General features: G+C 37.3%; 5 protein-coding genes, 2 non-coding genes and 5 pseudogenes across 9 annotated transcripts in view; 8 read left to right on the top strand and 4 right to left on the bottom strand.

Annotated features, from left to right (window-relative positions):
- Window positions 1–21,733: 21,733 nt before the first annotated feature.
- Window positions 21,734–26,104, top strand: LOC143531065 (heme A synthase COX15-like). Its single transcript, XM_077026451.1, has 7 exons — window positions 21,734–22,024; window positions 23,116–23,417; window positions 23,962–24,187; window positions 24,743–24,988; window positions 25,362–25,472; window positions 25,562–25,693; window positions 25,781–26,104. The coding sequence occupies exons 1-7, from the start codon at window positions 21,803–21,805 to the stop codon at window positions 25,949–25,951; spliced, it is 1,410 nt and encodes a 469-aa protein (XP_076882566.1). The 5' UTR covers window positions 21,734–21,802; the 3' UTR covers window positions 25,952–26,104.
- Window positions 26,105–26,377: 273 nt separating this feature from the next.
- Window positions 26,378–29,046, bottom strand: LOC143531063 (small nuclear ribonucleoprotein SmD1a-like). Its single transcript, XM_077026450.1, has 4 exons — window positions 29,004–29,046; window positions 28,827–28,903; window positions 26,906–27,097; window positions 26,378–26,623 (listed from the first exon to the last, which is right to left on the bottom strand). Exons 1-4 carry the CDS (start codon window positions 29,015–29,017, stop codon window positions 26,559–26,561), a joined length of 348 nt encoding a protein of 115 aa, XP_076882565.1. The 5' UTR covers window positions 29,018–29,046; the 3' UTR covers window positions 26,378–26,558.
- Window positions 29,047–32,039: 2,993 nt separating this feature from the next.
- On the top strand, window positions 32,040–36,106 carry LOC143531050 (putative amino acid permease 7). Its single transcript, XM_077026440.1, has 7 exons — window positions 32,040–32,124; window positions 32,192–32,428; window positions 33,722–33,815; window positions 34,029–34,243; window positions 34,356–34,489; window positions 34,567–34,794; window positions 35,598–36,106. Exons 1-7 carry the CDS (start codon window positions 32,040–32,042, stop codon window positions 35,997–35,999), a joined length of 1,395 nt encoding a protein of 464 aa, XP_076882555.1. The 3' UTR covers window positions 36,000–36,106.
- Window positions 36,107–36,729: 623 nt separating this feature from the next.
- Window positions 36,730–36,890, top strand: LOC143531093 (U1 spliceosomal RNA). The gene has a single exon (XR_013134964.1). It is a non-coding gene; the product is annotated as a U1 spliceosomal RNA (small nuclear RNA).
- Window positions 36,891–39,033: 2,143 nt separating this feature from the next.
- Window positions 39,034–39,193, bottom strand: LOC143531094 (U1 spliceosomal RNA). Its single transcript, XR_013134965.1, has one exon. It is a non-coding gene; the product is annotated as a U1 spliceosomal RNA (small nuclear RNA).
- Window positions 39,194–39,927: 734 nt separating this feature from the next.
- On the bottom strand, window positions 39,928–48,321 carry LOC143531082 (TMV resistance protein N-like; annotated as a pseudogene). The gene is made up of 5 exons (XR_013134960.1): window positions 47,102–48,321; window positions 43,684–44,773; window positions 43,339–43,578; window positions 41,380–42,519; window positions 39,928–40,487 (listed from the first exon to the last, which is right to left on the bottom strand). The product of XR_013134960.1 is annotated as a TMV resistance protein N-like (transcript).
- A 23,240-nt stretch (window positions 48,322–71,561) lies between these two features.
- LOC143531049 (ATP synthase gamma chain, chloroplastic-like) lies at window positions 71,562–83,724 on the bottom strand (annotated as a pseudogene).
- Window positions 83,725–87,863: 4,139 nt separating this feature from the next.
- On the top strand, window positions 87,864–91,229 carry LOC143531081 (putative amino acid permease 7). The gene is made up of 7 exons (XM_077026464.1): window positions 87,864–87,936; window positions 88,845–89,081; window positions 89,156–89,249; window positions 89,351–89,565; window positions 89,713–89,846; window positions 89,943–90,170; window positions 90,752–91,229. Exons 1-7 carry the CDS (start codon window positions 87,879–87,881, stop codon window positions 91,133–91,135), a joined length of 1,350 nt encoding a protein of 449 aa, XP_076882579.1. The 5' UTR covers window positions 87,864–87,878; the 3' UTR covers window positions 91,136–91,229.
- Window positions 91,230–92,198: 969 nt separating this feature from the next.
- On the top strand, window positions 92,199–92,326 carry LOC143531096 (U1 spliceosomal RNA; annotated as a pseudogene).
- A 1,257-nt stretch (window positions 92,327–93,583) lies between these two features.
- Window positions 93,584–96,558, top strand: LOC143531080 (putative amino acid permease 7; annotated as a pseudogene). The gene is made up of 6 exons (XR_013134959.1): window positions 93,584–93,920; window positions 93,990–94,083; window positions 94,162–94,376; window positions 94,983–95,116; window positions 95,212–95,439; window positions 96,175–96,558. The product of XR_013134959.1 is annotated as a putative amino acid permease 7 (transcript).
- A 1,684-nt stretch (window positions 96,559–98,242) lies between these two features.
- On the top strand, window positions 98,243–98,433 carry LOC143531095 (U1 spliceosomal RNA; annotated as a pseudogene).
- A 28,835-nt stretch (window positions 98,434–127,268) lies between these two features.
- Window positions 127,269–129,697, top strand: part of LOC143531079 (KH domain-containing protein At5g56140-like) — a 6,041-nt gene continuing 3,612 nt past the window's right edge. Inside the window, exon 1 of the mRNA XM_077026462.1 lies at window positions 127,269–127,526. Within this exon, the coding sequence (XP_076882577.1) occupies window positions 127,420–127,526 (107 nt within the window). The 5' untranslated portion in view covers window positions 127,269–127,419. The remainder of the gene's footprint in view (window positions 127,527–129,697) is intronic.

The following is a 129,697-nucleotide window of genomic DNA, read 5'->3' as shown; positions in this document are numbered from 1 at the left end:
TTCAGATGAGCAAAATAGTAATGATGGTGGTGATATGCGCGCTTGTTTATGTGATTTTTCTGGTTTTTTAGCATGTCATTGGTTGTGAAAAAAATGTACGCTTGTATGTGTGTGTTTTAAAAGCATACAAACTTCAAGGAGGAAGATAAATGGAGGATGGAGAGGAGGTACGGATCCAACCCTAAAGAAGGGGGTCACCCTGTAAACCAAAAGAAACGAGCTTTTATGAAGTCAAAACACGAAAACAAACATGTTAATTCATCTTTTTTGTCAAATTAGATATTGACTTTTAGCTATTTTAAAAAGAGATATTGGTTTTTAATACTCTCAACTTTCACCTGTCGGTTAATATCACTTCCAACTTCCACTTTGTCTCCCACCACTCCTAACTTTCAACCTATTTGTTTTTATCACTCCCCTGTTAACCGACGACTAACGCCGTTAGTGAAGATGTTGACGTGACTTTTTTTTTATTTTTTTAATTAAGTCAGACATGAGGTGGCATGCCTACTTGAAAATTACCTTTTTTATATTAACAAACATCTATAACACAATCCACGTTGTAATTCAACTTCAAACCCTAAAAACCATTAGACCCTAAAATCCATATCAAAATTAACACAATCCACATTATCATTCACCTTCAAACCATCACACCAGTTATGATTCAACCCAAACAACCCGTATGACTCACCACCTGAATCCAATTTCGCCGTTTTTTTTACCCTAGCTTGATAATCCAGTGGAAGACGATGAATTCGGCAATCTGTACTCCAATCGATGTCCTTCCGCTGGTAAAATCATCACCGTTGCCGGAAATCCACTCGATTGATATCGTTAGGGTTCCAAGCTATGATGATGAGATTCCATACGGCTTAAAGTTGGATGATAAGAAGTTGAATTTGGTTGTGAATAAAGGTGTAATTGAAACCCAAAAGGTGTTGCAGGGGCTATAGGAATCTGGAATTGAAGATGACTGGTGTAATTGGTATCCGGAGCTTCTGGATGAGATTTTTGGAATTGAAGATGATGGGAGGTGGGTTTTGTGATTCCGGGGCTATCGACATCTGGAGCTCGGGTTTCAATACCCGGTGGTGACGAGTGGGATGATGATGTTGGTGATGGTGAGGTTGATTTGTAGATTGTTGAACCTCATGCTTTGTTTAAGTATTGTTATTGATGTTTGATATATATATATATATATATATATATATATATATATATATATATAAATGTTTAATATAAAAAAAGGTAATTTCCAAGTAGGCATGCCACCTCATGTCTGACTTAATTAAAAAAAATAAAAAAAAAAAGCCACGTCAGCATCTTCACTAACAGCGTTAGTCGTCAGTTAACGGGGGAGTGATAAAAACAAATATGTTGAAAGTTGGGAGTGGTGAGAGATAAAGTGAAAGTTGGGAGTGATATTAACCAACGGGTGAAAGTTGAGAGTATTAAAAACCAATATCCCTCTAAAAAAAATAGACATCCAAAACCAATCGGTCACGCAATATCAAATAAGTCTCGCCGGCTAAGACTTAGGCATCAACTAAAGCTGAGCTAACGAAAACAGCCAATCAAATCAATACACGTGTAAAGTTCGGCTAGATTTTACACGTAAGCTAAGGCTTAGGCCCCACTTATTGCCACAAGCTAAGGCACGACTCACAAGAACAACCATTCCAATGAATACACATGCAAATGTCAGCTTAAACTTAGCCCTTACCTTTTGTCGTCTGCTAAGGGTTAACTTTCGCTTTACACATGTGTTATTTTTATTAGTTGTTTTTTAATTATTAGTATTATTAAATATCAAAGGCAAATGAAGCCAATGCAATTTTCTTTTCTGGTATGCTTCCTTTGTCTCTTTATCTTTTCGTTTTCTTTTGACTTTCCCCAAACTGTGGTCGATTGTTATCTATTCATGGGCATAATAGGTAACTTTATTTGATTTTTCATGGATCCTGTTATACTTTTATATTGTATTGGTCATTTCTTATTTATTCATTTTAGATATGTCTATTTTAACAACATTGACTGAAAGTCAATGTTTATTTAATTAATTTTTCATGTGATCTTCCCAACTTTAGAAAATCACTTCTTCTTCTTCTTCAAACATGAAAAATCTTTACTTTTTGCAAATGAATCCAATAACCACACTTCACACGCCATATGGTCGTTGTCAACACATCGCACTTCTTAATGAGTCACCACTCCACTCTAATTTGTAATAAAAATAGTCTAAAAATTGATTATTAGTATTATTAAATATCAAAGGCAAATGAAGCCAATGCAATTTTCTTTTCTGGTATGCTTCCTTTGTCTCTTTATCTTTTCGTTTTCTTTTGACTTTCCCCAAACTGTGGTCGATTGTTATCTATTCATGGGCATAATTGGTAACTTTATTTGATTTTTCATGGTTTTGTTTTTTAACTGTTTTTCATGTAAAGTTTAAGTATTCGTCTATTTCTAAACTCATGATTTCAACCGAACATAGACTTGACATGTCTTGGATGGATTTGACACATGATAAAGTTAAACTTATTGGTCTAATCCCGATTTTTTTTCTCTTTACTTCTTTCTTGTTACATTGCACCTAATTTCTTGCTTCAAATTTCTGGGACTAATTAGAATTGTGATATTTTTGTGTTCTTCCAACAAATTATTCTTGACTTGGAAGCTAAATTAATTGTTTCTGAAGGGCTATGCACCCGCCTTAACATCGAGCGGGGCGGGTCAACCCACAAGATATAGACAAGAGGCTTGAAATTAGGATGTCATGAAGACACAAAGCCAAAACCTATGCGCAAGCGCATGAAACATCTGCGCGTGGCGCATATCACATACGCGCAAGCGCATGAAACATCTGTAAGAATAAAGAGAAGACCTTGCGCATCCCCGGGATAGGCGCATAAAGGCCGCGCGTAAGCGACACACAACAAATGAGACAATAGTCTAATCCAAATCAGGATAAGGACAACCATGATTGTACTCATCAGGCAACCTTCCAGAAGGTATCTTTTAAGGAATAAAGAATGTGCTGATGTTGACAGCTGCCAATGAAGGGTGGACAACTCAGCAAAGCCCATGTGCCACCACATGATGGCACATGGGTCAGGTGAAATACCTTGGTCAGAGAATAATCAATAAAAAAGCACCAGGTGTCCTAAGTACACGTGGCGCGAAGCAATAGGAGGAGGCCAAAAAGGCCCTAATTGGGTCTGAGCCCAGTCATTGGAAACCCTAATACTATAAATACCACACCATCTCCACAGTTGGAGGCAGGCAAGAAAATATATTCTAAGTCCTTTACTCATTTTTACATCCTGATTATCTTCTCCTACAATACCTGATTCTCACACCGGAGGGTTACCCCAAAGAGGACCCCTCTGTCCCTTTCTGAGGGGTAAGCTCACGGTGCTGTTCGTTTTGTAGGTGGAAGAACTCGTATCTCGGAAAACCATCGGTGATATAGCACACTCGTACCCGAGGAACGTTGATCGTATACAAGTAAGTCGATACACGCTTCTTCATTGGCGCCATCACCTGTTACAACGGCAACAAAACTACTATTTCATCAATTTTCTCTTCACCATGGTTTCCGGTGTTCGAAACAATGATCAAGTTCTGGAGGATAATGAGCTTGAGGATGTTAATGAGGGACATCAGGTTCTGAGGGCGCCGCGTGACACTGCGCGCACCACCAGTAACCATCCCTTCAACACAACACCTCATAGTCAAACTGAAACTCCCCCAGACGATCTCACGTTCCAAAATCTGACTGGTGCAAAACAAAAAGGACCAATGGGCCCGGAAGTTGAAACCAATGACCCTAAAGAATGGCTCATAAACGAACAATGGCGTTGAATGGACAAATACAATGAGTTGGTAAAACACAAAAAGTTAGCCGATTTAACACAAAGGCTCGCATTTGATAAACAAACCATTCAGGGAACAACAAAAAAGACGCGCGCGCTAGAAGACGGTCATTCTGTTCACACCGAACAAGCTGATATTAGTGATGAGGAAGAGGTGCACAGCATGAAGAAGACGCGAGATACTCATGCAGGAGGTTCACAGCTTCGCGCACACATGCACATAGCACCTGGAGCCAAAGCTGATATGGATTTATACACACCATACAACCCACAAGCGAAAGAGCAAGTGGACGTAACCACACCATATAGGCCAGCCATCTTGGTAAAACATTCAAAGTTCGCTGAGCGCATTGCGAAGGCTCCCATTCAACACAAAACCAAGATGCCAAGTGGTTTAGGCAAGTACGATGGTACAACAGATCCAGATGATTTCTTACAAGGTTTTTATAACACTGGAAACTTAGAAAGCTGGACGATGCCAACATGGTGTCACATGTTTGCTCGCTGCCTCACGGGCGCAGCGCGTGTCTGGTTCGAAAGCTTGCCGACAGGACAAATCGATGGGTTCGAAGAGCTATTGGAAAAGTTCCAGGCTCACTTTGTACAGCAGCGCAGACACACGCGCGACCCCGATGACATCATGCACTGCGTACGCAGGAATGATGAAACCATTGAAGACTACATAACTCGTTTCAATCAGGAATCTCTTGCAATTGGAGGCATCACTGAACAACTCTTGCGCGTGGCCTTTATACAAGGTGTGCGCAGTGATCAACTCCGCAGAGCTCTCGTGAGCAGAGAAGGCATGCCAACCACTTGGGCTAAGCTTATGGAAGCATCGCGAGTCTTCGCGCGAAATGAAAAACAAATTGCCCAAGACAGAGCAAGAGATAAAGGGCATCAAACAGAAGCACCACGCAACAATGAAAAGAGGCGCAAACAAAACTCCGTATGGTCCAGGTTGCAACAAACCAATTATTCTCCTACAGAAAAGCAAGCGCAACAAAGTTCACCCCAACCCCAAAAAGACATTCTTAATCGCGGAGAAGGTGACAAGAAGGAAGGCGGCAGAGAGCCTAACAGACCTCTACCAAGAATATGGACTCCCATCACCAAAACGCCTTCGCAAGTGTTAAGCACATAGAATGTCCAGTTTAAAACCCCAGGCCATTACTCCATAAAGGACCACCGAACAGTGGCAAATATTGTGAGTTTCACAAATCCACAGGGCACAACACTGATGCATGCCATCATTTGAAGGATGCGATCGAAAAAGATGTGAAATCAGGCAAGTTGGCTCACCTGGTAAAATATCCAAGACCAGAGAACGAACAACCAGACGGAGGCTCAGCCAGTAAAAAATTCAAAAGAATTTGTGTAGCTGAAGGAAGAAGGCAAGGGCAAAGATCGAGGAAGAGAAGCGCGCAAATCCAAGGGGATTGGCGCGAGCAACAAGTAATCTTTCCAAGAATCAGAGGAGGCCCGTCTATCAGCAGCCCTCTAGTCATCACTGCACACATCGCTCATTATGAGGTGTCAAGAGTCCTGGTGGACACCGGTAGTGAGTCAGACATCATGTATGAGCAATGTTTCAGGAAGTTGGATCCAGCAGACCAAGCAAGGCTTGAAGTTGTGAGTGCACCAATCTCGGGTGTCTCAAACGAAATTATTCACCCCCTAGGTCAGATACAATTCGAACTAACTATGGGGGATGAGAAGCACAAGCGAGCTGAAATTGTCAACTTCCTGGTCTTGCCCACCACTTCATGCCATAGTATGATCTTGGGCAAAGGAACGATTGCTCAATTCAACGCCATACTGTCACCAGCGCATGGCGCGTTGGGGTTCCCAACACCAACAGGAGTAACATTTGTGTACCGAGATCACTTATGCGCAGTAATAAGTATACCTCGAGAGGGGAGAATGAAGCTTCCAGTGGCAAACAACGCGCCAGAGGAATGGATTCTTAACCCAAAATTCCCAGAACAAACAATCACAATCGGAGCTACGATATCAGATGACACAAGAGTGAGAATGAAAAGGTTGCTCACAACGTATATGTCAGTCTTCGCGTGGCAACATTCTGATATGACTGGGGTTCCGCGAGACCTGGCGCAGCACTCTCTCAACACATTCAAGTCTGTGGATCCAATTGCTCAAAAGAAAAGAGTCATGGGAGATGAGAAGACAAAGGCCATGAATAAGCAAGTAAAAGATCTACTGCGCGCGAATATCATTCGCCCAATACGATATCAAACATGGGTAGCCAATCCTGTGATGGTAAAGAAGAGCAATGGGTCATGGAGAATGTGCATTGATTTCAAGGACCTCAACAAGGCGTGTCCAAAAGATTGTTACCCCCTCCCAAACATTGACATGAAGGTGGACTCTGTGGTGCCATTTAAGCTCAAATGTTTCCTGGATGCCTATAAGGGCTATCACCAAATTCAAATGGCACCACAGGATGAAGACAAGACTGCTTTCAGAACTGACAAGGGCGTTTTCTGTTACACAAAAATGCCCTTTGGTTTGAAGAATGCAGGAGCCACTTACCAAAGACTCATGGATGCAATTTTCAACGAGCAGATTGGAAAAAACTTAGAAGTCTACGTGGATGATTTGGTGATTAAAAGCAGGGAGCAAAAACAAATGCTCAAAGACATCGAAGAAACCCTTCGGCGCCTAAAGGAAGTAAACATGAAGCTCAACCCGAGCAAATGCACATTCGGTGTTGAAGAAGGGAAATTTCTCGGCGTAATGGTCACCAAGGATGGTTTCAAGGTGAACCCAGAGAAGGTGGAGGCTATCCTCGGCATGCCCTCACCATCCACCATGAAGGAAGTTCAAAAGTTGAATGGTAGATTGGTATCAATTAACAGGTTCCTAGCAAACCATGCAAGCAAATCTACCCCATTCATTAACACAATGAGAAATTGCTTAAAGAAAAGCCAATTCAAGTGGACGCCTGAGGCCGAGCAAGCTTTCAGTGAGATAAAAGAATGTCTGATAAATCTGCCTTCGCTCACAGCTCCACTACCTTGTGAAACTTTAACGTTGTACCTGTCAGCAGGAGAGCGCGCCATTGGCGCAGTATTATTGGTGGATCGCAAGGGAATCCAAACACCAATTTATTATGTAAGTCGGGTGCTGACAGATCCTGAGACGCGCTACACCATCATAGAAAAGTTAGTTTTATCACTAACGCATGCGTCGCGCAAGCTTCACAGATATTTCAATGGTCATCCTATTGAAGTCCTGACTGATTACAACATCCAGCAAGTCTTGCGACGTCCCGCGCTCTCAGGAAGGCTGACAAAATGGGCGCTGGAATTAGGGGAGCACACGATCACCTATAAGCCTCGTCCAGCAATCAAGGGACAAGTCTTAGCTGATTTCATCGCAGAAATCCCTGAAGGAAAAGTCGAAGAGGCTCAGCGCGAAGTAGACCCTCCGCAAGCCAATAATGAAGAAAACGTTTGGAGATTATTCACTGATGGAGCTTCAAACAACGAAGGGTCCGGCGCAGGCCTCAAATTGGTGGATCCAGAAAATCATGAGTATACTTACGCAATCAGGTTGGATTTCAAGAGCACCAACAATGAAGCTGAGTATGAAGCCCTGCTGGCTGGTTTGCGCATCGCGCACAAGTTCGGAGTTAAAAAGCTAGAGGCTCATGTAGATTCATACTTGGTAGCAGCACAAGTCAATGGCCTTTATGATGCCAAGGAGAACACCATGCCTCTGTATCTAGAGCAGGCGAAGAAACTCACCGAACAATTTGACCTTTTCAGAATCATACACATTCCGCGCAGTGAAAATAAGTCTGCCGACGCGCTAAGCAAGATGGCATCAACCAGCTTCGATCATTTTGGCAAAGATGTCAGGGTGGAAGTAATGAGCAACCCGTCGGTGGGAGCGAAGTCTGTTCTTGTAATTCACACAACACCTTCATCATGGATAACTCCAATAATGGAATTCTTGAAGGAGGGAAAGTTACCAGACGATCGCGCACAGGCGAGGAAGATAAGACACACGTCGCAGAACTACGAAATGCTCGATGGTACGTTATATCGACGCTCTTATCTTGGACCACTCATGAAATGCCTAGACGCTGAGGAAGCAAGCTATGTGATCAGAGAGATACACGAAGGAATCTGTGGAATACATGCTGGCCCGCGCATGGTGATCGCCAAGGCAATGAACGCAGATTATTATTGGCCAGGCATGTACTTGGACGCGTTAAAAGAGATCCAAAAATGCAAAGCGTGTCAGAGCTATGCGCCAAATACCATGCGGCCAAAGAACAACTTGATTCCGGTGACCTCTGCATGGCCTTTCCACAAGTGGGCAATCGATATTGTGGGTCCCTTACCACAAGCGCCAGGGCGAGTAAAGTTTTTGGTAGTGGCAGTAGACTATTTCACAAAATGGGTTGAAGCCAAGCCACTGGCAAAAATTACAGCCGAGGCAATGAAGCAATTTATTTGGAGCCACATCGTATGCCGTTTTGGCCTGCCTATGGAAATCGTGAGCGACAATGGCAAACAATTCACTGACAGGAAGATATCCAGTTGGTTCAAGGAATTGCACATCAATCAGGTCTTCACTTCAGTATACCACCCTCAAGGGAATGGTCAAGTGGAACACGCGAACCAAAGCTTGCTGAATGGGCTGAAGAAAAGGTTTGAGGGAGAGTCCCATGCATGGGTCGAGGAGTTACCTAATGTCCTGTGGGCGCACAGGACATTAAGCAAAACCAGTAATGGCGAGTCCCCTTTCAGCCTAACCTATGGAACGGAGGCTATGATTCCAGCAGAGATTGGATGCCCATCCTATAGAGTGCTCATGATGAGTAAGACGGATAACGAGCAAGAAAGGAGGTTGGATCTCAATTTGCTTGAGGGACGCAGATAGGCGGCTATCATCAGTGAAGCCAAATACAAGAAAAAGCTAGAAAAATACTACAATCAGCGCGTGAAAGAATGCTACTTCAAGAAGAATGATTTTGTTCTTCGGAACAATGAAGCTAGTCGCGCAATACCCCCGGGAAAGATGTCTCCCAACTGGGAGGGACCTTATCAAGTCTCGGAAGAATTGGGAAAAGGCGCATACGCTTTAAAAGATTTAAATGGAAAGAAGATCCCGCGCACATGGAACGCAGCACAACTTAGAAAATGTTTCATGTAAAAGTTGTCAAGTTTGTAATCAAGGCTTTTTAAGCCATTATGAATAATGATGCGCTCTATATGCGTTCTATTACCTTTTGCATACATGTTTCACACTTCCCTTTATTAATTTTGAGCAATATGACAACATTGTATTGACATCAAACTAAAAATAAAACGAAGTAAAACATACATGCGCGAGCTTCAAGCTCAGACGCGTTAACGAGTTTTAACTCTAAAACGTCAGGGCCTTAGCCCAATAATATGAGCCTTAGCTCAAATTACTCATAGCATCCATCCTACGTATTGCGCAGCTGGACCATAAAAATACCTAAGCACAACTAAGGCAAAGCACATGCCAAAGCATAGTTGTTAAGGTCTCAGGTCGGGGCCGCGCATGGGATTATAATGGATATAAGCAGAGTAACACATACTGACACGTAAAGGCTAAAAAACTCATTCATAATTCCCTATAATAAATGCACGATAACGGCACGCAAAAGAGGAATAATGAAATGCCAAGGCATGTGTCAGCATATTCAGAATATCAAAAAAAAAAAAAAACTTGAAATATGACAACTGTTAAGGATTAAGTAAAAATAATTTCCTTACAACCTTGTTCAAGTTTCAATGTGTAAGCATACCTTATATTCAACAAGCACACACATGCAATATAAAGAGATGAATTGGGAATGCGCAAGATGCGAATAAGGGAAAAACAAAATTTCATTCCGAAACATAGAAGTTTACAAATTTACAAATGATGAGGTAAAAACTACAAACACAAAAAAAAACAAGAAGGGCTTTTCAAGTCTCTATGTTAATATCAGCCTCTTCATCTTCCTCATCATTATTTCCTCCCTCAGCATCTGGCGCAGCCCGCTCCTCGTCATCTCCAAACTTACCATAATCAAGCTGTTCGTCTTGAATATAGTCGTCTTCTGTCATGATAGCGTCAGGAGTAGATCCTTTGGCCACGCCAGAGCCGCTGGCAGAGGTAGCGTTGCCCGCGCCATCATCATTGCCACCAATCCCTTCACATTCATCAAGTAATTTCTTTAAAGCGCCAAGATCGGGCTGGTCAGCAAGCGCGGCTATCTGCAAGTCACAAGGAACAGTATAAGTACAAAAGATTATGAAAATAAGTCAAGTAAACTCATTAAGGTTAAAATACCTGCTCAAGGATGGGAATTGGAGTATTCAAGTACTTCTCCCCCACCTCAGCCATGTCAGCGCAGACAGCGTCAAGCTGATAAGGGTAGTCGGATGGATTCTTCTTTAGCATGCCATATTCATAACCATCCTTAAACCCCTCAGCCCGACCCACCAAGCGCGACGCCGCATTACAGTCCATCACAAGGGTCTGGAACTCGTCTGAATATTTCATGGCATAAGCGCAACGAGTCACACCCTGTGAAATCAGCCAATGACGATCCTGCGCGAGAGAAGAGACAGACGTCTCAAAAGCAGGAATCTGAGAGTTTAACAACTCAACAGTTTCTTTGGCTTGCTTCAGCTCTTCCTTTTCGGACGCCGCCGCCGCTAAGGCCTCTTTCTTCTCTGCTTGCGCAGCAACAAGCTCTTCTTTCAGGCTCGCAACCTCACTTTCCAACAAAGATTTTTCAGTATTAACCTGCGCAATAGTTCGGTCACGCGCCTCCACTGCCAACTCCAGGTCACGCGCTTGACGCGCGTGCTTTGCCGCATCTGCCTCTGCCACTTGCAGATCTCTCACGCAGCTTGCAGCTCAAGCCCGCGCTTCACAAAAGCAGCGTTGGAACTTGCCCGGTTCTTGCTAAGTTCTGCTTGTAGTTTCTCAGCTTTCTCTCGGGCATCAGAAAGATTCCAAGCAGAAATCTTAGCCTCTTGCTTGGCCTCCACAAGGGCATCACATACCTTTATATAATCATTGCGAAGCTCTTGGGAGGCAGCAAAAAACGCAGACCCAGCAAAAAGGTGGTCATTAAGCAAATCCACGCGAGCGCGGTCCTCTTGAAACCTCCTTTCAGCTGGAGGAACAGAGTGAGCCCTAAAGTCTTCACATACGCCCAAGGATTGGAATGAGCTCTCTTCAGTGATACTCCAGCTCGGGCGATATATGTGATCGGCTCCCTACAAACACAAAGCAACGCAAAGAAACGTTTTAGTTATCTAAACACTAATTTGGAAGTCTGCACAGCGGAGCAAAATAAACTTATACCTGAGGAGAACCGGCAGAAAGATTAGCTCTAGCTGATGAGCTCCTGCCTGCCCCATGAGAAAAAGGCTGCGCCACGAAATCTCGTGGCGCTATAGGGCTTACGCAGCCACCATCAGAATTTTCAAAATTAACCTCCTCGTCATCCTCTATAACAGGTCTCTTCTCCTGCGACTTGGAAGAATCAAAAATAGTCTCGCGAGGAGGGCTGCGAGCAGGAGGAGGTGAGGGAGGTCTTGACGCTGTTAGAGTAGCGCGAAATATAGTCTCCTGCTCCTTAGTGATCCCAATGAGGGGAGATTCAGTACTTGTTGGAGCAGGAGCAGAACTAACGGCGCCAGCGCTAGCAGTGCCACCAGCAGCTTGTGTGCCAGCTATAATTCCTATGAAAAAACCAACAAGGAGAAATGATTCATGACTTGAACTAAAGGAAAAAAATCAGACAATCAAAGCGCAATAAATACCTTGGCGCACCGCAGTCCGTGAATTAAGCATCGCCATGAAGTCCATTTTCCCCCTTTTTGAGGGCAAAGCAGAGGACTTCAAAACAATTTTCGGCATAGCATTGGCACCTTGCTGCGCCTGAGGTTGAGCCACCAACGTTGCTGGCTCTACAAACATTTGAGTGAACAAAGCTTCATTAATAACTCTATCGGAATCACGCTCATAAAACCACAAAATATAAACAAAGTATACCTGTTGGAGAAGACGAAACAGCAGGCGCAGCACCGCTTCCCTTGTCTGCCGCGCGCAGAGATGAGGTGGCAGCACCATACCTCGTGTGGACTGGAGGACTGCCCACACCTTGAGGCAAAGAAGACGAGGAAAACTTGGAAGTAAAACCCTTGGTTTTCTCAAGTCCTTTCACTTGAGTAGGGGGGAGATTCTGGGCAACAGAGGCATCATCTTTTTTCTGTTTTTTACTGGCCCCTGCGCCAGTCTTGCCTTTAGCCTTGCGCTTGAGTTTTCGCGCTTCAGCTTCTTCCTCCTCCCTTTCCTCTTCCACAGGCTCCAACTCATAATTAGCGAGCGCATCTACAATACGCGCAACAGAAATGTTAAAACCAAATTTGGTATTCTAAGGGCCTAAACATAAATACAAGGGCTTACCAGGCGCATTGCTGTCAAAGCAAAATTCTAAGTCGACAGGGATGAACATATCATCGAAGCGATCAGGGAAAGCAACTTCCCCAGCGTTCAGGGCGACAGAGCCACCTTCTGTATGCTCGTCATAGGCGGCGTGGATGTATTCCTTGCTTTCTGCATAAAACAAGACAAGTGATATCAGCAAAACGAATTATACTCGCACAAAATTAATGCAATGAACAAACAATCCACCTGAGCCATCAACATGGATGACAGGCTCAGTCTCGCTGTCAGTCCACCTCTTGCTCATACCAACCCCCACCAACGCTTCCTCGCAAATATTCTTGGCGGGGGATGGTTCAGCAGTTAATTTTTTAACCCACGCGCCAGATGGATTCTTAAGAACGTCATCATCCGCGGGCGCGGAAGTAATCGCGCGCATGGTCATACGAATGGGAATAACACCAGCCTTGATATAAAAGAATTTTTCAGCCCAGTCATGAAGGCTTTTGAAGGTAACAGTGCAGCACTTAACCTTCTGACTGCGCGGTGTGAATGAGAACCAAGAATCTTGGATTTTCGGCTTATAAAAAAAAATTGAAAGCGCCGAGGGGTGGGCTCCTCACGCTGAGCTTTGCACATGAACTCAAAATGAGTCATGCGCACTAATCCACAGGGATGGACTCGAGATATATGAATCCCGTAAAATTGGAGGAGCGCACCTATAAACCTCGTCATCGGAAGACGAAGATTACAGCGATGAAAAAGTGAGAATATAAAGAGATATAGCCGGCGGGAGGATCCGCCGCCGTCTGCTCGGCTGCCGGGAGCAGACAACCATACTCAGGGAGAAAACCCTGTGAAGCAATGAGACTATCAAGCTCAGGCTGTTTCAACTTGCAGGGGATCTCGTCCCATCTTTTCGCCATTTTATTCTTTCCCCCCTCATCCGACGAAGCCTCGGCAACCCGAATACCCTTGCCGGTTTTCTTCAAAGTAGACATAACCACTGATTTTACACGGCCTTTACTAGGGGAAATTGTGGTGTCTGGGTTATCAGACATACAATTGCGAATCGAACAATATGGTTACTTTAAGCACGGAATTCAGGGACGAAGACGAAAGCTCTTAATCGGAATGTAATGATAAGCAAAAGCTCTGAAAATGACAGTGGAGATAAAGAAAAAACCGTTCAAAAGGTTTGGTTTTATAGGCCCAGGGGAGAGAAAGAGAAACAAGTAATAATCGGATCTACGCTCACGCGCCCCCACTCGCAGGCGTAGGCCAACATAAGCGCGACACGTGTTCCTGACACTGCATGAGGAGACGTGAAAGGCCACTGTAGCACCTCGAGCACACGAAAGGTCTGACACATAACGTCTCTATCTCTGATGCATGTCAACACCAACCAACCACGTGCATTGACGATTCGTTTTAACCAAAGGGATGGAATTTCGCGCAACGCACGTACAAGAAAAGAAAAAGAAAAATAAGCCCCATTGAAAAAGCAAACTATTAAGTATAATATCTATCTTACCTCGCTCGCGCGAGACAAGACACACATTAGACTGGGGGGGCTTGAAGGGGTATGCACCCGCCTTAACATCGAGCGGGGCGGGTCAACCCACAAGATATAGACAAGAGGCTTGAAATCAGGATGTCATGATGACACAAAGCCAAAACCTATGCGCAAGCGCATGAAACATCTGCGCGTGGCGCATATCACATACGCGCAAGCGCATGAAACATCTGTGAGAATAAAGAGAAGACCTTGCGCATCCCCGGGATAGGCGCATAAAGGCCGCGCGTAAGCGACACACAACAAATGAGACAATAGTCTAATCCAAATCAGGATAAGGACAACCATGATTGTACTCATCAGGCAACCTTCCAGAAGGTATCTTTTAAGGAATAAAGAATGTGCTGATGTTGACAGCTGCCAATGAAGGGTGGACAACTCAGCAAAGCCCACGTGCCACCACGTGATGGCACATGGGTCAGGTGAAATACCTTGGTCAGAGAATAATCAATAAAAAAGCACCATGTGTCCTAAGTACACGTGGCGCGAAGCAATAGGAGGAGGCCAAAAAGGCCCTAATTGGGTCTGAGCCCAATCATTGGAAACCCTAATACTATAAATACCACACCACCTCCACAGTTGGAGGCAGGCAAGAAAATATATTCTAAGTCATTTACTCATTTTTACATCCTGATTATCTTCTCCTACAATACCTGATTCTCACACCGGAGGGTTACCCCAAAGAGGACCCCTATGTCCCTTTCTGAGGGGTAAGCTCACGGTGCTGTTCGTTTTGTAGGTGGAAGAACTCGTATCTCGGAAAACCATCGGTGATATAGCACACTGATGATCGTATACAAGTAAGTCGATACACGCTTCTTCAGTTTCCGTATAAAAATAAATTAATTGTTGTTAGCAGATTCACATATACTTTAATTATAAACACAAAAATAATAGTTAGAATTCAACAAGCAATTGAATAAAACATTGTCTTTCCAAAGGATATGGGTTTGAATCCATGGTTAAAAAGAAAAGTTTTGTTTAGGTGTAGAGTTAGAGATTGCGCGAGTCGCTTAAAAAAAACTCATCTATTAATATTTTGTGTAATCGTGCTATTTGTCGGTTTTAAACCATTCAGTTTTGAGTATCCCGATTCACTCTTACCAATTATTTGATAATCATTTGATTAGTATTAATTTTTACTATTATTTATGGTAAAGTTATTTATATAACTCAAATTGGCTAAGTTGCCAATTTATATGCTTTGGTGATATACATCACTATGTATGTATTTTCTCTATATGTTATAATCTAGAGAAAACGTAGTTTGGTAGATTAAAATGGTCCTGCGTGTCAAATTTTGTTGCTACCATACATTTTAACAAGATGGCAATTTTCTGATTTGGACTTTTGTTACTATCCTTCAATTCAAAGCTAAAAGTAACATATTAAGTCTTGTACGTAAGTTTGTTATGCTTTCTGTATAAACCATAAGTGAATGGTGTTTCTCTTTACTCATAATATTGTTATTTATACGGGGTCTATTGTTGTAAGAGCATCTCAACAAGTAGTTGATAACCAAGTTAGAGTCTTAAAAATATTTATTATTTTGGTTCATTAGTTTATGTTGACGAATATTCATGAATATATGTTCATTTATTTATATTCGTTTTACATTTGTTCATTTATGCAGTGGTGGTCCTGAGAATTCAGGTGTCCCGGTCGAGCCGGAAAAAATATGCTCCTTAGGTCGTAACAAACTAAAAAATGTAATGTTGTAAATAATGTCGAAATATGTTAGTTGGCACAAACTATAGGGGTTAAATATGTAACTTTCTTAGTTACATAGAGTTTTAGGCAGATTGTGTAAAGTTTTAGTAAATACAGGGACTAGATGTGTTAGTTTATAAAGCTTAGTTATTATTAGTCATTAAAGAGATTTGGGGATATAATGCTCCAAATTAGGGTTTGTCCAGATTGATTCCTTTCGGTAATTCATTTGTTCTTTGTTTTTTTTATCATCAATAAAGATTGAATTCATTTGATTCTTGTTCATAGGCATCACAATTTATGATTCAATTTGTAACAAACTGGTATCAGAGCTTTGTACGCTCCGTCCAAAATCAAATCAATTTTTCTAATCCTCGATCGTTGATTAATATGGCTTCCTCGAAGTTCAGTCTTGAAAAGTTTGATGGCCGCAACAATTCAGTATAGGCGTGTAAATACGCGAGCTCTTCTGGTTCATAATGTGGTTGTTAATGCCCTAAAAGGATAAGAAAAATTGCCAGTGGGCCTAACTGATAAAGAGAAGAATGAAATCATGGAGAATGCACACAACAAGATTGTATTAAGTCTTGGAGATTCTGACCAAATTGGAGTCATTGTACATGACCAAATCCATGGCAAATCGCTTATTTGAATAAAAGGTTGCATGCCTTTAACATTACATCTGCCCTGGAGAGCCACACAGGTGAGTTCAATAAATTAATTATTGATTTGGATAACATTGAGGTTGAACTAGATGATGAAAAACAAGCAATAATTTCCCTTATATTATTGCCTTCATCTTATATACATTTTGTGGATACCCTTATGTATGGGAGGAATCTTTATCCATGGAGGATGTTCTTGTTGCAATTAACTCAAAAGAGTTAAACAAGAAGAATGAAAACCAAGATGAGGCAGGATATGGCTTGTTTGTAAGAAGGGGAAGGCCATATCAAAGTGGTCAGAAATTCAAGGGTTCAAGGAGGTCTAAGGCCCTGTTTGTTTTTCAGAAAAATCTCTTAATGGCCTCTGAAGTCTGATTCGATAAGAGGAATTAAGAGGTTCGGCTGTTTGTTTTTTGTTTATTATTAAGAGGTAAAACTTCTAAATGGCCTCTTAAAGAAAAAGAGGTAAACAAACCTCTTACTCAGAAAAAACACGGTCAGAGCTGAGCTTTCCTCTCTAGGGTTCGCTGCCTCCACCACCGCCTCCCCTCTCTAGGGTTCGCTGCCTCCACCACCGCCTCCCCTCCACCTACGCTGGTCTTCACCTCCGCCGGCCCTCCATCTCCGCCGGTCTTCCTCTTTCCCCCAATTTCAGGTGAGATCGATGCTATTGTTTATTATTGGTATGAATGTATAGATCTGGGTTATCTTTTCTAGTTGAATCTTGATTAGTATGGCTGATTTCTTGATGTTTTAAGGTTATTTTGTTCATGGGTTTGTTAGGGTTTTGAATACTATCTATGACTTTGTATTTTTGATTGTTAAGAAGATGATATACTTGTAAAATCTGTAGGCTGTAGGGTTATTGATTATCATTTTCTATAACTTTAATGTAACAATATAGATAGATACTGTAGTTTGTATGCTATACATATAACATCCCCTAATGCCATGGACTGTTGGTAAACAAAAACATATATACACAATTGTAACAACTAGTTTAGGTGTTAATTTCTTAACTTTTTTTAAAGTCAAATGCTTAGAAACCTTTTAAAAATATTATGTCGGCGGCCCTGTTTTTTGTTGATCTTAGGCATGGGTGATAAGAGATTGAAACTTACGACAGAGCAAGAAAACTCTTTTTAGAGACATGTATAGAAGAAACGGTTAGGGTGGGCTATATGGGAGTAAGCTTACAAAGGGAGTCTTGGGCTGTTGTTGGTAAAAAAACTATTGGAAGCATATGGCATGGCGGTTGAACAAAAACAATTAAAAAACAAGTATGATTACCTCAGAGCAAAGTATTTAGCTTGGTCTTATCTGAAAAGAAAGACTGGAAACATTTATAACCCTAACACAAATATGTTTACGCTAACAAATGAAGATTGGGACGTTGTTTGCAAGGTTTGTTTACAAGTATACTTTTCTAATATATATATTACCTATTAATTGTAAACGTCTCCAAATTAAATATAGGTTCATCCTAAGGCAGCTTCCTTGAAAACCACGCCATTAGCTAATCATGAGCTTTGTGCAACTCTATTCGATAAGAATTCAGCAACAGGTTCTATCCGTCGTCCCATTGCTCCCCGTCGAGCTTCCTCATCTTCCCAAGCTTCTGTCATTCCACTCACTCCATCAGATTGATAGTGGTCCTATTGAGAGTCTAGATGATGAAAACACATACGAATAAAACACATATGAAGAAACCGGCTATGATACAGGCTTTGAAGGTGATTCCTTAATCCCCGAACACACAAATGCTCCTAAGGAAGATCGGGGTCGGGCCAATGAAAAGGCTAAACACACCATTAATTTGACTGACCTAGAGGTAGACATGAGAAAGGTAATTGTCAATCTAGCTGAAAACAAACCGGTGAGGTCGACAATTGATGAATGTCATGATAAGTTAAAGGGACTTTGGTTTGAAGCCACAGATCCAATTTTCTTAGCCGCATTTAGTATCTTTAGCCAACCTTCAAACAACTATAGAGAGGCATGGATGACACTACCATCGGATCCGGAGGTCTTAAAAAATTGGATTACAATGATGGCGAAGACTTTGGGGATTATGAAGTAGTTCTGTTTCGTGTTTTGTGACTTTTTTATGAACTAGATGATACATTTTGTGAACTAGTTGGTACCTTTTTTGAGAATTAGTTGGTACGTTTTATGTGAACTAGTTGGTTATTATTTTTTTTTTGAACTAGTTGTGCTTATGCTACAAACTATTTGGTGCTTGTTCCATGAACTATTTTGGTGCTTATCCTATGAACTATTTGGTATTTATGTGACTTTGTGCATTTGTGTTAACAGGTTAATGGATAATACTCAAAAGCTCGCTTTCGTTATTTTTGTTTACTTTTATTTTAAGTACTTCTGGCCTAGGCGTATGAAACGAAATAGGGATAATACATCCGCTATGTCTGGCCATGAATTTACCATGGAGCTTTTGGACGGAAATGATACACAATGCATCGAGTTGTTGCGCATGTCACGTGATTCATTTGTTCGACTATGTGCACATTTCAAAGCAAAATGTTGGTTAAAAGATAGCAAACGTGTAATAGTCGAGGAGAAAATGGCTACATTTTTTATGGTAATTGGTCACAATCAAGGTTTTGTATGGATGAAGCGTAGGTTTCAACACTCAAAAGAAACGATTCATAAGTATTTTCATGAAGTATTGGACAAAATGATGATATTTGCCGAAGAAGTTATACGACCAACTTCATTTAATCCTAATCCAAATATTCCTGGAAATAATAGGAGGGAACGACGAATTTTCAAGGTAAAAATAGTTAAAATGCCACTCTAATATTTTGTATTATGTATATGTATATTGTAATAAACTTTTTCAATCAGGGAGCGGTTGGTGCCCTTGACGGAACATTGATACACGCTATTGTCCCTCGTGATAAACAACATTTTTATAGAGCAAGAGGTAGGAGTGAATGTTATCAAAATGTTTTGGCAATTTGTGACTTCAATATGGTCTTCACATTCATTGTGGCCGGATGGGAAGGCACCGCACATGATGCTAGAATATTGAATGAATCATTAGTTGATCCTGATTTTGAGTTCCCCTTTCCTCCCACAGGTATAATTACGATTTCAAATATTATATTCGTGATGCTGCATATAAACACTAACAATTTCTATTTTCTTTCAAGATAAATATTATCTTTGTGATGCTGCATATAAACACACTCGGGGATTTATGCCACCATATTGCAATGTTAGATATTGGCTTGGAGATTTTCGTCGAAGAAGTGCATTGAATAGCAAAGAAAAGTTTAACCACGCACACGCTAAACTTAGAAATGTTATTGAACGTGCTTTTGGTGTGTTAAATGCACGTTTTCCTATCTTGAAGAAAATGCCACCATATCCTTTGGTTAAACAAAGAGACATCACTATCGCATGCTTTGCAATTCATAACTATATACGAAAAGAAGGCTTAAGTGATGAGCTATTCTTTCAATATGATCAACCTCAAATGCCTATTTATGGTGATGACGAAAACGGTGATGATGATGATGATGATGATGATGTTGATGATGATGAGCTTCAATCACATGGGAGTAATGCAGATCAACAATACATGATAAACATGAGAGATGGAATCGCGACACAATTAATGCGAAATCAAATTTGAGTGCTTAGATGTTTTGGAAACATTGTAGTTGTGGTTGTACTTTTGTTTTTAACGTTTTATGTTAAGACAACTTTAATTTGAAATTAACTGCAAAAGGTTTTAACATTTAAAATGGTCAAACAGACGTTTATTAATATTCATATGTTTTAGAAAAAAACAAACAGCATTAATGATTCAGATTTCAGACATTTGAATCAGCTCTTAATATTCAGATGTGGTATTCAGATTAAGACATAATTCTCTTACTGAAAACAAACGGGGCCTAAGTCTAAATCTAAAAAGGCCATGAGATGTTATATCTGTAATTCAACTCAGATAAGCATCCAATATGTAGCTAAAATAAGGATGAACACGGTGATTTGTTACGAGGAAAAGCCCTTGATCGGATTATGATCGCCGGCACAAAAACCCTGGGTGATGACAATAGTCTATCACCTCTTTATTAATCAAAAAATGGTGTTACATGGTTGGAGATTATGATCAGTGACATGAATCTAAGTGTGCATATGTATTGCTAAAGTGAGCTACGCGTATTGTGTAGGGATGAGATCGGGCCCTACCGGTACCAACCGGTACCAGTACTTATTTTGCTCATCCCTAGTATTGTGTATGATATGAATCTTGTGTTCCTAGCTAACTCAGTTTAAATATACAAAGTAACAAACTATAATTCCTAAAAATCCATCACTCTCCCGATAGATAGTTGCACTCCTTTTGACCATGTGCCACTTCCCATAGACTGCGAATAATAGGTGGACCAGGTCTCTAGCCGTTATACATGTTTAACATAACACTATGCAAAGAGAACAACCGCTAGTAAGTAATAAGTACTGAGGATCCTTGATCCTGAAACAATCTGGAATATATATTAAGGATAATTGATCCAAAAGTCATATAAGGATAACATATCCTCCACACAAAAATATATGCGCCCTAACAGTTGGTACAAACTACATGGGTTAAAGATGTAATTTTCTTAGTTACATAGTGTTTTAGGCATATTGTGTAAAACTTTTGTAAATACAGGGACTAGATGTGTTAGTTTGTAAAGCTTAGTTATTATTAGCCGTTAGAACAAATTTGGGGATACATTGCTCCTCCTTGGGGCCGGCCGCCCATAAGTTTATGTAATGATTACTTCATATTTGTTCGTTTGTATTCATTTAAGTGTGTTCATTATGTTTGTTCATATATGTTTAATCATTTACATTCATTCAGATTTCCTTTCAAACAAACATACTACACACACGAACATGTTTATTTTACAAATGAACAAACACGATCACAAATATTCGCTCAATCAACTATTTGTGTTCATGTTCATGTAAAGTTAAATGAACGAACACGAACATATCCTTCTTCGTGTTTATTCAATTCACTTAGGTTGTTAACTATGGAGGGATTTTAAAGCCCCTTCACGTCATCGCCACATTAAAACGAGACTTCGAAGACCTTCATCACGTCTCGTTGTGGTTTAAAGCTCATTTACTGTCCGATTATGTGTGTGAGCGAGAGAGAGAAAGAGAGTGAGTGAAAAGTAGAGGGGCCCACAAAAACACCCCTATATAGTCAATTTTTGTGACCCCCCACCCCCACCCCCACCCCACACACACACACCACTTGGCGGTGTTCACTTCCAAAACCAACCCAATAAAGCCCCTAATACCACTCATAGCGAGGAGTCTTGCAATCAAATCCAACCATTAAATAATTACCACTTGATTCATTTCATGGTCCTCTTCCATCCACGTTAATCCAGTCCCTGAACCGGCCGGTTCACTCTCCACTATTAAACCCCTCCCCTCAATCAACTCTTAAACCCTAGCAACAAACAGAAACCAAAACAAATCACAGAAGAAAGAAAATGTTGGAGAGCAGATTGATTACAATCATTAGAAGGAACTACAAATCCATCAATCAAATTATCAAATCGTCGTCGTTTGTATCTCACGGCGGCCGGGATAACATCTCCGGTCGATTTTCTCCGGATACTTATTATTATTCAACTTACCGGAATGTTACTAACCCAACCGCCACAAGAAGCTGTTTCATCAATGGGTTTCGAACCTTGCATAATCTCAACAAGGTATTATTATTCAGTTACAATTACCTGACCCGGACCCGACCCTATTGTATATAACCGGGTCTGATTGGTTCGGGTCTTACCCACTTTATATAGAGAGAAAATGGTCAGACTCGCGAGACCCGGACCTGGACACTTTTAATGGTATTCTTAGGATCCGGGACCCAACACTGTTGTAAATAACCACGACTGATCGGTTCGGGTTTTGCGGGTTTTTCCTGGTTTATGCCCACCGCTAAATTTGTTAGTTTGTATTTTGATCATCAGACGCTGTTTTATGTTGTGTTGTGTTGTGTTGAGGTTGATCCATGTTATTGATTTGGAGTTTGGATTGGCCTCTTTTTGTATCGATCGATTTACACTACAACGATCAGAGGCAAACTTGTTTCGATGATCCTATACATGATTATCCGAACAAGTTTGACTCTGATTGTCGGTAGTCTAAATCGACTAACCTCTGAGCTCTTTTTTTAAAGCCTGAGTTTGGCTCAGGAATCATTTATTCAAGATTGAGTGTGGCTCTTTTGTTATTTATTAATTAATTTGTATAAATTTTAAACTATATTTATATATTTTTGAGAAAAACCTTAATGAGCCTAAGCTGAGCTCGAGCTCGAGCTAGGTTGTGTAGTGTAAAATTAAGACTTAGAAGTACAGAAGAGTAAAAACTTAAAAAAAATACACTAGGCTCGTTAACGCTTGACGAGCCTAAACGATTTTCCCATGCAAAGCTCGAGCTCGGGCTTAATAACTAAATGAGCTTTATTTGATGCTCGGACTCGGTAAGGCTCAGCTGGTTTGAGCTTTTTATCGATCTGATTTCGAGTAGCTCGTAAGAGGCTCGGCTTGTTTGCAACCCTAAGTACATGAATGATATACCTTACAGTGAATTTGTATGAATGCTAAACATCTTCAATTTGTGTTCTTGTTAGTGCTGAATATGATAAGTAATTTTCATTTTTCATAACTCAGCTAACATTATGCTACTTTAAGCTCTAAAAGAATGATGTCCTTTTGCTCTTTTGTTAATGAACTGAAATAGCATGCGCACTTGTTTTTATCTCAACAGTTAATTTTTTTTTAATATTTATTAGGGTTCATACAAACCATCTTTTAAGTACATGTCCACCATGGCTGCAAATGCTTGCAAGGAAAACAAGGAGACCGTTAAGCTTCTTGTTACAGCTGGACCTCATGCTCAGAAAGCAATAGGAATATGGCTTTTTGCATCGGCTGCATGGGTGTTCAGTATGGTTATTCTCGGAGGTGTCACACGCCTTACACGGTCCGGTCTTTCAATGACCGACTGGAATTTTACTGGCAGCCTTCCTCCTTTATCAGATGAAGACTGGTTGATTGAGTTTGAGAAGTACAAACAATCCCCAGAGTTCAAGCGGTTAGTTTAATAATCTGTACGTGTACCTTTGCTTGACTATCATTGACTAATGATGCCAATGTACCTTTGTTCTAGAAAGATCTATTTCAGTTACCACGTATAATTGCATTGTTGATACATCTTTGTGGATTGTCATTCCATAAAGATCACTATATTAATGCTACAGTAATATTGCAAATTCGATGTTGCTCTAATTGAGAGTGAAATTAAGGAGTACTCGATTATTTTGCTACATTCTTAAGCGAACCGAACGAACACAAACGAGACTTGTTCATCTTCGTTCTTTTAACTTTAACTTTAACCAAACAAACGAACGAACACGAATATTTATTTCAACATTTTTTCTTAGTCGTGTTCATTCGTTAAGAAAATGAAAATGTCATTGTTCGTTTATGTTCGCTCATTTATTAAATAAATGAACTTTCCTTGGAACGGGTTCATTTGCAGGTTTATTCTTTGTAGACAATATAAAATATGTTAATATTCAGTTGAAATCAGCTAATGATAGACATCACTGATTGTACATGATATTGAACTCTTGCAGTGTGAATAGAGGAATGAGTATTGATGATTTTAAGTTCATTTATTGGATGGAATACATGCATCGTATGTGGGGCCGGGCACTCGGGGTCATGTTTGCACTCCCGTTTTCATATTTTATTCGAAAAGGTTATATTAATATACGCCTTGGAGCTAGACTCGCGGGTCTATTTGCTCTTGGTGGTGGCCAAGGGTTGATTGGCTGGTGGATGGTTAAAAGTGGTTTAGAAGTAAGTGTCATCTTTCTATCTCTATTAGGCTTGTAAATGAACATGAACGGAGCATCTTCGTGTTCGTTCGTTTAAGTTTAACTGAACAAATGATTGAACTCGAACAGTTAGATGAATGGTTTTTTTCTTGTTCGTGTTTGTTCGTTAAGAAAGTGACGGTGGTGTTTGTTTATGTTTCTTCGTTAAAAAACAAACGGTTCACTTACAAACATAACTGGACATAGATGAACGAACATAAATGGGCTAAAACCAATTAAAAGTAAATGTAAACACCATCGTGTTGGGTCTAAAAAATTATTAGAACTAGACTAAATTGTAATTGTCTTAAAAAATTTAGCTACATATTTACCAACGTAAATGAACGAACTTAAGCAAACATAAACTTACCAACGTAAATGAATGTAAACGTTCACAAACATAAATGAACTAACAATACTCATGATCATGTTCGTTCATTTAACTATATGGCAAAATGGATGGGTCTGGCAAATTGGGTAACGGGTCAAATGATTTGGGTTTTGAACAATTTCTGTATTTAATATTATTTTTATTTAGGAGCCACCCTCCGAGTATTCTCAACCAAGAGTAAGCCCGTATCGTCTAGCGGCTCACCTGACTTCAGCTTTTGCTATATATTGTGGACTCTTTTGGACTGCTCTTACGGTTGTTATGCCCGAACCGCCAACCGAGTCAATGGCTTGGGTCAAAGGGGCTGCAAAAGTTAAACGGTTAGCTCTTCCAGTTGGCATTATTGTTGGTATAACTGCAATCTCGGGAGCTTTTGTTGCAGGAAATGATGCAGTATGTTATTAAATATTCTTTCATCATTGAACATTTGAGATTAATTTCATATACACCCTTGCAAACTTGAGAGTTTTCATATTAACCCGAAACTAATAAATATTACATATACCCAACTTAAATGTATATTTTATTTAATGACCATTCTACTGCTTTTCCATAATATTTGTTTAAACTCTATTTTTATTTGAATTTTGATTGACATCAATGATAAGCGAGCGAACCAAACCATCGTCTCTGCTCTTTTGTTTGCTCAACGGCGGATAATCGAACAATCAACTGGGTAAAAGAAAGTTAAAGATGGGCGTATGTGATATTTTTTAAGTTTGTAGGAATATATATGAAATTACCCGTTTATATTAAAACCTTACAGGGTCGTGCGTTTAATACATTTCCAAAAATGGGTGATTCATGGGTCCCTGAAGATGTTTTGAGTATGAAGCCGCTTATCCGTAACTTCTTTGAGAACACAGCAACTGTGCAGGTTGTTTTATCCAAAAACTTAGAATTATTTTTAAAATGAAAATATTTAACAATGGAAGCAAAGTGTGTTATTTAACTTGTTTTCTACAGCTTGATCATCGTATACTTGCAACTACAACGCTCGCATCAATATGCGGTTTATGGTGGTCAACAAGAAGAGTCGACTTGCATCCAGCTGTTCGGTCTTTGATTGGAAGCACTGTAGGGATGGCTGCTCTACAGGTATTTTACATATAGTGATGGTTTGCCTTTTTTAACATTAACCGAATATGTTAAGTGGTTAATTAAAGTGAATATATATATTTGCAGGTTACTTTAGGCGTCTCAACTCTTCTATATTATGTGCCGGTTTCACTCGGCACGGCCCACCAAGCTGGGGCTTTGACGCTTTTGACTTTCATGCTTCTTCTTAATCATACCTTGCGCCGACCATCGCCCATGCTTCTAAAATCGCTGCCTGCAGTTGCAAAGATGGTTTAATTGATAATGAATGCTCACCACAATGTTTAATTTTTAGATGTTTTCAATATTCAGATGTTTGCTAATATTCAAAATTAACTGCCAAAATTTGTTTTGTAAGAGCCTGACTTTTGTTCTTATCACGTTTTCTATATAATACTTATTTTCAAGCCATAAGCTATCAGTTAAGCTTTCTTGCATTTCTATCTCGAGTACTAAAGTTGCATTTACGGTTTACCAATTACAATACATGTTTCACCATCTTACAGAGTTACAGTTGCTTTCATCAACACTGTTTCTGTTTTTTACAAATTTTTTGGTCAAATTATTAACGATTTTAGAAAACAACTAATCAAATCAGTCAAGTTAAAAAGGTACAGTTATCTTCGAGTTTGTTCAAACTTCAAAGTGCCCTCATGCTCAACTATTTCTCAATAACTGGTCAAATGAATATTAAAGATCAAAGATTTATACTACATGAATAAAAATACACAACTAAGTGCTTGTTGCCAATTATGTCGGAAAAGACACATCAAAACCATCTAATATTCAGAGGTCCATAAACAAACCACAGGCACACTCTCCACATAGCTTAACAAATAACATATAACAAAAGATAGTGATATATCTAACGCCCACGACCACCACGTCCACGGCCTCGTCCTCGGCCCCGACCACGTCCCACAGGCTTCCCTGCGATCAAATGTAGAAAAAGTCAAACCATGAACATAAAATGATTGACATAGCAACTCCATCAAAAAAGGGTCAACTAAATAACTCGCACAATCCATTTGTTATACAGGCTGTTTGAATTTGGTTTATATAAATTCGGATAAAGTTATATTACTGTTTTGAATAACCCAAACCGAACAGTCCAAATTCAAATCTAAACCCGATAATATGAATAAGCCAAATCAAATTATTAACAAATGGTTGTAGCATATAAAAAAGAACGCTGAAATATATGAAATTTACCTGCAGTTGGCTTCTTGGGCTTGACTCTAGGCGTCTCTTCAACTAGCAAAGTCTCCAAATTCAAGCTGTCGGGAAGTATGTAGTAACGAATATTATTGCCTCTCACGCTCAAGTGGTCAAGGGTTACAGGGTTTTTCCCTTTCAGTGTCAACTTCACCGTCTTCAAGTGTGTGTTCATGCTAATATCAACACCTACATCATACAAAAGCAATCAGGTTAGAGTGAGTTCACAAGCATAAAACTTTCACATCTCAAATAAACACGAGTGATAATACACAACTATATTGACCAACAACACATAAACCACTACGTATCAACGACTTAAGTATGATGTGCCTGTTTTAAAACATCAGCGTACACCATAAAGTATATTAAAGTGTGTACTTAGAAACATGTCTACCTTTTCAGAAAACACATCTAAACTAATAGCACGACTTGTGAATATTGCAAAACGACAATGACTTCTAAATTCTAATCAGTAGCAGTCAAATCAATAATGAACTAAAAAAAGGTTGCCAATCCGATCTTGTAGTGTATGAAATCAGCATTAATAATTGTTGCCAAAATCATTCCAGATTAGCACGTATTAGAGTAACCCTCGAAGGGTATTTTAAGATCAAAGCAAACATACAAAGTTAAAACATTTCTAGAACCATGGTACTTAACTATTCTTTTTGAACGACCATTGTTCTTACAAAATTGATGAAAAAACCTCTGCAGTCTAAACCTTGCAACAATTGTTGAACTCTGTTGAGTACTTAAGTTATAAAGAGTTAAAAGCAAATATACCAGCCATTATTGTCATTTGTGTCACAAATAAATGATTCTTAAATTAGATAATGTTAGTTTTGCACCATTATAAAAAAGAATGGTTTATTCCACAGTAACAACCAGATGCTGAAAACTCCAATGAACGAATAGCCACATCTACAGAGACTGTAGAGTCGACACTCTAACAAAATCCGTCTATACAAAAACACCACTCTACATAAACTCAAAACTTAAGATTACAACTCCAAAGATATAGTTTCAGAAAAATCTTGTCTTAAAGACCACATAACAAGCAAATAAAGAACTGCACCCTTGTAAAAGCACGCACAAAGCTGTAAACGAGCTGGACAAGACCTTGTTGGTGTTGGTCCGTTAAGCTTTTGTCGGAAAAACAGACAGTTCACTAACACTCTACCGAACGAAAATCCATGTCCGTGTTAGTTCATTAAAGAATTTAGCCTGTTCATGTTAGTTCATTTCCGTTCGTTAATGTTGTAAACGGACACTAACGAATGCTATTAGACGTAACTAGACGCTAGCGAACACTAATGAACAGACAAACATAAACGAACCTAACTAACCCTATCAAACGAACAGAAACGACACTAACAAACAAACTAACATAAACGATTACATATTAATTCGAGAATAATATTCCTAAATCCACACCAATACAGCCACAAATCCAAAATTACACCCAATATATTTATTAACTTTTTTTTCAAAGTTTACATAGTAATCAAAACAGAACACTTTACATAGCAAAACAAATAAATAACAACCCAACCAAACAGACATAAATGGACATTACCGAATGTTAACATACACTATTGAGCAAACACAGCCTATGATCTGTCTATAGCCCTAAGCACGCCCATAGGTCTCGAATAACACTAACCATTAAAAATTTCATGAAATCGGTGGGCCTCGGTAAATAAAAACAATCAAATTAAATGCCTAATAATTAAGATAAAAATCAGCTTCATATTCAAAACAAGACTCACTGGAATATAAAGAAACGGCAACAAAACGAGTGAATTAAACCGTAACCAGACCCCGAATGTACTGAAGGACATTTTAGGGTTTAACAAAACCCTAGCATTACAAACAACCACCAACAACCATACAAATTAATAAAACAAAGAGTTACCTGTGATGGTTCCATGGACAACTGTTCCATTTTTGAGCTCAATCGAGACTGTTTCGTTGTTCAACTTCATCAAAAACCTACATATTATTACACGAAAGGGGTAAATACGTCAGTCTAATGCTACTGCAAATTAAACATAGCAAAATATAGAGAGTTGGTAGAGAATAATATGATTACCTGACGAGCTTCATTGTGGCGAATCGGAAGAGAAGCTAAGCTAAGCTAAGCTAAGCTAAACTAGGGTTCCAAAAATTGAGATGAAGGAAGCGGGATATGTAACGCCATGTTATGACTATATTATTCATTGGCCATTGCTTCGAATAAGCTAATGGGCCTTGTTGGGCTCCTTTTGGGCCTTTGGCTACAATTTAATTAATCACAATTCTATTATATGTTTGTTTGTTTGGAACTTTTGGATTATTGAATTAGATCTTAATTAAGGGATCAGCTTTTAAAAATTGTTTATTTTGATTTTTGGAAAATAGAAGTTGTTTGTGTTGGAATTTGATGAATGTTGTAAAGCTTATGCGATTTTATCTGTATCTATACTATATATAATGTATGAAACATGGGCAAATTAAGACACCTACATGTTAAGTAATTCACAACTTGTAAAGTTTAAGGTACATCTTCTATAGCATGTAAGATAGGGACAAACTTGTCCATTAGAAATTATACATGAAAAAAGCTACAACATTGCCCCCTCATCTTTACTCAACTTTTGTATGTTTTAAAATTTATTACAACTTTGAACCTTCATCTTTAACTATGTATTCTTTTTTAGTTTAATTGTAACCAACGATTTTCCAACAACCGTAACTTTTTCATACGTTAATACATTTTTTTAAAAATTACACCATAAAAATGAGCATTTTATTGTCTTTAATTTGGGTATGGTATTGCTATAGTTTTTTTCAATTAAAAAAATTAACATGTTACATATAGGCGTTCACAATTCAGTTTTAACGGTTTCTAAGTTAAATAGTGAGCTAAACCGTTGGTAGGATTTTTTTCATTAAAAACGAAAACTAAAGCGTCGAAAATTTAAACTGGATCGTTACTAATGGTTTGGTTTCACGCATTGAGTTTCAATAATAAGTTTACAGTCCGGTCCGGTTTTATATGGCCTATTTTTGGTATAAACCGTAAACTGAACTGTTTTCCATGGTTTGAACAATCAGATCCCATCATCCCTAACGGCACAAGAGTGGATCTGATACCACCTGTAACATCCCAGCCTCTCGTACCACCAATATTGTCCGCTCTGCCCACAAAGAGCTCACGGATTTGTTTATGGTTGCCCAAAACGCGTTGGTGATTGAAGAGGCAGGACATTTACTTATGAACCAAGGATCTCTCTTATCCACGGCCGATGTGGGATAGCCTAAGAGTGGGACGATGTTGTGTTTGCCAAGGGTGTTACATAAACGTTTTCAAGATTTCAAACGAACTTTGAACATCCGTAATTGTTACATGATTACTAGGATTTTGGTTTCCCGCAGCATCGCGCGGGCACCCGTCTAGTTTTATATAATGTACTTGTGTTGGTGTTGGAAGTAACTCATGCATCATACTTGGGTTAAGTTTTGTAGGCAATATGTTTTAATTAACTCATCATTTAATTATTATCAGTGGCGAAGCTTGGATGAAAATACCGGAGGGTGGGGGTGCGGGACTCAAAGTGTATTAAAAAAAATCACAAACGAGGGGGGGCTCAAATTTTCAATCAAAAATTGCTAAATTTATACTACGTATAAAAAATTTATGGGCAAAACAGGTAAATTTACACTACCACGCAAAAAACAGAGGGGGTCGGGGCCACCCCGGGCCTAACTATACTTCGCCCTTGACTATCATGTTGTAAGTTAAATAGAATTAAATAAAATAATAATAACAAAATATAAAGAAAAATGATGATTGGTTGACAGTAGACCCTACAACCCAAAAAATGGAGATTGCAGACGTTAAGGGGATACCACCCATGTCCTTTAGCGCCCCCTTGACTCTTGCGATGAAGTGTTTGGGCATATAAAGCCTTCGTGGCACCAATGACTCCCTCTAATTAGCCTCCATAACACCTAGTCTTACAATGACAACTGTAGCCTTACATTACTTAACCAAGTTTTTTATTACTCTACAATACTCATACAACCATATTTGTTTATGGTGCTTCAATTCTAAGCCTATAATGTACCCAATCATAAGAAAAGGCAATAACAGATGGTTCTTCTGAGAAGAGCAAATGAGCACACTTCTTTAAGAAAGTGTGTATAAAAGTTTTTATAAGTTCACATTTCGAAAAAAAGAGAAAATCACATTCCGAAACAAATTAAAACGCATGTCTATAAACAACAGAAAAATGTAATACATAAGCAAAAGACTAAGGTAGCGTTTGTTATGCAGTAATGACAGACGGAATGGAATGATTCATTGCGTGGGAATGAAATAAGAGGTGTTTGGTTACACAATAGAATGGAATCATCCATTACACATGGAATCCCATTCCATCAAAATCATTCCTTCTCACCCCCTTCTTTTTTTTTCATTCCATTCCTCCTTCAACATACTTTCTCAACAGAACCATCATCTAACAACAACCACCACCACTACCATAGCCACCACCATCATCTGACTACCACCGCCATCGTCACCACCACCACCTTCGCCGCCACCGTCGCCGCCACCACCACCTCGCCATCACTACTAATGCTACCATCGCTTGACCACCACAACCACCACCCCCGCCGCCTGACCGCCACCACCACCACCGTCGCCACCGCCACCGCTATTTTCATCTCCAGAGCTACCACCATCGTCGCCATTTCAGTTTTTTTTTTTTTTTTTTTTTTTTTGTAAAAAATATATATATTGGGATAGAAATATTTTTATTATTTTTATTTCATTTCTAAAATATTTTTTCGGATACCAAACAACATAAAGTAATTATTCATTTCATTCACATATGTTAATCAAACAAGACGAATGAATGGTAATGATCTATTTCATTCCTTTGTTCATTCCATTCCTTCTTCCATTCCATTGTCTCTCCATTCCATTCCTTTCAACCAAACATACTTAACGAAAAAGATGACACGTAGACACTCCCTCACGCGTTCCTCCAATCTCTTCCCGTACAAATCATCATCACTCGTCACCTTCTATTATTATTATTATTATTAACCACACTCTCACTATCACTCTCACACACCTTCAATGGCAACACAAGATCATCACTCTCCATTACTCAAACTCTCGCATTCATCCGACGAAGAATCAGGCTTCCTCTCACACAGAACCGGTATATTACTAATAATAATCATTAGATTTTATTTTGTATTTGTTTGTGATGTTGAATTAATATAAAGGGACGTTATGGACGGCGATTGCTCATATAATAACCGGAGTCATGGGCGCCGGTGTCTTGTCTCTTGGCTGGAGCTTGGCGCAACTCGGATGGTTCTTCGGTCCCCCTGCGATCGTCGTGTTCGCTGCGGTGACCGTGATTTCGACGTCGATTTTATCGGATTGTTATAGATCTCCGCACTCAGAGTATGGGCCGGACAGGAATGCGTCCTTTATTCAAGCTGTTAATTGTTATCTAGGTCAGTCACTCACTATGAGTATGCATGCATGCATGCGTATTAATATTAGGTTCGGGAGACTGGTTTGGTGCATAAAGTCTAGCAAACTATTCGACGTTTATGTTTGTTTCTTTGATAAATGAACAGATGTGAACAAAGAATTTTGTTGGATTAATTAAATGAACGAATCGAACAAAGGCTAAATTTGTTCAATTAATGTTTGCTGGATTAATTAAATGAACGAACCGAACAGGATAATGTGTTCGTTATGTCTGTTTGTTTGTTTGTTTGTTTATGTGTATTCGTCAAATGATTTTTAATATTTTTAATGACTTTTCTAAGTTTATTATATAGATTTAAGCATAATTACAAACTATGAAACGAAAAAGTATATGAGTATTATGTGATTCATTTTGTATGTAAAGTTGAAATAAAGCCAACACGAACTTGGTAGCCGGTGTAAACAACTGACACTGACCATGTTGGTTTAGGCCTTTTGGTTTACACACAAAACTTATTAATGAAAAGCCTTGCTGCAACTTCAATATTATTTGTATGTGAACTATAGAAGATATGATTAGGTATTTCAAAGAGTAAATAAAACATAGAAAGGCTGCATACTTTATTCAATAGCAAAAAGGCTATATATAGCCATTGTACATCTAACGGAAACAAACAAACTCCACCATAAAAGGTGGAGTCAACAATGACGTAAACAAACTAGTTCCTACTTTAAACTCATTCAACGTTTACCTCCACCAACTTCGGTCAACATTGACTGGACACTTATTTTACTAACTAGATAAAACAAACACCAAAATACTAATTAATAAAAACCAAACATTAATACTTATGTCAAGATTAAACCCAACAGACCATTCTCGGTTTGCCAATACAAATAAAACATTGTTTGTGTTCGTGAACTGTACATGAACAAGTTCATTTCCTTAATGAACGAACACAAACAAGAAATTTTGTTCGGTGAGGTGTTAGTGAACCATTCTCTTGTCCAATAGAAGCCTAACGAACAAACATGAATAAGAACTTGTTCAGTTCGTTTACAGCCTTAGGGGGTGTTTGGGTGAGCTTTTCAAACTTGCTAATTTGGTTATTTGATTTTTGAAAAGCAAAAACACTTTTAAAAAGCTCCATTTTGAAGTTTTTGGAGGGGCTTTGCCAAACACCTTTTGCTTTTCAAAAATCAAACAAGCAAAATTTAAAAGCTCACCCAAACACTCCCTTAAGTCTCCAACTCTCCATTGCATATTTGCATAAATGACTTCAGACTGAATTTTGAAGAGCTTTAAAATGCAGGGGAGAAGAATCAGAAGATATGTGCAGTGTTGTTAAATGAGAGTTTATATGGGAATGATATTGCTTACACTATTGCAACTGCAACCAGTATGAGGTGAATCTACTGGTTTTGAACTTTTTATCCAAAAATATCGATAATTTATGCATTCGAAGCAGTTTGATGTCTGTTATGTATCATTTTTCACAATTTGAACCACTAGTGTAGTGTGTAGATACTGTTTGATAGTGAAAGATGTTTTCTATATATATATTGGATATATTAGCATTGATTTTGGGACATTGTAAGGTGTTTAATAACATGATGCAGGGCAATATTGAAATCAAATTGTTACCATGAACAAGGGCATGATGCAGCTTGTTCATATCCAGATAGCATCTATATGCTGCTGTTTGGAGTTGTGCAAATTATCATGTCTCAGATACCAAACTTCCATGACATGGCATGGTTGTTGGTTGTTGCTGCCATCATGTCGTTTGCTTATTCCATCATTGGTTTGGGGCTCGGTTTTGCAAAAGTTATTGGTACATCTTCCTTTAATTGTTTTATTATTGGATTGTTAATGCAAATCAACATTAGTGCAGGATCAGTGTGATATATTCATGTTTCTAAAATAATGTTATGTTCGTATTTCAGCAAACGGGGAGATTATGGCCAGTATTGGAGGAGTTCCAGCAGCTTCTGCAACTGATAAAGTATGGCTGGTTTTTCAAGGTCTTGGAGACATAGCTTTTGCTTATCCATACTCCATAATCCTCTTAGAAATTCAGGTTCTTTTCATAAATGGACTTACCCGGTTGAATAATTTTTAATAAATAACTAAATTTGATTGCATTATTAAATAAAGGATACGTTGAAATCACCGCCATCTGAAAGGAGAACCATGAAGAAAGCTTCAAGGTCTGCAATAGTTATAACCACCTTATTCTATTTGTGTTGTGGGAGCTTTGGGTATGCAGCCTTTGGAAACAACACACCTGGAAATCTCTTGACCGGGTTCGGGTTTTATGAGCCCTATTGGCTCGTTGATCTAGCCAATGTTTGTGTTGTTCTTCATCTTGTTGGCGGATATCAGGTGCTTATTTTTTTAATATGGGTAGAGGTTAGGGGTGTTCACGGTCCGTTTCAGCATGTTTTGATGAAAACTTTAAGCTGAACCGACTGGTTTTCATGGTTTTATGGTTTGACAGTTCAATTTTGCTGGTTTTAGAAAAAAAAAACTTTTTTGAAAAGCATAATTTATAATTTAAAAAATGATAAGGACTAATCGTGAATATCATATATATACCTAACTTTATGTTCCCAAAAAAAGGTAATAATAAATCTTAAACGGTCGGTTCCAAGTTCCAAACTGTAACTGAATCGTAAACCATCAAATCGTTAAAACCAAACCGTGAACCGAACCGTACATATTTTAACCAACCGACTTTCTTTGGTTTGGGTGTGTCAGTCGGGTTTGACGGGTTATGAAAACCCCTACTAGAGGTGGCATAATGAACAGGTCGAGGGTCGGGTTACAGGTCAGAAAACTTAACCGAGTGTAGGTAAAAAAGGGTTGGGTTGGACTGGCTCACAAACACACTTAATATGAGTATGGGTCAATAAATAACGTACTAAATATAATAACATAACAAATTTTATTTAATATAAACAAAAGCAATCTAATCTTCTTTATAAGCGATATAGGAGGTTTTAATGCATCTGAATGCACTTTGGACGAATTTCAATCTGTTCGGCCCATTTGGCACACCAAATGAAAAAACATAACCCGAATCGACCCATTTATTAAGAAGTAGGTTGAAACTGCCACCTCTATTATTGGGTCAAACTGTAAGCTTTGACTAACTTTTCAAATTCTTTTTTATGAATGCTACACAGGTCTTTTGTCAACCCATATTTGCACTTGTGGAAACATGGTTTTCTGAGAGATACCCCGACAGTAATTTTGTAAACGCGTTTTACCAACTAAAGCTACCGTCACTAACAACATTTCAGCTAAATCCATTCAGACTATGTTTCAGAACAATATATGTTATGTCCACTACTGGAATTGCCATGTTGTTTCCATATTTTAACGAAGTGTTGGGAGTGCTAGGGGCCTTAAACTTTTGGCCATTAGTCGTGTATTTCCCCGTGGAGATGTACTTTGTGCAGAAAAAGATTGTACCTTGGTCAAGAAAATGGGTCGCACTTAAGGTTTTCAACATTGGTTGCTTTTTTGTATCAGCTGTGGGATTCATCGGATCGTTAGAAGGACTCATAACGGCTAAATTGAGCTAAATACATGTTTACTTTTCTTCTTCTTCTTCATATGTAATGTATCATCATTGTAGCATTCTATTGATATTTCTGTTTTGTTATAGATTTGTAGTTCGTTTTATGTAATAAATGTAAGCCTGAAACTTCACCTATGTTCATTGTTTACTCAAATCTCATGATAGACTTTTATAGAGTATTTTACAATCAGCTAGTATCTGTCCTGGTGGTTATGGGATAAGCTGTTTTTGTTATATATATATATATATTAACAACTAATATTCTTCTGATGTTTACTTAAATCAAAATCTAGTATTTGTTAATGTATATATGCATTTCGCAGGGCATCAATTTTTGACCATGATGAGAAAAGTTTCATGTTTAAAAAACGGGTTGTGTCAGGTTGACATGTTTAACTCGTTTAGTCAAAGAATTTGATCCGCCAACCTATTTAGTTAAGCAAGTCGACCCACCAATCTGATTAACACATTTACAACCTGAGATAATTGGGTTAAACGGGTCGTTTTCAGTTACATTATATAAAGTGTGTGTGAGTTAGGGTTGATATGATTGACACCATATTTTGGTATGTTAATTTTTGAATTAAGTGTGTAGAAAATTATTTGGAGAAAAGCGAAGGGAAAGACTGAAATGGGTTTTACATTTTTTTAAAGTTTCCTATCCCACATCGGCTGGATGGAAAAACAGGTGAGAACAGCAGGTGTATAAAAACCAACAGAGGGCTATGAAATACTCACTTACCTGGACGGGGTCAATGGATGATCAAGAAGGTCCATGGCCTAGGTTGGTGACCTTCATTGCACTTTGGAGGGGTGCCCGCCTAAGGTCGGCCCAAGTGGTCGAGCCTACGTCATAATTTGTGGCAGCGGAGGCCTGCGTTCGCGCGGCCTCCACCAATCCTCAAGTTGAATCTTTTTACTCCTGCTCAATTGATTGAATTCGAGTAGGCTTTCTTAAAGTTGTTTGCAGGTTGTTTATATCTTTCTGTCTTGAATTTGTTGACCCTGGGTATTTTGAAACTGTTTTTCAATTTGCCTCTTGTCACCTAATTTAACAAATCGAGCTAGGACATGAAAACCATCATCTGTCCTGATGTTTTTAAACGACGCCTACAAGATGTTTGTGAAAATGCCGTAGTGAAAATTGATGAGACTTTTGACTAGTTTGCATCTTTGTCTTCTATTTTAACAAAACCGATCTTGAACATGGAAATTGAAAAACAATCATCTGTCCCTGATGTTTGTAGACCATACGTTAAATCTGTTTTTAGATAATGCAGTAGCCAACTAAGATGAATCTGTGATATCTAAAATATGAAATAAAGTATGAATATTATTAGATTGATGACGATTAGCTATTACTCGCTTGTTTATGTTGTCGATGAAGGGAGTGTATAGACAGCTCTAGCCCATATAATAGCATTTACAACATTATAAGATCATAGGTTCTATCATATTATCCTGGAGTGTTGCACACGGCTTGGATGGATTGCTTGTCCAGTTTGTCTTGTCTAATTTATTATTTCATTTAGCATAAAATTTGATTTTTCTTTAATGACTTGTGCTCATTAATGTTATATGAAATTTTAAAAAAATTAAAAAAAGTTTCTTTAAGGACTCTGGTTAATAGCAAACTTGGACTTTTTTCTACGTTCGCGGACTACCTGCAAACCAAACTTGTTTTGAAAACAATCTATAAATATTTTCCGTCTCCTAAACCACCAAAAAAGAAAAAGAAAAAGAAAACTCTCCTTTTGGTAATCGAGCAGTCAAATTGTGACTAAACATCATATGCAGAAATATTAGCGACGTGCAGATCATTATTACTATAGTATACTTGAGAGTTTTGGTGCCACAAAGGCAACTTGGGCCAAATTACGGTTTTGTTTGTCTTTTTTTTATGTTTTAGTTTCGGTACCGTATAGAACGTAATCGAAACAGACTTAATTTGTGTTAAATAGAGGGTTCTGAATACAGGTAACTTGACATTATGTGTTAAATAATAATAGTGTTATTTGCCTATTTGGCATTAGTGGAAGTCATTTTTTATATACATTTTCATAAAGGTATCCATAAACCGACAGAACTGTTAAATATTTTTCTTTAAAAAATATGTAATTGTATATAGGGTGTTTATCGGTATGATTTTTGTTTTATTTGATTTAAAAAGTTATCTGGTTGATGTCGAAAACGGAACCAGATCAAATTTGGGAAGTTTAAAACTTAATCAAAACCGCATTTGAATTTGGTTCGTCTTTAGGATTTTGATCGTGTAATTGTTTTGGAACTCTTTTCCATTATTTGTGATTTGACTATAAGACAACTTAAATTAGAGTCTATTAGATGTTAAACACTTCAACTTATTTGGCTTATTTAGTTTTTTCGGTTTGAGATGAATTCGGATTCCTGAAATTGAAACATAATATCCTGAAAATTTTATATTAAGATTTAGATTTTAGATTACCTTACAAAAGAGACATGATGACACATCACGGAAGTTTTAACATCAATATTAGTTGGGGTAAGGTTTTTATTGCTTAATCATATTTCTGCTTTCATTATTAGGCCTCAATGCAGGGGGTTCAAGTTTAAATGTCAATAATACCCTTCACTAATAATTGGATAGGTGATAGCTAATGAAGGAGATGTTTATGTGATGAGTGTTGGTGATGGTCGGACGGTTTTAGCTCAAAAGCCCAAGCCCGGTCTTCGAAGACATGATCGACCGCCTGCCAGCTTATTGTGGATAATAGTGCATCCATTGAAGAGGTAAAATTTGTTATTTAACCTTAAAAGTTAAAATAATAATTATTTAAATATTTTTGCAGGAAATTCAAAGAATAAAGAGCAACACCCTGATGATTCTTGTGCGATTATGAATGATTGCGTTAAAACACACTCAAGGTCTGAAAACAGTTATTTGACTGAATAGTCTGAACAGATATTTGACTAAATAGCCAATCACCAATATAGACCTAGAGACATATTCTTAATATTATCTTCAGACGGGCTTCATCAAAATTTAGCTAGAGAATTGGTAGAGGCCGCGCGAACGCAGGCCTCCGCTGCCACAAATTATGACGTAGGCTCGACCACTTGGGCCGACCTTAGGCGGGCACCCCTCCAAAGTGCAATGAAGGTCACCAACCTAGGCCATGGACCTTCTTGATCATCCATTGACCCCGTCCAGGTAAGTGAGTATTTCATAGCCCTCTGTTGGTTTTTATACACCTGCTGTTCTCACCTGCTTTTCCATCCAGCCGATGTGGGATACGGAACTTCATAACAACATATATGATATATCTGTTTAATCTCTTCCTTTGCTTATATGCAAGTAAATAGCAAACTAAACACGACCTATACATTATTCGTGTAAAATAATCAACCCCTAACCTGTTCAGTGCTCACTAGAAGTTGAGTAATCCGAGGATGACCCATTTTTCTAAACGTGTCAAGCGAGTGGACGGGTAAAAATCAAGTCATAAACGTGTTAATCAAGTTGGCGAGTTATAAAAGAAATGTGTTAAACTGATCATAAATTGGTTAGTGGGTTGAATTGTATAGCTAAATATGTTAGTGTGTCGACCTGTTTAGCCAGACGGGTTAAACAGGTCAACCAGAACAGGACTCGCTTTTAAACGGGTTACATGCGCCAAACGAAAAATGGATCATAAAATAAGTCGATCATGAGATTGAGTGAACAATGAACATAAGTGAAGTTTTTGGCTACAATTAATACATAAAAGGAACTACAAATCTATAATAAGCTACAACGATATATGAAAAAGAAAAAAAGTAAACATGTGTTTAGCTGTGATAAGTCCTTCTAGTGAACCAAAGGATCCAACAGCTGAGTAAGACTGAATGATTGCTAATCGCATAAGAACCGACCGCATCTTTCAATGCAGCGTAGAAGGAAATACAGTCATCGTTGAGCAGTGTTGGTTGGCAACGACCTGGTCAATCAACATTCCCTCATCTCAATAGTTTTACTTTTACATGTTTTAAATGGTTTGCTGGTACTTCCAAGGTTTGCGGTATCATGTATGCTTTGTTTCTTTTTTGCTATATGAACTCCATACTTTTCTACATTCATATTATTATTATTCAATCTTTTTGTTTCACCAACACTCCTGTCTTTGACTTCTATGTAAACCCCGATTTTGTCTCCACCTTTAAGCGGATAATCTGGTGGCATATGCATCACCCATGACCCGGCTCCAAAGGAGCTACCCCCAAAGAGAGTAAGTCAATTCATCATCATTTGTTATGTTAGTGATATGCATCTGAAATCGCCTCGAAAGGTCACTAAGTTTGCCGAATGAGTAATCGACCCAAACCGTCACTTCTAGTTGATCATGTTTGAAATCTACTGTCACACAGAAAGAGATGGAAGAGCTACCCGCATCTTGATATTCAAACCAATTAGGAATCTCCATGACTCCATCCTTGAAAAGTAAATCGCACAATTGTGCAAGAGACCAGAATGTCCCTGCTTAATAGAAAATCAGTCATTAAAGTGTGATAGACAAGAGATTTGATATTGATAGGGTGTGCATTAAACTGAAAAAAAACATTCCCAAACAAAAATCGACGATTTTATATTATGTTTTCGAAACAAACGAATTTTCGGATCAGTTTTGGTTTTGCGTGTAATTAAAACCGAACCAAACCAAAATTTATGGATTTTTATTTCTTATTTTGAAAGTTAAGAAATTTATAGAATTTAATATATGATATAACCCACATGTATGATGATCATTAATTAACACAATAATTCAGGCACAGAATTACGGCCAAATTTCATTATATTGGGCCATTTTTTTCGGCCCAAAAATTTCAAGGCCAAATGGTATAAACCATAAAAGCCGAAACTAAACGGTTTTTAAAAACTCAGAAACCAAATTTCCAGTTTTTGGTGTGGTTTGGTTTGAGCCCAAAACGCGCCCAAACCTACCCGTACACTCCTAGATGTTGAGGTGGCAAGATTACCTTTCATTCTATATGTATTGGGCAAGTGAGTAACAGATTACAATGACAATGAAACGGGTCATTTTATAGTCATGATTGAAATGAGTAGGGTTGATCCACACACACTTCTTGATAAAATAAAAGTATTTTATAATTAATAAACAATTTTTCCTAATTTTTTAACTAGGGTGTTCTGTATTAGTAGCTATATATATATATATATATTGTATAGAATATTTGATATTCAAAATCAGAACATTAGCCAAATTTAGATGAGGTCATATTGTATCTATTTATGTTGAGATATTGTGAATAATATTTGCAACCAATTCTATCATCTTGTATTTTATTAAAAAATAAAAAAAACAAAACCACCAAATCAAGAGACACATACAGAGATACAGAAAAAGTACCTGTATCAAACTAGTTGTAAATGCAGAAGACAGGCTGCTGCAACCTTCCAAGTGTATTCTTTTGATCAAATACAGGTTCTCCAAGCCCAGAATCTCAACCAAACTGCTGCAGTTTTTAAGATCCATCGACGATAGGTACTTTAATGTTGACAGTGTGAGTTTTTCCAGCGATGAACAATCGTTTAACAACAGCTGGTTTAGATTAGGAGGAAAAGCTTGGATTGATACAAGTTTTCTGCATCCTCTCAAATCAAGTGTAAGCACATTGGATAACTGAGCAAGGCTCGCGGGTAGGCTGCAAAACTTGTTTCCTCCTAAAATCAAATCATCCAGAAATGAAAATGCACCAAGATTTTGAGGAATATCTTTTTCAGACAAACCGCAGTCTCTGAGATCTAAACGAGTAAGATTCAACAAGCATTTGTCCCACATTTTAGCAGACTCGCCTATTTCAATCCTTGGGCAGAAACCAAGGTTGAAAATTTCAAGTGAAATCAGTCTGCATATACTGTTTGGAAGACTTGTGAGGTTTCTGCAATTATCCAAGCTTAAGCTGGTTAATTCACCTAAAAGTCCGATAGATTCAGGTACTCGCATAATTGCAGTTCCGCTAGCACTAAGAACCCTCAGGCGTTTTATGTTACCCGTATCTTCAGGCAGCTTAACCAGATTATAGCACTCGTTTATGTACAAATATTCAAGTGATCCAACATTGCATATGCTACTTGGAAGACCGGTAAGATTCTTGCATGATGACAGTAACACTGAATTCAGATTGCTAAGGAATCCTATGGAATCGGGTACTTCTTTTATTGCAGTCCCGATAAGATCAATATCCCGCAACTGTTTCATATCTCCCAGTTTCTCAGGTAGTTGCTCGAGCTTTGAGGACATATATAGGGATAATCTTTGAAGTGATCTAATATTGCATATGCTACCGGGAAGAGTTTTGAGGTTGTTGCACCGTCCGAGATTCAAACTAGTTAGCTTACATAGAAATCCGATTGTTTTGTCCACATTTGACAATTTTGGACAAGACATAAGTGACAACTTTTCAAGATTGGGGATACCAGTGAAATCAGAAGTTGTGGTGAGGGTATCAGATTCACTAATGTTTAGAATCTTCAAGTTCCCAAGAAACTGTAAATTTCCAAACCAAGAAACGTATTAGACATGTCGAAATGGATGGACTGGAGTCATATATTCTTAACAATTAGTGTCAAAATAAATTGTTAGAACGGAACGGGTCCTTTGTAGCTAACTATTTTTAGAAGGTTTTATGCATTAAAAATACACTTGGATGGCTTTTGACACATTTCCTTTATAGCTAACTATTTTAAAGAGCCGTGGACTCAAAAGTCAAACAAATCATGCGTTGGCACCAACCCTTTTAATTTTAGTTTATATAGAATTGCCGACTTACTTTAAGTCAGTTATGCAACCCAAACCGAAAACCAAAAAGAAAAAAGAAGCAAAATCAAATGGTTTTTTTTTTATTCAGTTTGAGCCCAAAACCGGTCCATGACACCCCTAGCAGAAGATGTTATTAAAGAATTAGGGCATGTGGTGAGAGTGGGGGTGGGTTTTTTTCAGTTGCTTTTATTTTATTAAGATAGATGGGTTGTACTTCTGCATTAATACCTTGCTACTAAGCTGAAAAGACTAAAATGCCCTTCAAGTTAACATACAAAAAATTAACAGAATTGGTCAGGTGGACTGAGATGGCAAATATTAGATACCAATACCACAATGTCTAATGAAAATTCTAGCCAATCCCCATAGACGAAAACCGTACTCTTTTTTTTCTCAATAAAGATAAAACATAATCCAAACCCACCCATTCATAAGAAAGTAGAATGAAATTCACCTCATGCAGATCTAAATAAAAGTGACATTTAAGATATATAAGTAGAACTTAATAATTACCAAAAAAAATGACATTTAAGCAGGTATTTGTACCTTAGTTCCTTGCCAAAGTGTGTTAAAACCGTTGTGCTGCATGTCAAGGAAAACAAGTTTTTCAGGATGGAATTCATCAGGCAAACGGTCCAATGGACAGTGATGCCAACAAAGCCACCTCAGCTCTTGGAATAAACCATCAAAGTTTCCATCTAGATGTACATTGTTGATTTGAAGTAACCTTAGTTTGTGCATCTTTTCAAACGCTTTAGTGCTCAAACCTTCAATTGCTTGTGAGCCCTGCAACAGTTTACAAAACTATGTAAACAAATACATGTCTGAAACACATTTTTCATTTTTAATCAGTTTCGGTTATTAAACAATTGAGTGAAAAACTACTCTTGCCTTGTATCTTTTTAGCACGTCGATTACATCTTTTTGAAACCAAACTCGACTGCATTTTCCAGGCTCATAAGGGAATTTTTCATTGACAATTTTTCTTCCCATATCCCGCACTAGATCATGCATTCTGAGCTTATTTTGTCCACATACTTTCAGCAAGCATCTATCAATTAAGATGCTAATGCCAACCGAAGGAAAGAAACCACAACCAGTGAATATATCAGTCACATAATCTTTGTCCATTCCAATGAAAAAACACGCGATATCTAAGAAGATATCCTTTATTGTATCATTAAGGTTCTCAAAGCTTATTCTATGCTTTTCCGTAATCTTATTTGGAGAAATTTTCCTCATTTTCTCCAAGGTACTTTGCCAAAGTTCTTTTTTGGTCTGTCCGAGCAAAGAAGCACCTATAACCTCAAGAGCTAATGGAAGCCCTCTAGTGTAACTTACAATTTCATTACAAAGTTTCTTGTAATTAACCAACGGAACAGGTTTCTTAAACGCATGCCAACTAAATAGCCTCAAGACTCATTGTGGCTTAACTTCTTGACCATAAATTTTTCATCAACTCTGGCTTGAGTTAGCAAATGTTCATTTCTTGTCGTTATAATTATTCTACTTCCGGAACCAAACCAATGTCGGTGTCCAGCTAATGCCTCAACTTGGCTTAAGTCGTCCACGTCATCAAGAACAATGAGTACCCTTTTGTAGCAAAGTCCTTGTTGTATGGAAGTAACTCCTAAATGAACATTCGAAATCTTGATTTTCTTTCGCTTTAGTGTTTGAGAAAGAAGTTGTTCTTGCATACAAGCTAGTCCATTTGATTGCTCGGAAACTTGCCTAATGTTTGCAATAAAGGAACTACCTTCAAATAGGTGAAATGCTGAATCGTACAGAGATTTTGCAATGGTTGATTTACCAATGCCACCCATACCATAGATACCAACCATCTTCACATCATCTGAGTAAGGAACGTATTTTTTTCACACGACTTTCCAATCCAACAGGGAGCCTAGCAACATGTATTTTTGTGATCTTTACCTTTTCAAGAACATGCTTAACGATTTCTTGAATGAACTTTGCTTCATACCTTCAATGTTTGGACAAAGAGTAAGCAATGTTTGCAAATTGTCGAATCTAGTGATTGGATTAAAGTCCATTTAAATGTCTCGTGTTAGATACCTAATTCCCATCTTATACATCGTTAGATGCTGAATATAATGTGGAAAGCCTAAATCTAGAGATTGGAATACATGTAAATATATCATGTTTGAACCTGCAGGAGTAGGAGTAGAGGTGCAAACTAGTCGAGCCGCTAGCGAGCTAATCGAGCTTGGATAAAACAAAAAGCTCGAAACGAACCGAGCTTTTTCGAGCTCAAGCCGAACCCAAGTCTCATATAAAGCTCGTTAGTTATCGAACTTGAGCTCGAGCTGAGCTTAGGCTCGTTTAAAGTTTTTCTCAAAATATATAAACTGTAACAACTCGGATTTTCAAACTAATAGTTTATATCCGTACCCGACCCACTTTTATATTCGGTAAAATTTTACCAAGAAATATCACGTCATTCGAGTAAATATTATTATTATTTTTTTTATAATCCAAAGCACAAACCTTTATCCAAACCCGTATTTGACCCGTTTGCCCGTACCCGATGACTCGTTTACGTATCTTGCACCTTAATCTTCGTTCTAATCATGGAATTGTCAATAGAAATCATTTATATTACCTAAACGCGCATCACCGACACTACTAATTTAGTAAACAAGATCAAATTGATACGGATATTGAATTATTTACAAACCGTCATACCGTGTCCTTGAATCACAATATACACATCGTAATATTCCAATTAAACCTTGGTACACCTTCATCAGGTCATCGCCAACTATAGCCCTAAACTTATATCAATTTTATATATAAAAGGATTATATATATATATATATATATATCATCCTTTAAAAATTGTAACAATTGTATTTATAAACGTATTAATTATAATTATAATATAAAATTTGATCTTCGTTAATAGTCCAAGATATATATACATATTGTATGATTTAAAGTTTTAAAATAATAAATATATTACAAGTTATATTTATATATGTACACATTTATAATTGCGTTATAATCTTATAGTTATTCAACTCATTTAATTAAACTAATAATAATGGTTTCACCATAACAATAACCTTAGAGTTCAATCGATCGATCAATCAATAACATCTCAATCCAAAACATAACTCGAATCACATCGAAGTCTTAATTTATTAAATCGTGTATTCCTTTTATAATTAATTCATATTACTATTATTTAATTAGGAATCCTTGACGGTACATCCCGAATGGTTCATCTATCTCTCATCGTCACTTATTTCGTTCATCCGATCAGGTGAGTAATCACTCCCCTATTTTACTTGTTTTCAAATGTTTTGGGGACACTTGCGTACCATTTATCACATTATTTATCTTATTATTTCTCAAACGCAAACTGTGATCTTTGTGTTGTGTATCAATTTAATGATTGCATGTTACTTGCTATTTGCCTACTTGAATCGCATTCGGAGAGGTCCAACATAATCTCATTATAGTATGATCATACGACCGTCGTAGTGGCCGGAGCCCAATCGCATTGGCAATGGTTTCACCGACATCTCATTACTTGCTTAACGATTTCATTGTTTATACTCACAGATAACAGTTTTGCCTATTTTTATTCACTTATATCATTATATATTATTACCATTTTTGTTTGTGTCAAAACTGGTGATCTACTCACTCAACATGTGTTGTTGACAAACATATATTTTGTACGCATTTGTAGGTTATAGATTTGGATTGCTTATCGAACTGAAGCTCACATAGAGATGACTTTAGGATAAAACATATACAATAATAGTTGGTTTTGTATTTGTACTTTTCTTTATTTTTGTTGTATATGAATGTTGTTTGATGATAAATAAATTAATTAGATATTGAAACTTATAATGTTGCATGATAGTATCCCTGTGACAATCAGTTCGCGCCCCGGTATTTCCGCCGTAGGTTGGGGTGTGACATAAACATAACTAAAAACATATATAAAATAACTAGTAAATAATAAACGAGCCGAGCTCGATATTGAAAAAAACAACTCATTGGCCAAGCTTGCATTTTAGGAAAAGAGCTCGAAACGAGCTGAGATCGGGCTCGTTTAAACCCCTAATTAGTAGGAGGTTGAAGCTTAAAGCTTCTTAATAATTCTTTTAAAAAGTTACAAATTCATTCCGCATTATTGGTTCTCGTCACTCTATGTGAACTATCCAATTGCATCAAAATATATTGATCTAAAAGTGATCTGTCACGATTCACAAAAGATATGCAGACATATAAGTAAGACTTGTGTGTATCAAATAATTGTTAAAAGATAACCACCTACTCATTCGCGCAATTTTGCATATCCCATCCGGGTAACTTACAAGCCTCCCTCAAAGCCGATCGCCATCTTTCCACCTTCGCAATCTCATCACCATAACACTCCTCAAGCCTCGCAAACGCGTCAGCAAACGCCCCAGATTGTTCACGTACATCATTCGAATCCACATTATAAAACACTGGAATAACCAACTGCCCACATTCAACAATCTTCACCAACTCATCAAGACACCACTCAAGAAGAAGCATAGTCTTTGGAAAGAACAACAACCAAAACGCGTGACTCACGGATTGCTTTGTGCAAGACTGAGTGTATATTTTGTCCTATGGAAAGTTGACGGTCATGCTTAAAGGTGTGGATTCCAGCTTGGGTTAAAGCTACGTAAAGATGATCGGTGAAGGTTTTGCGAGTATGTTCATCTCCGCAACTCAGAAACACATGATCATGGTTTTCGGAATACATGGATGGATCCAGCATGTATATGTATATTAATTCTTACACCGTGGTGATGTTTGAGTGATGAGAATGAGGTCGTTGATCGGATAAAAGTTCTTTGGTGAGTATACAGTCAACTTTTCAAAAGTAGGCTATCTGCAACCAGGAAAAAAAAAATTAAAAACATTTCCATATTTCCATTCCTAAAATCATTATTTATATATTTATGAAAAAAAAAAGTCAATCACATTCCTCAAACAAGTTATTAAATGACTCATATTTATGTTTATCCATTTCATTAAAACCAAGTTATTAAATGACTATTTAACCCGTATTTATAGTGAGGCATTTTACTAACGACGGGCGTGTTAACGGCAGCAGACACGGTAACACGTCCAGAGTCGGTTAACACGTGTAGACATGAGGTACAGGGGTTAAGTTGACAAAAGAATTGCCATGTCATTATCACGTACACGAAGGAGCATCAACTAACATTTCACTCAGAAACTCATAATGGTTTAACTAACAATCAATTATTATTTAACTTTTTTTATATAAAAATGCAAGTAGAGCATCATAATTGGTTGGAATTAAATATGGCCCCACCCAACTACTCCCGATGATCAAGTATAAATCATGTATTAACTGTTTATTTTTATTTTAAGATTTTTTTTGTTAGAACTGGTTCTTAAAACATGCTTTTGTGTTTTAGGGTGTTGAACGTTAAAGATGTTTACTGGGACGAGATGCAAGCTTATTTTGGAGTCTCTGGATGTTCAGGGTTAGCTCGTAATTTGATTGACCTATCGACTGAGGTTTGGTAACCAGAAACGAAAACACAAAACAAATTTAGATCATAAGCTCGATCCTTGTAACTTTCATTAGCTCGAAAAATTACAATGCATCTGATATAACCCACAAGCTCGGGTATATATACTAATTTAGATTTCAAAACCCAACTAGACTAGAATACATATACCATAATCATATTCAAATACTAATTGGTAAAAACAAATCTAAATAATAATTAATAAATAACTTGTAGCCCAAATCATGTGCTCGACTTGGTCTCCAAGATACCGATCCACCATAGGCTCGATGGACCGGACCAAACCAAATTATGGCTAACAATCACCCCTCTAATTTCGGTTTGGCCTTCGAGAGATCATCCACTCCAAGTAGCTTTTGCATCTCCGCAAACTTTATACGAGCTAGAGCCTTTGTCAACGTGTCAGCTCGTTGTTCGCTTCCGGGAATATGTTCCACTTTAACATCCCCGTTCTTGATACAATCTCGTATGAAGTGATACTTTGTTGTTATATGTTTACTTCGACCATGCCACACCGGGTTCTTCATAAGTGCAATGGAAGATGTATTATCAACATATAATACTACGGTTTCCATCGGCCATCTCGTTACTTCACTAAGTAATTCTTGGAGCCAAACGGCTTGACCCGCAGCCGCGGTTGCTGCCATAAACTCCGCCTCGCACGAAGATAAAGCTACTGTGGCTGTTTTTTAGTACACCAAGTAACCGGGGCATCATTAAAGTAAAAAACATACTCGATAGTACTTTTGCCATCGTCATCATCAACTCCGTGGCTACTATCGGAATACCCGTAAAGGTGACGACTTCCACCCCTCGAATATTTTAAACCGTAAGACACGGTTCTTTTAACATACCGAAGAATATGCTTAATCGCATCCATGTGAGATTCCTTTGGCTCTTGCATATACCGACTCGCTATCCCAACAGAAAAACTCAAATCCGGTCTCGTATGTAACAAATACCTCAAACACCCGATTTTCTTCGGTAGACTGTAGCATCAACGGGTTTCCCCTTCTCGACTTTTGAAAGCCTCGTGCTCGGTTCAAGTGGACACTTGGTAGGATTATAAATCTCCATATTTGTTTCTTTCAAGATCTTCTTGGCATAGGCTTCTTGCATGATCTCGATCCTGGTTTCGGATTGTGAGACTTCTATTCCGAGATAGAATGACAATAAACCCAAATTGCTCATCTCGAATTGTTCCTCCATTTGTTTCTTGAACTTAAGAATTTCTTCCTTACTTGAACCCGTGACAAGTAAATCATCAACATACACACATATTATTAATATATCATTCTCTATATATTTTTGATACACCGCCTTTTCTCGTTGACATTGGTAAAAACCAAGTGATTGCAACACTCGAGTTTCACATTCCAAGCCCGTGGTGCTTGCTTTAACCCGTAAAGGGCCTTCTTTAATAAATAAACTTTATTTTCACTTCCTTTCTTCTCGAAACCTTCCGGTTGACTAACATACACGATCTCGTAAAGCTCACCATGTAAGAACGCCGACTTCACATCCAAGTGATGTACTTCCCACCCCTCTCGGGCGGCTAAGGCGAGTAATAATCTAACCGTTTCAATTCGAGTAACGGGAGCAAAAACTTCATTGAAATCCACACCATTTCTGAACATAACCCTTCGCCACAAGCCGTGCTTTGTATTTTACTATTCTACCCATAGCATCCTTTTTAATTTTATAAACCCACTTCAACCCGATCGCTTTAAACCCGTTTGGCTTGTCAACAAGTACCCACGTCTTGTTTCGTTCAATAGATGCAATCTCCTCGTTCATTGCATTATCCCATTCTTTTACTCCGGGTGACTCAACATAACTCGTCGGTTCACCTTCTTGAGTCAAAAATAATTCTTCATCTTCAAACCCTTCATCCCTTTCTTCCCCGTATGGAAACTCAACATTTAACACATAATCATTCAAATTTTTAGGTAAAATTGAGGTTCGGTTCGACCGTCTTGGGGTAGATGGACCTGGGTCAGCATGTAAATTAGTCGAAACGGGCTGCTGATGCACGTAGTTTGCTGAAACTGCTGAAACGGGCTGCTGGTTTGTTGAATTGATGTTGTTCGGGCTGATTTCGGTGCTGTTTGGGCTGAATTGGGTGCTGTTTGGGCTGTTTTGGGTGCTGTTTGGGCTGAAATCAGTGCTGTTTGGGCTGTTTTGGGTGTTGTTCGGGCTGTTTTGACTAGGGGTATTTTGGTCATACAAGTTTATAACGTTACCAACTTGTTCCAGATTAACTACCAAATTTTCAGCCGAGTTTTCACCACTTTTAGACCAATCCCAACCTTGTTTCTCATAAAAATAACATCTCGAGAGACATGAATTTGATGTCTAACCGGATCGTACATCCGGTATGCCTTTTTCCCGGGTTCGGTACCGAGATAAACCATAGGGGTACTTCGGTCGTCAACCTTTTTAACCGAAGTAGTTGGAGGTGTTTTCACATAACCGACACACCCGAAAACCCCTAAATGATCAAGATTCGGGTTTACACCTTTATAATCTCCGGTAGTGATTTCGTCGGTACTCGGTTTAGGATATAAATAGCATGTCTCGCCGCTTCTCCCCAAAACCGTTTTGGAACTTTTGTGACATGGAGCATTCTTCTAATTGTGTCAATCACGGTTCGATTTCTCCGCTCCACCACACCATTTTTTTGGGGTGTGTATGGGGTGGAATAATGTCGTGTGATTCCTTCACATGTGAAAAATTTTGAGAACTCACAAGACGTGAATTCTCCTCCGTTGTCGGTTCGAAAAATTCCAATTTTGTACCCACTTTCACCTTCCACCAAACTTTTATATTTTTTGAAATAAAAAAGCTTCGTCTTTTGATTTTAACAAAAATCCTCACATGAACCTCGTGTGATCATCAACAATAAGAAAAATAAATTTCTTACTCGACGGTGTACTCGGTGAAACTGGACCACATAAATCGCCATGAATCAAATCAAGTGGTTTCTTGGCTCGAAAACGTGTTTGATCGGGAAACGGTTTTCGGGTTTGCTTACCTACCAAACAACTATCACACGGATTAGTATAAGCAATAAATGAAGGAACACCACGTACCATATCCTTGGTTGTTAGAAGTTTCATTGACTCGAAATTCAGATGGCCTAAACGCGCGTGCCATAACCAACCCGGATCTTCAATGTTTGATAATAAACATACCGGTGTTCCAACCCGAAGTCGCACCTTATACAGCCAATTCCTTGATCTAACCGACTTCATTATTACCTTTCTCGATTTATCAAGCACTAAAAGTTGGTCATCTTCCATAATCACCTTGCACCCGTTTTTGGTTTGCTTGTCCCAAGCTTAAAATATTGCTCGTTAAACTTGGAATAAAATAAACGTTAGTGATTACCCTCTCAACACCATCATCACAAATAGTAGTTATCGACCATTTTCCCTTTATGTCCACACACGAACTATCACCGATACAAACCTGTCCAGCAACCGTTTCATCTAAATCAGAAAAGTAAGATTTCGTATCCGTCATATGATTGCTCGCCCCATTATCGAGGTACCAAACACCATCCTCCTTCGGTTCCAACTCGTTCCGCTTCGGATGCACGTTTTCTTCGTTCAAAAAAACTTATTCATTAATACTTATCTTCATCAAAACTTCCTTAGTTGCTTGTCCGTTTGCTTCGGTTAGGTTAATTCGGGTCGTTTTGCTCCAACTCGTTTTCCTCTTCGTTCCGGGCATGCCGAAGCGAAGTGACCCATCTCGTCACACCGAAAACATCGAACGCCCGAATAATCCTTTTTCATACCCGAATCACCTTCTTTGTTCCGGTTGTATTTGCCTTTCGATTTGTCTCGGGATTGCTCTTGATGTCGTTTTCCTTTCCCTTTTTTCCCACCCTTGGAGTTGCTCGGAGAGGAAGATTTATTAAACAAGAGCTTACCATGATTATCATCCATATCATCGACACTTTTCACACGGTCCTCGTAGGCTTTTAATCTACATACCGCTTCTTCATACTTTATGGTTTTCAAGTCAATAACTTGTTCTAATGAGAAAACAACGCTTATAAAACACGCTTAGGCATGCTTGTAAAAAATTTTCTTACTAGCCTTTGTTCATCGAGTGCCGAACCGAGCGAGGCGAACTTTGAGGCTATACCGGATAGTCTCCCGGAAAAGTCATCAATAGTATCGGTGTCTTTCATCCTCATGGTTTCAAATTCAGTAATTAAGGTATTTAGATGAGCCTCCTTAACCCTCTCTTCGCCAACATAGCGGGTCTTGATCGCATTCCAAATTTCCCAAGCGAACTCGTATTGGCCAACTTGTTGGATTTGTTCTTCCGGTATGGATTGAAACAAATATGCAATCGCAACACTGTTCTTCTTTTCATCTACTGCAGCTACTGATCTCGGCTCAACAAAATCCCACAAATCATGGCTTCGAAACACGGCTTTGATTCGAAGAGCCCACGTGGTGTAGTTGTTCTTCGTGAGCATCGGACATAGTAAAGGAATTGAAGAACCTCCCGTGCGGTTTGAAGAATCACCCATGACTCCTCTTCTTCGTCAATTGTAGGTTTGCAAAAATCTAGGATCGATCTTTTAAAACAAAAAAAAATCGATGATGAAATGTATTGCTTGCTACTGGTCGTTCTTGAACAGCAATTGGTGATACCAGATTAATTGTTTTATCCAAGAAAAACAATTACTTAGTGCTTTTAAAAAAATCTTGTGGTAGGTGATTGATTGTTGTTGGCGTCAGGTCTTCAACCACAAAAGTACAAAAGTATACTTGGTGTTTTATAAATCCAACAGAAAGTCTTCCACCGCCACCACAATTAATCTGAATTCTAAAAAGTCGAAGATCTTCAGATTAATTAAAAGAACTAGTGTTTAAACCGAGCTCTGATACCAATTGAAGTTTGGTAACCAGAATCGAAAACACAAAATGAATTTAGATCATTGTAACTTTCATTAGCTCGAAAAATTACAATGCATCTGATATAACCCACAAGATCGGGTATATATACTAATTTAGATTTCAAAACCCAACTAGACTAGAATACATATACCATAATCATATTCAAATACTAATTGGCAAAAACAAATTGTAAGGCCCCGTTACCGGTAACCCTACTTTCGTGTTGGATTTACTCATAAACACAGTTCTAAATATCAGAGTTATTTAAAACATTTACGCGGAATGTAAAACTTTCATAAAACATTACATAATTCATAATTGGTCTCAAAACATTCATTGTCTTTCACATTAAAGCATTAAAGTTAACACATCACAAGTCTTCAGATGCCAGACTCTCGTTCAGTGCCATGTGTCCCCTCAAGCGAGCTGCCTCATTCTACTCACCTGCGTGCATACTAAAAGTCAGCTACGCTGAGTGAGTTCTAGATAATCACATAATCATACCATTCACATAACAATATATTCATCCTTTCATTCATACTTTTATACTTTCATACTTTCTTACTTTCATACTTTCTTACTTTCTTTTGTATTAACTTACTTTCATATCTTATGTTATAAAGAGCATTACGCCCTACATTCCTCGAGTATTATTAGGGCTCGGTACCCTCCTTCCTCGAGTATTATTAGGGCTCGGTACCCTCTTTCCTCGAGTATTATTAGGGCTCGGTACCCTCCTTCCTCGAGTATTATTAGGGCTCGGTACCCTCCTTCCTCGAGTATTATTAGGGCTCGGTACCCTCTTTCCTCGAGTATTATTAGGGCTCGGTACCCTCTTTCCTCGAACATTAGTAGGGTTCGGTTCCCTAGTTCTCGAATATTAGTAGGGTTCGATTCCCTCTTCGTTACCATACAACCATACATTATCATTTCTTTCTTTTATTATCTTTATCACGTTCATACACGTAAACATACATATCATACTTACCTTACACATAGCGTTACAACCTGACAGTACGTGCAATATCCGAAGATCGTTCACGTAACATCAAGCAATCATTCATACATATCATATCATTCACATAAGGCATACACTTATCTCTTAGGATAAGCGTATTAACAACATATTGAGTATGCACACAGCCCCGAAAACATAACACATAAGGGGGCTAGAAACTCACCTGAATACGGTTACGTTCTCCGTTGATTGTAATTCCTTTCTTTAACTGGGCTCGGCTAACTGTATAATATTTACACATATCAATTAACTACTACTACCCGTTTTCAATAACTGCCTTAACACATTTCCCATTAGGTTTTTAATTCATTTTAAAAAACGAACTTCGCTTCAGGCGAAGTTAAACCTTAGGCGAACTTGGAAACAACTTGGTTCTGGCTTGATTCGATCGAATAGGAACACGTTCGATCGAATAGGAACACGTTCGATCGAATACAACACGTTCGATCGAATACAACACGTTCGATCAAACAGGAACACGTTCGATCGAATAGGAACACGTTCGATCGAATACAACACTCATTCGATCGAATACAAAACTCATTCGATCGAATGAGTTGGAGACCATTCGGTTGCTTCCCTATTCGGTCGACTGGACTTGTTCGATCTACGCATTCGATCGAATGGACTGATTCGATCGACTGGTTCGATCGAATGAGTCTGGTTCGACTCCTTCAAGCTGGCGACGGAGAAACCCACGGGTTTTCCAGATTTTCCAGATTTTTGACCCAAAATCGACGTTTTTGACATGGAAATGCTCGGGATTGAAAGGGCTATCGATTCCTTGTACTTTTAAACACACAAGCTTGCATTTTGACACCAAAACAAGGCGGTTTTTGACCCGAAAACTCAAGTTACGAAAATGGGAGTTTTTGCTCGATTTGAGGTCGAAAATGGTTATGAAAACGGATGATTTTCAAGAGGGACTTACCAAAAACGATTAGGAACAAGATTGTGGACTCGGATTTGTGATTTGAGAACTTTCTCTCTCTAGCTTCTCTCTCTAGAAATGAGAGTGTTTGGGTGGGTGTAAGTGAAGGAAGATGGTGAAAATGGTGGAAGTGTCAAGAACTTTCGTTTATATACTACGGGTTTGGTTAGGCTCGGGTTGGCTTCCTACGGGTCGAGACAGGCCGAGTTCATAAAATAACTAAGCCCAAGACCCGTTCCTTACTCGACATTAAATAACTAAACATAACTTTCTTTTATTTATTTCCTGATAACCCGAGTAAACTTCCCATCTATTAATAAGTAATATAATTAATATTACCTTTCAAATTTCGGGATGTTACACAAATCTAAATAATAATTAATAAATAACTTGTAGCCCAAATCATGTGCTCGACTTGGTCTCCAAGATACCGATCCACCATAGGCTCGATGGACCGGACCAAACCAAATTATGGCTAACATCAACATCGATCACCCTCTCTTTAATGTCGCCGCTCGAAAACGACCCAGATTATATGATACAATTTACTAGACCACATAAGAAATATATAATTAAATATGTTTAGTCCAAAGACATTTCCTTTAAACATTTATATTATGTTATCTTCATCATCTCCTCCTCTTTACAATAGATTAGCACAGTTCACCAGAGTCAAATAAGAGAAAATTCCGGGGCTGTCCTTTTTAGTTAAACCACTACAGATAGTCTAATAATACTAAAATTTCAGTTGGGTGAGGCATTTTCACAAACAAGAAGCAGGCCAGAACCTTTAGCCAGGGCTCCAGCTACACAGTCCTCACAATCGTTAAGCCTATGGTCCAACCAAAGAAGCAGGCCACAAATAAGATCTTCACCCAGAACCACAGGTGCCTCTTCTAGCAACCCCTCGTCCTCAAAGTCTAAGGAACCATCCAAAAAGCATACATATGATGATAACATGATGATGGCTTCATCAGTTGCCCCGGTTGATCTGCCGATTCCAAAGGAAGATCCCATCACAACCCTGCTACACCAACTCTACACCAACTGGCCACTGAAGCCTCTCCAAGGGTTCTACCTTGTATTGCCTCAAACATGGCCGTCACTTTAGATGAAGAATCTGACAAGTCAGAAGATGAAGAGATAACCGACCTGAGTGAAGCATTCGAACACCTGTTTATGAATGAATAGGATACTACTGTCAGGAATGATATCGATTCAGACGTCGAAGATGCAACTTCACATTCAGAAACCCATAACAAGCCAAATGTCCCACGATCGAACTCAAACATAAAGTTCACCTTTGACGACATTCCCCCGTCACAATGGCGTGAAAGAACTGTAGAAATGCATACTTGGTATGCTGCAGAACTACAGTATTACGAAATCGATGTCGTCATCAAGAGATTCTTGGCTAGGTGGCAAGGAAGACTTAGAGATTGGTACTTAAGTCTTGATGAATACAGACACATACAAGTCTACAACTACAACAGCTCCGATCACCAGAAGAACTTATCCATGTCATCCATAATGAATTCATTGGAAGCCCACTTGATCATAAAATCCATGCACATGATGAATTCTTGAAAATGAAGTGTTGCTCGTTCCTCCTGAAAGATCTTGAGACACATTACAACCGTATGTCAGAACGGTTTTACTGTCTGGCGTAGATGACGCAAATCTCAAGCAGATCTTTCTACAGTCCTTATAGAATCACTCTTAATGAAGCTTTCAGGACACTAGAAAGCAGGAACTTAACATGCGCACAGGTAGGGATGAGCGAAATCGGTACTGGTACCGGTTGGTAATGGTACCGAACCGGTACCGGTACCGAAATCTGTACCGATTTGGTACCGTCGGTACCCAATCGGTACCAAAGTTTTAATTTTCGATACCAGTACGGTACGGGACGGGACCGGTATTTCCCGAATTTTTACCTTCATCCCGGTCCCGTATCGGTACCGGTACCAAGAATTCGTGAATTTCGGGACAGGGATTTTCGGGACCGGGACTGGTCGGTACCGGTACGGTCCCGATCTCATCCCTACGCACAGGCATCACTAGGAGAGCTGTATCAGCTTGTTACAAATGCTCTCGCTAAGCTTTGTAATCAAAAGAGGTTCCCAAGTGATTATGAAAACACCAGCAGTCGTCTTGGCTCAGCATGCAACGACAACCACCTTAAGATCAAATGCAAAGATGAGTCATCTTGCAGCTATTCAAAGAGGTCCCACTTCCCGAAGAAATGTGTTAAACACGATTCTCCAAATCAAAAATTTCAAAATAAGAAGTGGAAGTTTCTCAGAAGAAAATCCTATCGGGGGAAAAAGCACTGACATGTGCTACATTTGCAACCAGAATTAAGGCCATTTTGCAAAAGATTGCAAATACAAAAAGAAGACCCAGGCCTTGCTCCAGACGATCAACCAAGTGGAACAGATTGATGTCTCAAATTTAGAGTCATTATACTCTCTTGACGATGAACCAGGGGATAAGGCAGTATGTTCAATCTGCTATTCTGATTCAGATGATGAAACAAACACGAATAACTCAGATGCATTCAGCATAAGCAGCGATATTCGCCCGTTGTTTATGGCAAGAACTAGAGATACATCTCCAGATCCTTCTATTACAGACCCTCTAGTTAAGTTCAACTTACTGATTAACCACTATGCAAAGCCTATCCCAGTAATTGCATTAATAGACTTCGGTTCACACGTATCAGTTTTGAATCCAAGCATCCTACCTCCCAGTTATTGGCGCCTTCATAAACAGTTTTTCCTTACTGCCAATGATCAAACCTTTTCTATTGACAAAATCAGCAATCCTATCTACATTAGACTATTTCCCACGTGTGTTATAAGACATAGGTTTTTGGGATCTAGCCTCCATGGAAAGGACCTTCTTCTGGGTTGGGATATAATTTTCCAATTGCCAGAAATGCGGTTTTTCGGTTACAATGGACTCAAGTGGAAAAAATATGTTAACCCATATACAACAATCCATCATCTCCACATGAATACACCCTCACCTCATCCCATAGAAGCACTCAAATGCAAAATTATCAAAACCTCATGTGCCGCAAATCACACTGAATTCCTAACCAAACACAACTCACCATTGTGGCTTAATCCTTCATTTTTTATGTCTTTGCCATTCAAGCAGAATGAGGATATAAACCCAACAAAAGCAAGCCACCCAGGCATGAACCCGAATCATTACAAACTTGCCACGGAATAGTGTTCAGAACTGGTCAAACAAGGTTTAATAGAACCTACAAAATCCCAGTGGGCCTGTGAAGCCTTCTATGTTAATAAGCGTAGCGAATAAGTTCGTGAAAAATTAAGGCTGGTCATAAATTATCAACCTTTGAATCACTTTTTTGCGGATGACAAGTTTCCACTCCCACAGAAAAAATCCATGTTTTAATCCTTAATAAATGCAAAGGTGCTATCAAAATTTGATCTCAAAGTAGGATTCTGGCAACTGGGAATCAAGCCAGAAGACAGGACAAAAACAGCCTTTTGCATTCCAGATCATCACTATTAATGGAATGTAATGTCATTCGGGCTAAAAATAGCTCCATATACTTTTCAAAAAGAAATGGTAACTATCTTTGGGCCTATCTTAAGTAACACCCTGGTATACATTGATGATATACTTCTGTTCTCCAAATATGAAGAATCCCATATAGAATTACTTAAAAAAATTCACTCAATAGTCCAACAATATGGGATAATGCTATCTGGAAAGAAAATGGAAATTGGTGTCAAAGAAATTGACTTCCTTGGAATGAAAATCACCGACGGAAAGTTCCAGCACCAGCCACACATAGCCCAAGAACTCAAACGTTTTCCAGATAAACTGACGTCACAAAAGGAGATTCAACAGTTTCTTGGTCTAGTTAACTATATGGCGGAATCTCTGCCAAAGCTGTCAAGCCAAACAGTACACATGTTCCCCATGTTAAAAAAGAATCCTCCTCAGTAGACTGAAAAGCAAACACAAGCGGTAATAGAAATATAAAGGCTGGCAGATGTGATGCCACCTTTAAAGATTCCCACACCAACAGACAAAAGAATCCTTCAGATTGATGCTAGTGATAAGTAATGGGCAGCAGTCTTAATTGCAGAAGACGACAAAGGTGTCATGTCAGTATGTGGATACAAAAGCGGCACGTTTAGTGTGTCAGAAAAGCATTACCACTCCACTTACAAAGAAATTTTGGCGGTAAAAAGAGGAATCGAGAAGTTCCAGTTCCATCTTATCGGTCACAACTTTTTTATTGAAATGGACATGTCGTCCTTTCCGAACATGCTACAGTTCAAGAAAAAAAGCTCTCCCAGAAGCACAGTTGTTACGTTGGGCTAACTGGTTCTCATAATATTCTTTCACTGTTAAGCATATCAAAGGAAAGAATAATATCCTTGCGGATTTCCTGTCAAGGCCAAAAGTCTATAAATACCAGGAGGCCAACATGGTTACGCATCATCAAATCTTACCCACAATCTTTACAATGGCACATCTCGGTACCTCCAAACCCCTCAACCAAGACCCTAACAACAATCCAAAACATCTTCTGAACGAAGTCGTTGAAATCATCAATACTCACAACCTGGTGAACCCATCCAGCCTCAACTACAAAACCTAATGACAATCATTTTGAAGAAGTACAGGCAGTTCTCAAAAGGAGAAAATTTTCACCCTGATTTCCCTTTCCTTCATGTGTTCCATATAGGCAATCCATCCGCGTTGACAAAAGAAACACTCTGTTTTTCAGGTGTCTATTCGAAACATTCACTGTAGCTGTGTCTTTCAGCACCTCAAAGTTGGCTGCATATTTCCTCGAAGAAAAGGAGCTACCTGAAATCAAAAATTCACTTTAAAAATGTTAGAATGGTTTCTCCCTCTTGAGAAATGGATACAAGTAATAAGTTCAACACCAAAAAAATATCTAATTGCTCGCTTCAAGAAACCCACTCCACAAAAAGGTCAGAAAGGAGTTTACAGCCCTGCTACGTTCATCCATTCCTAGTCAAACATGAATCCAGCAAGCCGGTTTTTTAAAGCAAATTACCCTGAAGCTTGGTTACAAATCCGAAAAGAAATGGCCTTAACAAACAACATCGATCCTAACAAACTCAGTGATGCGGTCCTGAGGGGATATGATTTATGGCCAGCAAACCATCCATGTGTAAATGATTCGGAAAGAGCCATCAACGATCACTTTGAAGAAAAGGTTTTTAAAGGAATCTCGAATGAAAAAGATGGAAATTGTTGGATGATAGACTTAAACAAGATCCCGGGAAATCCAGATAGAAAAGAACGAACAGAAAGAAGCAACCCTCAAGTTTCGGTCAATTTTTGGAGCACCCCCCCCCCCCAAAAAAAAAAAAAAAACAAATATTATGGAAAACCTCCAAGCACAAAACCTCTTACCAGGACCACAAAAACCTCGCTCGATTGGAACAATTGGAAAATGAATGACCGAGTCTTAATCCATGGAAGAAGTAATAACTAATCATGTGTCTTGTATAATATTTTCTTAATTATGTTTTATAAGTGTGTTTAATAAGTCTAATCACTCTTAAAGTGGTTAGGTAAGGTTTAGTCCATGGGTATGGGACTTATGCCATGCCTTATGTCATACGTATGGGCCTTATGTCTTATGTATGGGCCTTATGTCTTTTTATGAGGTTAGTTAGCTATTCCTTGGCTATAAAAGGAAGGCTTCCCCTCACTTGTAAACCATCCCTTAAAAGAAATAAAAACTTTTTCCTTATATCTTCTCTGTAGTTCTCTTTTGAGTTCTTGACTTCTTTTACAAGAATTCTTAAGTTTTTTATAAGTTCTTAAGTTCTAATATAAGTTTGCTGGTGCAACACCCCTGCCTCTCTGATATTTTGACCTCCTTTTTCATTTTAATCTAAACTTTTTATTCAAATTAACCAGAAAATTCTCATGTAATTGGTAAATGAGTCGAAATAGACACCTCATATCATGGGAGTGTCACGGATGATGAAATTTTGTACCATTTTGTTGTCTGATATTTGGTTAGACACTATACGTGCTGTGGGAATATCATACGCTAAAAGGTTACCCGGAAAGTGAATTCATAATAGATTTTCACATATGAAAGATTAAGATGAATCCTTTGCAGTTGTGTTTTAGAACATCATATGTCCTTTTAACAACATCGTTAGGGATGTTATTTCTTTACTTTAATGAAGTTGTGGCATTTGCTGGTTTTAGTCACCTGTTCGTTGGTTTTATACTTCATGTTGAGATGTACATTGTGCAAAAAAGGGTTGTAACTTGGACTATTAAGTGGTGTTTTCCTTGTGTCTTCACCATTGTTTGCGCTTTTTTTGTAGCCACATTTGCCTTGGTTTTGTTCAAGGAATAATTGCCAAAAGATTTGGCTAGGAAAAACAAAGTATATGGTGCTCACTACAATTGTAGAAAGATAAGAAGTGTATAAATTTTAAAATGGTAATGATAAAGATAGATTGTGAGATCATCTAAAGGTCGAAAAAGATATGGCCATGACCTTCTTTTAACCAATGGAAACGATTTATTTTATATTAATTGTGTTCCTCTTTAAAAGTTATAACATAATTTATAAAATAAAGCATGATGTGACCATACTTAATAGGTCCATATATGATAATAAATTTAATTTGAAATATGTGACACTTTCGGCCTTGAGTTGCTAGATGAACTCAGTAGAATACATATATTTCCACATGCTCAAATTATGAAGGAGTTTAGCGGATGAGGGCGTGTTTATGAAAATGAATAATATTGTTAATCAATGCCATGTAGGATTCGAACGATGAGAGGATGAATTAATGTTCTTTCCCCATGATGGGGTAATGATGTTTGGGACGAAACCTTAGTTTAGTGATGGAGAGCTGTGACATCCCAAATTTTCAATATGTTAAGTATAGAAAATTAAATTCTGATGATAATTATTCCTTGGTGATGCGTCAACATCCAATTATCCATCATCATATTGTCTAGTTAATTTAAGAATGAAATGTCAAAATGTGTGGGTTTTAGGGTTAACGTGTAATTAAGAAGTTTGGACAGATTGTGACCATGAATCCATGATGATAGATGGGAAAGAATGGTGAAAAATAAGTTCTAATTCATCAATCCAACTCACTAGTGTGATTAGAAACTTGATTATCGGTTTGGTAAGCTTTGTTAATCCTATTCCATCATTTGATTTCAAGATAGCCATTTCATTAGTTAAAGTTGATTCTCTAGAAATTTATGCTTAATATGATGGTTTCTAACTTAAACATGTTGCATTGATGATTAATTAGAAATCCATAAAACACATTGATGGTGAAATCATGAAAGTGGAATATTAGGGCTTTGATGAGCTATGCCCTTTGAACCCAAATTCCAAAAGTAAGATACTTTAAGTGTTTAATGTTGTTAAAATATCATACTTGTTGTAAAGAGTTGTAACTGAATGTTTGTTTTGATAGCTTGAATCAAATCGTGGCTATGTGAGTTATTGGAGAATTTGACTAACTTTGATCAAATTGGATTTTATATAAAAATTAGTTTGAATCAGAATGTAACAAGTATTACTACTAAAAGATCAAAAGGATTGTTTAAAGAATGAGATTTGTGATTCTTCTTGAAAATTAACTTTAACTAGTATTTCGACCCCCCGCAACGAAAACATAGGCGAAGTTCAAACCTTGGTGATCGATTCAATAAAAACTTCTCGATTTTAATCATCAAGACTCTAAAAAATGACAAAAGTAATTCAAAGTTCAATTTCAAACCATCATAACACAAATGAATTAAATTTAAATCAACTATACAAAACAAAGGCTGAGTTCAAGTTATTTTAGGTAACTTATATAAGAGGTTAATTGAACAATTTTTTTTAACAATTGAACCAAGTGTACATAGCATCATTTGCTTATTGGCAGGATCCTAGAAGAGCATTACAAAATTCAAATGTTGTTTTAGCCCAGTTTTGAACTTTTGGTAACTACAAAACTATTAATTACATAAGCTGATAATGAGTTTTGTTTTTAAAAAATATATGCTAACATGGAAGTCTTTGTCTACATCAAGTTGCAAAAAGTGTCATGCTGGATATTCGATATTCCGAAGAGAAGTAGCGACTTCTATGCATATTTCACTGACTTCAGTCTACCTGTGATTTTTTTGGATTTGAGATATGGTTTAGTTGTTGTGTATGTAGCAAGTGGCTGTAAATTTTTTAAGTTGATATAGTTACCTGGAGTGATCGAGATAATCTTCTGAACAAAAATTTCCGCGACTTTTTGAGTCAAGTTGATCTGCAATCAGTGGGTCATGTTCATATGTGCTACATAAATTAAAAATAGACGATAAATATTAAACAATTTATATCCACCCAAGCCAATCAAAGTTTGTAAATCCACATCTACGCTTTTGACCCATAACCCAACAGGACAATTAATCAAATTGTTTGGTATCAACCATGCACATGCCAGCATAAATACTAAAAACATGTGTACAAAAACTATAAAGACATGACTATTTACTAAAAATAAAAGGCAACATATGCATGCAACTTCATACATCGTTGACTTCAGTAATTAGAAAGTAAATTTAAGACCATCCATACAAAACCTAAAAGTATAATGTAATATACTTCGGTCTGAAATACATGTCTTATTGTTTCATCTATATGAAATACTTAAGTATACGATCTAATGTTTTTGGTCTTGAAGTTAAACTCGTATGATAATCAAATTGCTTAGTATCAATCACACCATATGATGCCTTAAATCATAATGGGATAATCAGAGAAAAACAAGAAGCAAATAGTCTTTTTCTCCCAAAAATAGTCCCGAGAATTCCATGCATATTTGAAGTCAAAGTTCATATAAACACATCACTTACAGAAATTATTATTTTTTGCATCCATTCAATGAAACCTTGCTATAACTCCTTGACCAAGACAAATCCTGCATAAATGAATGACATATAAGTAAAATTAAAACCCACATAAACAATTGGTACGAAAACCTAAACACAAAACAGAATTCGAAACAATAGCAACTACGTTGGAAGTCAAAGCAGCGAACAAAACAGTGAAAATAAACTGGATATCTTCACAGTCAAAGACCATATACAACTCGCCAATCAAACAATAGCTATGGCTAAAGGGCAACCATGAGAAATATGAGCGACCGTTAACGAACGCAGTTGTTGCGTCCAATTTTATATGGTGCCCACTAGCCACGAATAAAAGAAGGTTAACGCATAGGTATAGCCACACGTTCATATGCCCGGGGAGGGTAAGACATCACTTGTGACTTCGTGAGGGTAGGATCTACATTAATTATCATAATCAATGCCCCGCCAAGATGATACGACATATCCAGACATCTATATCATCAACAACCACTCTATTAAAGTGAAGATGAAATTAGGCATAAACTTGAAAGACGATTCCAACATAGGGCTCAACACAACATCATAGCCACTATTGTTATGAAAACCAAAACCAAGTTTGTTAATACGATAAGCTGAATGCTCAGTCACAAATCATCGCATCAAAGACACAAATTATCTTTTCAAATATTTTCTGCAATGTAATTAGCACCTTTCGGTTTGTTAAGGTACCATCTAAACAATAGCAACAAAGTTGAAAGCAACAACAACAATTAGGCGTAAATCAAACAACAGGTCCAAAATCACACTTTGACAAACTCAACATAAATCAAACAAACAGAATAGATCCCAAACCCCCCACCCTCACTCAACGTCAGGGACAAACCGTAACCATCATTCTGGCTCTCCGCCGCCATAGACGGCCGGTAATGGCCGCCGGAAACAGCAAGACAACCCTTATTTCTCTAGAAATTACATGTCACATGTAGTCCAATGACCGAGCCGCCGCCACAGCACCGTCACCTACGGTTCCAAAATGGAACCCAACACACCACTTCCGAAAAAAAGACAATCGGACACCACCACGACCTAACGATGGTGGCGACGACCTTACTAAAAGGCCATCGGACCACGCCGCTACATACTGTGTGGCTTGAGAAATCAATGACAAAAAACCCTTTTTAGTTCCATTACATGTATGCCACATATTTACGAAGGCTATAACTCATTAGTAAACAATACATGGAAAAACCTTTACACAAACAAAACTATCCTTCAGTGTCTATTTGTATCCTTCAAAAGAAGCAACTCCAAATATTGTATTTTAGTGTGTTGTACTCTTTTAAATCAGCACTGCGTGCCAAAATGAAACAATGAATCCAAAACTGCAATAGAACACACAAAAACTATCAGTGTTGACCATTAGTGCACAATTTAGTTTTTCTAGTATTCATTAAATCTGTATACACACATACTAAGATGATGCAAACACCTCAAAGATACAAATCCCATAGCCATCTTGGCTCCTATCAGTTGTTTTACGATACCGAAATCAATCACATGACCATCCCAATAAGACACCAAAAGGTATTGACAGTGGCAGCCCAATGTTTTTGGAGGCCTCAAACCAACTATCAAATTGGGGCCTTTTGAAAAAAGTTCATATAAACACTCCTTCTTTACCTGTGCTCGGGACCGAAGCTGATGAAGTTACAAAATTTTGTCTGAAGCTATATCATGTGTTTATAAAAAAACATGTTTACTTAAATATTACCATTCTAGCTTTATTGATTCCAACATATTGTATATTGGGAAAATATAGGGCAAATTTGTAGTGTTAAAATTGGTTATAAAATAATAAACTAATAAGTAAACTAACCTCAAATCCAGTGATATCTTAATTGAGAAAATCCAAATTGAAGTGCAAATCCAAAATTCAAAAAAACACTGACTGGTATAAAGTATAAACACTTTACAATCAGCAAACCCGAATAAAAAAAAATGCAAAATTCAAATCGCAATGAACAATTCCAAAAATACCAAAACACGCTAGACATAATATAGTTCGCAAATTGCAAAAGCAAGGAATACACTCTCAGTCTGTGAAAGGATGAAGAATTGGCCATTTCCAAAATTAATGATTGGAATTCTAAAGACGTTAGAGAAATTTTCGTATAGCCATGTGCCACGTAAATTGATTGATTGTGCCAAATTTTTACGACTTGAAGTGTCTTCAGTTTAATTAACAATGCTAACCTATTAATGTTCTTCCTCCAAATAAATAACTTTTCAAGTCAAATTTAATTTAGTTTTAGTATTGATTTATAATCAATTATTCTCCATTAATGTATTTGAATGTTATCTTTTTCATGTATATTGGGTTCCTATTCTTTATATATACTATATTCTTTATATGTACTGTGCAATAGTTAGTAACATGCTTTTGGTTTAACACATTTATATGGCACAATTTATAACTATCTGCAAACTATTAATTACCATGGATATATAGCTCTAAAAATATGGGGGCCTTACTAAATATGTGGCCTCAAGCCTTTGCTTGGGTCAACAAAGCAATAGGGCCGGCACTGGGTATTGACAAGAGAGAATAAAACTGTTTGCTCAGACGTGCTGAGACCCATCATCATAGCTCAAACCTTATCAAATAAAATTGCGGCTCAGATGAGTCGAGGCCCGTCATCATTGCCTTGAACACCCAACAAATATGGGGTTTACATTCATTAGCGACGAAAAAAACCATTGGGTCCATATCCGGAAAACTCACGGATGAAGATTAGTATGACCACCGACAATCGCCAACTACAACAGACACCAGCGAAACTGGTAAAGGTGATACTTTTGACCCATTAAAAATCCTAAATTATCCGTATGAATCAAATGACACGTATGAATTCAACACAACTTCTTTTAAGCAAAAAAACACAATCAAATCCAGCTCAACCTTCACTACAAAAAAATTAGTATATATAAAGTTACAATTTAACCAGTTTCTTAGCGAACTACATGACGCAAGAAGATACAAACAAAACAAAAGCGTATTAAACTGTCAACTCGAGGCTCAGGTCAGTATCACGGCTACAATATACATTGCCACGCCAAATTCAAATATCATCATAGCCATAAATAGATCTGAAGAGGCGGCATCACAAACATAACCACCATACTTCCAAAAGTTCAATCCAAGTCAAAGTCAATTCCTTCTAGTCATTCAGTATATATATATTGAAAGACAACTTCTTAACATGTACTTAATGCTTCATGTTGGGTGCTTTACATGTTGTACATTTTGGTTGTAAAGGAATAGCTGTTTCTTTTGGTTGCTGATTCGCAACATAAGATCATCACAACCATAAACAGAATATGAAGGCGCAATTAAAAGCAAATTGGACATAGTCACAAACGATAAACGAAAATTAAATTGTAAACCCAAGGCTTAGATCGGTATCCCGGCCGCAATATTCACTGCTACGTCCAAAACCAAACATCATCATAGCCAAAAATTGATCTAAAGAGGCGAAAAAAATAGGTCCAGCTCCGCACCATGGCTGCAAAATAAATTGCCATGCCTATGAGCGAAACATCATCACGACCATATAGAGAGAGAGAGAGATGTAAGACATGGTGATAAATATAATGAAGAATCAAAAGGTCAGGGATACGTGGCTGTGGTAGGAGGTGAAAACAACACACGTCTGATAACACGTGTAGAACAATTAAACAGGAACCAAAATGTATAACATGTTAAGAACCTTTTATAACTATTTAAACAAAACTTACATGTGAAGAATCATTACGTGCATGTGAAGATGTTGTCTTTTAATACATATAATATATAATATACAAAAATTTGCTTAAAAGTGTTAAGGTGGAGATATAACTAGTCTAAATGATCAAATGTGTATAATCAAATGTATTTGAGGTTTTAATTAGTTTTTAAACTAGCTAAAAGTATTTATGCGAAAATAACGTTTCAAAACACAAACCAAAAGGTTCATAATTCTGTGTCTATTTCGCCATTTAGCTCAAACACTTACGTAAACATGATTAAAATGTGTGTGAATAATAATTACGTTAAATTGACCACAATTGAAAACGCAAATTATGTTTAATTACACATGTGTAGTTAGTTTAACATCAGGACCGAGGTCAATTAAAAGCCAACAAATATTCGGGCAGCTAATTTGAGTTTTAATTGTATGGCTTTGATGATGCTAAGTATGTATAAAGTTTAATGACAAAAACGTTAATGCCAAACTATGAGTCGACATATTAAAGTTACCACATCTATTAACTTGCTCTCGTCATCTATAGTTCAGGTCAACCAAAATTCTTACGTAAATGAAGTTGAAACTGGGGATCAACATTTGTTATCGAGTGCCGGTACTAAACATATAGAGATGAACATTTGATACCGAATACCGATACCTAGGGCCGTTTTCGAAAATTACTAAAAAATTTTAGGCTGAAGGCGAGTATAAATATGGGGCCTTAAGTAATATATATATTCGATAACTCATATATAAAATGTAATCAAGTATTGTATATGCTATGGATTTTGGGCCTGACTTATTGGGTATTGTTTAAACAAAATTTTTGATTGAGCCTAACACAACTATTTTTTTATAAATATAAATATATATATATATATATATATGTATGTAGAATCATGATAATTAAAGAATTTTTTTGAAATTGAGAACTATAAGTACCATTTTGGACCACAAAAAACCAAAAACAAAGAAAATCATAAAATAAAAAAAAACACAAAAATCAAAAAAGTAAAAAAACCAAAATTTTTATTTTATCATCCCGGTTTCATAAAATAAAAAAAAAAACTCGGTTTAGCTAATTATATTCGCATATATATAATATATACATATATGTACATTTACATGTTTTTTTACACGTATGTATAATTTAAGATAAATGATATTGTACATATGTGTATATTACGTAACTAAAGATTACATAAAATTATACATATGTGTATAATACGAAGTTTTTTTTTATTTTTTTTAATGAAACCGGAATGAAATATAAGGATTTTGATTTTTTTACTTTTTTAAAATTTTTATTATTTTTTGTTTTATGATTTTTTTAAATGTGTTTTTATTGATCCATAATGGTTCTCAAAATTCTCAATTTGCAAAGGGTTCTCTTAGGATCCTTATCCTATATATATAGCGAGAAGTGATATTATAGCGAGAAGTGCGAGAAGTTGATCTCAACCATTGATTATCTTCTAGTTGTTCAAAACATTAATTCCACTAATTACTCCTCAATAATTCTCCATATTAAATATTGTAGAGAGTTACAAATCTTAAAAAAGATAAATTGACTTTTACATAAAATATCATCTAGGATAATTTTAATGAAATATAATTGAGAGAAAATTATTTGCATTCATGGTTTCATAAGATTTATTTGAATTTTCTTTTACGTACCTACATATGAAAATAAATGTATATGTAGGTGAATTGTAATTAATTGATCACGTACACAAGTAACACAATAATCTACATATAGCTTATGTTTAATTATACAAATTGTTAGTTATTTTTATTTTTATCAAAATGTAACTCGTATTACAAACACAACTTATGTTCACCTACATAAATTTTGTTTCTTTTGTTTTCACCAACACATAACTAATATTCACCTACACAGATTGCTAGTTCATTATTTTTCACCTACATATAAATAATATTCACCTACACATAACTCGTATTGCCTACACTACTACACATAAAAGACATTAAAATAAAAATAAAAAACATGATGCATTCCAACATTGCGAATATTTTACAACTTTAGGTTAATAATATAATTAATTGTATGTGATATCATGAATAATTTTTGTTTGTGTAGGTTAATTTTTTGATCTGCGTTGGTAAATACAAATGGGTAGGCTATAACATGAAGTAAATTTATATATATATAGGTTAATATTGTGACTTGTGTAGGGTACCATAAACTAGTTATGTGCATGTATATTAATATTTTGATATGTGTAGGTGATGATATGACTAGTTTTTTTATGTGTAGGTTAATGTTATGATTTGTGAAAGTATTTGTTTTTATGATGGTTAATTTAATTTTTTTGTAGTATGAGTATTGTGGTTTTGTTTTATGTATTTTTGAAGATTAAATCAAATTAAAAAATAAAGATTAAATTATAGTCATTTATAACTTAACATTAATTAGTATTAATTATAAAAAGAAACTCCTAAATCTTTTATTAATATACTTTTATAATTAAATAATTCAAAATTAAATAGAAAACTTTTGATTGGTTAAAATCTCTTCTCGCACTTCTCATCATAAGAACACTTCTGAAATGAACCAAATCATATATATATATATATATATATATATATATATATATATATATATACTAGCACAGGAGCCCACGCTTTGCGGCGGGGACGTACGAGAGTGTTAGCGATGACGTATTTGTTACACAGTATATCCAGTGGCGAAGCTTGGAGGAAGTCTCGAGAAGAGGGGCGAGGGGTGTTTCAAAACTTTCGAATGAGAACGGGTAGATTTCCACTATGTATAAAGAGCTTCGGATGAAAGCATGTGAATTTACTCTACCTGACAACAAAAATACCTTATTACGTGCATCATCTAATATACTTTCGTGCTTATGAAACAACTCAAGATAAAATGTGTCAATTTGTTGTCTATTTGCAACTTGTGAAGATAACACATATATTAAAATTTTATTATGCTGAAATTAAAGTTCTTATAATATAAATAACCTAATTTTAAGTTTATTTACAAGTATTATGAAAACGGACATAATTTCATTATTTCAAATTTTATATAGAAGTATTTATGAAAAAACTACCATCTCACCAAATGTTTCTACAAAATAAGTCATCTCATACACAAATCACCGCTATATACTCATATCACCAAATGTTTCTATAAAATAAGTCATTTCATACACAAATCACCGCCATATACTCACATCGACTACAAATCTTATCCAAAATATCAATTAGAGCATACACCGGTAGCTTGGATTGTTACCTATAATATTATAAATTAATTGATAATGCCGTTCTCACAGTTTTAATCCCTAACTTATTTGATCAACACTAAATAGAGCAGTTGAAGGATAAACTATAAATAATGTCACTTAACATACTAAACCACACAATGGCTTCACATCACATGCTCTAAGTGTATGATCTCAAAAACAAGACACGAATTAGCTTTTACCTCTTACAATGACATTTGATGGTTTAAGAGAATAATAAAAAAATAGTAATAGTAATACATGTTGTCATGGGACTTGATAACGATGGTTTCTCAATTTTTTGCACATTCATCATCATAACATTTATAACACAAAATATCCAACTATACCAAACATGATCCTTATCAAATCAAGCCAATGCATCAGCACCAACCACAATCTCCAAAATCTCTATGGTAATCTTCGCTTGACGCTGGTGATTATAAACCTGCGACAAGTTCTTTCAACTCAGTCGTGTTCCCCATTGCAGTCATTCGACAAGATCACTCGATAACGACTCCTGCAAGGCCCTTAATATCTGACTTTTTAAATACAATGGTAACAAAGCATCCCATACCTAAACCGGGTGTTGCTCGAATTGCAAAATTGGCGAAAAATCAATCGTTTCGATTCTAACCATATCGTGTTCAATGGTCAATTTGCCCTCTTTTGTGGTCAACCTAAAGAACTCATCTTCAGCGGCATCAACACATACTCCATTAATGTCAAAATCTCTCCTTTTGGAGACAATGGGAATAATGTGTGAATCACGGGATCCAATTTCACAAGTGATGAATTTCGTGTATAGAAGCTCGACTTTGACAACTTATTCGCTTACAAATAACGAAAACAAATCGTTTGCAATCGCTTGGCTTCTTTCGTGGTCCGGAGGTTTCTCCCATCAAGAAACTTGTCAAACGGAATATTTGATCTGTCATACAAGCATAATCAGGGGTCACAAAACCAAAATAACTTAAGCGTGGCCAAAGCCTATAGAAATCGATGGTTTGGTTTTAAGTTTTTAAATAAATCATTTTCTCTGTTCGGTTTTAGTTTTGTTATCAACTAAAACCAAGAAAACAACTCGACTTTAACTTATTTATAGTTTACAAAAAATTAATAAATGGTGTAGACCAAAAATGTTAGTTCTAAATGTGTAAATATCCATTGATCATTGATCAAAAAAAAAATAGACCCAAAGTTCTAGGCCAAAATCCCTTCTGAAGAAACACTAACCGGACCCCGGGCAGATTACTGGTAACCTGGGGGTTAGATAGATGTTTCCCACGAGGGGTTAGACCCAGAGAAGATGGTTCTTCTGATAACCTGCAAAACAGACACCGTGAGCTTGTCACTGAGAAGGGGGGGGGGGGTTCCTCCTTGTGACCACCCTCCGGCGTGAGAATCAGACTAGATTGCTCTTTAAATATAAGTGTATATTAAGAGATTGCTAGAGCAGATATCAGGTATAATATGATGATACAAGATAAGATGAGATGGTCATACCATTTGTGGTATTTATAGCCGAAGGTAGGTTTCCAAGGAGGTGTGGCCGGCTGCAACAGTATTCCTGTTCCACCAATAGTGGCCTACGCACGTGCCCTGCTAGTAGTTGGTGGGTAGGCAGCGGCTGATAGTGACCAGGCCTGCTGTGTACTATTCCTTTTCCACCAACTGCCGGCTATGCACGTGGTATGGCAGTAGTTGGTGAGTAGGCAGCGGCTAATAGTGACATACAGTACAGGAGCATGCTGCTCGCCATACTGTTGTCAATAAGCTGTCGTATCTTTAGTCAGATCTTTTTCCCATACCTCGTCAGGTACAGTACAGAAGATCTTCCCGTATCGTACGGACTGGCTTATTTGGGCGGGAGTATTCCCCCTCCCGCCCTTGTGCGGGATTGTTCCCGGCTTTGCTCATTCCTTCAGGTGACACTGAGTGATTGAGAGCTAAGTGCCTTGTGCGTGTAGCCTTGCTGCGCGGGTGGCCTTCCCTGATGGCTTGTATCCGAAGCTGCGGGAACAGGCGGAGTCCTTCACCATCGGGAGGCATTTCCTGCGGGAACAGCTTGCGTACTGCGCGTAAGGACGTCACGTCTCTGAGCATGGTTGGTCCTGCGGATCCAGTTGGTTTCTGCGCAGACGTCCCTCTTCAAGGTGAGTCTTGCGGGTCCAACTGGGCTCTGCTGGGACCTACCTCTTCAAGTCCCCCCAGTCCAATGTTCTTCTCATGAGTGTTTAATAAAGTGAGGTGAACTTTTGGACTTAAGCAAAGGGTTTTGAAAAGGGTTTTTTAAGGTTTTCCATGGGGATTCCTCCCGCGGAAGTCCTTGTCACTTGCAGAAATTCCCGAGTTTCCTGCTTGGTCTTTGGGTATGATGCGGGTAGGTCTGTAACCTCCTCGCAAGTCAGGAGCGTTGAGTCCCACTTGTGTGGATTCTCCATGAGGTTTTGGTAGTTTTGAACATAGTGATCAATTATGTTAAAACCACCAATTCCATCCTGGAGCTTCAAACAACGTAGTTCTCGACGTTCCCGCTATGCGGGGATGTTATTTCCGTTTCCGCAAGCATTGCCCAGAAGATCCTACTTGGTTTCAATTCCCAGCGGAGCGCTAGGTATGTGAAGGGTTTTGCCTTAACACTGTACCCGCGCTCGTCTTACGGTTACTTTACTTCCAAGGTATTCCTGGCGTCAATTCCCTGCGGGTGCTAGGTATGTGAAGGGTTTTGCCTTTACACTGTACTCGCACCCGTCTTATAGTTACTTGGTTGCCGAGGTATACTTGGCTTCAATTCCCTGCGGGTGCTAGGTATGTGAAGGGTTTTGCCTTAACACTGTACCCGCATCCGTCTTACGGTTATTTGTTTGCCAAGGTTTACTTGGCTTCAATTCCCTGCGGGTGCTAGGTATGTGAAGGGTTTTGCCTTAACACTGTACCCGCATCCGTCTTACGGTTACTTGTTTGCCAAGGTTCTTGGCTTCAATTCCCTGCGGGTGCTAGGTATGTGAAGGGTTTTGCCTTAACACTGTACCCGCATCCGTCTTACGGTTACTTGTTTGCCAAGGTTTTCTTGGCTTCAATTCCCTGCGGGTGCTAGGTATGTGAAGGGTTTTGCCTTAACACTGTACCCGCATCCATCTTACGGTTACTTGTTTGCCAAGGTAAGGGGTATTTTCCCGCTTACTTTTTTGAATTTTTTTGAATTTTGAATTTTGAAATTCGAAGAGTTGGTGGAAAGATAAGAACAGTCCAAACTTCTGAAACGTCGTGCGACGGTTTCTTCTGACTGTGTCAGGACGTGCAGGAAGTTATGGTGACGTGACAGTACATGGTCATTCCAGACGCTTTTTCAGGCGCGTGGGCGCGATTTTTCGGGCGCGTGGCCGCGAAATTAATGGTATGCGTCCTGTCAACAGCTGTTGCCAGCTTGCTTTTTGCCACGTGTCATAGTTTCATTGCACCTTCGTTTTCTCTCTCTTCCGCATTAATTTCATCGCATTAATTGCGATTAGTATATAAAGGGGGAGAGGGTTCTTTGTAATCCACACTTTCACTCTTCTCTTCATCTTCTAAGCGATTTCCGGCGAATACTCACCTTTTCAGGCAAGCATTCTCCCGAAATCGTTTTCTTCTTCTTTTACAAGATGTCCCGTGATCTCGAATCTACAGCTGATGACAAGAGTACTGCTGGCGAGTGCCAGTGTGCTCTGCCTGGCGATCTGTATCGGTACGTCGTCAGGAAGTTCATGCTCGAGTCTCTCGAGCCTGAGTTTCCTGAACCCCATCAGACGGTGTACGATGCCCCCAGAGGCAAGATCGGGGTTTATGCTGCATTCTTTGTTTATGGGAATCTTAGGTTCCCATTGACAAAGTTTGTTTACCGTGTCCTTGAGAGGCACGGTGTTCATTTGACCGAGTTGCACCCCATGGCGATCGCCAAGATTCGCCACTTCGAGTGGGTGTGCCGGATTCTGGGCATTGAGCCCTATGTTGACCGCCTGATGACCTTCTACACTTGGAGGTGCATCCAGGGGTGGTACACGTTGATAACCCGGATCAAGGGTTTGAAGATTTGCGCGACCGAGCGCAGTCTTCGCTCGTGGAAGAGGGAGTTCTTCTACCTCTCCGCTCGCGCCATCCCCCTTGCCATGAAATTTAAGAACGGGCAAGTACTTCCCAGCCTTCACGCCTCCAACTACGAGGAGGCGGAATGGTTTTCGAAGATATCCCGAGTCCAATCTCCGGTTTACCGGTTTGCGGAGTACGGGATGGTGATGCTGGGGATGAGCCGGGTGTGGAAGGCTGCGGATGCGCATAAGATCCCAATCGTCCTCGAATACGGTTCGAACTCTGTTCCTTACGGTATGCTTTGTTTCTTTTTGTTGATTTTGAATCTCTTCTAACTTCTTTCCTGTTTATTTCAGAGGGGAACGACTTGCAGTCGCTCCTGAACCCGCGGGAGGCTGACGGTCCCGCTCGGATGGGTACTCGCGCTCTAGACGAGAACGAGTTGCCCATCCTAGAACAAACGGCGGATCGGTTCGTGGAGGTCTATCCGCTAGGCCATGAGATCCTTAGCGCCCGTCGGCCAGGTAAGGCGCTATTCGACCCTCGACCCCTCAATGTTGAAACCTCTGCTGGAATTCCTCTAATCGTATGTTTTGATGAGGAATCCGCAGATGGTCCTCCGTTGGTGCGGAAGAAGAAGGCTGCCGGCGGGAAGGGGAAGGAGAAGGTGGCCTCCACTGCCGATTCGGTGCCTCGGTCTGACTCGGAGACCGAGAGCGAAGAGGTGGCGGGGAATCCCGGTGGTGATAAGATCACCATTCCGGAGGCTGTGACAACTGTCACCGAAGAGCCCAGGATGACAACGGTGACCGGCGTGAAGAGGCCGGCTCCATCGGGTTCATCCCCGCCCTTCCGTACTTTCAGGCTCAAGAAAACCCGTAAGTACAAATTTCCTTTAGCTTTTATCTTCATAGCTTAATATCATTTAACACTTTTCTTTGTGCAGGCGTGGATGTTGACGCATTCCAGGGTGGAGTGCAGAGTAGTACCTCCCCGCCAATGACGGTAGGCTTGGTCAGCCTACCTGAGGCGTCGACCCAGGCGCCTGCGCCTGCTTCCGCTGGTTCAGTTGCTCACTCCTTTGAGCCGACTGTTCCAGCTGAGATGACGTCACCGCCGGCTGTGAGTGCTATTTTTACAGCATCTTTCACCGAGCCGGCGGTTACTTTTGCTGCGGATTCCGCGGCGGCGACCGCGGCGGCTGCTACCATGCCCCCGCCATCGGCAACGACGGCCGATCCATCAGGTACGCATGGGGCTTCTCGCCAATCTCTGCCACCTTCCCATCTGCCTGACCTCTTGGATGGATTTCCGTTGGGTTCAGGTGATGGGTTCGGCGGCTATCGGCCTGTTATTGACCCTACAGGTGCGTAGGGTTCTTTTGGCCCATTATATATATATATATATATATATTTTTATCATCTTTTCCTAACTGCTTTATTTTTTTTGCAGTGTCGGATTCCAATGAAGTGTATGTTCCACGATGGAACATTCGCCGAGGAACAACCCTTCGCACCCCTGTGGAGTGCGTGGAATGGGCTCGTCACGCTGCTCCCAGTGGTGCGTTGGGGGAAGCCATGGCTAGCTACCAGGAGGGTAGGCTAACCAATGAGCTTCGGGTTCTCCTGGTCCGGATGCAGCCGCGCGTCGAGCTGCTTTGTCGTGAAAACGACAAGTTAAAAGCAGCTCGCCTTAAAGAAGTAGCTCAGGCGCGGGCTGTCCGTGAGGAGAACCAAAAACTTACCGCAGTGGCTGCGGAGAAGGAGAAGGCCTTCAAGGCCCTCGAGGTTGAAGTTCAGGCTCGACTCGAGGCCCGTTCCAAGGCTGCCCAAGCTGTTAATGAACAGCTTCGGCTGGCTAAGGAAACTGCAAGGAACGCAACCGAGAGGGCTACCAAGGCTGAAGCTGTTGCTGAGCCTCTACGCGTGGAGAATGAAGAGCTTAAAGCCAAATTAGAGGCTCTCCAGCAGGCTCATGATGCCTTGGCGATGGAAGACGCCAAAAAGCTCCAAGAAATCCTGGACCAGAGGGGGGTGCTTGACCATGCTGAGCGTAAGCTAAAGGGCGTCGAAGAGGCTGCGGCTAAAGAAGTGTTGCTTGCCAACCTCAACAAGAGTGAAGCCGATCGCGCCCGTAACGAAGCTCAAGCTGCCCTCCAAGAAGCCCTGGTTGCCAAGGAATGGCTTCTTCGAGAAGCGTTGTCTCAGGTAAGCTTTTCTTGTCTTTACGCTTTTCTTTGTAAATAGAAAAGGTTTTTGATACTTGTATATTTTCTTTTGTAGGTTGTGCATCGGGTCTTTGCTGAGACCTCTTATGATGATGCTATGAGCGCAGCCCTCAACGCTTCTCACGAGGATGGGGAAAAGGTCGGCTTCCTGCTTGGTCTAGGGTTCGTTGAGAATGGCATCCCGCCTTTCAACTTCCCTTTGTACAATGTTGATACTGAAGCTGTTTACGACCAAGCAGTGAATCAGTACGCCGCCTTCCCGCATCCGGTGGTGGAGAAGGTGAATGAAGTTGCTGCTGCTGATGATGGGCTAGCTATCCTTAAGGCTTTCCTTGAACTGCCACGCTCTACTGACGGTGCTGGTCCAAGTGGAAGTGGCCCTGAAGCCTGATCCTGAAGATCCCTTCCCACTGCTAGGATAGATTTAGCTTGTGTAGATTTATTTTCTTGTAGGCGGGTAGTTACCCGGCCATTCTTGTAATGAATCATTGTGAAATATAAGTCTTTGTGCGGGTAAGACCGCTTCTTTTATTGGATTCCTTGCTTTATAAACGTTATATGACTTGCACACTTTAGTTTAAATTAGCAATTTTCCAAGTGTAGAATAAGTTAACCTTTGAACGTGGTAGATAATAGATTGAAGTTTTGCTTCCTCTTTCGTGATTGTGCGGGTAGGACCGTCACTTGCACTTAGTAGGATGGCTAAACTTTACCTGCGTCTAACCTGCGTGTAGGTTTTCCTCATCTTTTCTGAGGATAAGTTAACCTTTGAACGTGGTAGATAATAGGTGTGAAGTTTTGCTTCCTCTTTCGTGATTGTGCGGGTAGGATCGTCACTTGCACTTAGTAGGATGGCTAAACTTTACCTTTATCTGACCTGCGTGTAGGTTTTCCTCATCCTTTTTGAGGATAAGTTAACCTTTGAACGTGGTAGATAATAGGTGTGAAGTTTTGCTTCCTCTTTCGTGATTGTGCGGGTAGGACCGTCACTTGCACTTAGTAGGATGGCTAAACTTTACCTTTATCTGACCTGCGTGTAGGTTTTCCTCATCCTTTTGTTAGAAATTATGTTTTGAACCGTTCGACGCGCGGTTGTCAATAGGTTAGTGTTCAGTTCCCTTTTTCATGATTCATGCGGATAGACCGGCACTTTCATTTAATGGGACTGAACTTTTCCCCTTCAACTGACCTGCGTGAAGGTTTGTCGTTTTTTGGGTTTTTGCGGGTTTTGCCGCCTTCCCCACGCAACGACTTTCCACGTATTTATGCGGTGAAAACCGGCCTATCCGTGTTGAATAAATTAACCGTTCGACGCGCGGTTGTCAATAGGTTAGTGTTCAGTTCCCTTTTTCATGATTCATGCGGATAGACCGGCACTTTCATTTAATGGGAGGACTGAACTTTTCCCCTTCAACTGACCTGCGTGAAGGTTTGTCGTTTTTTATGCGGGTTTTGCCGCCTTCCCCATGCAACGACTTTTCACGTAATTATGCGGTGAAAACCGGCATATCCGTGTTGAATAAATTAACCGTTCGACGCGCGGTTGTTAATAGGTTAGTGTTCAGTTTCCTCTTATCATGATTCATGCGGATAGACCGGCACTTTCATTTATTGGGATGACTGAACTTTTCCCCTTCAACTGACCTGCGTGAAGGTTTGTCGTTTTTTGGGTTTATGCGGGTTTTGCCGCCTTCCCCATGCAACGACTTTCCACGTAATTATGCGGTGAAAACCGGCATATCCGTGTTGATAGTTCATAAAAGTATAAATGTAAAATCATCAGCGTCGATGTTTTAAGGAGAATCATTTCCATTAGAAGTGGCTCTTGGCCTTTTCTTTACAAATTTGGAATTGATTTACATGCAAACTGTGTAAATGAGCTCCCTTCCATGTTGTTGGGATGGGAGTGCCATCGAGCCGATACGCACCTGGTTCGGGACCTCGTTCTTTACGCAGCATGTAGTCTCCACATTGAAGCTGGAATTTTATTCGTGTTTTCCCCAGCTGGGGTTCTACACGCATCAGCCTGCTCAGCGTTCATTGCGCCACGAGGTGCGCGAGCGTCCCATCTCTGACAAATGCTTCGACCATGTCCTTTACGTCTATGCATTCTTCAGTGTTGTGGCCTTTTGTCCTGTGAAAGTCACAGTATTTGCTCCGATCAGCATTGTGACGATGTCGGATTATTTGAGGCTTTGGCCATGGGAGCTCCTCAGTAGCGAATATCTCGGTGACGCTTTTGGTGAGCGGCGTCCATCTGGAGTTCTTGTTTGACTGTACGTTATCCCTTCCGCCTAACCGATGCTGCAAGCCGGATGAGGTGTCAAAGTTTACCCTTGACTGCCAAATGCCTAGCTTTCGCTTTTTGTTTAATCGGGCGGTAAGGACGTTGTATTCTCTTGTTTTCTGGGTGTAGAGGTTTGTGCTCTGTGGGAGATCTCTACCCAGTTGCTTCTCCGTTTCCGCAAAGCGTTTAGCTGCTGTCATGATGGCATCCCATGTGGATGGCATGCCATCTTTACCCGTTAAGGTGCGGATGAGCTCTGGGTCGTTCGCGCCCTGAATAAAAGCAGCGCGAACAAGATCTTCGCTAATGTTACCCAGACTTAGCTTCTTCGAGTTGAAGCGAGTGATGAAGTCTAGCAAAGATTCATCTTTTTCTCGAATGCACTTGAGGATTGTCCATTGCTCCTCGGTATACTTTCTTTGCTGGCTGAAGTGTTGGCTAAACTTCTGCTGGAAGTCTGTCCAGTCGTATATGTGGTTGACCGGTAGACGATCGAACCACGCTCTAGCAGCCCTGACAAGCGTCATTTGGAACATGTAACACCACGTGGGTTCCGTCCAACTACTGACGGTTGCCCCCGCTATGAATCTGTTCAAATGATCATCCGGGTCGGATATACCATCATATGTGCCTATGCTGGACATTTGTTTGGCACTTTTTGGGGCGATTGCTTCCGCAATGTCCCTTGCAAATTTGGACGTTCCCGCATTTGCAACGTTTGGTCTGAATGTTTTGGAGAAGTCTCGTGGACTTCCACCTGTGCTTTTTGGTTTGAAGGCTTGTCCAAAATGCCTTCTCGTTTGGGAGTCCGTTTCCTTACGCTTCCCTTTTGCCCTATGGCGAGGGTTCGCGTTGGAGTCGGATTCCTCCGAGTCATTGTCCAAGTATTCTTCGGATTCGTCGGCCTGTTGGACGGAACACAAGCGTTCGTCCAGCTCAGCTTGGAATTCCTTTTGACGTGCCTCCGCCCATGCCTTAACTTCATCGAGAGTTTGGCGGGGGAGTCTTGTTCGTTTTTCAAACTGGGTATCAGTGAATCCCAGTGGGCGATTATTTACTGCACTTGCCCCAGCTTGGGTAACTGGGGTAGTGTTTGTAAAATTTACTTCACTTGCCCCGGCTTGGGTAGCCGGGGTAGTGTTTGTAAAAACTGTGTTGCCGGTATTCCCCCCAGTAGCTGGGGTTGTGGTTACCGGAGTTTCTTTAACCATCTTAGAAGTTTGAAAAAACTGGAGAAAAATGTTCTAGCTGTATGCACGGATGGCGCCAATGAAGAAACACTAACCGGACCCCGGGCAGATTACTGGTAACCTGGGGGTTAGATAGATGTTTCCCACGAGGGGTTAGACCCAGAGAAGATGGTTCTTCTGATAACCTGCAAAACAGACACCGTGAGCTTGTCACTGAGAAGGGGGGGGGGGGGTTCCTCCTTGTGACCACCCTCCGGCGTGAGAATCAGACTAGATTGCTCTTTAAATATAAGTGTATATTAAGAGATTGCTAGAGCAGATATCAGGTATAATATGATGATACAAGATAAGATGAGATGGTCATACCATTTGTGGTATTTATAGCCGAAGGTAGGTTTCCAAGGAGGTGTGGCCGGCTGCAACAGTATTCCTGTTCCACCAATAGTGGCCTACGCACGTGCCCTGCTAGTAGTTGGTGGGTAGGCAGCGGCTGATAGTGACCAGGCCTGCTGTGTACTATTCCTTTTCCACCAACTGCCGGCTATGCACGTGGTATGGCAGTAGTTGGTGAGTAGGCAGCGGCTAATAGTGACATACAGTACAGGAGCATGCTGCTCGCCATACTGTTGTCAATAAGCTGTCGTATCTTTAGTCAGATCTTTTTCCCATACCTCGTCAGGTACAGTACAGAAGATCTTCCCGTATCGTACGGACTGGCTTATTTGGGCGGGAGTATTCCCCCTCCCGCCCTTGTGCGGGATTGTTCCCGGCTTTGCTCATTCCTTCAGGTGACACTGAGTGATTGAGAGCTAAGTGCCTTGTGCGTGTAGCCTTGCTGCGCGGGTGGCCTTCCCTGATGGCTTGTATCCGAATCTGTGGGAACAGGCGGAGTCCTTCACCATCGGGAGGCATTTCATGCGGGAACAGCTTGCGTACTGCGCGTAAGGACGTCACGTCTCTGAGCATGGTTGGTCCTGCGGATCCAGTTGGTTTCTGCGCAGACGTCCCTCTTCAAGGTGAGTCTTGCGGGTCCAACTGGGCTCTGCTGGGACCTACCTCTTCACCTTCTTTTGAGATTTTTTTTGTCTCAACTCCCAAATTTTCAAGCCTACATTGTAAAAAAAAAAATCAAAACCGAAGCAATTGTAAAAAAACGAAATACCAAAATCGAGCAGTTTCCAAAAGCCAAAAAAGCAACCCACGCAGACCCTTGCACAACCGTCAATCAGAGAGCTTTATAAAACCTTCCAAGATGGGGATTCAAAGGCAGAATGATTGGCCTCCTTAAACCGATCCTTGTGATTTAAGAACTGAATGACCACCAAGTGATTGTAGCTGTCAACAACTTCAATGGTACTCAAATGATGTTTCTAGACAGCAGAATGTGTTGATCTTGCCTAAAAATAAACAATATATAGAGAATTTTGCAATTTGTCTTCCTGGTATATGGACCAATTCTACAGGTTTGATACTGGAAATGATTTTGCGAACTTTGGACTATCGTGATATTTAGGCGGGTCAATCTGACTCCTTGCCGTCAGTTGACTGTGAGTTGACTGACCAAAAAATGGTGAAATTACCTTTTTACCCCTGAGTCTATAATTAAACCTAAAACTAAATAACCAAATTTCGTGTAGTGGGTGGGGTTCGAACCCCGGACCCCCGGTTTAACAACAAACAACACAAACCAGTTGGACTGAGCTACCATTTAATAAAACTACACAATATCTAATATATATTAAGTACCACAATGTGCTGTATATGTATGTTGTATATATGTTCTGTATGTATGCCGTATAGTATATATATATATTGTGTATATATAGTCCGTAGATATATATATGCTGCATATATATATATATGCTGCTGTATATATATGCTGTATACTATATATATATGCTGATGTATATATATGTTGTAGATATATATATGCTGTATATATATATATGCTGCATATATATATATGCTGATGTATATATATGTTGTATATATATACTATATATAATATTTTTAAACGACGAAACGAGTTCGAAAACGACGAAACGGGTCGTTTTTTAACAAACTTGTTGTTCAAAAACGACGAATCGGGTCGTTTTTAAACAAACTTTTCACTAAACAACGACGAAACAAGTCGTTTTTTAACAAACTTTTCACTAAAAAACGACGAAACGGCTCGTTTTTTAACAAACTTGTTGTTCAAAAACGACGAAACGGGTCGTTTTTTAACAAACTTTTCACTAAAAAACTTCGAAACGAGTCGTTTTTTAACAAACTTTTCACTAAAAAACGACGAAACGGGTCGTTTTTTAACAAACTTTTCACTAAAAAACGACGAAACGGGTCGTTTTTTAACAAACTTTTCACTAAAAAACGACGAAACTGGTCGTTTTTTATTGTAATTTTAGCTAAAAAACGACGAACCGACTCGTTTTTAGTTATCCCCAAACCCGAGCCCGAACACATAATGAACACAACCATTCTTTTATATATATTACACAATACATAAACACATATATCAAAACACCCGAATTATAATCTTCGGGATTTTACGCGCCGAAGTCGAACCCGAACACCCCGAACACTACGGTAGGAGAAGCGGGTCGACATTCCACGTTCTACGGAATGCCAACCGGACTACACCGGCGACATTAACCACAACGCGGACGGAAATTTGACGGATCCGAAACCGGATTCGGAGACCTATTGCTAGTGGGACTCCGATTAAACATGTGAACCGAATAATGAACACGAAAACCATGGCGGCGTCGGATGTGGATGGGGATGGCGGGGCGGCGTCGGTGGTGGAGGCGTGGGTCGGTGTTGATGATGGAGATGGAGATTGCGATGGTGATGGAGATGGCGACGGTGATGAATATGGTGGTGATGGTGTTGGTGATGGGTGAGGGTGTCGAGTATATATAATGGGTGATGAAATTGTGGAGGTTGAGCTGGGTAAGAAACGAAGGAAGGAAAGAGGGAGGAAGAAGGGTAGAGAAGGTGAAAGAGTATGGAGGAAGGAGGAAGAAGATAATATCCGGTGGTCCGACTGTCATTTTTCCCGGCAAGTTGGTTTTTTCAACCTTTTAAAAAATATAACTAACAGAGGGGCACATATGTGACTGGCCAAAATTACATTTGTAAAAAGTCTAAAATACCCTGCAAATAAACGGACTTAAACGAAAACATTTAACGGAAGGAGTCAGATTGACCCGCCCAAATATCATCATCATCATCATCATCGTACTCAGTATATCCCACCAATAGCAATGCTATGGTAGGGTCTGAGGAGGGTAAGATGTAGACAACCTTACCTCTACCCCATAGGGATAGAGAGGCTGCTTCCGATGAGACCCCCGGCTCGATAGTAGTTTTGCATCAAGCCTTGGACATAAGGCACATAGCACTCAATCATCGGGACACCGGCTGATTGGTGCATGTGCCCTTGTCTTTCGGCTATCAACGCCACCACATGATGCCTGAATAACCTTCCCCCACTTTTAACGTTATTTTCACGAGATTAGTAAAATAACGTCAAAATTAGTGCAATTTTACTTTTGCCCACCCGAGAGTTCACACATATATACATTATATGCGTGCACCGCCAGCAGGGCAAACCCGCCCAAATATCACAATTGTCCAAAGTTCGCAAAATCATTTTCAGTGTCAAACCTGTAGAATTGGTCCATATACCAGAGAGACAAATTGCAGAATTCTCCAATATATATTAATAATTAAGTATCAACACAAGATGAAATGTCAAACATACGACAAATTATTGAAAGAATTACAAAACAAAAACCTTATTCAACAATTGGCTAGTAAAATTTCCACTCCAACCAAGAGGACTTCCTTTCAAAGTTGATATAATAGAAGATAAAAGCGGTTCAACAGCTTGATTAAACTTCAATTCTGGATTATGTATGCAAGCATAACCTGATAGAGTGTTTGTTTTCATAAACTTGGAAACCTTTTAAATCGCCTATTCAGTAAACCTTCTTAGTCGATATGAGGTAACTGCATTAGAATTACAATATACAACATAATTAAAGCTAACTGTGATTATGAGCCATAGATCGAGAGGAGCTTGTTTAGCTTTAATAATCATCTGCACAAAGATAAACATTAGCCACAAAAATTATCTGCAAGCAACCTTAAAAAAATTCAATTAATAAACCTAAACTATTGTAGTAGAATAATAATAGCATATTAGTATTTGAAGCAAAGGCTAAGAGAAAATTTTTGCAAATGTAATAACATTTTGACAGGTTACAAATGTAGCAAATCCATCCAAGATTAACAACTTTTAGCATAGAGAGATGAAAACAAATGGTAAACCTAACTTTGAATCTGGATGATCGAGATTAAGCTTGAAATCAAAACAAAAACCTTAAAACTTACTAAAGCTTTAACATTAACTACCAAAGCATTAACATATATCGTCAAGTAACATCAATCTCATCATGAAAGTTTTGAAGTATGAAGCATGAGATAGTTTCTACAACTGAATATGAAGGTAAAGATGGATTCTAATGTTATAAAACCCCAGATTTAATCCATAGTACAATGTCAAAACAATAACATTTTGATCTACAACAATAATCATTAGCTGGCTGATATGTTTCAAATCTTAAGTTGGTGCAGTTACAGTATCAATCTATCTAACCTAATAATGGAGTACACAACAAATCACAATAATCAACCACGATAAATAGAATTCAACCATTTAACCAAAATTGGGAAACTGAACTTGCCAGAAATCTATGTTTTTTTTTTACAATCTCCTTCATTCATGATCTCTCTCCATCTCCGATAATACATTCTTCCTCGTCAGCCAATTATTCTTTGACGATTCATCCTTTCCAGAAAGGAATTGAAGGACAAATTTAGCATAATCGACATCAAGACTAACCATTTTCCCCTAATCAGATATAGCATCAGAAGGAGAACCAAAACAAAGGAATAATTAATTAGTTCCAGAGTTTGTAAAGCAAATTAGTAATAACCTTAAATTGAAGGACGGAACTGAAACTCTATTATAATGTAATATATATATATATATAAAATTGTTACAAAAAAGTTTCGGGTCATACAAATACATTTGATACGGTATTCGGTACACATTTTTCTTGAAACATTTTTCTTGAAAGGACTGGTACCGCCGATTCGATACATATCTCACCCCCGTTGAAACATAGACCACCCGTAATAATTATCTATATATGCTAAAAGAGACTTTTGGTGCCACAATATGGATAGGTTCTAGAAGTTATATATATAATAGTTATTTGTCAGGTTATAACAATAAGTGGTGCTAGTCTGTTAGCTTTGGTTGTATTGACAAAAGGTGTTTCCTTCCTCTTACCCACGTTCGATTTCCTCCAAAAGGGGGCTTAGTGCTTCATTCAGGTTTTTATTAACTTTGTGCCTGTATCCTTTGTCTCATTATAAAGCAGTTTCATAACATTTATTTTTTAATTTATGTCAAGAGTATTCTCATCCCATTCCCCATCTCTATCTCTATAATTACACTAAAAAACACTACATTTCTTTCTCATGTTCAATTAAATAATATTTTTTATATCTTTATCATTACAGTTTTCTTTCTCCTCTACTCACAACCAATCCAACAAATATTAAAAAATAAATAGGGCAAACAATGTTCCCCAAATGTTTCCCCAAATTTACAAAAAATCACTACATTTTTCTCTACACCCTATAATCTACACTCACAACCACTCAAAACCCCACCTTATAATTTACATACTCTCCTCACATACATTTAGGGGATGAGATGTGAATGCTCTTATCAACAGTTTTAAAACATGTTTTGATCACCATAAATTTAAAGTATTTATAAATCATGTTTATTATAAATCCAACTTTTAAAACGTTAGAGTTTTACCAACCGAATAAATGTTGGTTTAAAATATTTTATTTGTTTATGTTTATATGTTAGTCTTTTTATATGTGAATATGACGAATTTAATTTTTAGGCTTTAATGTTTTGGTTTTACCAGCTTTGTTTATACCATAATGAACGTAATCGGTACTGACCAAATTCACGTCGGCTATGTTTTTACACCCTCGGGTTTCAACACTCAGGTTTTACCAGCGCTTGGGTTTTACCAATAGAATAAATGTTTTAAATATTTTAATTTTCTTTCATGTTAAGCTGATTTGTTTTTTGGGTTCAATTATGGTATCAACTGAACCAGCATCAGTGCATTGCTACAATGTGTTGGGTGTATAAAATGATCCGACTTGGCCACGCAACAAAAGCATGACGTAATCAAACATCGCAACGCAACGTCCAATACCGAAAACACTCGGGTTTTACCCACGCTCGGGTTTTACCGAACTTTATTTTAGTTCCGGCACCGTAACAAACGTAAACGAAATTGACAAAATTTGTGTTGACCCACCGTCAGAAAGCTTGGATTCTTAGCACAACCCCGGTTTTACCAACTCACCACCACAACACCCGTGTACAAGCCGACTCGCCGCTGCAACGATCGGGTTTTACAAACCGTAACGACCGTTGCTAATATTAACCGAATTCACGTTTACTCGCTGCTACAACATCTGGATTTTACCGATCGATTTTACCGCACGGATAAATCACTAGTTGAAATTAAAAATATCTAAAGTTAAATACAAAATTTGAGTCATGACTAACATGATTTATTTAGTTTAAAATTATATAAGTTTTATATAATAATATTTATATTGGCGCTGCCCCATACAATAAGAATCTATTAATGGTTGATGACGTCCAATACTCAAGCGTGGGATGACCCTTGCCAATTATCTATTAATCCAGTCACCCATTTTGTCTTTTTGGTGCTTATTATTTCTTATTCTTATTCTAAAATCAATAATTATCATTTTTTAATTCTTTTAGTTGCTTGCACTATGGATCCTATCGACCTTGGTTCGCCGTTGGTGCTGCCGGATCCCACTACACCAACTGGTTTGTTTTCACATAATACTAATAAAACTATCACTGTTTTCTTGCTGTTCTTGAATCTTGATCATGTTTTTTGCTCAATTTTGATGATGTTCTAGTTTGCATCCTTGTATGAATGATATTTAATCAAACTCATGCACACAAGGTGTTTCCACCCAACTGGAATTTTAATATTATAATTACCTTGGTTTAACTAAAAAGTAAAAACATGCAATCCAGCTCTCACTCCATACCGGGCTCAGCAGCCGTGTTGGGCCCATTTCCAGCAGGGACACCGAATTTTTAAAACATTTTTTTTTTTTGTATATACTTTCCTTTTATGTTTATATAAGGACATGAGTTTATATAAATGGCCTAAAAGTTAGCAAAAATTCCAAATATAAACAAAAAATGGATTTGGGTTCTAAGTTCTAACATATTAGTGATAATATGAGTCTAACAGTTTGTTTAATTGGTTAATTGGGCCTAAGTCCTAACTGTTGTAAACTTGTAATTAATTGATAAATGATTAGGCCCGATAATTTGAAAAAATAAAAGAGTTATATAAGGCACATTTTTCATACTCGTCCTGGGCACTCGCAATCTAAGAGACGGGCCTGAAAATGTGTCACGTAGGCATTGGGGCTTTCACTAACTTTTTCATAAAATACATGTAATGGTTTACATAAAAATACAATATTATTTACTCCTTTTATTGTATAAAAATGTAAGTTGATGAATTTGATTGGTTGGAAAACCGAGCCCTTGCGCCCGTTAACAAGGTAGTGCCCAAAGAGACTCCCTTCCTTTTGGCGTCCGTCTGTAATGGTTTGGTTGGCTTTGGCGAACATTTACATGGTGAGGCGGCTTGGGGCGCCATCCCACTACACACCATCTTAGACTGACTGATTATTTTTTATTTGTTGATGAAGGGGATGTATGGACAGCTCTTGCCCATATAATAACAGCGGTTATAGGATCAGGGGTGCTATCATTATCCTGGAGTGTTGCACAGCTTGGATGGATTGCTGGTCCGGTTTCTTTTATATTATTTGCACTTATGACCCTTCTCAATGCATCCATTCTCATCAATTTCCATACTGTCTCTGATCGCAATGGCGTCACCGTTACCAACCGTTCCTACTTGGAAGCCGTACAGAACATTCTAGGTAGCAGAGAGTTTATATTGTTTGAACTTGTGGATGTTGTTAGCTTGTTTTAACAACGTTCGATGATGTTACAGGGCATCCGAGTTCACTGGTTTGCGCATTGTTGGTGTACTTTAATTTGTTCAAAGTGGGAGTTGTTTATACAATCACATCTGTTAGCAGCATTAGGTATGCTTCATTTTGGTTATTATGAACAATAATTTTTCGTAATAAAGAACAGTGTTGTTTAGTCTAATTTGTCATTGTTTACTGTTTTCTGTTGGTGGTAGAGCGATTCAGCAGTCAAATTGTTACCATGAACACGGGCATGAGGCAGCTTGTGAATACGGGATAGAATTTTATATGCTTTTATTTGGAATTATTAATATTGTAGCTTCTCAAATACCCAATTTCCATAGTACAAAATGGCTCTCGGTTATTGCTGCAGCCATGTCCTTCACGTACGCTCTTATTGGATCCAGACTCGGGCTAGCCCAAACAATAGGTAAGCACATGGGACACCCATCCCATCTTCAACATGTGTTCTTTGCAATAATATGATTTTGTACACACTTTATAGAGTACATGTTTGGCTACTTTTGACCTGATTCATTTTCAGCTTTAATTTATGTGTTAAAATGTGAGAGTGCAGGAAATGGGAAGATCAAAGGAAGCATAGGAGGAGTTCCAACCAATAAACCGATTCAAAAAGTATGGTTAGTTGCACAAGCTATTGGAGACATTGCATTTGCGTACCCTTTTTACTTAACTTTTCTAGAAACACAGGTGATGATAGTTACGTCTATGCGTCCAGATAATAAACATATCCATGTTGGTTCTGAAACTTAACCGCACAATATTGATATATTTGTTTGCATGTAGAGTACTCTTAAATCACCTCCATCTACAAAAGTCACCATGATGAAAGCATCAAGAATTGCAATTTTTACCACAACTTTTTTTTATTTCTGCTGCGGTGGATTTGGCTATGCAGCCTTTGGGAACTCGACTCCTGGGAATATTTTGACTGGCTTTGGCTTTTATGAACCATATATCCTCATCGATTTTGCTAACGCGTGTGTTTTTCTGCACTTAATTGGCGGATATCAGGTAAAACCTTAACCTTCCTCCTTCATTAACCAGTAGTCTGTCTAAAAGTGTAATGTCTGTTCAGTTATCAGGATCACTACTTTAAAAAGATTACTGGGGTGCTTGATGATTTTATCAAATAGCTGACAACTTTTATGACTACCACTTACGTGGAATGCACGACTCAACTAAAAATGCGTTCACATGATGCTTTGAATTAATCTTCCAAAAATTTCTAGAGGTGGTAAAACTGATATTTTGATATGAGTCGAAACATGATAGGGCATTTTAAACCATAGAACTTTCGTCCGTTATCTTCACCGGACATAACAAAACAATGCAGGATTCGCCTAAGGTGTCAATTTACTTTTTTTGTAAATATGTGTCATTACATAATTATAATTACGGACTTAACTTGTTGGACTAAATGATTTTACAAGTTTTATGCATTGAAAATATACTCGTCACGTGTGACCTGCTCATCCCTTTGACCCTTTGTAATCTGAACTTTTTCTTCAAATTTGGTAAATGAGTCAAAATTGACACATCAAGGGTGTGTCCTGCATAATGAAACTTGGTAACACTTTACATTTTGTTGTCAGCTATTCAGTCAGGTGTTATTCGGGCTTGTGGAAAGAACATACGCTGAAAGGTACCCGGAAAGCGAATTCATAAAAGATTTTCACACATGGGAGATTAGGATGAATCCTATGCGGTTGTGTTTTAGAACATTGTATGTTGTTTTAACCACATCGTTAGGGATGTTATTTCCTTACTTCAATGAAGTAGTGGCATTTGCTGGTTCAGTGACTTTCTGGCCGTTGGTTGTATACTTTCCGGTTGAGATGTACATTGTGCACAAAAAGGTTGTACCTTGGAGTGTTAAGTGGTGTTTTCTTCGTGTCTTCACCATTGTTTGCTTTTTTGTAGCTATATTTGCCTTTGTTGGTTCCGTTCAAGGAATAATTGCCAAAAGATTTGGCTAGAAAAACAAACTACAGTGGTCACTAAGTGTACATAAAACAATGTAATTAATATTCCCTTGTAGTGAAATAAGAATGCTGGATTTGTGTTTTGGAATTGACCATTATAGCCACTTGGTCATAATGGTCGTTTTGTAAAACTTTGTGTGAATATTAGTTTCACACCAGCTACAATATACCATAAGAAATAGAGAAGCTCAATAATAATTCATATTAGTCTTTTGGCCATTATTCGTTTGTGTCCCCGTGTGCAGAAGTACTTTTTGCAAGAAAAAAGATTGTACCTTGGTCAAGAACATTGGTCGCGTTTAAGACTTTCAACTTTGTTTGCTTTCTTGTATCAGTTGCGGGATTCATCGGATCACTAAAAGGACACGTATTGGCTAAACTGAGCTAAATACATGTATATTTTTTTCTTCATCTGCAACATCATATCATTGTAGCATTCAACTTCATTTCTTCATTGGCATTTTATTGATATTCTTGGCTTATTATAGCTTGTATATATTCTTTTTATTAAATAACGTAACCTGAATCTTCACCTATGTTCACTCAATCTCATCTCATAATATTTAACCGTCTATCCTTTCGGATGTGTTTTTTTAACTAATTTTTTATGTGGATATTTGTGTTTGTGCAGGGGTGGCAATTTTTGACACTACAAATATAATAAGATTATGGGTTGGCATATCTAACCAGCTTAAAAAATAAGTCGCCTTCGGGTTAACTTGTTTAACCCTGTTCAGTTATATAGGTCGGCCTACTAACACGTTTATGACCCTGTGACACGTTTATATAAATGGATTAAACAAGTTGTGTTTGAGTTCCATGATTTTAAGTGTGTTTAGGTCGAATATGTCACTGTCAACCCCTAACTTGGCACGACAGACACTGTTTAGTATGCTAATTTTGAATAAGTATAAATATTTAAAACTTATTTGCATTATGAAATTAGAGATGGATGGGTTTTGAACACTATTGTAGATTTCTTTATCCCACATCGGCTGGATGGAAAAACAGGTAAGCAAAGTGGGTGTATAAAAGGTGAGCAAGGGCATTGGAATACTCACTTGCCTGGATGGGGTCAATAAATGATCAAGAGGGTATATGGCCTAGGTTGGTGACATCCATTGCACTCTGGAGGGGTGGCCGCCTAAGGTCGGCCCAAATGGTTGAGCCTATGTCATAATTACCAATGCTATAGTTGAATCTTTACTGTTTGCTTTGATTCTTAAAAATGTTTGTTTGCTTTGATTCTTAAAAATAAAAACAGGTTTTGAAGGTAAAATCAATCTTGTGTTCTTGTGAAAATGACGTAGTGAAATGAGAATTGACAAGACTTGATGATTAGGTGTTATATGTTCATTTTGTTTACTCGGTTTATGTTATTGATGAAGGATCAGGAATTCTATCATTATCTTGGAGTGTTGCATAGCTCGGATGGATCGCTGGTCCGGTTTCTCTTATATTATTTGCACTTGTGACAAGGCGTCCGGTTTCTCTTATATTATTTGCACTTGTGACACTTGTCAATGCCATTCCTTCTCAACAATTGCCATGCTATGATCATTACAATGGCATCACTGTGACCAACGGCTCCTACTTAGAAGCACTTAGAAGCTGTACAGAACATTCTAAGTTATGTTTGAACTTGTAGATGCTATTACTTGTTTAACAATCATTAATAATGTTACAATGGATTCGAGTGCATTGGTTTGAGCATTGTTGCTGTACGTTATTTATACAATCACAGCTACTAGCAGCACTAGACTAGGCATGCTTCTTTTCTGAAATTATGAACAAATCACGCCTTTTCGGTATAGTTTGTTACTATTGCAGTGTAATGCTTTTTATTGGTAGTAAGGCAATTTTATATGCTTCTCTTTGGACTTATTTAAAAAAATGAAAAAAAAAATAACATAACGCATATTTTTTTTATCAACATACTGGTAGCAGCTTCTCTATTCCTACGGGGTAGAGGTAAGGTTGTCTACATCTTACCCTCCTCAGAGCCTACCATAGCTTTGCTATTGGTGGGATTTACTGAGTACGATACTGATAATTTTTTGTCAACAGGTTTTATCGTGTCTAAAACAAAATATATATTAGTATTATGCGATCAATTTAGTATATAGTAAAATAAATTGATCACATAATACTAATCATTGGCAAAGCTTAGTGAGGTTCCGGGGTCCCCCACCCCCCTGCTTTTTTTGCGCAGTATTGTTAATTTACCTGTTTTCGCCCGAAAATTTGTATACGTAGTGTAAATTTAACTGCTTTCTACCAAAAAGTTGAGGCCGACCCCCCTCGTTTATGATATTTATAACACATTATTGAATGGCCACAAACACAATTGAATGAACATGGCCTATGTTTATGTTTGTTCATTTAGTTAATCGAACTAAAATCCTTGTTCATGTTCGTTCATTTATTAAACGAACTTCCCGTCGAACAGTTGAGCGAATGTTCGGTTCGTTTACAGCCTTAAGTCTATTTCTGAATTTGAATATAGCTAGACTGACTGGTATTTCATATGTTGTTGATGAAGGGAGTGTATGGACAGCACTTGCCCATATAATAACAGCGGTTATAGGATCCGGGGTGCTATCTTTATCCTGGAGCCTTGCACAACTCGGATGGATTGCTGGTCCGATTTCTCTTATATTATTTGCACTTGTGACCCTTGTCAATGCATCACATCTAAAAAATTTTCATCGTTATTCTGATCGCAATGGCATTACCGTTACCAACCGTTCCTACTTGGAAGCTGTACAAAACATTCTAGGTAATGTTTCAACTCGTAGATATGTTTTTACTTGTTTTAAGTTTTTAACAATCTTTAATGATGTTACAGGTGATTCGAGTGCACTGGTTTGTGCATTTTTGCTGTACTTTGATTTGTTCAAAGCAGGAGTTGTTTATACAATCACATCTGCTAGCAGCATTAGGTACGCTTCATTTTGGTTTTACGAACGATGATTTTTTGGTTTAATATGTTATTATTTACTGTTTTGTGTTGGTGGCAGAGCGATTCAGCAGTCAAATTGTTACCATGAACACGGGCACGAAGCAGCTTGTGAATATGGGATTGAATTTTGTATGCTTCTCTTTGGAGTTATTAATATTGTAGCTTCTCAAATACCCAATTTCCATAGTACAAAATGGCTCTCGGTTATGGATGCAGTTATGTCCTTCATGTACGCTCTCATTGGATCTGGACTCGGGTTAGCCCAAACAATAGGTAAGGACATGAGACACCAATAGTTATCAAATACGTTAGGCGTAAAAAAAGCAAAGCTTTGAGGAAAAATAAGCGCACTTAAATAAAAAGTAAAAAATATATTATGTATATGAAAGTTATACTATTCTTCAAACAAAATAAACAACTATTATATAGCATTTAATATCAGCTAATTAGTACCAAAAGTTATAAAATAGTCAAGATTCATCTGTAATTCCAAAACTTGAATAACAAAATGTATCAATATATTGCCTTTGACTTCTCCTAGATCTAAGTATCAATAGCACCCCTTGCGTTTCTTTTGCTCGGCTTTTATGTTCTCATGTTCTTGGCATAGACAATGCCAAAGCGCTCGCCTAGAACTAGAAGCACATTTATTAAGACTCGTCTGAAAAACGGTCCTTGGTGCGAGAATCGAGGGCTTTTAATAACTATGGTGACACGCATCTTCAACGCGTTAGTCATACGAGTTGGCTCGAGTGGGGCCAACCAACAAAAACATTTTGAAATAATATGATTTTGTAAACACTTAGAAAGAGTTTTTTTTTGTTACTTTGACCTGATCATTTTCAGCTATTATTTATGTGTTAAAATATGTGGGTGCAGGAAATGGGAAGATCAAAGGAAGCATAGGAGGAGTTCCAACCGATGAACTGATTCAAAAAGTATGGTTAGTTGCTCAAGCTATTGGAGACATTGCGTTTGCGTACCCTTTTCAGTTAATTTTTCTAGAAACACAGGTGATGATAACTATGTTATCCAGATTATTTAGAAACATGTCCGTGTTTGCTTTGAAACTTAACCGCACAACAATGTTATTTTTATAAATATGTAGAGTACTCTGAAATCACCTCCATCTACAAAAGTCACCATGATGAAAGCATCAAGACTTGCAGTTTTTACCACACCTGTTTTTTATTTCTGCTGCGGTGGATTTAGCTATGCAGCCTTTGGGAACTCGACTCCTGGGAATATTTTGACCGGCTTTGGCTTTTATGAACCATACATCCTCATCGATTTTGCTAATGCGTGTGTTTTTCTGCACTTAATTGGCGGATATTAGGTAAAACCTTAAACTTCTTCCTTCATCAATAATCTAAAAGTGCAATTTCGACAATGGGTCAACGGTAATTTTGGTATGCATCTTAACGGGTTAGAGCGTGTATATACAATATATAGAACCGAAACCGAGCTACGATAGAAAGTGATATCTACTGCAGTGGTTAACCCATCTTTCTTTAACATTAACTACAAAAGAGGTCAAGGGTTTAAACCTTTCTTCTTGCCGTTTACATAGTTTTAATTTTCAAATCCAAATTTTAATTTGTGTTAATTTTTTTATAAATATAACTTAGTCTCTTAGTTTAGTTATCTGTTATTTTATTTAAACTTACTATTAATCAACTTAATTTTCTTTTAGTTAAATTCTTTTATTTTTATTTTCTGTATTGTTTATGTGGATTACGATAGATTCTCGCTATTAATAATATAACGATTTTATAAGCGTTTGGAATTTGAAATTAGTTCATAAGTTGTACGCATATTAATATTATTATTATCAAAGTTTTTACAAAGTCATGTTAATAAACACTACTTTCATAATTTTTTAAATGACATGCTTTTACAAAACAGACAAGTATGAAAGCAAATTAAAAAGTTGTTTATAAAACCACAAAGTTAACTTATATACATCGCTGAACTCAGGGAACCGCATGTTAGAATCTTGATTTTGAATAATGTAAGATTTTGAGTCTGAAAAATATGTAATCAAGTTGATACATATCCATTTTGTTGTCAGATATTCACTCAGACGTTATACGCACTTGTGGAAAGATCTTACGCTGAAAGGTACCCGGAAAGCGAATTCATAAAAGATTTTCACATATGGGAGATTAAGTTGAATCCTCTAAGGTTGTGTTTTAGAACATTGTATGTTGTTTTAACAACGTTGTTAGGGATGTTATTTCCTTACTTCAATGAAGTCTTGGCATTTGCTGGTTCAGTGACCTTCTGGCCGTTGGTTGTATACTTCCCGGTTGAGATGTACTTTGTGAAAAAAAAGGTTGTACCTTGGACTGTTAAGTGGTGTTTTCTTCGTGTGTTCACCATTGTTTGCTTTTTTGTAGCTACATTTGCCTTTGTTGGTTCTGTACAAGGAATAATTGCCAAAAGATTTGGCTAGTAAACAAACTACAATGCTCACTAGATATACATATACAAAATATTGTTATTACTATTCTTTTCTGTCATTTTATCTGTTAAAGGTTTTATCGTTATCCCTGACTCACCAGGAGAATAATTCATTTGTAGATTTGCAGTCAATGTGAGATCATCTAAAGGTCGAAAATGATTTGGCCAAGACCTACTGCCAACCTACGGAAACAAATTTCTTAAATAAATCTTGAAGACCATGTTATATTACGAGTCTTTCTGTTGGAAAGTTATAAGTTGGAAAACGAAGAATGATGTGAACATGGCCCGTTTAGGATCATAGATTGAATCTAAAATATATGACTCTTTTGGTTTTGAGTTCGATGAATTTAGTTGAACATAGTATAAATTTCGAGATGCTTAAATTACAAAGGTGTTTAGCAGATGAGGCCACGTTTATAAAAATGATAGATATTGTGAATCAACCAACATGTAGGTCAAAACAAAAGCTTCCATTAATTGTTCATACTCGTCTTCATGAATCAACACCATGGTTTTATAAACGGGTTTTTATAAATTATATCTCCTGTTACTAACAACATTTCAAGTTAAATTCTTTCAGACTATGTTTTAGAACCATATACGCTGTGTCTACAACTGGAGTTGCGATGTTGTTTCCGTATTTTAATCAAGTGTTGGGAATGTTAGGGGCCTTAAGCTTTTGGCCATTAGTCATATATATCCCAGTGGAGATGTACTTTGTACAAAGAAAGATTGTACCCTAGTTTTGGTTGTTTTCTTGTATCAGTTGTGGGATTCATTGGAACACTAGAAGGACTCGTAACGGCTATATTGAGCTATATATAAAGGAATTATAATCGGTCTATGATACGTCTCCTAATGTTTATCTCTGTTTTATATTTATCTCCTTTTATTATCATGATCTAATGTTTAGTTTGATAGGAATTTGAAGATCATCGGTGAGTGAGTGTGTGTGCGCGCGCGTATATATATGTTCCTATTATCAATGAAGTCAGTAGCTGCTTCTGATATCAAAACATTCAATATATATGTTTGCTTTTCTTCTTCATAGGTAATATGTCATCATTGCAGCATTCAACTTCATGGGCATTCTATTGATATTCTTGGCTTATTACATTTTTTATACATATTTTCAACTATTTTTCTTTTGGCGTGTATATTTGTGTTTATTGCGGGTGACAATTTCCGGATACAACACAAAAATAATAAGGTTTTGGGTAGACATATCTAAACATTTAAATAAAACACATCATGTTCAGGCTGACTTGTTTAACCCGTTTAGTTAAAAATGTCAACCAACTAACCCATTTAAGATCCGTTCAACCCATCTTTTTACAACTCATCAACCCAATACTCACGTTTACACTTTATTATTACCCACAAACCCTTTGACACGTTTACATAAACGTGTTAATTTTGTCGTGTTTGAATCTTTTATTCTAGTATTGATTTTTGTTACAAATGAAAATTTTGGACGTGTTTGGTTCGAACATCTCAACCTGTCAGCCCGCAACCGACACGAGTGAAAAACTTAAAAAATCATTTGCATATATATAATTAATTGAGAGAGGTATTAGTATTAAGTAATTGAAGCTCCCTATCCCACATCGCCTGGATGAAGAAACAGGTGAGAACAGCAGATGTATAAAAACCAACAGAGGGCTATGTATTAATCACTTACCTGGACGGGGTCAATGGTTGATCAAGAAGGTTCATGGCCTAGGTTGGTGACCTCCATTGCACTTTGGAGGGGTGCCCGCCTAAGGTCGGCCCAAGTGGTCGAGCCTATGTCATAATTTGTGGCAGTGGTCGAGCCTATGTCATAATTTGTGGCAGTGGAGGCCTGCGTTTGCGCGGCTTCTACCGATTTTCTAGTTGAACATTTTTACTTGCCCTTGCTCTAATAAAATTTGAATGGTTCTGCTTTTATTTTATTCACAGATGGTAAGAGTTTTTTTGTTCTTTTTGTTGGGTCTGCCTTTTATTTTATTCACAGCCAGTAGTCTTTTTGTTCTTTTTGTTGGGTCTGCCAATAATAATAGGCTTTAGGATGTGTCAGTAGTTTGTCACGGGTGACTGAATTGTCGAAGAGAGTTTTGTTAATGGTTCTGTTACCTGAGGTGCTGAATTGCTGAACCGAGAGTTTTGGTAACGGCCTTTACCCGAGGTGCGTCGTCTTTATATATTTCTGTCTTCAATTTGTCTTTATATCTTTCTGGCTTCAATTTATCGGCGTTTCGTTTTCATTCTAGTACCGTAAGAACTTTACGAAAACCGACCGAATGTTCATTTTGTTTGTTTTTTTAGTTTCGGTACCTTAATGAACATGACGAAAAACCGACTGAATTTGCAAAAATTCATCGCCTCAACATCCGAGCTCGACAGCGGTCACGTTTTACCAACCCTCGAGTTTTATCAACTGACACCACATCATTGGTCCACCTCAATGTTTTATAATCTATTTGTTTTAGTTTTGATACAATAACATATGTAACCGAAACCGACCGATTTTGTGTCTATTTACCGCCTCAACACTTCGAATCGACAACGCTTAAATTTTACCACCATCCAGGTTTTACCAACGCGCCAGGTAAAACTCTAGTTTAAACCTGTTTATTTGATACTGTTTCCTTACATGATGATTGTCATTTGCATGTCACCTGTTTTAACAAACTGAGCTAGGACGTGAAAACCATCATCTGTCCTGATGTGTTTAGACGAGGCCTACAAGGTGTGTGTGGAAATGCCATGATAAAATTTCAATATTGATGATTGGGAATTGCTTATACAATGATTTTCGACATTATTTGTTGGTGGTAGAGCAATTGAACAATCAAATTGTTACCACAAACACGGGCACAAAGCAGTTTGTGAATCTAGGATAAAATTTGTATGCTTCTTGAATACCTAATTTCCATAGTACCAAATGGCTACCGGTTATTGCTGCAGTTATGTCATTTAAGCACTCTCATTGGATCCGGACTCAGATTTGGTAAACGAGCAGTAATTGTAATACCTTAGGTTTGCCCACATCGATTGTGGACGTGAGAGATGTTGGGGTCTTAAGAATGCCCGACCTCGAATACCATGAACTTGTTTTGGGCATATTAGTTGTGGATGATAGGTTCGCATGTTTAGTATTGGGTAATTCAAGTGGAAAATTCCACTCTGGATAATAAAAAACAATATTGGTTGGTACAAGGGGCCACGTATCTGACACCTATATTACATCCAATCATCAGTATCTAAAACTTGTATTGCATCCATTAGACTCTATAAGAAGTGCTTGGAAAAAGATACAGAAGATTATCACATGAGAGTTACTTTAATGAAGTTGTGGCATTTGCTGGTTCAATGACCTTTTGGCCGTTGGTTGCATATTTTCCGGTTAAGATGTACATGGTGCATCTCAACCGGGAAATATTTGTCAGTTCTTAAGTGGTGTATTCTTCTTGCCTTCGCCATTGTTTGCTTGTTTGTAGATGCATTTGCATTTGTCGGTTCTGTTCAAGCCTTCAAGAAGTATTAGCCTAAAAGATTTGGCCTGAAAAACAAATTATGGTGCTCATTATAGTAAACATAAAATTACTCACTTTACTAGTGAGAGGTAGGAGGTTCAAACCTCACTATCACCAATTTATATGCGAGATATGAGGGATGACCCTGGCTTGCCAGGGTTAGAGTCCTGATCTCACCCGGTTTTACCGGCTCCTCGCTGTCGTGCCGTACTATTTGATAGATTATTTATTTTTATTTCTTTTTGATAGATGAGTTTTTTACTGTCAAATCAAATGTGTATAACAAATAAAAGCGAGCATCATATAGTAGGTATTTAAATGTCAAACTAACACTAGTAGAACAGACCCGAAGTCCAAACACCTCCCCATAAAGTCTTTATGAAAAACGAAAATCAATCAGGAAGCACTCTTGCCCAGTGGCGGATTCAAACATTTAATTCAATGGGGAAAAATAATCAATAAAAATTAACTTCATGAAATTATAAAACGAACTACATTGAATATAGCAAACAAAATATATACTGCAGTTGTTTTCTATGTGATTTCATCGACTGGAAACGGTCAATTACAGCTTAATTAGAAACACTTTAAATGCTTATTTTCGATGATACAAAATACATAAGCATTCAAAAAATCCTTGCCAATTCGATTACACAAATTTGTTGTTAACACCTTTATCACTGAAAAAAAAAATCTTTCACCGTTACGGTTCCAACGGGTAAAACTAGTTCTTCAAACGAACTTGATATTCATGAATCGTTTGCCTGTCTATCTTATTCGTTTAACAATTAACATTTGTTTAATTGATCATTAAAAAAAGAATGAGCTTGTTTTTCACTTTACATGGCTGCAAGAAATATAGAGTATAAGGCTAATTAAAAAAACATAAGGAGTCTTAACTGATTATTTTTATTTATTTTATTTTTATTTTACCAAAATTACTACTACAAAACTTAATCATTATATAGTCTCATTAATTTGAGTGCATGACTAATCCCCATTGGACTTGTCTTCAATCCACCACTTCTTGCAGATGAAAAAAAAAATCTCTCTAACACTTTATTGTTTCACTCCAAGATATCAAAGACGATTTCAAGTCCGGAAACCCTATAAAACAGCGCTCCTTGATCTTGTTCATGATATCCCACATACCTCATTACTAAGAACATGGATAAACCAGTCCAGTGGCGGATACAAAAATTTTTTTCTTGTTGATTTAGGATTTTTCAGTGTATTTGTTATTTGTGTCAGCCAAATCTTGATTGCAACCTCGATTTATATAATTATATTTATAGGGAAGAAACCAAAAAAAATGGTAGTTGTATGGTGTAATAGATGGTAAGATCGAGACGAGAGAATGTGAACGTTTGTGAACAGGACCGGCTTCGAGAAGTCGAAATTTTTTTTTGGGTCAAAGACAAAAAAAATTTTTGGGCCTCAAGTAAAATAAACATTTTGTTGTGTTTAAACAATTTAATTTTACGTGTGCTTACTTTATTATGATTTGAGTTATGTAAAAAACTTTTGTGAAAAAAAAACTAAAAAATGTGTTAAATAAGACTAGAACCCACAACTCTTGGTTATAAGTCATACCTCTTTTCCACTAGACCAAGCTAGCGTTTATGTAAATGTGTTTAAACATTGATTATACATAATTTTTTTTAAAAAAAATTCGGGCCTATCGGAGTAGTCGACGGCCATATGATTATACATATTTTTTTTCATAAAAAATACATATTTTTTTAAAAAAAAAAAATTTGGGCCTATCGGGGTGTCGGGCCTATGGCCGTCGACTACCCAACCACACCCTTGGGCCGGGCCTGTTTGTGAACCAGATGCTTGATGGTTGCGTTTCGCATTCATTGAAATGTCACCGAGCTTCAATAATTATTATCTCTAACTATTAGAAACTTTGGTGCCGCAAAACCCCGATTTAGTCACTTTGCAGCACCGTATTGATTATATTTTTTTTAAATTTGTTTTTTGTTTGTTTTGTTGTTTCGGTACGTAACGAAAATCGACTGAATGCCAGATGCTTGATGTTGCAACACATTTTCTGTTTTAATTATGATGTTGTAACAATCGTGACAGAAACTAACCGATTTCGCGTAAGCTCAACGCATTTTGTTTTAGTTCCAATTTTGTAACGAATGTAATGAAAACCAATCAAATGTTGATTTGTTTTAGTTCCGGCATTGTAACGAACATGACGAAAACAACCAAATTTGCGTAAACTGACCACCTAAACCCGGGGATCGATAACGGTCGGCTTTTACTAATGATCGAGTTTTATCAACCGACACCACCATGTTGGTCCACCTTAAATTTTATAATTTTTTTTTGTTTTACTACCGATACAATAACACACGTAATCGAAACCGACCGCCTCAACGCTTGAGTTTACCACCGCCTGAATTATACTGACCTGCTTTGACGCAACACGCTAGGTAAAACACTAGTTATTACAACAAATAGAGAAAAGAATGAAGGTTTCTAGTGCCCAATTAAGTGAAGATGTGTTTTATTATTCAACACGTGGGTCAAAACTATTCTACTCTTTTATTTATGATAGGAAATTGGTAAATGACTAGAATACCCTAACATGTTTTTGCATATAGCATGAGTCAGGGCCGTCTTTGAGGTATGGCAGGGTAGTCGATGGTCATAGGCCCGACACCCCGCTAGGCCCGAAATTTTTTTTTTAAAAAAAATTATATGTATTTTTATCAAAAACATGTGTATAATCAATGTTTCAACACAATTACATAACCACTAACTTGGTCTAATGGTAAAGAGGTATGATATCTAACAAAAAAGATGTGGGTTCTAGTCTTATTTGAGACAATTTTTAAGATTATTTTTATACAAAAATTTTTACACAACTTAAATCATAATCAAATAAGCACATTTATAATTAAATTGTTTAAACCCAACAAAATGTTTCTTTATTTAAGACCCCAAAAAAGTTCGTCTTTGGCCCAAAAAGTTTTTCGTCTTTTCGAAGCCGACCCTGGCATGAGTTAACCTAAAAACACAAATAGAGTTGGACCAGTTGGTGATAAAGGATGTAAATTGAAATAAAAAGGAAAAATATAAGATGGGCGGTGTGATTTTTAAACGTCAAGAATGAAAAATGAAGATAGAGAAACCAAAGGATGTTTTTTTAATACTTTAAGAATTAGAATTGATTTACGAAGTGTTTTGATTTCCATAAATCTCAACAATATGAAATGCCAAAGATAACATGTAAACACTAAATAGGCTTGACATTTTCCACTCTATTATTATTATTATTATTATTTTTAACTGATATTATTGTTATTATAAAGTTAATGATATATGAGTTTAAATTCATAGTCTTCTAAAACTAGAAAGTCGTAGGAATAGTATTAAACAAATTTCGATTTAACTCAAACTATTGGCATTGGAATTATCTCGTCGAGCTCTACGATATTAGTTTTTTAAATTTTCATTTTTCGATTTCTAGCTTGAAGATTTTAGAATTTAATTCAAATAATTATGTCTTTTTATTTATCATTGTAAATTTTTTTGTTTTTTTGTCACCGTGTCTTTTTTTTCTCTACATTATGTTACGTTTCTCCGCATATTTTTTTTATTTTGCTCCGTATCTTGCGATCCATTGTGTCTTTGTATCATTTCTAAATTTAAGAGACTGTATACGATGACCTAACCTCATAACTAGAGGATGCAATACGTTATATAATTTCGTTCTATAATTTTTGTACTTGTTAACAATGTTTTAAAAACCGGTATTTTACTTGTACCGGATTGGACTAAAAAATGGTACAACCGGTTGAACCGGGTTATACCGGGAGGTTCAACCGATTGAATAATTTACCTTATAATTTCCTATAAATGTAACTTCAATCCAAAAATAACCTAAAACTAAATGATTCATATAATAAAAAATAATCCAAAAATTGATCCATTTAAAAAAAATAATGCAAAAGTACTTAATTTTTAAAAAATAGTCATAAAGTTTAAATGTTTGATTGTGAATTGTTGGGTTAAAAGTATTTTTGAAAATTATGGGCCGTAAATATCAAAAATTTCTCGGGCTTAAAACCGGTTTGCCGGTAAAAACCGGTATTTTAGATAAAAACCGTCGGTATGATATTCTAGCAAACCAATCAAAAATGCTGGACTCAAAATACCGCCTACTGTGTGAAATCCGGTTTAACCGGTTCAACCGGCCGGTTTGAACCGGTTTTTAAAACAATGCTTTTTATTTTTAAAGTATTTTAACTCATGTAATCCTTTTATATTTATGTTAAAATTTACATAAATAATCAATGAAGATAAAATAAAGTTAAAGTGAGTCACTTTTAAAGAAGTGGATCCGCATGTCCACATCGCTATTAGCTAGCGAGTATTCAACACGATAAAGATGTTCACTTTAATTAAAAATAAATAATTACCACTTTAATACTTGTCACAATATTAACAACAAGAAGAATATTATTTTAATTAAGTAGACAATGTTAGAATATACTTTTACTAATTTGTGTTTTTGCTATATCACCCGCTTCCTGAAATGCGATGGGTTCGTTTTCATGGTTAAGAAATATAAAATTTTAAATATCTATTTTAGAAGATAAGAGTGTGTTACGGCACCCCATGACCACTTCGTGCTCTACCATAATTTCACGGAACACCGCTACATACACAAAGTGTGTATGGGTGATGGAAGGTAATTCTAATTAATAATTCGATTTAGAGCCAATAATTTAAAGCCGCCTCACATTTCACATGATCATAGCACATGCAAGTAGAATAAAATGTGAAAGCCCTGAATGCGAAATGCTTAAGTGACTTTTACATGGTGTCTACGTGGTGACATCACGTCCACATTTGACATTTCACAACTCCCGTAACACATAACTATATATTTAGATATCGGGAGCACATAACTATATATTTAGATATTTTAGTGTTCGTCAAAAACTTAATTTAAAAAGTGTTTAATTGGGACTATGGTGTGAACTAATCAACAAAATAGTAAACTGGAGAGGCCCTTTATGAATCAAGTTGGAGAGTTGTGTTGAAAATAAATCACGTGATATGGGCTACCATTGAATCATTGATTATTAGTTTGACTTTGACCCGGTCAATTCCAAGACTCGCATAATGTGCTTTATTTAGTATTTACTAAAAAATCTTTGGTTTCAAACACTTAATTTGTCAATATAGGGATGTTTGATCTTTTATAACTATCCTTTTACAAATTAAGATGGGCAAAACACATATTTCAAATTTGGTACATTGAGAGTATAACTAGTTTAAAACACCATTTTATCTTAAGGTTTAAACATATTTCATTGGCTATATTCGATTATTCTTATCATTTGTGTTGATTAACGTTTGTTTAAAACTTTACTTTATATTAAAGTGAGTCAAAATTTCATCAAGACTCACATGGCAATTTTATTTTTTTTTCATTTTGTATTTAACATCGTTAAACTTTAAAATGTTATAAACATCATTTATGATGTTTTTTTTATAGATTTTATGTCATAAACTCCTTAAATTTTTAAAAACTTAGTTTTGGTGCTAGTTTCACCATAAACCACAAAACTTAGTTTTTGACACTTTTGGTTTCCTCGTGCCTGAAGTTGTGGAGTTACTTAGTCGAGTTCAACGGGTCATGCATAGTAATATTATGACTCTAAGATCAGCCAATGTAGTTTTTAAAAGATTGAATTTTGCAATTTAAAAAGGGGTGGCGGCACAACTTGTTGCCCGCTTGCCTTTGTTTCGATGTAATCACTACTTTTAATAACTTAATTAATAAATGATAAGGGTATTATTATATGCGATGAAGCTAGTCATGCCAAACTCTAAAACTAATCAAATTATCGTTTAGGGTTAATAATAAGTTAATCAGTCTTAAATCAAAACTAATCCATGGTTTTCATTCTTCTCTAAACAAGGGATATTCAATGGTTTTTCGGTTTTTTCAGTTTGATATTCTTTTTATCTAAACCAAAAATTATGATGAACCAAAAGCTAGACTGAACAAAAAACTAGGGGGTATTCATATGTTTCCTCTTTTTCCTTTCATTTTCATTTTTTACAATTATTTGTTATTGGATGTGGATTTGTAAATAACATTTGTCTAAACCTTTATTTCGATTGAAGTAGATCACCAAACTTTAATAATCATCATTTGATACTCAGTTCAACTGAAATAATAATTCTGAAATCGAAAACCCAATTCGGTTTCAATTAAAAACTATACTTGAACCTGGTTCAGTTGCATACATAATAAATCGAATATACATTTTTTATTTCTAGATTTTAAAATTTTGTTTGACCAATATTTGTTATTAGAATGTAGTTGAATCAATTGTAATTGACTTGGGTTAGATAACAAAAGTCAAATAATTATTATATGATATTCGGTTTATTCAGTTTCAAATGAATTCGGACTTTTGAAACCGAAATACCATTTTGGTTTTGATTGAAAACCGAATACGTTATTCAATTTATTTTTAAATGTTTTCGGTTTGATTAGTTTATGTTTTCAGTTTAATCAGTTTGAAATAAATCCAGACTCTTGCAACCAAAATCCTAATTTAGTTTCGATTGAAAACTAATATGTTATAATGTTCAGGTTTAAACGTATTTGGTCCAATTTGTTTAAGATTTTTGATTTAGTCAGTTTGAAATATAATAATAAACATCCATGCATAAACACCAATTATCGTTAACTAAGATGAAAAAATTGTATTGTTGTTGCTGCTACTGTTGTTTTTGTTGTAGTTGTAACATCCTATGTGACATTCGTCAATTTCGGATCCGATTCGTATTCGTTTTCGCATTCGTTTATCTTGTAAATCGACATTTTGTAAACTGAAACCCTCGATATAATTAAAATGATGGATTTATGTTACAATATTGTTTTATACATGTTGAGTCTCAAAAACATCCTTTTTGGTCCTTAAAATACCTTAAAAACGATTTAAAACAACTCCAGGGGCCAAAATTGTCAATTTTCAAAGTTTGGAAAATCTGGGCGCCCACCTCATCGCGCCACGTGATTGGTGAGGCCAAGCCCCGTCGCGTAGCGCGACGAGCATCATAACAGTTTGTTTGTTGTTTTGTGTTTATGCTTTACATCCTATTACTCAAATCCGATTTTTTACACATTAAACATCTTGCTTAACCCCTTGAATCTTATCCTATATATACAAGACCCTCTGCTTCATTTATCCCTGCTCACACTTTATCTTCTCTCTCAAATTATTAAGATTTAAAGGTTGTTCTTCATGTTCTTGGCAGTTTGACTTTCCAAAGTCAAACTGACAATAGTCTTTCATTTTAATCAACTTGTTAAATCTTATTAATACTTGAAGATTGTTATACAACATATATATAATATACACCCCTTGTTACCTTTGGTGGTCACTTCCCCGGTCTCGGTCGGTGGAGTGTCAGGCCTCGTATGGCAAGGCTACATTTTGACTCACGTGGTCCTTGGTATATATGTAATTATATAACTTGTTATTGCTTATTAACCTTGCTTAACTTCTGCTCATTTTAGTTTGTATAACATATTTATGAAGTTCTATGGTTATGGGTTTGTAGAGACTAGCCTTGGTTTAACCGTAAATAGCTCCAAACCGTAAACCGAACTTTGTTTACTAGTTTTGTTAAATAATTGTATAAACATGCTTTATGTTAGATTTCAGTTTCTAAAATCATTTTTATGAGTTCCATGGTTATGGGTTTGTAGAATCTAACCCCGGTATTAACCCGAAACAAGATCTGAACCGAAAACCAAACTTTTGTTTAAAGACTTTATTGTTGACTTTTTGGTTGTAAAACTTAAGTATCATCATTTATAAATTATTATACAAGTTCCTTGATGTTGGGCATGTGGTAACCATTTTTGATCTTATTCCGAGATGGAAACAGAACCAAACCGATTTCACTCGCTTAAGACACATAAGTTTGTTTTTAGCTATCAAGACTTGTATATTTCTTTAAAATATTTTATAAACTGATTTTAATTATTTTATTAATGTACTTGGAATGTTGAATCCAACTTAATCCAACTTGATCTAATAACAAAGTTTGGACCAACGAAACCGAACACCCGCTTAACAGACGTTGTTAGTTCTAAAACAATAGAACTACATACTTGGTTAAGTCTTTTTAAATTTTATTGAGTTTTCTCTTAACATTCAATATTTTGAAAGTTGACTTTGGGTTTGACCAATTACCAAGAACCGAACCAACAACCCGAACACTCGTTAAAACTCGTTTTAGTATCTATATTATAAAGGGACTTGCATTCTTGCATTTGTACCCACCTTATTACTTAATTTAGGTTGAGTAAATATTGAGGACTAGATACTTTAACCCGGTTTCGAGCAAACTTATATTTTTAAAAGACTATTATTATAATTTCTTAAATATTTACATTTTAAACCTTAAACTTTGAATTGTTTGCATTTATTATCATTTAGTTTATTTAAAAACTTCCAAGAAAACCTTTCTAATACAAGACTACCTTTTATTTAGACTTTGGTCGTTAACCTGCATCCTTCCGGTTACTCGTCATTTTACCGATCAAGTCTATTACTCGAATGCGAGTACTTTCATCCCCCGTTTTTCCATCTTTCATTTTGGGGGTGATATTACATACTTATTCAAACTAAAAGTTTTATACTTGAGTCTAAAACCACAAACTTTATTGTATACTCTACTTAAATAAATGCTCGGTTTAGTGTTATATGCTTACATGCTTAAATGCTAATGTGTTTACCGCTTTTGGTTGGTTGATTCATAAATCCGAGTATATTTGGCATCCCCTTATAGAAATGTGTCGTGAATGTATTCTTATTAACGATTTCATATAAATCCTAGGCTATTTGATATTCTCTTATAGCAAGGTGTCGTTAATGTATTCTTATTAACGATTTCATATAAATCCTAGGCTATTTGATATTCTCTCATAGCAAGGTGTCATTAATGTATTCTTCAATGTTTTCATAACCGGATCGGACGACGAAGCGGATGCATTACTGGGTCACTGGTCGGACCGGTTGGACCGATCGAACCGGAATTAAGAACCGGATTACCTCATAAATAATTTTATAAACCATTTAAAAACTTATATATATATGTTTGTAATTTCAGTTATGTTATAGCATAGAAAAACTAAAAAAGGAACCCTTAATAAGTAAAATAAACTAAAGAAAATATAAAACATATAATTATATAAATAACTTAATAATAAAATAAAAGAACATAAACAATAAATTAATAATTCACACTGCCATTTGTAATTGAGTAGTTTTACTAACATACTCAACTTGATTTTCTTTTTCTACCCTCCATGCTTCAAATGTTTGTCTCCTTCATTTTCTATTTCTCTCTTCTTTTCGATATCTTTCAATGAAGTAATATCATCATCATCACTCACTCTTGAATAATAGTTTAAGTCGGCATTTACAGAAAGGAAGTATGTGGTTCAAAGTCTACGATGAATTTTTTACTTCGATTTGTTAGCTTTTTCTTCAGATCTGGCCAAACCGTCCGATCCGGCCAGCTGGTTTGACCGGAAATTCCTCCCAACCGGCTGAATCTTTTATGAACGAGCTAACTATACTGAACCGGACCGCCACACTCACCGAATCACGGTTGAACCGGTCGGACCGGCCGGTCCGGTCCGGTCGTGAAAACATTGGTATTCTTATTAACGATTTCATTATCTAAATTGTTGCTATTATTTACGGTTTTGTATACAAGTTGTGGAATTTCCTATTATATACTTATTGTTCAAAACTATGAAATTGCTCACCAACCTTTGTCTTGACAAATTCTATTTTATGCAATGTTACAGGTTTGAATTTAGGTTGACTCGAGAACTTGAAGAAAAACGTTGTCAAGACTATTAGGATATTAGCAAAACGAACAATATATTATTTTCTATGTTTGATCCGGTTATTGTATGAGCAAGTTATGTGACTTTTATGATTTTATGAATTTAAATGAGTTGATTAAATATTGTCACTTTAATAGTGTCTTGTGTATTGAGGCCGGCATGTTCCGCCGTCTTTGGTCGGGGCGTGACATCCTACTTTTATGAATAAATAATAAAAGACTTTATTCAAATAACTTGCGTATTATTATTTAATTAGGTTAGATAATAATAATAATAGTGATAATAATAATAATAATAGAGTGTGAGCATAGAGAATAAAAGATGGATTAAGAGATGGTGATGGGCCTTAGGTCCATGGGCTTGAGGGTATTAAACACCCTTAAACCTCCCTAAATTACCCTAACACCCTCATTTCCACCAAGCTTGTCTCCATACACACTCAAAACCACACAAACAATCTCCTTAGACCCGGATCCAAATCCGAGCTAAAGGAGGACAGATTCGTGTTCAAGCATCACCAAACAACTAGTGAAACACCTAGAATCACTTTAGTATTTCGTTTAAAGATGGATCAAGTCCAAAGAAAAACCGAGCCATAAGAGGTATGTTTGTAGTTTAAAGGTCATGTATTTCGTTTCGGTTTGCCAAACACTTTAGTAGGATGATGAGATATCATATTGCTAGAAAAACACAAACTTTGTAATAAACGACTTAAAGAGTGCGATACGGGAATAACATGTAACGTTCGGGCCATATTTAAGCAAAAGATGAAGTTGTTATGACCCAAAACTCGTGGTGGTAGTAAAACAGACCTTTACTGGGTGAAAGAAAGCATTTATAGCATAAAGGCATGGAAAACCAAGTTTTGAATCGAGTTCTGGAGGAAACTCGATTCGTTTGGAAGAAAATTTGAAATGAATCGAATTGAAATTCAATTTGTTAGACTTGACTCGATTCGTTTAGACTCGACTCAATTCGTTTAGACTCAACTCGATTCGTTTAAACTCGACTCGACTCGGCTCTGCCCCTTGGATCCTACGAGGGGTTGCCGCCCTAGAACCCTGATGCCAGGGCGCTTGTAACATCTGCCCCGATCCGACCCGACCCAGGTACCCGTTTCTCTGACCCGATCTCTTTCTTTCATGATCTAGTATTTATTTATACTTATATTTTACTTTTAATAATAATATATATTTTCCTTCCCGCCTCTTTCTCTCTCTTTCTTTCCGCCGTCCCGTCCCTCTCCTTCTCTCTTTCCGCCTTCTTTTCCCTCTTGTCGCCGTCCCGCCCTTACGCCTTGTTTCCCTCTTTTTCTTCTAACTCTTTGCTTGTCCTTTGTTCCTTCCCGCCTAAGGTTGTCTGCGCAGCTCCACGCGCCAGACCCCTTACAAGGAATCCTGCGTGAAGACCACCTGTTTCAGCGATACGCGAGACGAACTCTTCTCGCAGTGCGCTGAGAATTGTAATTCTTCTCGCAGCGCGCTAAGAACGGTAGTTCTTCCCGCGACGCGCTAAGGATTGTAGTTCTTCTCGCAGCGCGCTAAGAATCGTAGTTCATCCCTCGACGCGCGAAGAATTATAGTTCTTCCCGCGGCGCGCTAGGAATTTTAGTTCCTCCCGCGGCGCGCTAAGAAATGTGATTCTTCCCGCGGCGCGCTTAGAAATGTAGTTCTTTCCGCGACGCGTTAAGGTTGGTTCTGTCTGCCTTCGCGCTCGCGCTCTCTTGACCTTCTGTGTCTGCCTTCGCGCTCGAGCCTTCTCGCGCTGAACCCTTTGAGTTTTCTTCTGTTTAATCTAGCCGTTTGCTTTTGTGTTGTCTTATCTTTTGTGCTGTTGACCTAACCTGCTTTATGTCTGAAAAGTTACTTTCGGCGCAGCATGCGCACCAACCCCATTGGTTGGCAGAAAAAGTGACTGACATTATCTTTTGAGATCTGCTTTTGCCATGCTTGACCAGTACCTTTAACTGACCGGCCCATGCCTTTTTACTGTTCCCTGTCAGCCTTTTTCTCTTTTTCCCTGCTGCCATATCTCTTGATATCTTTTACTTGCTTTTGATATCTTTTGTTATCTTTTGTTTTGTCTTGTTCTGTTTGTCTTGGAATCTTTTCCCCTTTTTCTGGATTCATGTCTCCTAGGGTTTCCCTATAAATAATAGTATTATTTTTCCTAACACTACACACACAAAACACTTAATCTCTCCTGTTCTCCTTGCTCTCTCTGCCGCCTTCCTCTCTGCCTCCGTCTTCCTCCCTGTTCTGTCCTGCTCTTCCGGTAATATATATATATTATATATAATAATTTACTTATTAATTATGCTAACTTATAATCAAGACTTAAAACAGATCGTTAAAACAATAATCTTTAATTATAGGTTAACTTGTGCTTGTTTAAAGTTGGTTCTTGCTTTATCTTACACCGCATCGTTTATCAAGTGAGTAATCTCGTACCTAATCCCTTTTTGCTTTTAATGTTTTGGGATGTTCATGTGTTCATACAAACTTAGAGTCTTAAACTTGTTTATGAGCTTTAGTCGCGCAGTATCCCATGTGTTGAGGACGTTTACTTGGCTGTTTATTTGTATGTGTGTATCATTAACCGCTTTGTTCGGCCTATTCCGCAGTTTTCATGGATCCATTAGATGAACACGGGAGACCTATCGTTTACGGTTTTCTTTGTTTACACTTGCACATATGTTTTCTCGTTTTTGTGCTCAATTGGGAGCACGGATTGAACTATGAACTATGAGCTATGATCTATCTAGGCTTGATCACAATCTGATTGCACCCTTGTTAAACACCAGACATACACGTGTTGCGCGCAGATTTATTGTTATCTATGTATTGTATTAAACTTGATTTCTCACCAACACGCAAGTGTTTGACGTTTATTTTAACACATGTTCAGGTTTGCAGTAGCTGTTTTGGAGCTTGTGGACACGTAGGAAGTTTTCTTTATTTTGGACCTAGATTAAAATGTATCAAGACAAGTTATTTGTTGTTCGAATATTTTGTCTTATAATATATTGATTTATGTTATCTTGTGTTTACCTTGCGCGTGCGCGAATGAATGTATTTATTAAATATTGACACCCAATAGTGTCACGAGTAATGAAACAATATGTGGCGCCCCGATGTATAATCCGCCTTTGGTCGGGGTGTTACAGCGCTGCCCCCCAGACCCCGTTCGTTAGGGTTTTCATAGAAATATCATCTGGTTAAGGTAGGTAAGTGATGCTTATAACTTGTTACATGGTTAGCCGTGCGCATCTAAGGGGAGGTGTGACAGTTAACTTTGAGAGAAACAAGATCCAGGTGCGTTCTAGCCCCTTTCACCTTGAATGTTTCGAAGCTGTGTGCATACTTGTAAGAAAAGAAGTGGTGTAAGATGTGTTAGTATAACTATGTGTTGTGAGATATTATCGTATGTTTGTAATTATGCGTATAAATATATGTTTATAAGAAGTTATATACATGGTGTCAAATGCAAGAATGAGGGTAAAAGACCCTTATAATATATGTGCAAGAATTAGGGTGACATACCCTTTTAATATCATTGCAAGAATAAGGATGGCGGTCTCTATAATATCTATGCAAGAACGAGGGTGAGAGACATTTATAATATATGTGCAAGAATGTAAGAATAAAAGTATAAATCTATAAATATAAAAGTAAGAAGAAGTAAGATGTAAGAAAGTAAGTGCATGTTGTATGTAAGATTGGTATCTTCAGATACGAAATTGTATGATCAATGTGTAAGAATAGCCTGTGACTTGTTAAACTATAACTCACTCAGCGTAGCTGACTTTTAGTATGCATGCATGTTAGAAAAATGAGAAAGCTGGCTTGAGGTAGGACGCATGGTAGTGGACTCGAAGTGACTGGCATCTAAGGAAAGAAGGTTGCTATGTTTTTTGTTTATGTTTCATGTTAAGACAATTTATAATGTTTAAAGACAAGATTTGAATGATTTGTAAGAAATGGTTAATGTTTTTTTTATTCAGCGAAAAATTTTAATCCACTATGATATTAATAACTAGGTTAGAACCCGTGTGATATACGGGTTAGTAAAAAAAATATAATAAAAATTAAACAAAACAAAAACACAATGTAGTACATAGAGTCATAATAAAACAAAAACGATAAAAAATGATAATATAAACAATTACAAACATTTTTGTTAATATCATAAATTTAACATTAGCATACACGTAATAGACATTAGTGTTTTGTAGTAGTTAAACAAATATTACAAAACTTTAAAATTTTCTATTGGTAAGCTTTCATGGAGACTAAATATATTTAGGCCATGTTGTATAAAGTTATATAGAAATCTGAATAAAACCTATTAATTTCAAACCAAAGTTATAAAATTTGAGAAGTCTCATTTAATAAATTGGATTTAATCAAAGAACCAAAAGGATATAATTAATTTATTGAAACCCATGTTTTTACCAACGAATCTCCTATGAATGTTTTAATTTTGGGTTGCATTCGGTAAATCGATACACATGTTAATGAATATCGATTGAAACACATGTAAAAAGAAGAAATCAAACAAACCTTATAATTCTAATGTATAAGACGAATGCAAAAGCAAACGACGATCGCTAATTGAATAGGTATAGTTCAATTGCATTTATACTTTGAATTATGGTATAATTATTATAAATTAGGGTTGAGGATTACATATAATTGTTAGGTTTAAGCATGAATGATGGAAATGAAATTATCTTTGACATAGTCCGGTTGTTTACAGAACCAACTATATGTGAATTCAATTTTAATATTAATGAAAGAAAAAATAAAAAAAAGGCCAAAATGTCATGAGACAATTTAAAGAGATTCGATGAAAATTATTTTAATGAAAAGGAAAAAATAAAAAAAAATGCCAAAATGTCATTTGTCAATTTAAATAGATTTGATGTAAAGTATTTTAATGAAAATAAAAAAATTAAAAAAATGTCAAAATGCCATGTAGTAGTTAACAAACGTTACAAAACTTTAAAATTTTCTATTGGTAAGCTTTGATGGAGACCAAGTATATTTAAGCCATATTGTATAAAGTTATATAAAATCTGGATATAACTCTTTAATTTCAAACCAAATTTATAAAATTGAAGTCATATTTCATAAATTGGATTTAATCAAATAACCAAAAGGATATAATTAAATTATCGGGACCCATGTTTTTACCAACCAATCTCCTATGAATGTTTTAATTTTGTGTTGCATTCGATAAATCGATACCCATGTTGATGAATATCGATTGAAACATATGTAAAAAAGAAGAAATCACACAAACCTTATAATTCTAATGTAGAAGACGAATGCAAAAGCAAACGACGATCGTTAATTGAATAGGTATAGTCTATTCGCATTTATACTTTGAATTAGGGTATAATCATTATAGAATTAGGGTTAAGGATTACATATAATTATTAGGTTTAAGCATGAAGGATAGAAATGGAATTGCCTTTGACATAGTCTGTTTGTTTACAAGGCCCGCTATATGTGAATTCAATTTTAGTTTTAATGAAAAGAAAAAATAAAAAAAATGCCATGTGGCAGTTTAAATAGATTTGATGAAATTTATTTTAATGAAAAGAAAAAAGTTTAAAAAAGGCCAAAATGTCATGTGTAATATAAATAGATGATGTAAAGTATTTTAATGAAAACGAAAATATAAAAAGAAATGCAAAAATGCCATATAGCAATTTAAAAAGATTTGATAAAAGGTATTTTAATAAAAAGGAAAAAATAAAAAAATATTAAAATGTCATGTGGCATTTTAAATAGATTTGATGAAAAATAGGAGGAAATGGTTACTTGAAAATCCACTCTTTTATTATATAAGTAGATAGATTATGTTTATATGTAAATCCAAAACCCATTGTAGGCCACCGGGTTTAGGGCTTTACAGTAGTTGTTTCACATTGATATAGAAGGCAAACATGAAACAAGATGCATTCCTATCTCTTTTTAGAAAACAAAACTAAGCAGGTGCTTGATTTTCTTTCAGAAAATCTCTTTCTTACATCTTTTGTTTCCACCACGCAAACGTTTAAGTTTGCAGTGTGTTTGTTTTTCGGAAGACCTATCATTAAAAGCGCCCTCTTCTTAAAATAGACATGGATCATATGTTTCTATGACTTTCTAACCTCTTCTAAGACCTAAGACCTAGAGCATATTCATTCATCTGTTTATTTCCTTCAAACCCTAGCTCCTCCACCACTCTGGCCACCGTCACACCTCCGCCACTCCCTCCACTTCCTTTGTTGCCCATCCCCTTTCCTCCGTCGGCCACCCCTTCTCCTCCACCACCACTCCCCATGCTTCCGCCACTCCTTCCACTGCCTCCACCACCCCTGCCCCTTTTAACATTTTTAATTGATGGTTGTAGAAATTGATTTGTTAAATGTTTGTAGAAATTAATATGTTAAATTATTATTAGTTTTAGAAATTGATTTGTTGTATTATTATAAGTCTTTAGAAATTGAGTTGTTGAATTATTATTAGTTTTTAGAAATTGATATGTTGAATTAATATTAGTTTTTAGAAATTGATTTATTGAATTAGTATAAGTTTTTAGAAATTGATTTGTTGAATTAATATTAGTTTTGTGTAGAAATTGTTTTGTTGAATTGTTATTAGTTTTTTTTTGGTAGAAATTGTTTTGTTGAATTTTCTACAAACATTAAAAAACAAACAGTATTCTTCTTGCAGACTTTAGAGGTGTGGTCCACCTCTTCTACTTTGAATGCCTGTAGATGTGGCTCGCAGACTGTAGACATTTTACCTATAAAAAAACAAACATCACATAAGTCTTTTATAAAAACATTAATAAATCTTATGTCAGTCCTTTCCAATGTGATGTAGTTATAGAAAGCCTAAGTTTCTCGATGAAGACCCATGTTTAAACCCCACTCAACACTTTGGAGGAGGCATTAGTGACTTAATGAAGGAATACTTGGAGTTTTATGATCTCTAGTTCGATCCTGTGAGCGTCCAAGTTTTTCCACCAATGAATCTTTGAGCGGGTGGGTTTTCCCCGAAACTGGAGATAACTTGGAGGCACTTAAGGGCTCCGTTGTCACACCCCGACTTAGGGCCTAGGCGTGTGACCAATAGTTGTTACCTGTTTTGTAAATAAATTAGAGTTGCGGGTTTGTTTTAGCGGAAGTATTTTAAATATATAATATTCATTTATAAAATGTTGGATTAAAATATCCTTTCAACGTTTACAAAGCATGTTTGAGATAATAAGTTCTTTTCAGCGGAAGTCTAGAATAAATTATTATTATTATTATAACTGAAAACTCGGGTTTAAATACCCATTTGATATTTCAATACATTTTCTTAGAAAACATAATTCTTTATAATATTTTAATATAAAATACTTGAGCCATCAGATAGCATCTATGACTAATACTCCAATATTCTATTATGTCTTGCTTGTCTGTTCTAACCTTTCTTGTTTTCCTGTAAAATGGGTTATAAAATACGTCAGCACACAGCTGGTGAATGACGCTGACTCCTTATAAAAATCTTTTCAATACCTTTGTGAAACGAACAATAATACATTTGTGACTACTCATTAGGCACCCAACTAAATTGGGATCAAATTACCTAAGTACCTTGTACAATTAATTATATACACAAATCATTTCTCATAAAGCTTCCGGAGACATATTGATGATTTGCATGGCCTCGGGGAAATGCCGAGTCACCATGTATGAATGGATCCAAACACATGTATACTCTTAATCAGAGTGTCCGTTTCTTATTATTGTAACACAAGGTTTTAAGGATTTGTAAATCCTATGCAAACATTTTGACTCTAAAAGAGTTTTGTAAAGGTTTAGGGCGTATTCACCCTTTATGTTTATAATCAGTTTCTAATACTGATTCCTGTTTTCTGATTCTGCTTCTTGTTTTGTTACCTCGGACCTATAGTACGAGAATAACCTTTTGTATAAATAACTAGATCAATGATCTAGTTTCAGACCTTTAGTCTGTTTTGTATAGCTTTAACATTGATAAAATCATATGTTTATATAAAACATTTGGACCTTTAATCCCTTTCTTTGTTTACCACTTATATGCCTGTTTCTTCTTTAGGAAGAAACATTAAATTCTTAACTATAATCTCTTGTATAAATATTATATTTCTTAGTCATAAAGAAATACTATTTTAACAATAACCTTCGCTAAAGAAAAGTTATATTATGCTTAAGTGTAATCAAGTTTCGGGCTATACCCCCGACTATGGTCTAAGCCATTTATAATAATAAAATAATAACTTATATAGAACCCCTACCTCGTATGGTATTCGGAGTTAGATATTTAAAACTTATCGACCAGCACCTCTACTTTATATCTATCACGTATCGAGAGGAAATCGTCAGCACCTTGGAGCTTGGCACGTACTACGAGATTGACACGCAAAACGATGTGATATTTGTCGGGTCGATGGCACACAAACGAGGTAGAGAGAGAAAATATCGTATTGCGACGCCGCATTTTCTGAGAAGACGCCACATGCTGACACGTGGCATGCTACGTCTGCCACGTGGGGACACGCGTCGTGAGTTGTCAGACCACGTCATCGCGGTACGTGATGACGTAGTGGCTTGGGGAATCGCGTATCGCAACACTGCCCAAGCTTTGGGTTTTGTGAGGAACCATCGCGCTACGGTCATGCCCATATTGCGCCATCAAATCGCCACATTGCGCCCAACGCCCTTCTCCGTCGCCTTCGCCCTCGCCCTCGCACGAGCCCGTGCGCGTGCGCGTCGGGTGCTACGCACCCTCCACTAGGACCACTAGGTGCATGCTTGGCATAAAAGAATAAAACTACGGAAACTCTACTCCTTTTAAAGAGCTTCCATTTCTTTACCACTTTCCATGTGGGATGGATTACATTTTCCTTATTTATACCCAAGTGGAATGCTTACACTTTCTTGCATCCTTCCATGTGGGATGGAGTTTCCTTTTACTTATTTCCTTCATGTGGGAAGACTTAACTTAGGAAATCTTTTTGTTTCCTTGTTTTCTTATTATGGAATAATTTTATTTTTCTTATCTTAAATTCTTATTATTTATCTTGAAATTATTCTTGGTCCTTTAACTTTAATAAGTTGTCAAATTTTGTCACACCCCCATCTTAGGCCTAGGAGTGTGACCGACAGTTGGTACCACAATGGTAAATAAATCAGAGTTACGGTTAAATATCGGAAGTCTTATAAACCATGTGGATTAAAGTTGTAAGTATTTACATTACAAAAGAGAAGACAAAAGTCTCATTTAAGTTTACTTGATTATAGTTTTACAAAACCACCATTCATTAATATTTAAGTTTAATAAAATATCCAAGCCATCGGATTCTTGAGCACTCCGCCTTCATAAGCTCTAATCTTGATTACCTGCAAAATGTTAGAAAAATACGTCAGCAATGAATGCTGGTGAATATGCTGACGCTAAAATATTTTCTTTAACTTGATTACCCCTCGAGACATAACTTAGGTCCGGTCCATCGTGGCTTAGGAATAATCAAGTTATAAAACAATAAAATTTATAAACTCAAGTCTCTACTCATAGCACCTCGGGAAACACCGCAGCGTTCGACATTACTTAGGTACCATAGATATACACATGGTCTTTACTCTCCGCAAGCAAGCGTACTATAACCAAGTGTGGTGCGATGTGCCCACCGCATTTACCACATATGTAAGGATCCAAACAAACGTATACTATAGCCTGAAGGCTAGTGTTTTTACTCTTGTTTATAAATGTTTTAGAGACACGTAGTCTCATGTAAACCTTTTCATGTAACACGTTTGACTCGTTTTAAAACAAGTTTAAAAGTTCGGGGCGTATTCACCTATTTGATTTGGATCGGCTTCAAACACCGTCCGGGGGTCTTTCACGTTGCTATCTCGCACCTATAGTACGAGTATAACCTTTTGTTAGTCGGATATACAATCCGGCTTAAGACCTTTAGTCTTGTTTTATAATCATTACCTCGATTACATATTCTTTTACTTTAAAACCTTTAGTTAAAATGTATTTTCTTTCTTTTTATAAGATAACCTATAGTTATACTTATTTTATTTAAGCCTTACGTTTCTTCTTCTTTTAGAAACATATATCTTTATTTTCTTTATTATTTAAGAATACTCATTACTACTTAAATAATATTTATAACAAAGAATTATATATATTCACACACACACACATATATGTATATACATTTATATTTCTTTCTTTTCTTTTCTTTGTTATGTATTTCTTTTATTTTCGAGGTATCGAATATAACCCCGACTTAGGGTTTTAAGCCTTTTATAATATTTTATTATTATTTTATTCGGGCATTATGCCTACCTTTACTTGGCTTGTCAAACCCTAGACAATCGAGCAGCACTTCGACGTCTGTTTCTTTTTCAACACTCCTTGATCAACACTCCACCTTGGCACGCTTAACGAGACACACCAACACTCCTTCTCACGTCGACACACCTTACGAAACGGATCTCGAGATGTCGGGATTGTAACACCTTCTTCTTTGGTACGTTGTCGGGAGATGGCACAAATATCGAGGTATGGGCACGAATATCGAGGAATCGGGGCACGGATTTCGAGATGGATCGATGGTATGATTATGGAATTCTAGTGAGATGTTAGTGGGAGAGATGTATGTGTATATTGGTGTGAGAATGGCTTGAACCCGTAGCCTTCTATTTATAGGCAAACTCAGGGACCCATCGCGATACGCGATGACCCTTGGGCGAGGCTGAGCCCGTCGCGTATCGCGACGTAGGCTCTCTGAGTCACCATATAGGTCTGCCACGTGGCAGGCGTCGTGCCACGTGTTGACATGTGGCGAACGGTGTGCCACGTGGCGGGACACGTGGCGAACGTTATGCCACGTGTGGCCACGTGGCATACCATGTATCAAGTTGTCAAACAACCCATCGCCATATGTGATGGGTTTCCCTTCTGATCCATCGCGTATCGCGATGGGTCAGGAAAACCAGATTTTCATTATTAACCCTAAGGTTTGGATTTTGACAGATTTGGTCCATTGACTTTGGAAACTTGATATTTTAAACCCGAAACTTTCGTGATGTTACAAATTTGGACTGAAATTTTGGGGATGATACATCCTCCCCACCTTGGAATGAATATCGTCCTCGAGATTCGTTGGCTTAAGAGTGAATGGTTCTCACTTTTTCGATTGCTGATTAGATTTTATCGAATGTAGTTCTTGTTGTTACAATTTGTATGCGAAATAACTAGGGTCATTATTTTGTTGCAACTTACATCCTTAAATGATTTATCCAGTTAAAAGTTCAGAATATCATTAGTAAATATAAATTGATAAACACAGTGATCAATTGTGTTTAACTATTTACCTTACCGTTTTGTATTCTAAACATTTACTTATGTTAACTACATTGTTGTTTGGATTTAGTCTGTCGAATCTATTCCACTAAGTTGTTGTTTAGAGTCAGTCTGTTGAATCTATTCCACTAAGTTGTTGTTTAGATTCAGTCTATCGAATCCCTTTTGTCCTTTATCTTGATCATTGATGTTCTCTATATTCTAACAGTACTCTTGTACTTTGACTTAATTTCATTTGCTATACTTAGCGATTGTATTTTCTTGAATATCTTCGAGTTCTTTTTCTTTGACTTTTTGATTAACCTTACTGGGTAGGTAATATAATATTCCATCAATCGTATTTCTTGAACGAATTCCTTTCGATTATATATTGTCCTTGTATATTAAGATATTTTCTAATGTTTGATGTATCATCTTCCTAGATGATAAGTTAAAGTGTTTATCCATTCTAAGTTTCGAATAAAACTTTTCGGTGTCTAAACCTCTTATTGTCCTTTCGAGGTAATGAATATAAGAATTCTTGTGTATTAACACGATCTGTATGCTTATATTTCATTTATAAGTTAGGGAATTAAATACCCTTCTTTGATTTACAAAACTTCTCGTTGGAAACGAGTTACAATTAATATAAAAAATTTAACTAATTTATCTGACATTTCTTTGATATGATCTTGTCATTCATTAGTCTTGACTAGCTTTTCTTTTCGGGCATTCAGTCTTAAAGTGACCCGATTCTCCACATGTAAAAAATACGCCTAACTTTTTACGACATTCTTCTATTGTGTGTCCTACTCTCTTACAGTATGCACAATTGCTTGTATTTTCTAGTCGACATTTTCCAGTATGTTTTCTTCCACAAGTTTTGCAGGCTAACTTGGGAGAATTTTCTTCTTTTTCTAACTTCTCGAAATTTTTAGGTTTCTTAGTTTCTTTGTCTTTCTTCTTTTCTTCTTATTGATTTCTTATCATATTGTTGATTAAGTATCCAGCCAATTCCATAGCCGAATCAACTATTTCTGGCATATTGGATCGTACCATGTCTCTTATTTCTCTTGGTAACCCATATATATACAGAGTTACTTTATTATATTCTGGAGTTACTAGATGTGGAACCAGTCGGGAATATTCTAGAAATTTAGTATTATATTCCCTAAGATTTGTGCCAACAACCTTGTGATCCATAATCGGGGTTTGAATTCGATCCATTTCATGAGTTGGGCAAAATTTCTTTAATACGAGACCTTTGAATGTTTCCCAACTTAAATTATACATTGTTTCTCGACCCTTGTTTTGAATCAGGGTGTTCCACCATTCAAGAACTTCTCCCTTGAACATTTGTGAAGAATACTGGATAGCTTCCTCACAGGTGCATTTGCTTATGATGACGATTGATTCTTGTTCTTCTAGCCATCTCATAGCGGCTATACCATCCGAGTCTCCATGAAATTCTTTAGGATTGTAAGTTTTAAAGTTATTAAAATTACATCCTTTTTGGACCTTTCGTTTCTTGTTCCTTGAATTATTATCAAATGTAGAGCTATCATAAGCCTCTTCCTTTTTTGAACGTACAGACTTACTTCGACTTTTCTTGTTAGATTTTGGTTGACTTTGACTTGTAGAAATGTCCTTGATTGCATCAAGAACTGTATTTATGGCTTCTTTAATCATCTTTTGAATTCTATCTATATATTGGGCGTGGATTTCATTATCTTTATTTTCAACGTTCTTCATTTCCAGTTTTTTGGGAGGACTATTGTGAGAGTTTGCACTTTCTTCTCTTGACATACTACAATAAAGTTTTTAAAAGATAAGTCCAATATTCAAAGAATTCAAAACATATCTTTTATTCATTTTATTATAGTTACAAGAGTGCATATTATTTGTTACAATTATACTCTTTACAATTACTAAGGTTCTATTTCTTCCAGCGAATGACTAATTTCTTATTCTTGCTATACTTCTTGATGTTTTTGCTACCCTCCTTTTCTTTTTCTTCCACCTTCATTTCTTTCATTGTTTCTTCATTTTGAGTGTGGGCAAATTAAGGATCTTGAGTTGCCGTAATATTAAAATATTCTTTTCCGTGAGGATATTCTTCCGGATAAGTCATTACTTCTTTTTCCCTTGACATCATTGGTTCCTTGGATTTACTTGATCCTGCTTCATATGTGTTTTGATTTGGAATTATATGAGCTAGCGGAATGTCAGAATCAAATGAATCTGAATCTTCCTCCATTATTGTTTGGTACGAATTTTCATCGCTAGATATAGGATTTGAGAGAAAAGACGTTCCCATAAATCCTTTTCTTTTACCAGAGCGAGACTGACATGATCCTTGGCTAAATTGACAATCGGACATCTGCGCGAGGTTAGATTTATGGATAGGGAGACGCTCCTATCTTATTCGTTTTGTTTATACCTTATCCGTATTAGTTTGAATAATTTCTTGATACTTTTCAACAAAGTATCTAGTTTGTTTGAATCAGTATTTGTAAAATAAGTTTTCAAAACTTATCCTTAATCAAAGCCTAGGTATAATTAAATACCTAATTCACTAAGATTGATGGCTCTGATACCAACCTTTCACACCCCGATTTAGGGCCTAGGCGTGTGACCAATAGTTGGTACCTGTTCTGTAAATAAATCAGAGTTGCCGGTTCGTTTTAGCAGAAGTCTTTTTAATATAAAATATTCATTTATAAAATGTTGGATTAAAATATCCTTTCAACGTTTACAAAGCATGTTTGAGAAAATAAGTTATTTTCAGCGGAAGTCTAGAATAAATTATTATTATTATAACTGAAAACTCGGGTTTAAATATCCGTTTGATATTTCAATACATTTTCATAGAAAACATAATTCTTTAATAATATTTTAATATAAAATATCTGAGCCATCAGATAGCATCTATGACTAATTCTCCAATCTTCTATTCTGTCTTGCTTGTCTGTTCTAACCTTTTTTGTTTTCCTGTAAAATGGGTTATAAAATACGTCAGCACACAGCTGGTGAATGACGCTGACTCTTTATAAAAATCTTTTCAATATCTTTGTGAAACGAACAATAATACATTTGTGACTACTCATTAGGCATCCAACTAAATTGGGATCAAATTACCCTAGGTACCTTGTACAATTAATTATATACACAAATCATTTCTCATAAAGCTTCCGGAGACATGTTGATGATTTGCATGGCCTCGGGGAAATGCCGAGTCACCATGTATGAATGGATCCAGACACATGTATACTCTTAATCAGAGTGTCCGTTTCTTATTATTGTAACACAAGGTTTTAAGGATTCGTAAATCCTATGCAAACATTCTGACTCTAAAAGAGTTTTGTAAAGGTTTAGGGCGTATTCACCTTTTATGTTTATAATCAGCTTCTGATACTGATTCCTGTTTTCTAATTCTACTTCTTGTTTTGTTACCTCGGACCTATAGTACGAGAATAACCTTTTGTATAAATAACTAGATCAATGATCTAGCTTCAGACCTTTAATCTGTTTTGTATAGCTTTAACCTTGATAAAATCATCTGTTTATATAAAACATTTGGACCTTTAGTCCCTTTCTTTGTTTACCACTTATATGTTCGTTTCTTCTTCAGGAAGAAACATCTATACTGAGTTTCTTCTTCAAGAATAAACATTAAATTCTTAACTATATTCTCTTGTATAAATATTATATTTCTTAGTCATAAAGAAATACTACTTTAATAATAACCTTCGCTTAAGAAAAGTTATATTATGCTTAAGTGTAATCAAGGTTCGGGCTATACCCCCGACTATGGTCTAAGCCATTTATAATAATAAAATAATAACTTAGACAGAACCTCTACCTCGCATGGTATTCGGAGTTAGATATTTAAAAACTTATCGAGCAACACTTCTACTTTATATCTATCACGTATCGAGAGTAAATCGTCAGCACTTCGGAGCTTGGCACGTACTACGAGATTGACACGCAAAACGATGTGCGCCGGTCGCCGTGACTTGTCAGAACGACAAAAAAACGTTGGGTATTGGCACGGATTACGAGGTGATGATTGTCGGGTCGGTGGCACACAAAACGAGGTAGAGAGAGAAAATATTGTATTGCGACGAAACATTTTTTGAGAAGACGCCACGTGCTGACACGTGGCCTGCCATGTCTGCCACGCGGGGACACGCATCGTGAGTTGTCAAACCAAGTCATCGCGGTACGCGATGACGTAGTGGCTTGAGAAACGCGTATCGCGACACCGCCCAAGCTTTGGGTTTTGTGATGATCCATCGCGCTACACGATGGTTCCCTGGTCCTGCCCACATTGCGTCATCAAAGCTCCACATTGCGCCCAACGCCCTTCGCCGTCGCAGTCGTCCTCGCCCATGCCCTTGTGCGTCGGGTGCTACGCATCCTCCGTTAGGACCACTAGGTGCATGCTTGGCATAAAAGAATAAAACTATGGAAACTCTACTCCTTATAAAGAGCTTCCATTTCTTTACCACTTTCCATGTGGGATGGATTACATTTTCCTTATTTATACCCAAGTGGAATGCTTTCACTTTCTTGCATTCTTTCATGTGGGATGGAGTTTCCTTTTACTTATTTCCTTCATATGATAAGACTTAACTTAGGAAATCTTTTTATTTCCTTGTTTTCTTATTATGGAATAATTTTATTTTTCTTATCTTATTTTCTTATTTTTTATCTTGAAATTATTCTTGGTCCTTTAACTTTAATAATTTGTTAAATTTGGACCGAAATTTTGGGGATGTTACATCCGTACGGATGGGTTGGGCCAGCTGGTGGTGGCCTTTTGCCGTTGGGTCATCCCGTACGGAGTACCTAAGCATTTCTCTGTTTGTTGGTCGTTAAAAAAAAGATATTGGGTCATAACATTACTACCATAACCATTTGACTCGATTAAGTAGCTTCACACACAAGAGCACCAAAAGTATCAACTACATGTTGCTTGTCAAGGCATGATTTCTTATGTTTAGTGCCTTTACATGAAACAACTTTTAAAGCAACCTGACGCACTATGAAAAGTTGAATACTACTCTCCAAGCCCATATGAGAGGCCACCCCTATTAGATTGACACGCACGTGTTTCTATCCTAACCATCTATGGACCAAAAAAACACTGGTGTGCCTTTCGTCGCAGATGTTTCGATACACCTCAAGATGTAAAACAAAAAAAAACATTCCTAACCAAGTTGTATCAGTTCTTGGACCGCGAGAGCTCTTTACAACGTACTGCATGCTCCCCAAAGGAGTCCAAACACACCTTGTGACAAACATGCAAAATCTCATCAACCGGAAGTAGGAGAATCATGAGACAATACTTAAGAATGGTACGATACTCCATCGGCATCCGACGACATATGCTGTCCTAGCCCATCTATATAGACACTCAAAACCGGTTTGTTGTCGGTATGTTATCTATTTATCTCTCACTAAATATAATGAATATTTTAAAACATATCTAAAATCAATTATTCGGATGGTTTATATGATCATAACATAAGGACCTTGATGTAATAATTAATTGAGAAGCTTATAGACATGTTTTAATTTAATTTATGGCCACCATAAACACCATGGGCCAAATGAAGACCCTACAAATACAATACAATCATAGAGCATGATGAAGCATGCCCAACCAAACCAACCACAAAAGAAGTATTCAAAGCCATCCAGTAATCCTTGTGTTTTTTTATTACCTCAACAGTAAATTAAATTAAATTAATTCAATCAATCAATACAAGCCATTCACATACATGCTAGTGTTGGTGTTGTTACTGTAGTGTGTGTGTTGGTGTACGATTGGACCTTCTGGATCGATCTCAATCCATTCATTCACATTCACATTCAAATTCACACTCATCAATAAATGCCAATCTCACACCTGTTTCTTCTTCCACATCTACCGACGCTACTCACCTAATCATAATAATAATCAATCTCTCCATACTCTTCTTCTTATTATTAATATTCTATCTCTCTGTGTGTTTATTCGATCATCATCGGCGATGTCTTCCGGTAGGTACATGGCGTACTCGCCGTCACCGTCGGCGCCTCACTCTCCGCATATCACCGGACTACGCTCTGCCGCCAACGCTATCGCTGAACAGGAGAAGTATGATTATTATATTATTTTACTCTCGATCTCGATTTATAAATATTATTGAAACTTGACTGCTAGTTTGATCTGATGTGTTTTAGTGTCTCGGTTTCTAGGTATAAGTTGCTGAACTGATGCAGAGTTTGTTGTAACTGTTGTGTTTGTTAATTGATTATTACGTGTTACTGAGATTTGTGTTGAATATGGTAGTTTAGACTGCTAGTTTGATCGGATGCGCTTTACGCTCTCGGTTTTTAGGTTTAAATTGCTGAACTGAAGCAGAATTTGATGTGAATGCTGTATTTGTTAATTAATTATCATGTTTTACTGAGATTTGTGTTCAGTATTGTAATTTGAGTGTTAGTTCAATCAGATGTGTTTTCATGTGTTTTAGTGTCTCAATTTCTAGGTTTAAATTGCTGAACTGATGCAGAATTTGTTGTAATTGTTGCATTTATTAATTGATTATCATGTTTTACTGAGATTTTTGCGTTCATTGCTGAAGTTTGACTGATAATTCGATCAGTTGCGCTTTGCATGCTTGATTTTCAGGAAAGAATGATAAACTGATGCAGAATTTGTTGCAATTGTTACATTTGTTCTTCGTTATGGTGTTTTACTGAAATTTGTGTTCAGTTTTGTGATTTGACCGTTAGTTTGTTCAGATGTGTTATACGCTCTCGATTTATAGGGGAAATTGCTAAATAGATGCAGAACTTGTTGATGAAACATTTGTTAATTGATTAACATCTTTTACTGAGATTTTTGTGTTCAGTGCTGAAATTGGACTGTTAGTTTGATCAGATGTGCTTTCAGCTCTTGTTTTCTAGGAAAACTTGCTGAACTGATGCGGAATTTGTTGCAATTGTAACATTTGTTCATTGATTATTATCATGTTTTACTGAGATTTGTGTTCAGTATTGTAATTTGACTGTTAGTGTTGTTAATGAAACAGTTGTTAATTGATTAGCATGTTTTACTGAGACTTCTGTGTCCGGTATTGTGATTTGGCTGTTAGTTCGATCAGATGTGCTTTACGCTCTCGATTTTCAGGAAAAAAATTGCTGAACTGATGCAGAATTTGTTGTAAATGTTACGTTTTTCATTGCTTATTATGTTTTGCCGAGATTTTTGGTCACTATCGTAATTCGAGTGTTAGTTTGATCAGATGCGTTTTACGCTCTCTCGGTTTCTAGGAAAATTTTCTGAACTGATGCAGAATTTGTTGCAAATGTTACATTTGTTTGTTGAATTGTTAATTATCTTGTTTTACTGAGATATGTATTCATTATCCTATTTTGACTGTTAGTTCTATCAGATGCATTTTACTCTCGATTTTCAGGAGAATTATGAAACTGATGAGAATTTGTTGCGAATGTTACATTTCTCTATTAACTATCGTAATTCGAGTGTTAGTTTGATCAGCTGTGTTTTACGCTCTCGATTTTCTAGTAAATTTTGATGAACTGATGCAGAATTTGTTTCATATGTTCTATTTCTTCTTAGATTATCATGTTTTACTGATATTTGTGTTCGGTATTGTAATTTGACTGTTAGTTCTATCAGAGGCGTTTTAGTCTCTCGATTCCTGGAGAATTATGAAACTGATGCGTAATTTGTTGCAAATGTCACATTTGTTCATTGATTATTGTGTTTTACTGAGATTTGTACTGTTACTTCGATCAGATGTGTTTTACTCCCGATTTCTAGGAATAATTGCTGAACTGATGCATAATTTGTTGTAATTGTTGCATTTGTTCATTGATTATCGTGTTTTACTGAGATTTTTGTTTGCTATTGTAATTTTGACTGTTGATTTGATTAGATGAGTTTTACTCTCTTGATTTCAGAAGTTTTATAAAACTTTGCAATTGTTACATTTGTTCATTGATTATCTTGATTTACTGAGATTTTTGTTTGCTATCGTAATTCTGCTGTTAGGTAAATCAGATGTGTTTCGCTCTCTGGATTTGCAGGAATAGTTACGAAACTGATGCGGAATTAGTTGCAATTGTTACATTTCTTTGTTGATTATCATGTTTTGCTGAGATTTGTGTTTAGCATCGTAATTCGTCTGTTAGTTCGATCAGATGCGTTTCACAGTCTTGAATTTTAGGAGAATTTAAAAACTGATGCATAATATGTTGCAAATGTTACACTAAAGATGTTATATCTGGAAGAGTAGT

The sequence above is a fragment of the Bidens hawaiensis genome, unplaced genomic scaffold, assembly GCF_021521415.1.
Source record: "Bidens hawaiensis isolate Kalapana, Puna unplaced genomic scaffold, B.hawaiensis_p1.1 tig00009076_1, whole genome shotgun sequence".
Classification (NCBI taxonomy): domain Eukaryota; kingdom Viridiplantae; phylum Streptophyta; class Magnoliopsida; order Asterales; family Asteraceae; genus Bidens; species Bidens hawaiensis.
Note: the sequence above shows the minus strand (reverse complement) of the source record. Positions and strands in the feature narration are given on the sequence as shown.

Coding starts and splice junctions, on each gene's coding strand:
- LOC143531065 (XM_077026451.1), top strand. CDS start 21,803: ATGTTGGAGAGCAGATTGATTACAATCATTAGAAGGAACTACAAATCC. Junction 24,188..24,742: donor TGGTTAAAAGTGGTTTAGAA/GTAAGTGTCATC, acceptor ATTTTTATTTAG/GAGCCACCCTCCGAGTATTC. Junction 25,694..25,780: donor TAGGGATGGCTGCTCTACAG/GTATTTTACATA, acceptor ATATATTTGCAG/GTTACTTTAGGCGTCTCAAC.
- LOC143531063 (XM_077026450.1), bottom strand. Junction 27,098..28,826: donor TGTCCATGGAACCATCACAG/GTAACTCTTTGT, acceptor TGTATGATGTAG/GTGTTGATATTAGCATGAAC. Junction 26,624..26,905: donor GCCCAAGAAGCCAACTGCAG/GTAAATTTCATA, acceptor ATTTGATCGCAG/GGAAGCCTGTGGGACGTGGT.
- LOC143531050 (XM_077026440.1), top strand. CDS start 32,040: ATGGCAACACAAGATCATCACTCTCCATTACTCAAACTCTCGCATTCA. Junction 34,244..34,355: donor CGGTTTTGCAAAAGTTATTG/GTACATCTTCCT, acceptor TTCGTATTTCAG/CAAACGGGGAGATTATGGCC. Junction 34,795..35,597: donor ATCTTGTTGGCGGATATCAG/GTGCTTATTTTT, acceptor AATGCTACACAG/GTCTTTTGTCAACCCATATT.
- LOC143531081 (XM_077026464.1), top strand. CDS start 87,879: ATGGATCCTATCGACCTTGGTTCGCCGTTGGTGCTGCCGGATCCCACT. Junction 87,937..88,844: donor GGATCCCACTACACCAACTG/GTTTGTTTTCAC, acceptor TTGTTGATGAAG/GGGATGTATGGACAGCTCTT. Junction 89,847..89,942: donor TAACTTTTCTAGAAACACAG/GTGATGATAGTT, acceptor GTTTGCATGTAG/AGTACTCTTAAATCACCTCC.